General features: G+C 41.1%; 9 protein-coding genes across 16 annotated transcripts; 5 read left to right on the forward strand and 4 right to left on the reverse strand.

Moving 5' to 3' along the window:
- The first annotated feature begins 31,558 nt into the window (after positions 1-31,558).
- On the forward strand, positions 31,559-33,169 carry npvf (neuropeptide VF precursor). The gene is given in 4 exon segments (XM_061665627.1): positions 31,559-31,720; positions 32,321-32,396; positions 32,795-33,045; positions 33,047-33,169. Coding segments are annotated over 4 exon segments (612 nt in total).
- Positions 33,170-34,380: 1,211 nt separating this feature from the next.
- Positions 34,381-35,743, forward strand: LOC133395935 (cytochrome c-b-like). The gene is made up of 3 exons (XM_061665246.1): positions 34,381-34,637; positions 34,899-35,076; positions 35,486-35,743. Exons 2-3 carry the CDS (start codon positions 34,908-34,910, stop codon positions 35,635-35,637), a joined length of 321 nt encoding a protein of 106 aa, XP_061521230.1. The 5' UTR covers positions 34,381-34,637; positions 34,899-34,907; the 3' UTR covers positions 35,638-35,743.
- A 915-nt stretch (positions 35,744-36,658) lies between these two features.
- On the forward strand, positions 36,659-43,140 carry wu:fc38h03 (acetylcholinesterase collagenic tail peptide). 2 transcript variants are annotated; one of them, XM_061665244.1, is made up of 18 exons: positions 36,659-36,852; positions 38,126-38,247; positions 38,357-38,469; positions 38,537-38,647; positions 38,724-38,768; positions 38,884-38,910; positions 39,611-39,682; positions 39,870-39,932; positions 39,996-40,022; positions 40,160-40,204; positions 40,307-40,342; positions 40,413-40,493; positions 40,581-40,677; positions 40,751-40,890; positions 40,991-41,110; positions 41,178-41,307; positions 41,612-41,714; positions 42,375-43,140. In XM_061665244.1, the coding sequence occupies exons 2-18, from the start codon at positions 38,145-38,147 to the stop codon at positions 42,442-42,444; spliced, it is 1,383 nt and encodes a 460-aa protein (XP_061521228.1). In that variant the 5' UTR covers positions 36,659-36,852; positions 38,126-38,144; the 3' UTR covers positions 42,445-43,140. The 2 variants fall into 2 exon arrangements, with proteins under 2 accessions (XP_061521228.1, XP_061521227.1); XM_061665243.1 differs by having other exon boundaries at positions 39,870-40,022.
- A 956-nt stretch (positions 43,141-44,096) lies between these two features.
- Positions 44,097-46,889, forward strand: LOC133395812 (peptidyl-prolyl cis-trans isomerase FKBP14-like). The gene is made up of 4 exons (XM_061665017.1): positions 44,097-44,395; positions 45,048-45,208; positions 45,568-45,695; positions 46,199-46,889. Exons 1-4 carry the CDS (start codon positions 44,202-44,204, stop codon positions 46,355-46,357), a joined length of 642 nt encoding a protein of 213 aa, XP_061521001.1. The 5' UTR covers positions 44,097-44,201; the 3' UTR covers positions 46,358-46,889.
- Positions 46,890-47,094: 205 nt separating this feature from the next.
- Positions 47,095-55,263, reverse strand: LOC133395804 (WAS/WASL-interacting protein family member 3-like). Its single transcript, XM_061665005.1, is given in 9 exon segments — positions 47,095-47,795; positions 47,889-47,990; positions 48,832-48,969; positions 50,179-50,401; positions 50,403-50,857; positions 51,434-51,595; positions 52,544-52,676; positions 53,510-53,614; positions 55,025-55,263. Coding segments are annotated over 8 exon segments (1,338 nt in total). The 5' UTR covers positions 53,594-53,614; positions 55,025-55,263; the 3' UTR covers positions 47,095-47,754.
- Positions 55,264-57,230: 1,967 nt separating this feature from the next.
- Positions 57,231-59,251, reverse strand: LOC133395789 (uncharacterized). Its single transcript, XM_061664982.1, has 2 exons — positions 58,931-59,251; positions 57,231-58,236 (listed from the first exon to the last, which is right to left on the reverse strand). Exon 2 carries the CDS (start codon positions 58,228-58,230, stop codon positions 57,862-57,864), a length of 369 nt encoding a protein of 122 aa, XP_061520966.1. The 5' UTR covers positions 58,231-58,236; positions 58,931-59,251; the 3' UTR covers positions 57,231-57,861.
- Positions 59,252-63,028: 3,777 nt separating this feature from the next.
- On the forward strand, positions 63,029-71,785 carry oxnad1 (oxidoreductase NAD-binding domain containing 1). The gene is made up of 8 exons (XM_061665003.1): positions 63,029-63,131; positions 63,637-63,749; positions 64,835-64,904; positions 64,981-65,084; positions 66,617-66,758; positions 69,123-69,368; positions 69,476-69,584; positions 70,833-71,785. Exons 2-8 carry the CDS (start codon positions 63,643-63,645, stop codon positions 70,988-70,990), a joined length of 936 nt encoding a protein of 311 aa, XP_061520987.1. The 5' UTR covers positions 63,029-63,131; positions 63,637-63,642; the 3' UTR covers positions 70,991-71,785.
- rftn1a (raftlin, lipid raft linker 1a) lies at positions 71,683-108,768 on the reverse strand. Its single transcript, XM_061665002.1, has 10 exons — positions 108,598-108,768; positions 103,268-103,420; positions 86,774-86,957; positions 84,813-84,924; positions 81,786-82,434; positions 79,518-79,721; positions 78,561-78,670; positions 77,190-77,293; positions 75,743-75,818; positions 71,683-75,451 (listed from the first exon to the last, which is right to left on the reverse strand). The coding sequence occupies exons 2-10, from the start codon at positions 103,413-103,415 to the stop codon at positions 75,053-75,055; spliced, it is 1,986 nt and encodes a 661-aa protein (XP_061520986.1). The 5' UTR covers positions 103,416-103,420; positions 108,598-108,768; the 3' UTR covers positions 71,683-75,052.
- Positions 108,769-109,156: 388 nt separating this feature from the next.
- On the reverse strand, positions 109,157-121,564 carry dazl (deleted in azoospermia-like). 7 transcript variants are annotated; one of them, XM_061665496.1, is made up of 11 exons: positions 121,462-121,564; positions 118,851-118,927; positions 118,356-118,478; positions 118,097-118,188; positions 117,908-117,959; positions 117,770-117,836; positions 117,539-117,681; positions 112,865-112,942; positions 112,695-112,745; positions 110,268-110,339; positions 109,157-110,176 (listed from the first exon to the last, which is right to left on the reverse strand). In XM_061665496.1, the coding sequence occupies exons 1-10, from the start codon at positions 121,487-121,489 to the stop codon at positions 110,295-110,297; spliced, it is 756 nt and encodes a 251-aa protein (XP_061521480.1). In that variant the 5' UTR covers positions 121,490-121,564; the 3' UTR covers positions 109,157-110,176; positions 110,268-110,294. The 7 variants fall into 7 exon arrangements, with proteins under 7 accessions (XP_061521480.1, XP_061521479.1, XP_061521481.1 ...); XM_061665495.1 differs by having other exon boundaries at positions 112,865-112,945; XM_061665497.1 differs by lacking the exon at positions 112,865-112,942.
- Positions 121,565-121,896: the final 332 nt, after the last annotated feature.

The following is a 121,896-nucleotide window of genomic DNA, read 5'->3' on the forward strand; positions in this document are numbered from 1 at the left end:
CTGCAGATTCACCTATTCACAGATTTTTTCCTCAATATTTTCACTTTTTTTCCACAATTTTTGCATTATCTTTTCTATGTAATTTAATGCAAATATAATGGGCGTCTTCTATTAAATCTCATTGGCTTTTCAACATGCTCTGCCGAAAATATCCCTTCAAATATTCATCACACGTCGTGAAAATGTTTTTCCAACCATGTGTACAAGCAGAGAGAGGGTCTGTGTTCTGGCCTGCTTGTACACACAAATGTGTGTGAGTCGTTTTCTCCTCACACGTGTTCGTCCTCTCATGTATAGCGTTCATTTTTCTTCTTGAAGGGTTACCGTGATGTTTATCTCCGTGACAAGGACAAATAAATCCAGGCTGAGTCAATCTTAGCTGGGCAATCAGCGCTAAGCCTTCTACAATTCTGCTAGACTATTTATTTATTTTCCATGTTTCCTTTGAACACTCCCACCCCAGACACACATAGATACATAAGCAGCGATTAGGTTGTTAGTTCATCTTACAGTTTGAGTTTGCTAGCTGACTTGTTCAAGCAGGAGGAAGCTTTTATTCCAACATTTTCAAGTAATTACTTTAATCTTCACAATGGACAAAAACAGCCCGACTTTGCTCTGCAGTTTATCAAATTTTTAACTGAACTTGAAACAGACCCAATCTTTCTCTGTCAACCATTCGAGCCAAAAATCTGAGCTAGGATTTTAATCATAATGATAAGATCAAGTGGTCTTTGCAATGGAAAACAGAATTGGGAACAAGAGGCGGGACATGGCGTGGTCAAGGACAGAAACCCCACAGTTTGACGGACAAACGTGATGGAGCTGTGAGGCTCGAGAACGTCGACTTGAATTTAAACTGAAAACCTGCTTCGTTTTCCACATTTATCCAATTCTGTGCAACGTCAGAAAAGACGGAAATTTGTGAATACCTCGGATCAACCCAAGTCAAACATCAACTCTCTGGCAGTCAGAAACTCAAAGCCATACAATAACACAAGCCAGAGACATTCCATAGCACCCAGTGAGAGTGCCTGAACTATTGCAAAAACATAAAGCATTCAGGCAAAAAAAAATGGATATACATGAGCTCAGCATTTTAGATTTTAAAAACATTACTGTTGAATTTCATCCCCAATTGGGAAAACAACATGACCGCATGCACTCCTGTCAAAAAAAAGCTGAGTGATTTATAGTAAATGGCTGACAATCACAGCGGTCAAATATGTCAGAGGAAAAGCAACAAGACAAGTTGTCTTCGACTGGCAGCCGTAAGAGCACACAGCAGATTCGTGCTCATTCATTTCAGTTTTCCACTAGTTCAACCTTCATAATTTGCCCAAAAAAGTGAATAGAACAAAGGCACCGTATAATGTTTATTTTATCGTTGCCTTCTTGATGTCAGCAGGAAACCCTTTGAAAAGATCCAGCATGACGCCTCGGACAGAGATTTAGTAACCAACTGTCATGTTTTCTTTAACGTGACAGTCTGCCGCACCATCTCCCAGCAGCTATCGATCTCTGGGGCGTTCTAATTACCCATAATTGGTCCAAATTTGATTTAATTGGCTCTGATTGGCTGTAATTGGGGCGGTGGGCTAATCTGATTCAAGATCAGAGGAGCAGGAGTCCTGTGTGGTTTCAAAGTGGGTATTCCCTCGTCCCCGCTGCCAACCCGAGATGTACACATCAAACATGATCGGTGATTGCTGCCAGTCATTGCCATGTGATGGAAGATTTTGTGTGTTCATCTTGTGAAGAAATTTAAATCGGACTGTCTCTATCCAAATAAAGTTCTGTTGAAGTACATCAAAACACACATACTCTACTCAAACGCACAGGATGTGCTGAAGTGTGATGGCAAGAAGGCAGTAATGTAATACAAAATGAATCACATTTTTTCTTTGTCCAGACCTTCTGAATTCCTAATTGTGCATGAAGCTGTGCAGAAGTCATCCTAAATTATAATATCCCTGACAGAAAGGGAAAAGTGACTCTGCTCGCATTTCGATTCGCTCTGACGAGGGACTTGAAGAGAAGGAAGAGAATTATTTGCATTGGCGAGAAAAATCTCTCCCGCCTTTTTTTTTTTGGGACTCACACGTCTTTTGTTCTTGATTTTGGTCTACCAGGTTGCTTGCGAGGCAGATGGAAGCGATTATAGCGCAATAATAAACCATGGGGAGGAAACCATGGGAGTAGACGGCGGGATGACAAAGGAGGTGGAGGAGGAGGAGGAGAAGGCCAGATCTGCTGAGTGCTCACGGGCCTGCACACGTGTCCATCAGGCCCAGGGATCAGCGCCTGTGCTCATTTCCATCACCTTGAGGACTGAGACCTACATCACACCGGCCGGCAGAGAAACAGCGACTCTTCACCTGAGACAAATGATTAGTCCAACAACTCTGTGCATATACTGTAGATCGATAGATTCCGGTTTATGTGATTCAGAAAAAACTAATCATCTTTTTATCTTTTTGGAAAAATTCAGTACAGTGGAACCTCTGTTTTCGTGATTAATCAGTTCTAGAAAGCCTGACAAAATTTAATCATATGTAAACCAAAGCAATATCATAAGTAATCACACACTGTAAAACCAATTAATTGGTTCCAGACATCCAGAAAGATAAGGAAATACAGACTTTTCATGGAGATTAATTATAGTTTTACATACTGAAAACAGTGAGAAATAAATATAAATGACTAATGAAGTCAATAAATGAACATTTAACATCACTTTTACCTTTATTGACAACTCTTGATGGTGTATGGAAGACTGCGAGGAGGAGGGATTTTTGTACAATGCTATGAGTTCTTTCTTGAATGGTATCAGGTTTCTCTCCTTTCTTAGGCACATGGTTGGTACTCGGAATTTTCTATCGTATTGTGTACAAAGGATTCAACAGACGGCAAGGCGTATTCAACAGCAAGCTTTTATTAACAAATCAAGGCAAAAGGCAAAGCTATCAGTCTGCTTGGCAACACTCGGCGACACACATCCTGTCAAAGGACAGGCCTTCAAAATAAAAGCACACAGAAAAGCAGTGGCACTCAAAACTATTTTGTACTTGTTTATTGTGTGCGACAGTAAAATAAGCCACCACGGGGCCAAAGAAACTGCGGTGAAGTTGTTAGTATACTGTGTACTTTAATTTTGAAGGGCTGGCTTTTGACAGGATGTGTTACCTAATTCCTTCTCCTCCCATTTTCTTTCCAGGTGTGGCACACTTCTGTCTTGTTCTGCCAGCAGACTCTGACAGTTGCGCTGACTTGTGTTGCCTCTCCTCAGTCACAGTGTGTTTAACATCTGCCCTGTAGGCCTGTTCCCCTTACTCCCACTTCGCACCCAATGAAGTTTTCTGAATGTTGCACCACCCTGCTGCCCTACAGCTACAATGCAAAAAAAAAAAAAAAAAAAAGAAATATATATATATATATATATATATACATATATTGTCAGCTCAAACTACTGTAAATCCCACTGTGAAGGAGCTCGGTCTCATCAAGGGAGGAAATAAAACTGCTGTTGGGAAATAGAGGAAGGATGAGAGCACCACGCTGGTTAAATGTCAAACTATACCTGCAGGTTGGATGTGGAAAATACACAAAGCACCTGGATGGAAAAGGGGGAAATAATGCTGATATCAAACAGTGAAGAGTCTTTGTTGAAAACAGGGAGAAGTGACAGGAACCCGTGGGGGACAGCGATTGAGTGGGTTAATGTGGAGCGTGTGCTCAGGCAGGAATGTCAGCATACTGTATGTCTTCATCCAACAGAGACAGCTGGTCTGCGGATGAAGGAGAGCGGCGTCATCCCGTCACTCTCTGACCTCTCACCCTTCACCCTAACAGCAGCATAATACGACTGTTGAGGGTTCAGGGATGCTTTCTGCTCGCATCAGCATCCTCTCTGTCCTCCGCTTTGCCTTTGAATGCAGTGTGTGGCATGGCGGTGGTATACTAACATGGCTGTGATACCCATATGGAACACATGCCTTATAGAACCAGCAGTACAGAACCCCCCTTCAAGAGTAAATGAAAAGCACAGAAAGTGTGATTGGCAAACGAGGAATATATGCATGTTTGCTATAAATGACAAAGACAAAATGTGTAGGAGTTTAAATTGCTAAGATCTATATTTAAGGAAGATAAAATAATATGTTTGGGGAGATTAACCTAATACACTCGATCCAGATGTGGCAAGTATACTTGTTGCCATCTCATCCATCCATCCATCCCTTTTCTGAGCCGCTTCTCCTCACTAGGGTCGCGGGCGTGCTGGAGCCTATCCCAGCTATCATCGGGCAGGAGGCGGGGTACACCCTGAACTGGTTGCCAGCCAATCGCAGGGCACATACAACCAAACAACCATTCGCACTCACATTCACACCTACGGGCAATTTAGAGTTGTCAATGAACCTACCATGCATGTTTTTGGGATGTGGGAAGAAACCGGAGTGCCCGGAAAAAACCCACGCAGGCACGGGGAGAACATGCAAACTCAACACAGGCGGGGCCGGGATTTGAACCCAGGTCCTCAGAACTGTGAGGCAGACGCTCTAACAAGTCATCCACCGTGCCGCGACTATAATCATTAAACGCTAAAATATGCTTGAAACATTCTGGTAAATATGATGTGACGTTCAATCATGCAGGAGTATTTAAAGCTATTCCCTGCAGTCATGTTCAAAAATGGCACAAAATGCATGCTGTCAGTGAACAGAATAGACATTAATTGTCCATGAAGGGACAAATTTCCTCTTCAAGGCATTCTTGGGTCGCACTAGTTTTCCAGCTTGTCCTCTGGAGAATTTAGTGGAATTTCATTAGATACACTAGTGCATATTAGTCGCTTTTCTTCAATTATAACGTTTATATATTACACAGAGAAGCCTGGATATAATATCCAGCGGGTGTTTTTAATTTTATTTTATTCATGTGATTATTTTTTAAAATCTATTTATAGTGCCCTGGATGTTTTTTCTCCCCCAAACTACAAATTTGAGTATCGATAAAGAATCGCATCGTTAAGCAGTATCGAAAATGGAATTGGAATCATAAAACTTTGATCAATTCCCAACCCTAGTCTTGAATAAAAAAACTTAAATTCCCTGACAGCGACATCAAACCAATCCAGATATCGAACAATAACTACCTGACTTTTATCTACTCGTTCCATCGCTCCATCATGTGACGCCAACTTGTCACTGCTATTTCCCCTCAGATGTTTGCCAATTATGGGTCAAAATGAAGACAAGTTATTTAATAATACACCTGCCTTTTTACCATTCCCAAAATGGACTGACATCAATCTTGTGAGAATCCATGAAGTTTTTATAAGCTGTGCGTGAATGTCTGAAGGTTTCAAACACTGTTGGAAGCAACTTCCCCATACGGCATTTACTGGACAACGTTTGATGAACAAGAGCCAAAGAGTCCCCTGGGGTCTGTTTATGACTACACCACAGCATCAGACTGAAGTCGATGTTCCTCCCGTGCTTGATCTCCTTCCTCTCCCTGGAGTTATTGCAGTCATCGGGGTAACATAGCTATGTTTTTCCGGTCATTTTGCAACATGGTGTTTATTAAAAACATGTAATCGCTGTCTTTTTCCATCATTACTCATCGTGGAGAGTGGTTTCCTCAATGCTGACGTCACCAAACAGCAGATGTGTGAGAGCTGAATGTGTACGTCAAATGCAGTTTGTTTTCTTGTTTTGATTCACTGAGGGTAGACCATGTCTATTTCTGTCACATCCATCAGCAAGATCTCAATCACCAAGCTCAACACAAAGTTGAGCTTGGTGCTCAAGTCTACACCTCCCATTTAAGACAGGATTCTATAGTCACTGCATTCACCAAAGAGCAAGAATGGGAATGGTACTTTTCCCTTTCCTCAGATGAATGGATTAGCAATTGGCACTGAGGCCGCAGCGAGGCCAGCTGCACAATATCAGACAGGCACTTCCTCGGACAGAGTTTCCTTCCGCCCCAACGGGGGCCTCGGCTTTGATTAAAGAGCAAAGAGGAGAAGGGACACCTGAAAGAAACAGCAGCTAATTAGACAGCGGACATGCACAAACAACACACACAATCAAGCTTATACGAAGGGAACGTGAACGTGTCCTCACAGGCTGACAGCACTGGGAAAAAGAAAACATATCTTCCGCCAAAACATCCATCACACAAGCAAATAGCTTTTAATCAAGGTGGGTGCATCTCCTGCCAAGTATGTTTCAAGTAATAGTGAGTGTGCGCCCGTTCAGCTGATCCTGATTTCCCATTGCCTGCTGTTGTGGATACCACAAATACACATCTATGTCTCGATTGTCCACTTTCCAAAGAATTCTCAAACTCTCCCAACCGCATGATCAGCAGCTCGTCTGATCGTGCGTTGCTTGCTCCACTGTCAAGGTTGAATAAAAACACATGTTGTTGAAACAACACATGATGAGAATTCCGCAACCTTGGAACAACAGAACATGAGAAAATCCGGTAACCACACTTTAAGATTATTTCTTGTTACTTGAAGTGGACTAGCACAGCCTCAAAATCAGGGTCCACATTTTAATTTAATTTAGTTTACTTTATGGAGGTGCTTTGTACTGGTTAGCAACCATGTGTTTATCTTTTAAAGCTTGGACTTTTTATGTCTCTGAAAGATGCTACAAGATTAACATGGTTGTTCCAAAATTCCACTTCGGATCTGAACTCTTGTTATTTCTTCACATTTTTCCCATTGTGGAGACTTCTTTAATTTACCTCTTACTTATAGCTCTCTTAATGGCTTCATCCTGCCAACCATCTGGTGCACCTTCCCCACTAGTAACAAGCCACATCTGTGCTCATACACGCATTAATATATCTAAAAACAAACTTCCAGGAGTAAGTGATCCAAAAGCATGTTTGTCAAATGGTAAGCTTTGTAGTAAGCATGGCCTAAAGATCGGGTGGCACTGATTAATGTCGTCCCAGCATTATTTTGGGTTTTCCAGCAGCTGATCACTTGAAGATGTTTGTGCAGTGACAGAAGTTCACAGTGGGGTAAACCGGAGGAGACAGGGCCACTACAGTTCTGCGGGAAATACAGCAGACTTTGTCGAAGCCGGCTCAAACTCGAAAGGAAAACATAGAGCAGGTCTCTTTGGTTGTGAGCTGAGAACCGAACCCTGGTTCCTTCTCCTGTCAGGACCCAGGGCCTGGACACAATCAGCCACTCGAGGTACACACGCACAGCCACACATGCCCAATTTATTTTAGCTGAGTCCTTGTTGGAGGCATTTTACACCTCTTAGCACCGTTTCCCCAAATCCAAATCTAACATGTCATGAGGCCAGAGGATTAATTGTTAATCTTAACAGCCGTCATTATGTGGGATCATAGCTAAATTCTTTCCTTCTCGACTCGCTGGCACATGTGGCCGCTCTGTTTGACTGTTGAGGAGATCCAGAACACTTTCTTCCTCCCTAAAAACTCAACATTTCTTTCACTCTCATTTTTTCCCCCTTTCTTTGTGTCCGTCTTTTGGAGTCGGCCTCCCTCCTTCTCTTCCTGGAGCTAATTTTCAGAGTGATTTCATGGCCGCAGAATGTCCTAATTGCAGAGAGCTGTTCTCCTACGCTGCGGGGCTACTTTTTAGGCCTGGTATTTCAATGCATGTGTGTGTTTGTTCTGTGTGTGTAAAAAAAGAGGGGAACTAGTTTTTGGGGTGGGCCTCGGAGTTTTAAGGCCAGGGTATCTGTCATTTTGATGGACGTCTAAGGGACCTGACTGCCCTTGCGCCCCTGACCTCCTTCTCCAGGCTTCCACTGTGCCAACATCTCAGTTTGTCAGTGAAACCCAGGTGGGGGAACAAGATGTGTGTGTTTTTAATGTGTGTATGCCAAAGGGTGACATAGAACAGGCACTCCTCGGAGGATAAACCTGAAAAGGACCAAATAAACTCGAATAATGTCTTCTCTTTGTTTTGCACGATATATAATGGTGACTGTCTTTGTACATAAATCAAATAAAATGAATGAATCGCTTCCACTATCATATTCAGATTTTAATTATGTCATTTGCAGTCACGGGAATGCTTTCTATTCAATTTTGCCCGGTGCTCACTTTGAAGGTAATGAGTTTTGTCTGATAGCTTATGCAATAGTGTATGTTGTGTGTTCACAGTGTGTGCACGCGCTCTGTGTTAGAAGCCATCATTTACACACACGCTGTTTCTAATTTCACACTTCACACACTTTCTGTCTGGAAATACAAAAATGAAAAAAAGAAAAACAGGCTGCAGCGGTTGATGAAAGTGAAATTGAAAAATGAAAAGTGGGAAGGAGGGAGCCCCGTCGATGGTTCAGCCTTCAGACTGGTGATGGAAACCAATCACCGTGGAAACAGCACGAATCAGCAGACTGCAGTGTGACCGCCACAAATGTACAGTACTCATGCTGCACCTCAACTCAAGCAGCATGGCTTGAGATGTGTACTGTAAAATGAACATGATAGGTTTCCCTGGCTGCACTGAGGTTGCATCAGGAGCAAAGTCAATCTACGGCTACATTCTACATGTACACGTTTATTTCTAAAAACAATTATTTCAGTCTACACCAACGGTGTTTTTCCATTTAAAATCACATTTGCTGGCTAACAGGCACATTTTCAAACAACAGGTAGCACAACTGTCCCTAATTGTGAGGCCAGTTTAGGCAATCAGAAACCTGAAGACAGTCTTTCTGGAAAAAGTACAATAACAAAACAGATTGAGTAAGAGAGGAAATATAGGGTAAGTTTACGAAGTATGTTTAAAGAACATAATGGAATGTTTGTCATCGCACAAAATACAATGGGCTCCTGTAGGGAGATAATGGTGTGCATGAAAAAAACCTTTCCCCCAGAAACTGAGGTAGGTGGAGTTCATTACAGTGTGACTGTACAATTATGTAGTACAGTCAATACAATAGTACAATTGACACTTAACAATTCCATTGGGTTTATTCATGGAATCCAAGGTGACAATGCCAAAAAGTAAATCTCAGTTTCCATGGTGTCCATATCAAGGGTACAAAAGCAGAAACTTTGAGGGTACCAGCTTCATTTAAATGATTGGTGGTTATGAAGGCCGACAGACCTGAAATGGATTTTGTATGTAGACAAAAAATAAAACGAGATAAAATCATATGGTTCCATATGGACATGGCCAAAGCCCCGGCAACAAGCATTCTGTAGCTCCCTATGCACAGTTCCTTTGCTGCCTTTTCTATTTCCCAGCCTCAAGTATGCTTGAATTATTCTCTCTCTTCTGACTCCCCGCTTTCTCTCCCCATTGCTCCCCTCCCTCGTCTTTTTACCCAGCATATCTATGTCAGATGGTTGTGGCAGGCCTGAGTGGTGGCCTGTTGGTGGGGTTCCTGTGGTGCTGGGCGAGAGAGGAGGGGGGCCCGGTTTGGGCTGTCCACGTCTGTGCCTGACAGGAGCGGTCCTGCCTTTTACACTGTCCAAACGGGGCGAGCCGTCACTCCTGATTAGCCCTCGTGCTGCACAGAACCAGGGAGCAGGGTGTCTCTGGAAGCCATTACTCAGTCTGTGAGTGAGTGCCCTGTCCCCTCCTCTAACCCCTCCGCCCGCTCCCAGCCCCTCAGCTCAGCTTAATCACTCCCAGCTGAGGATAGGAGGAAGATGGAGGCGAGGCTGTGCATGGAGAGCGAAGGGGGGATGGAGTTGAGCCTCAATCAGCAACAAGTGTGATTGATTCCTTTTGTGTTGCCACCACTTTTCATTCCCACTGGTGAAAGCACGCACATATTCCCTCACATACACACTCACAAGAAGTTCATTTGGCATCTCAGCGGGGAGCTGTCATGTTGTGTGTGGGGAAAGTTGCCTTCACATGATCAGGAAAGTGAGAGGTAAGCTTATATACAGACTGGATTGTGTCATTATGAGTACACACATATGCACACACACTCTCAGCTTACAGCTCCACAGAGACCGTTAGGCCACCTTGTTTTTGTCAGATTCCTGATGTCATGCACAAGCTGATGGCTGGGACATTTTCATATGTGTGCGTTTTTGTACGCATGACCAGAAGAAGACACTGAGTGATGGTGACACATTGACCCCGGGGCCTCCATGTTTTCCCACCATCCCTCACTTCCGTTAGCCGCTACCCGCAATGCCTGCAGGGTGGGCGACAGTCACCGCGAGAAACCTAAACGTACGCTAATCAACCGCGAGGACTCCGGCTAATTCAGAAGTTAATATGGATCAACACACCCTCACTATTTGTCAGGCTAGCAGAAATTACAGCTGAAAATGTAATTAGCTTCTGTTTGAGCGTCATACATCTCTGGTGTGATTAAAAGTGAACAGGCTGAGGGCACTCAGGCGGGCGAGGCCTCCAGTCGCTTTCAATTCAGGGACAGCTTGTGCGGCACAGGAGGCGAAAAGAAACTCCCAAGCAATGACTGATCATATTTCCTGCTCTCCTTGCTCCTCTCATCCTCTGTCTTCTCCTGTCACATGCCCTTCATCTTTTCATCTTCGTCGAGAAAATATGTGTGTGTGCGTGTGCATGTGTGTGTGTGTGTGTGTGGAGAGAGAGAGACACCCGCAGAGAGACGGAGAGGTGAATGGAAACATTCCTCACCTGTCGGCAGAGGAGCATGCTCTTCAGCTGACAGCTTATAATGTGTGACCACGAATCAGTTTGTTGCTTTTAGGAGAAGGGGGGTAACGGCTCAGCAGTCAAAGAACTGCAACCCATAAACCTCATCCAGAAACAAGGGAGATTGAAAGAGAGCGAGAGGGAGCCGGAGGGTGCTTGCAGAGATAGAGGAGTAGACAAAAACAAGACTGTTCATCTTACAGTTCCAATTATAGGAACACATGATTGCATCACCAAGGTTTATGAGTTGCACTTTATTGTCTTTAGTACCATACTAATACTATCTATTTACCTTCAGAATCTCCCAAAACACAATTCACCTGTTATTGTGAACATGACAGGTAGGCAAGCATTAAAGGCATGTTGATTCGCCCTTGTGCACTGATAAGACATAATTAAAAGCCACAAACAATAATTTGCAGCTTTTAAACATCGGGCACACATAAACATTTAAGAGCATTCAATAGATGGATTCAAGTGAAATGCCCATGAGGTTGCTCAAAACTTCAACAAGAAGGTGACAAGAAAAGAACAACACGAGAAGAGAAAACAGTTAGCTGACTGAAGCATTAACAATGTATTTTTTTCACTAACGTTTTACCGGCGCACTATGCATCCAGCGTGTAAGGTACCAATGTGGGATGGGGGTTGAAGTTGACCCACAAATTTGCCAAGGTAGTATCAGAGGCGAGTAAGGAGTGTGTGACGTTTAACACCCGAAACTCACTGTCATTTGTGTTGAAAGCAATTGTTGTTGTCGCGCTAACATCGCCATGCATCCGATCATCTGAAAGCACGTTTTGAAATCTGTTAAATCAAAATGTTAAATCTGTTATCTGAAAGCGGTTTGAGTTAAGAACAGCTATATTTTATCGCTTTTGTTTTATTATTATCAGTGGTTAACTTTTTATTTATTTATTTATTTATTTATTTTTACACCCACATATGCTTGTCTACAATGTTAAAATGTTAATTTGCCTGTACGGTTGACACAACAATAAGGTGGTTGTAGATGAGAATAGCAGTTAACCTCACTAGCTTTGGCTATTCCGATCGCTGCCCGTCTTAAAATATTCATACCAGTGGGAGCACGGGACTTGTAGCGAGGAACAAAGGCAATCCCGTGAAGTTTCATGTTCGTCACCAATTTTGAATCATTTGTGTTTGTTTCTACACCTCTTTGTCAAAATATGTCTTAGCGTTAAACCGGTCCGTGGCGCAATAAAAGGTTGGAGACCACTGTACTCTGCTCAGAAAATATCAATGACATCAGCAATTAATCAACTTCAACTCGACTTTCATCACATTATAGTCGACAACAGAAAATCTGTAGTCATTCAACCCTTTGTGGGCTGTGGTTTGTAGTCGTGTTAAAATGCACTCAATCGTAGAGTGTGTCTAATATTTTGCCCCTCGCATGAAGCTAAATAAGGTCAACAAAATACTGGAAACACCTCTCAGTATGATACTATATATTACCTCAGGAAAGTTCATGTACTACCTTGCCTTCTTAATGTTGCGGCTGGAGAGCATATGTTTACGACACTGCTATGAGTCTGTAGCATTTGTTGCCTGATTTTGAAGAAGGCACCAAAAAAATAAAAACATTTTTTTTTTTAAATTCATAAATAAATCAGCGTTTCGAGTTATCCATCCATCCAGTTTTCGCTTATCCTCACTAGGGTCACGGGCGTGCTGGAGCCTATCCCAGACGGGGTACACCCTGAACTGGTCACCAGCCAATTGCAGGGCACATAGAAACAAACAACCATTCACACTCACATTCACACCTACGGGCAACTTAGAGTCTTCAATCAACCTATCATGCATGTTTTTGGGATGTGGGGGGAAACCAGAGTACCCGGAGAAAACCCAAGCAGGCACGGGGAGAACATGCAAACTCCACACAGGAAGGGGCCGGGATTTGAAACCCGGTCCTCAGAACTGTGAAGCAGATATGCTAACCAGTTGACCACCGTGCCGCCCATTTAGAGTTATATTAGTACAAATTAAATAGGAAAACTATTATCTCCGTCATCCCTCTCTCGGGGTTAGCAGGCAGACAGGGTCCCTGGCTGCCATGTGTCAAGCCAATTAGTGCTGAATTTGAGTGCTGTAACAAGCCTGTGGGGGGTGAACGGGAGGGAGTTTGATTACAACACCTAAACCTTCCTGTCGACCCCCCCCCCCCTCGCCCCCCATCAGCCAGCAGTACAAATGTTTCACTGACAGCCAAGTCACAGCTGGGGTTCACACCAGCTCACACAGGCCTCTCTGTTTAATACAACTTTTCAATGAACGTTCAGTAGTTAAATTTGGACTTTTCAAAAAATGTCAACGCATTGTTTACTTGACGTTAAATGTACCCATCAGAACAAGAGACTTATTGGCATGGCTGCAGACAGAAAGGGAGATAAATAAATACACAGAGGATAAGTGGGTGTTTTTCTTCCCCCAACATGCCTGTTCGTGTTCACGGCTTCAACCGGAATGCGTGGAGAGGAACCACAATAAACGATGGGATTGAATCGTTCAACAGTGCTGATTTTCTTGGCCAAACATAGGCTTGGAGTTTATTTGTCTCTGTTGTGGAGAATCAGGAGTGAAATTAGTGGACTAGCATCAGTCATCCAGGACTCCCACTTTTCAGAGACCTTTTAGAACTTGTAAACATTGTAAAATTAGAGCAGCTTTTAAAATTGTTTTTCTAAACCTGTACAGATGGGACCACTAAGGCATAGAAGAATAAATGTACTTTGCTTAAGTTAATTAATTACAAAAAGTTCACTCACTGATTTGTTTCCTGAATGTGACCCAAGATCTCTCGAAAGGTCACTGATTACCCGTTTAAAGATGACCACCTCATATGTCAAATCCCACTGTAATCCCAATGAAAAGCAACACGAAAGGATTCACTTGATGCCAATATTATCCTCCATGTCAGCTTGGATCTGCCGTCAGTCTTTTCAAAATGTACAATGACAGGGGTCCCACTGCGAGGACCTCACGCCGTCTTCTGATCAGGCAGCCAGATGGACGGCCGAACAGCAGGAGGTGACCTGATATCGGTGTCAGCAATCAGATCTCGCCCTCTGAGAGCTCGTTGATGTCAGTGTGTGTCCGTGAGTGTGTGGTAGGGTAGGAGTGGGCGCACAGTGCCAAGTGATTGTTGAGAGCATATGTGCTGACGGCGGCCAGAGTGTGTTGAAATGAAGATTAATGAACGAGAGACTTCTGCGTGTTGTGTGTGTGCGTGACTGAAGGGTCAGCAGACGGGGTGTATCAAAGAATGGACAAACCTGAGCTTATGTGTACCGTCACTATGTGTGGCTGTTGGTTCAAGAGTATCTACTGTATCTTTTTTAAGGTTTTCATCACTCCTTATCCCACAGCTGTGAGCTGCTGAGTGACATACGAGAAGATCACAAAGCTTCACTGTGAGCACTGGACTGCACAAGTTACTGCGCGTATGTGTGCTCCTGTTTTGTTTTGTGTTTCTTTGGACATTAAATTCCCTGTAAAGTGGAAATAAATGTCTTCTAAATTGGTCACACCACTGAGCGTTGTTAACAACCCTACTAAATGTCAATGAGTAAAGAAAAATCTCTAAATATATTATATGAGGCTTCACAATTGTGAAAAATCAAGCCATTGTCTACGCTCTAAAACGCTGTGGGCGTGTCCGCTGAATACGCTGAAACCATGTCTGGCGCTCTTTAAGCAGCCACACCAGCCTGAAAGCCCCAGTCCACACGCTGCCTATCAAAGTTTTACAGCAGACTTCAAAATAAATAAATACCCTCCTCACTTCTCAGTCTTTCACTGGATGACGTGAGCACACTCATGGCTGACAATGAGGTGCTCTAAAGCAGCCACAATAGCCCAAATCGCCGGTCCATACGCTGGCTGTCAAGTTGGACTTGAAAAAAGAAACAAAAAAAAGAATTCCACGCACCTTGCTCTTTCTCTGCGTGATGTGCTTGCACTAGCAGCTGACAAGGAGGCGCTTTAATGCAGCAATGTCTAAGGAGTATTTTCGGAGCGTATGCAGAGGTACCTAGCTAACTGCATGTTGCAAATGGGCTGGATAACCGCTGTTGTGAACGCAGGCGCTGAAGTTCTTCCGTAGTGGGGGAGGGGCTTCTCCTTAGCCTACCTATCCTTCAACCCTCCATAAAGTTTTGGGAAATTGGTAAGACATGCAATCCTGTACACAAAACAAATAAAACATCAAAACCATTTTCATAAAAACCTTAGCTGCTTTGACACTGGCTGTCAATTAAATGAGCGCAGTAGCGAGTAGCCAAAGTGGGACATTGTCGTGTCTAAAGTGCACGTTCACACAGCCAGATGTTTTAATGAGATAATTACATGTGTGGTAATGTGTGTGTAACAGCCGTATTTGATTTTGGTTAATATATTAATGACTTTCTATTACCTTTCTAAACTAACAAAGATGAGTGAGGCTAAATAACTGCTAGGAAGGAAACTAAGGGCGTTTTTGTTGGAAGCCTAGGATCATGAAGCACAAGCATGTTGTAAAACTTTACCTCTCCCACAAAAGATTTGTTGGTGCAAAAGCACCATTTGTATCGGTTAATAGGACACAAGAGAACGGTATATGTCGCTTAACCGTGTAAAGATCGGCGGGTTTACACACTTAAGTTATTACTGTTGGAGATTTGATTGACGACCAGTTTATTTTTTCAGCAGACGTCTCCTTTAGTGTTTTTTTTACTCACCTACGCCACATTAAAGTGAGACATTGTCTTCTTTTTTCTTCTTTTCACAAGTTACTTTCCACTAAAGGGGCTTTTCCACCACATGAACCTTTTCTCCTAGGGTGGATTTCTAGTGTCTATCAAATGTTCATCTGACAGTTTTTATGTCTCAAACAACTAATTAAATATATACTGCTTTTATACAGCAATAATATGCACACAGTTTGACACTTACTGTCCGCAACCAGATAAAAGTAATGTAGTGTGATAAAACAGAATTGCAATAATTTCTCCCTTGTTGAGTATTATGATGTTCAGTTTTTATTGCACATATTTGATAGAGATGATGATTTATGTGGAATTCCTCCTGAAATGAATTGCGCTGTATGAGTTCTACTGATCAGTTTTTGAAATATTTTGAAATATTAATAATATTTTAATATTAATAATATGTAATATTTTGTATTCATATGAAATGTTAACACAATTTGGGGCACCAATGAGTTGATGATTGACAGCTTTACAATTGGACTCTTGTTCATGCGTTCAGTTACTCACAGAAGGCAGCAATCAACTGTGGAAAGGCCTGATCATCGGGAGTAATTTGGAGTTCAGGGGGTGGGGGCTTTCACTTGGACCCACTATACCTCCAGAGCTACACCTCATAAATCAGGACAAACATGTTTTGATTTAAGCTCCAGTCCCCGTGATCATATTATAAGACGGTTCTCCCCTTCTCCTCAAGGTTCATCAATATTTAAAATGGCTCAAGCCTACTCTTGTGGTATTTGTACTTCTCTGTGGCTTTAGAAGGGGAAGTAAAATATCTTTTGTAAATAACAAAAATAACTAAAAATGTACAGAGCACACTCACGATACACTTCACAATTTAATGATATCCATTTTAAGAACTGTATAAAAAAATAACAAAAACAATCATGCTTGAGACGAGTATAAACTATTTATTATTGCAGGAGATGCTTTGGACCATGATCTGATCCTTTTCTTCTTCAAGGCATTAGTTTCAGAATTGGATTGATAACACCAGAGTCTTTGGTTTTTAGATGTTTTCTGAGGTGATGCTTTCTTGAAGACAGCAAGCAGCAAAGTTTTTCCAGTGAAGGCCTGATAAAGCATCTCCAGAGGCCAACCCAGAAATTGAAATTGATATCCATGGGCTACAGAATTCCGGCAGTAATCGACCTCAAATGATTCGTATCCAAGTATTAAAAATTATGGTTATATTTACAATTATGTCACTTTTTCATGTTGTTTTTATAAACATGTTAAGTTAAGTAGACACTTCAAACATATCATTGTTTTATTTCAAATCCATTGCAGTTGTGAATAAAGGCCAACCAATAAAAAGCTCCGCGATTGCCAAAACACGTCTGGCCATAACTGCAAATTATGATTCTTTATTGGCGTTGAAGAGTAATTTCTTTAGACAGAGGAGGCTGTGGCTTGATAATTTTGAGGGTCATGAAATGAGTTGCAGCTTGCTTCAATTGTCGAGTCCAAAGCTCAAAATATCGTCCACAAGTGATTGTTGTTGTAATAATTTACAAGACAGTTTGCCTCGGCTGACAAAAGACTGTGAATTAGGACGGCAGCAAAAACAAATGGGCAACAGCGGGGACGTAAATAGCGAGATGTCAACACTCACAGCAAGACCCAGACAAAAGCCTTATGAGGGCCGAAGCCATGCAACGCAATTATGAAGTACAGATGTATTAGTCAGCGCCTCCCTTGTGTCTACGTTTAGAGTATTGCTCTGTCGTCAGCCCTTTCAGTCGCACCATTGATAGATGTGACGGGGTGAGGCAAGGAGAGAGGGAATCTACTCTTTTCACCGTCGGACGGCTCTATTGAGAGTGCACAGGGGGAATTTCAGCCCTCCCTCGTCTAACCAGTCGCTCTTTTCTGCCCATGCAGTCAAGCGGAGAAAATCGGAAGTCCACTTTGCTGATGGAGAGTGAGGGTTTTGGGAAAGTTTAGATGTTTTTCTCATCACCTACGGGAGACTGTCAACACCTCAGATTTCAGGTTGACACACTTTATAGTCAGCAGTGTGCACAATTTGCTTTCATTTTTCTTTCCAATATCTTCCATTTTTTGTCACTTTGCGTCTCTATTCATCTGCCCTTAGGTCTATCTGTCAATTCAACTGTTTAATCTGGCAGCATCTGTCATTTGTCTTGTCACGTTAATCATCCGTCCGTTAGATCATCCATCTTTCAAGCGACGCACTCATATGCTTTTCAGTGCATCCCATTCATCTGTCTGTGCTGCTTTTGTGCACGAGATGGATGTTGTTGTGGCTGTCTCCGACATCTCAACGTCGTTCTGCAGACTCTCGATGACAGATCCAAAGAAGAAAATGGCTCAACTCACATGCATTCCCAAAGATAATCCCAAAACACACCTGGGCATCACACTGCTTAGGTAACACATGCACTGTATTGACAACTGTCTAGCTGAATTACCGGTAATCAATCGGGTTGTGCCAGAATCTTGATTCTTCATCTTACAAAGTCATGTTGGACAATTCTATGATTCCAGCTTCACAGGACCACGTAGAGGAAGGCCCTATTGTACTCCAGCACGGTCCAGAATAGCATGGATGAAGTTATTGTGGCAGAACTCCGACCTCAATCCCATCAAACACATCAGTGACTTCAGACACGACAAATGTTCTCCTGGATGAATGTCCAACATTTTCCACAGACTTACTCACAAAGTGGGAGCTGCAACTCCATATTTTGTTCCATTTTCGCTGTACGGGTTAGGGGTAGAAACACATTGATGCATGATAATGAAACTGTTTTACTTGATTTTCTCTTGCTCTTCATGTTGTCTATACTTTGAAATCTGCAAATATTTATAAATCCGAGGGTCCAGTGCTGCCACTTTCATGAAAACATGAGTCGAAAATATGGCTTTTTTTTGTCATGCCCCACAATTGATCAGCTTGCATCTGTCAAATCATCTGGCATCAGGATTTTGCATCTGCCAAATCATCTGGCAGCAGGATTTTACTTTATATGTCCTTGTATCATTGGCTACATATCGAAATTGCAACGACCTCAGTGATGGAGATGCACAACCTGAGTAGGTGTAACGGTCATCTGTCCCAAAACTTTTCTCTGTATAGTTACAGAAGCATGCTGAGTCCCATGACCTTCTATACCTGTTGTTTGCCCCTCACATGCCAGGTACACAGCTACTCTTAAATGAGGCTCACTAACACACAGAGGAAGGTTTCAGAGGGACGTAAACAAGTTGTGTAACGCCTGGGAAGTGAGTTAAATGAATAGAGTGGGTCCATTTTCGGTGTGTGTGAGTGTGTATGTATGTGTGCAGCTATAGACGGCTTTGACAGGGGGTTAGAAGCCAGGGGCCTCTCTCAGTCGTTTTTTTAGCAAGTGAGTGAAATACAGGCCTGGTTGTCAAGGTGACGAGGCCTTGACACCTCAGTCACTAAACTCTCACCAAGGAAATACACTAACGCACACAAACTATCCCTCCTTTTTCTTAGTCAATGCGTGCACTTTCTCCACATTTCTTTGTTGAGCATTGTTGTATTTGGTTATCCCCTCCTGAATGCAAGTTCATACTTGGCATACATTCACCTTTGTTCATGCTCAGACAAGTTTAGAAGACCTACTTGTACCTCACATTCAGGTGAGACGGTGCAGAGAGAGAACAAAGTTAAGCGAGGAATTAAAGCTTGTTCATACTCGCTTGGACGGCGACCGCGCTGACGTCACTGCGGCTGTCCCTCGTGTAGTTTTCCTCTATACTCGAGCGCAATCCACGCCCGCAGTTTTGAAAATGTACTGCAGTTCACCTCCAAGTCGGGGTGTCGCTACGGCTGGTATTGGCTAGGACAACACAAGGTGGAGTTTCCTCTGCATTTTTTTGGGGCCATTTCCGGTAGCCGTTTTTACTTTCCTTTCAGTAACAAGGAAGAAAGCAACAACAATGGCGACCGTGGAACAGTGTCTGCTGGAACAAATGGACCTAGATGACCAGAGGATACGTTTAATTGTGCTACAAAATCGATCGAGAAGGTGGCGGCGTAGATGGTATGTAGAACCAAGGGGCAAGCTGAGTACGTCATCACAGCATGTGACTAAAACGGACCAATCGCGAGAGATGATCTCCGCGGCGTTCGACGCGCAGCCACAATTGTTGCCGTGTGCGCGTCAACCTACGCAGAGGGGCCGTGCGGGGCAATTCGTAGGTCACATGACGCCATGCAGGCGTTGTCGGCCGCGGGAGTATAAAGAGGCCTTTACAAGGAAAAGGGAGGTTAAAGAAATGAGAGGAGGGGTGGTACAAGAGAGAGAAACATGACGAGTGATTGTATATCATTTTCCTAATTTATTATTTGAAAACTGCAATCACTCACTTTTGCCGACATGAAACCTTTTATTATTTTTGGTTTCCTTTGTGCGGTTTGTTTGACAGCGAGGAGGAGCAGCACTATGCCGTACCTGTCAAAGCTTGTCACTACTCTTTAGTACCCTGCAGGTCCACAAATACAGATACACTGGAAGTTAATTTACTTTATATGACAAATACAGTGCGCCTAAAGTACTTAAGTATTTACTGAGTAATATTTTTAACCACACCACATAAACTGCTGTTATTTTGTGGTATTGTCTAAAGGCAAACAAACCTATCAACTATTATCTTTTGCAGGCATGTCTAAAGTCCAGGAGGCAGGCCATTTCCGGCATATTCTAGAAACATCATTTAACACAGCCTTTATAAACTTAATATTTATCTGCAATGTACTTCTTACTTTCGATACTTGGTGGCGATGTGTCTACCTATTGATGTATCTAACCCGGCGCTAAATCGGGAAGTATTTAATTGGCCATATATCTCACTGTTTAAGGCTAAATGTTGATGAATACAATGATCTTATATAATCAATAACCATATAATTATAATTTTTGTTGTAAAGTCTTGGATCCCACCGTAATAGGCTATGAGTGTGTATAGGAATGCATCTTATTTTATCTCAGGTAAGACAGAATGTCAAGCACATTTCATTTGAGTCAGCTTAAACAATTCAAAAACAGTTTGCATACACACTCTGGCCACTTTAAGGCCACCAGCAGGGTGGAGTGGCTTTCTCATTAATGTCAAGCCTCTGACATGAGAGTGTCAGTGGCTGAGTGGGATTTCCAAATTTTCTCGTGCGGGGCTGTGTTTTAGAACCAAAACCAGGCATTAGGAGGCATAAATTTGGGCACACAATCTTTCAGCAAGAACCGCTTTGACAGTGCACCTCTGCAGATTGTAGCTTATGCATTAAATTAAAGGCAGATGTAAAAGTTGCACATACCGTCCATTATGTATTTTTTGCATTTAAGAGGTCACATTACTTGACTTGAATCAGACTCGAGTTGCCAATTTTAGGACTCGCATTTCTAAAGACTGATGAAAGACTCGACTTCGACTTGATATTCAAGAAACTCAAGTTTGACTTGACTTTTCAAGGCATTCTACTTATGCTTGTCAAACTACATTGTGGCATTATTTTTACAGAAAAGTATTTCTTTGTGTGTACTTCACACAAACCTGGCAACCCACTGCATGCTATAATGCGCAGTGCTTAGGCCACTGAAACATGTACAGATGTGCAGTACTGTATTGTGGAAGGTGGTCAAAAAAATCATTACATTTGTAGTCACGTACTATGTTTTCGATAAAATTGGGAAAAACAGAATTGCAACATGCAAGGTTTGCAACTCCAAGATAACAGACACAACAACTACGACATCTAACTTGATCCGTCACTAAGAAACCCAGAGACGCAGGTAAGCTATGTTAGCTATTAAGTGAAAAATACATGACTTGCTCGACATTATGGGGAGACTCGACATGACTTGCTTGATTTTTGCAACAGTAACTTAGGAAACTTGAAGGTTAAGACTTGACTTATTTGCAACTTTCACATGTGAGACTTACTACCACATTTGCATTGAAGCATCCCAAGTCAAATAAGCTGCTAACTGTTGAGTCTGCACAATTTTATCTAGCGGCAAGGCTTATGCAAAAGAACAGCTGAAATGTTAACATTTTGAATCTGCTTGAACTGGAATAAATCAAAAACATGCATAACACACCAACATACATAGTTCGCTTTTGTTAATCATCATTCACTCATTAGTTTCTTGGACATGAGGCAATATCCTTTATTCCAAGACAAGACGTTTCCTCGGAATAATCAAGCTCTGATGAAGATGCACTTGGAATCAATATTTTAATCTTGAAATCAAATGAATTGCTCATGTGTCAAGTATACTTTAGATCGAATCTTTGAAGACTGCCCCGATTTAAGATAGAGTAGGCTATGTTAAAATGAGTTATAGTTCATGCGGTTCTTGCTCATCCACTTTACAGTGGTAACGGCAAAAAGAGCATTCAGCCTTGATTTCAAAGGGAATTAGAAATTACCCGTGCACAAGCTAATTTTCCACATGGTCTATAACGATGCAGAGAGAGGAAAAAAACATGGAAAATCACCATGCTTAATGCAAAATACAAATAGATACGAATATATTAGTTGAATATACCAGACGTTTTGTGTTCAAGTGTGTTCAATCCATTTTCTCGCCTTTCACCATTGTTGCGCTACAAAAAGCTCACATATGTTCTCATTGTGAAAGTTCACACGCGAGATTCTGCATCTTGGCTTTGTTAATCATCTTCATTTCATATTTCAAAGACCTAATTAGTCATATCTATAATACTATGCTAATGTAAAACGAGCATGATTTCTGGTTCACTTTGGGACCTCTGGGGGTCCTGGAGGTAAGGAGGCCCCATCTCCCACTCACTCTCACCAAGAGCAGATGGCCCTAGCTGGGTTGGGCAGCATGAATGAGACGCTTTTGTCTCTGGATGTAGTGTAGCTGCTTAGCCCAGATGGCTTTTGTACCTTTTGTTTATGCTGACTTTCTGCACAGTGGCCCACTGGCTGCTGGCTGCTGGCTGCTGTCTGCTACAGTGGGTGGTAGTTTTGCACTCACTCTCATTAGTCTTTTTCTCTGACATTTTGTGACACTTATTGTGTACATTTGGTTCACATCAATGCTTTTTGGCATAACAATGAAGAAAAACATGATTGCTGTTGCAAAATATACCTATTACCTAATAGACTATTGGTTCCATGGCATCGAAATAATTTTCTGGTAAATCATTCAATTATGGATTCGTGGTTTGTAAATAAACATTCATGTTCAGATTTTAGGAATTCTGGACATCAATGTCGCTTGATGAGGCCTGTTATGTAGTTAATATAGTTTTCTTCAGTATACGTAAACATATATTTTTTATGTATGTGTTCATTTGTGCTTTTTCTTATTTCAGCAGGTTTTTCTAGTGTAAATGTATATTTTGAAATTCTCCCATTTTAAAAACTCAACTGATGTTTAATACAAATCGAACTGGTAATACCTGTTATTAATCACCATAAAACCGACATAAATAAAGAAAATGTGATTTGTGACTTTGATTTAATTGTTAATCGTACAATGCTTTAATCAATCAACAATGAAACACACGTAAAAGCAGTAGTCAATATTTGAGAACTTAGCAGTGCATGTGATGGAGCAATGCTCAGCGTGTGCAAGGGGTGTGGTGAAAAACATGTTGTAAAAGCAGTAGTCAATATTTTGGAACTTATCAGTGTACGTGACGGAGTAATCGCAAAGGGCATGAAGGGGTTTGTGGCCTCAAATAGTCTTGTAGGAAGTTGGGTGCTGTTTAATGGATGCGTGGGGCTGAGGGATGCATAGTGCAACAAAATTTGTATTCAATGTGGCTGTTCTAACCATAATAATTGTTTTATTTTTTTTTAGGCTGCACATAGTTAGTGCATCTGCCTACCAAATCCAGATTGGCGTGAATGGTTGTTTGTCTATATGTGTGACTGGCAACCAGTCCAGGGTGTACCGCATATTTCGCTCAATGTCAGCTGGGATAGGCTCCAACACTAATGTGGACAAGCAGTATAGAAGATAGATGGATGGATCTTTTTTCAACTTCAGCTTCTTCCGATAGACACACCTGAAATTCAACACATTTTCCTGTACATTTAAATCCCATTGAAAAGTTCCCACAAGAATCCTGAAATTCTGCAAGCCATACGTCTGACCCACACACAGGTATTTGTAACCCCTGCTGACAGGGAGAGGGGGCGCCAAGGGGATGCCACTCAAACTGTAAGACAAGCAAGAGTGTGTGTGTGTGTTGTCATCTTCAACTAACCGCAAAGAGTCATGGCATGGCACACTTTCCTTTGCTCCGCTAACAGCTAATTTACTCCTTCGATCAAGTCAGATGTCTAATGAATCCGCACATGAATGCTAACAAAGACCTCGGATGACCTCCCTTGCAAATGTGCCTGTACGCACCGGAATGTTATCATTGCTTGATCTCGTCATGCTAGGTTGGGGGGGATCGTGTGTTCTTCGGTGCCCTCGGGTGGGGGGCCTCGGCAGTGCGGTGGCAGGCTTCAGAGTGTGGTTAAATCCCCACCAGAGACAGTCTGCCTGGCAGCTTGGTACTTCAACAGCCTGTATTTACAACAACCGCTGGAAGAGAGGGATCCGGTTACCGCATGGGATATATACAACGCATCAATCAGCGTGGGTAGGGCAGAGGCTGTTATGGTTCAATGTTGTGGTGGTTTTATTACTGTCTGTAAACCTTCACACATACCTACTATAGGTGTGCACACAAGGACGCAAACACAAAACACACAAGGATTTTCTGTGGGTCCAGAGTGCAATCCGGTGTTTCAGCCTCAATCTTTCCCTCAGCTCAGATCAAATGCAACAGCCAGCAACTAAAGATGAGGTCACTATCCCACAGCTGTCCCTACCACTCAGTGCTGCACGCAGTGTGTACCAGGGTGTGTGTTTCTATGTGTGTAAATGGTGCTACTGAGGTCAAATTGGACTCTCCCTGACTTTCCCTCAAAACTCTGGGGATCCAACAGGCCGCGCTGAAAGCTCTGATCCAGATCAAGTTGCTTTGTATGAGGTACAAACAAGCACAGACACACACGCAAAAAGCCGCACATGCCAACGTGAGCTGCCGGGAACGGCAAACGGAGAGAGTGGGAAAAGGAGGGGAAGTGGAGGGAGAAAAGCGGGGATGATTTTACAGTACGGCTATGACACACACATGCACGCGCACACACACACGCACGCATACACAAAATAAAAAAAAAAATTTAAGCACACAAAAGTGACACAAATGTGTGTGCTTAAATACTGGAAAAAGAAATAAACTTAATATACACAAGGGTATTAGGGCCACAATGAAAAAAGAAAAAACTATGCAAATACAATATTATAAGAATACAGATGTAATTTTACAATTATAGTAAAGGCACCTGTATTAAAAGAATAACATAATTTGTAATATTATGAGAAAAAGGTGCAACTTTATAAGACAACACAAATGTTCTAATATTGAAAGAACAAAAATGTTAACATCAAGAGAAAATTTTACGAGAAATAGGTCGCAATATTTTGAGAATAAAGTGTAAAAATACATTTTAAGAGGGGGGGGGGGGCGGGAAAGGTCATACATATCATTTAGGCAAAATGTTAGGTTCACATCTTAAGGTTTAAAGGTTACGGGGAAAATGTATTCAGAACTAATTAGGTCCACAATTTTTATGCACAGCATTGAATACCCAAGGCAGATATTCCAAAATCACTCGTGTATATCAAATGCTTTAAATACTGATGAGGATCACCTGACTGAGTTTTATGCATTTTTAATTGAACAGTTTCAATCCCTAAAGCTCATATATTTTTTATGAACCAATATACAAGATTCAAATGATCTCTCTATTCATTCTTTATCGACCACGACCGCAGTCGCAGTAATTGCCGACATGGTCGTCACCTTGATAATAATTGTCAACGCTGCATTCTTCTTGCTCTTAAGATATTACGAATTTATAGAAAACTTCTTTTAGTTAATCAGATATAGTAATGCCACCTTCCTTCTTGAAGTATTGCTTTGTTTTACTTGCAAGACTGAAGCGCTGTTCTTTCTGTGTTGGACTATGGGCATATCAATACAACTTTATTACTGTATTATAGCCTGACAGACAACGTATGACACTAGTCTATCACTAATGATAAAGAAGCTGGTTAATCATTAGTAGCAGTTTTTCTCAACTTTGTCCTTTGTTAGATTGTTTTAACGAGTATTTACAATTCAACCGGATGTTACCCTTTTCAAACAGTATACACTTTTTATACATATAACAGTATAAAATTCAATATAAAATTATTCAAATGCTGTATCTAAGACAAATAACTAGCCACACAATCACTGGACTAATTTTAAAATAACTGCTTTTCAAGAATGCCCTAATAACTGAATCAGGAAATATTAAAAGGCAGTAAGCACAGAGATAAAGTGATTAATGCAGTAATAATTATGCGTAGCGGCACACTTAATGTAACATATAACTACAGTCTTGATTTATTGAGGTTAACGTATCAGAGGTTGATAGCTTCCTGGAAATGAACCATGAGAATGGATGTTGTAACTGTACGCAGCTGCAAGAGTGCTGTAAGCTCTTCAATACTATACCTCCTGTTTAAAGGCCGCAATATATAATTTAATTTAATAATTTATTTTGTTATAATTCACATGTGATCATAAACATACATAATGCACATCACTGAATCTAATTTGGCATTACAGTGATCTCAATGTAGTACAAGCCCGGCATGTTCTGCCTCAGTTCTGGACGATTGTTGCATGTACAATTACAGTTGGGCCAATAGAGTTAGAATGAGGCATTTTAATATTGTGTTTACTTCAAAAATTTTCACTTTGGATTCAAACTACTTTATGTCCCATTAGAATAACTAGTTCATGTAAATATGTAATAATTTGACAAGGAAACTAACTAATAACTTCATGGATAGCCAGAGATCAAACTAACTTTTTACTACAGTGCTAATGTATTTTTATTTAACTAAATTTCACACTCACTTTCCATATAGCGACTGAACATCCCAAAACAAGTGCACGTTGCCTCTCAGTTTGATATGACAAATCTGTCAAATGTTGGCGTTAGTATGACCTAAATTATGCAAGCGCCGATCATCATAGTGACTTCTGGTAATATACAGAGTAGTAAACAAGCTCAAGTTACAGGAAAAAGGTTATAAATATGATCAGAACAAGGAAATGGCCAATCAGGGGGGCTTCAAATTGACTTTACCCATGTTAACTTTATTGTTTAGAGTCGCATTAACAGAGACAATTATCTTGTAGGTATTACAGAAGGTAGTATTTGTTACCACACTCAAATTGTTCCAAAAAACAGCCACTACATCCCAAAGCATTTTTAACCCCCCATAACTGGGGAATTAAATTAATAGTGTCAGATTGCAACTATGAATGATATTGAAGAACCTGAGATGTCCTAAATATATAATACTGAGTGGAAATCAGTTTTGAGTGACTGAAGATTAACCTGAAATTGATTTAACAGTATTTACAGCACAAATTGTATTTATTTGCCAAGGTTACAAACGTAATATTGTAGACAAAACAATAAACACTACATTTGCAAGGAACCAATTAAGCAAGAAGGAAACTCAACACAACTAACATTGCCTCTTTTTTTTTTTTAACTGTGTATTAAATGTTTGGACAATTAGCAAATAAATGTCATTTACAATAGAGGTTGGATAATTTTTAGTGCAACTGTATACTACGATTTGGTGGATTAAGTGTGCTTTGGGTAAGTGATAATGTTTAATCTTATTTTTTTTAACAGAGGAAAATATGGTAAAAAGAAAAGGGTGATGCTGTTATTGTTTTCGCCTGCATGCTTTTACGCTCTGACTGCTTTGCTTTAGGCGCTGTGTAGAGTTCAGCTGCACAGCGGGGAGGGGTTGGAGGTCATAGCGTGGCACTCTGTGTGGGTGTTGAGGCGCTCTTTGACCCCCTCTGACCCACTGAACAGCAGCCAGAGAGAGGGCCCAAAGGTCAGGGGGAACACTGAGGGAAAGAGCATTTTCTCAACCTCTTCAGCGACTCACTGTGCCAATTTGTGCTTCTTTTCTCCTATGTTTTTTCTTCTAAATCTACCCTCCCATCATTGTTCTTGCACACATAATTCTTATAGCAATAAAACGGAATAAAAAGACGCTTTAATTCTAATTGACACAAGATGTCTTCAGAATATATACCGAACGCAGCTGTGAAAGGTTTCCACGGCCCAAAGACCATGAGACGTCAACAGATTACCATCTGAATATAGCCATTTTTAGTTCTTAATTCCTTTTTTTTTTTTTTTTCACATAACATCGCATAACTTCTCTTTGTTCCATTAAAGTTAATTGGGTAAAATAAATAAAATGGAGTAACTAAAAGTCTTGCATTTTGAGACATCTATGTTTAATACAGTAAATCTGAATATATATATATATATATATATATATATATATATATATATATATATATATAGTTTGCCGATACTATGGCTTTTTTTTTGTTTAACACACACGCACACGCACGCGCACACACACACACACACACACAGGCACCCTTTTTCTCCCTTCAATCATTCATCCCATCCTCCACCTCCTCTCTCTAATCAAGGGTTATTTGCTCAGCTTCCTGCCTGCCTCATCTGTTTTTTCCTCCCTGATTGGTGAATTATTTTCTCCATGCTGATTGGCTTATATTTTCAACACCTCCTCCTCTCAGCAGTCACCTAAACACCTCCTACTTTTTTAGGCCAAGCCCTCACTGAGGAGGGCCTCCTTTCAATCTCCGCCCCATTCTAAGGCGGGCCTTGAATGCTTTAACAGCAACAGTGCGCCATCTGCTGGATTACAGCTGCCACGTTTTGCATAATGTGTAAAACAAAAAAAATTAAATGACAAAAGGATTTACATAACATTCAAATGACGGGACCCTACAGATCAATTTGCCAACCTTCATCCAAACAGAGAGAAATAATTCTAAACCAATTAATCCGTGGATGGGCAGGGTGGGAGTTCAAGATTTTATCGTAAAAATTGAGCAAAAACTAGTCATTTCAGTTTGCATCTGATATTAATTGTCACAGATTTAACACAATCTGTCAGCACGACGATGCTTGAAGATTTGAGTCTTTATTTTGGTTAACAGATGTGTTAAGGACACGACTGTCGGAGATCTTCCATACCTAACTCATCCACCCATGCCTTTGTAGACCTTGTTTTGTGCACTGGGGTACAAAGTTGGAAGCATATTGTCCATAATGTCTTGGTCGGCAAGATGAAGACCTGCAAACCTGAGACACCTATGTGATAGTCATCAATCTTCTGATTGATTTCTTAATGGATTACTAGAGGTGTCCAGATATTGCTTGTCCAGAGAGTGCATTTGTTTGGCATTTTCACATAATGGTAGCATAGAATTGGACTCTTATTCACTGTCTTTGATTTGAATTATTTTAAGAGGTTTAATATTTAAAACTGAGGCTCCATCCAATACCATCATGGCAACACAGCACAAACAAATACTGTGAGCCTTTGACAGCATCGGGGCATCTTCCCATACTCTAAATCACATTGCAGGGTTCCTGCAGAAATGGATGTGATCATTGATAAAACTATAAACTGCCAAAAGGATGTGATTGAATGCATATCTGTGCTGCATGTGCGGGCATGTAAAGTGTTATGACGATGACTCGACTGATGTCTAAAGTGAAGGGGAGGATAAACCCTGACATAAATCATCTCAAAGCGGAGATAACCGCACCATCCCACAAATCACCCGACAAATCCAAGGATGTCCCTCTTCTGGAGAGGAATTCTGGGAACGCTTCCAGATCCACGACAAGTTAATAGACGAGGGTTACCAAACACGTAATGTAATACATTGAGGGTGATTGCATTTGTTGACCTAAACAGTCAATTTCTCTGTACCTTATTTGGAACTTCGCTCAAAATGCACCCAATGAATGTTTTGTTCATGGGTTACACAAAAATATTTATAGGACCCAAAAAAAAAAAAAAAAAAAAAAAAAAGAAAAGAGCTGCTTTGTAACAATTAAAGGTTGCATTTTAATCAAGGGTGTTTCCTAGCAAACTGACAGGTGGGAGTGACAGAGAGTAAGAGAGGGCGACAACAGCAAGTAAATGGCAAGATGAAAAGGCCACTTGGGAGGATGGCGAGACATGTACATTAAAAACGTTAGGAAGGAGGAGGAGGAGGAGGAGGAGACAACAATGGCAGTGCAGAAAGGTCTATGGGGGAGTGCTCAGAGGGCTCAGTGAGAGAACAAAGAGAAAACTGGAAGTACAGGAAAGCTCTCTCTGGACATGACTGTGAAAAACTGTAGTAGAGGGCGCCGTAAATCTGGAAGCCCTTCGTCCACAAGCCAGAGGAGATAGTGTCCAAAGAAGGGTCAAAAAGAGGCTGGAGCTAAATGATAATACAGAAAGATTGACACAAAACATGGCCATAAAATGGCAAGGTTGGTAGTGAAGCACTGAGTGGAGGGGGGGCTCGCCATGGCAACACAGCAAACGGAACGTCAACCGAATTACAAATTCCTAATCAACCTGTACCTCGCGCTAGGCGTTCCTCACATTCTTTCTGCTTTGGATGCATACAGCTCCGGTGCGTGTGTTCAAATAGGCAAACAGGAATGCTGGGTGACATCATTGCCACATCTGTCTTTGGTTAGATGTTATTCGGAGAACGGCTTAGCTGACCGCAGCCACTCATCTGCCTGGAACATGTCAAAGATGAAAGACTGTAAAATCTCTTTATCTTTATCTGACAGTCAGTCTACACATGCAAAAAGCTGATTGAAAACAGTTTTTGCCATTTAATTGTATTATATGTGTATATGTGTCATCATATTTAAGAAAATGTCAACTCAAGCACTAACATATTAACATATAAATATGATTAAATATTCATTCATTCATCTTCCGTTCCGCTTATTTATATAAATAAAAATGCAAATAACAGATATTATCTTACTGTTTTTTTTTATTGTCATTCATTCTGTGACACAAAAATAGCAAAATCAGAACAGGTAATTTATATACCCATCCATCCTTTTTCTATAGCACTTGTCCTCACTAGGGTCACGGGCGTGTTGGGCGTCTTCGTCCGAGAGGCGGGGTACACCCTGAACTGGGCGCCAGCCAATCGCAGGGCACATATAAACAAACAACCATTTGCACTCACATTCACACCCACAGGCAAATTTAGAGTCTGCAACCAACCTACCACACATGTTTTTAGGACGTGCGAGGAAACCGGAGTACCCGGAGAAAACTCACGCAGGCACGGGGAGAACATGCAAACTCCACACAGGCGGGGCCGGGATTCGAACCCCGGTCCTCAGAACTGTGAGGCAGATGCGCTAACGTGCCGCATTATTAAATATATTATAATATTTGGCCTCTTTCATAACTACACGAGGCACCCAAATACAAGTGTTAAACACATTTCAAACGCAGTTCTACACCTCCGCAAACTATACCTCTGCAAACTATACCTTCACCTATTGTTTAATTATTAAATCTCTGAAAGTGACAGTAAAAATGAGTGGAGAGGCAGAATTCTTGTATTAAATGTTATTTGCAAGTACACCTAATGTGTTCCAAATTGTCTGCATATAGGATTTAGGTTAAATAACCACTTGAGTATATGAAGTGCTGCCTCCATGAGTGAAAATGCTTTTCCTCTCCTTTCGGGCAGAAAAGATGATCAGAACTGACGCCACCTGCTTGTGCTCAAGTCGACAAAAGACTCATTACAGATCTAAAAATGCTAATAAAAATGTGAACTATTATTGTTATTGTCACCTCTCAAGCTGGTCTCTCAAGTATGAGCTCCCTCTATATTACTTTAACAAAAGGCCAATGAGCTCATTCATCAGCACAATTAGGACAGTCATACTGTATAGCCTACCCTCAACGGTTATTGTCCTTGCTGGATGAGTATTCATTCAGGAATGTGTTCAGTTTAAATGAGGCTTCCATGTGTCAGTTTGCATGGGTGTCTGTAGCACGCCACGCCACAGGTGACGTGTTTCGGCAATGGTCTTTATTAACACAGCTCAGTGGGGATTTAGGTACATTGGTGTCTACAAGTGTTAATTAACATGGTGACAAAAATCTTACTGTCAGTTCTCTTGATGCTGGGAGGTCACGACGCTGCGACCGTGTCCATCCCGAAGGTCAGTGCGAAATCGATCCGCTGTGGGAAAGACCTGCAGAGTTACGATCAAGGATGGCACATTGTAAGAATGCATACACACCACCAGGTTAGACTATAAGGTAAGAATTATACTTTTGTGTGCTTGTTATATGGCAATATTTATTTATGTCATTGTCAAGTCATCTTCATACAGGAAGACAACAAGTTATGATTTTCATTATGGATACCTTTTATAATCAATTGAATACACCCCTCTCTTAATGACATGTCCATTTGTACATGTACAGTAGATATATAAAATCTACACACCCCTGTTCAAATGCCAGGTTTTTGTGATATATAAAAAAAAATTATACCAAGATAAATCTTATTTTGTTTTAATTCCACAGTTAATGTGACATATAACCTGTGCAACGTAATTAATTTTTTTTAAAATCTTTTTGAAAAGGGAAGTAAAAATAAACAATTGAAATAATGTGGCTACCGCTTGTTAACTGTGATGAAAGTTAATCTGCTCTAGTAGGCTTTTCCTGACATTTTTCTTTCTTTCTTTTTAGCAGAAGCCTGAAGGTTTTGTGCTAACACTCACTGATATTTCAACCTGTTCATAATTCCATCGCCCTTGTCCAAATATACCTTTTGGAATTATGGCCAACAAGTTGAATCTTGGTTTCATTGGACTATAACATTTGTTTATTTTGCTTAGAATGTCACGGAGTGTCATCAACAGGTTACAGCAGAGATACAGAGAGACTGGAAGTGTCACAGAAAAGCCTTTAAGTGTATATCCTGGCAAATGTATTAGCCGATTCAGGTTGTCAATTTTGCTGTTCAGCCCCTTGTTAGAGAACCACACTGAGACATTGAATAGTTGGAAATGTGCATTAAAATGTTGAGAGCTCAAATTAAGTCTACCTCAAATGGATATAGGACATATAGGTTTCATACTGAAATTTTACTCTAACTTTTTGTGAGTATCCAAGTTTTACTTTTTGAACTATTAAAATTATATCTACGATATTATAATATGTTGAGATGCACCTGTCTATATAAATATACAACAGTTTAGGGCCTGGGAGGAACAAAAATTCTAATTTGAGTCTTTAGAAGAAACGTTTTAAGAAAACTTGAACAATAGCTAACCCAAATAATTTTTTTTAAAAATGTCCACTGAAAAAAGGTGAAATGCGGAGGAGTTTGAACCCGGAGCACTTCAAAATAGATCTGGCCCCGACCACAAGGAGAATGAGCCTCCCCACTACTGTTGAGCTCCACCCACCTGCTGTTAAACCCCCCCACCAGCTCACCACCATGCCCCTATACGCTTTGGGAGCGAAAGATCCTGGTGATTACAAGTCACCTCCCAACAAGCCCCAGAGGTTTGGAAGGTCCTGGGAGGGGATCGAAAAATGTGCTGAATATGTCAGAGAGTTTTCAGAACCCAGAAGCTCCCCAAAGACAGAGGATAAACATTCTGTGCTGGAGTCTTCTTCAAATGTTAGCCAGAGCCAAGTTGTGGAACAGGCTTGCATTGGTAGGTAAATGTAATGACTAGCCATCATTTGTTTTCTGTCAAAAAATAGCAAAACAGTTGTGCTCATAAATCTACAAAGCCTGGTAGAATTTATAAGATGCGTACCATTCCTCATCTGAGTGATTAGGCAAATCAGATTTAATTTATTTTTAATGGGATTCAATTTAAACTGCAGGATCATGAAAACAAAATAAAGAAATAAAGGACATAATGCGCTGGTACCTGTTCAGTCATCAGTCACATATATATATTTTTTTAAATGCCAATATTTCAGAAATTATTTCAGACTATGTTAACTTATGAGCACAACTATATTATTATATATCTGGATGATTTAGTATTATTTTAAGCGTAGACAAATCTGTAAGTAATTATTAACCGGTGATTTTGTTTTTTTCCTAAAGGTTTGAGGATTTTAACTTCAGCTTGGAAAAAATTGAGGCACAAATCAATAGTCTCCAATAAATCATGAAAATCTATTCAGGGTTTTAGCGTCAGTGGAATGATAAATTTAGATAGCAGGCCCTGTGTAAAGTCATATCATTGTGTGGCAAATAAGTCTGTAATGGTGTGAATTGCCTTTGAAAAGAATTGTTTTTGCTCCCCTCTACTGGTCAATAAAAATAATACTGAATAACAATAACACTACCTGTAAAGTTGATTAGTAACCATCCTCGAGACATAGTATATTAATGTAAACTTGTTTTTTTGCCAGTAAATAATGTTATTATTCGCAGCAAGATAATTATGCTCGTTAACGTTGTGTTTGTGTTTGTCATCAAATCACCTGAATACGTGCTTGATAGCCAACTTCTTCTTTGGTGGTCAACTCTTGACCATGTTTGCAGGTTCGTTTCACTTAAACATCAATTTCATTGCACCTTGAATCACTAAAAGTTGAAACAATATTGTACTGTGTACACTGTTGCCCAATGTTGCTTCAAGCTAACTAGCTTAGCTTGCCACTGACGAGTCTGATTTTTTTTCTTAAATCTTTATTTAACATTATAATATATACAACAATATTATAATGTACATGTAACAAAATGGGTAACTATTACACATACAAAAAATATAAAGAACAAATAAACAGAAACAAAATAGACACATGCCAGTGGTCACGATTAAATTTTGTCATTAACATTACATTTGGCAATATTCGCCACCAACGACGAACAGGCGTCAGGTGCGAAATCGTGACGTCACATATACGCGGAAGTGTTTCTGTTTGTGATAGCCCGGTTTACCTGTAAGGTCAATAATTATTTATTATTATTATTATGATTAATGTTAACATACAATGAACCCTCACTTGGATGAATCACAGATGACTCACCCAGACAAACACGCCCTCCTGAAATCCGAGATGTTAGTTTGGAGAGTTGGATAACGTAAGCCCCAGAAAAAAAGAAAGAAAAAAGAGAAAAAAAAGAAGGGTGGTGCCTCTTATGTCACGAAGTTTAGGCTCCATACCTGAACGAACGGAAAGGTAAGGATTTTTACACTTGTTTACTGAATCCAAAAGTTTTTTCCCCCTTCTCTCCATTTAATGTCACTTTTTGAGCATTCTGCCTAGATAACTGTAGTAGATGATCCAGATACACAAACATACTTAATGTCTTGTATAGTAGACATACCACTGGTCCCTATGTTTACGTGTACATGTAATGATCATTATTGAGAAGAATTCAGATCATTTATTTTGTGCACACAAATAAATTGTTCTTGGTGTAATTTCTTCTCTTCCCAGCTTGTGGCCATGGGGGACGTGGCTAAAGGGAAGAAGGTGTTTGTATTGAAATGTTCCCAGTGTCACACTGTGGAGGAAAGTGGAAAACACAAAGTAGGGCCAAACCTGTGGGGTTTGTTTGGGAGGAAGACAGGACAGGCACCGGGCTTTTCTTATACACGGGCAAATATTGACAAAGGTATGACCCACTGAATTGATGATACATGTTTTTGTTCATTGTTACTTCATGTCGTACAATTGTTGTATTATAGTATATTGTTTTGAATTTCTTGAGGTTTTCCTGTGATTGTGAAGTGCCATACAAATACAGAAGAAGTATAGTCGCAAAATAGTGTTATTTGAAGATATACTCGTTTTGGTTTTAGATCTGCGGTAGTAAATTGTTTTTAACAATGTCCCGATTGTTCAATGTACAGCCATTGTAGTAATACTAGGAAGTAGTCATTTGTTTTTTGTTTTTTTACGTGTGACTGTCTTCAGAGTTGCAGGTCTGATCAGGCAGAGCGGCTCTCTTTGCAGACTCTGATAATGCAGATCATTGTATACATTTTTATTACAAGCAAGTAAAGTAATGCTTGTTTTTCTAGGTATTATATGGAGTGAAGAGACTTTGATGGTCTACCTTGAAAACCCAAAGAAATATATTCCCGGTACCAAGATGATCTTCGCTGGTCTCAAAAAGAAAAGAGAGAGACAGGATATCATTGCATATTTAAAGGATTCCACCTCACCCAAATAGACGCACGACAACTGCACATGTATTCTGTAGCTGTGGACAATTTGATCAAGATTCTGTTGAACTACAATATTAAACTATTGATCACATAAAAATGTCTACTACTGGTCATCGCCATCACTTATTACACACATTTGAATTAAACTTTACAAGGCCGAAGAATTCCTCAGGTATATCTTAATGTTGTTTATTTATAGTAGTTTATTTATTTATTTTTATTTATCTATTTATAGTAGTATTTATACAGTAGCTTTAGCAGGGACGCCCAGACTTCCCTCTCCCCAGCCACTTCATCCAGGCATTCCCAGGCCAGCCGAAGGATGTAGTCTCTCCAGCGTGTCTTGGGTTGTCCCCGGGGTCTCCTCCCGGTGGGACGTGGCCGGAACACCTCACCGGGGAGGCGTCCGGGAGGCATCCGAATCTAACCACTTCATCTGGCTCCTCTCGATGTGGAGGAGCAGCAGCTCTACTCTGAGATCCTCCCGGATGACCGAGCTTCTCACCCTATCTCTAAGGGAGAGCCCGGACACCCTGCGGAGGAAACTCATTTCGGCCGCTTGTATCCAGGAATCTCGTTCTTTCGGTCACGACCCAAAGCTCGTGCCCATAGGTGAGGATAGGAACGTAGATTGACCGATAAAATCGAGAGCTTCGCTTTTCGGCTTAGCTCCATCTTTACCACAACGGATCGATACAAAGTCCACATCACTGCAGACGCTGCACCGATCCGCCTGTCGATCTCCATTCTTCCCTCATTCGTGAACAAGACCACAAGATACTTAAACTCCAAGATACTTGAACTGTAATAAAAAAACAATAAAACAAATTAAAACCTTTTCCACGATATTATACTATATTTATTTAATTAAATGAAAGAATAAATGATTGATTGAGATTCACCTGTTATGGACTTAAGTGTCCAGCAGATGGCACCATTTCCCATCGGAAGACACCAGCCGCATTGCAAATGATGGCCATCAGTGCCAGTCGCATCCTCCGCGTGTCACTTCGGTCGGCTTTTCAGAACCATTGGGATTGAGCTGCGCCTTGCGCCACTCAGTGTCCTCTTGGAAACATCATTCCTAGAAGAGAAGTTTGTTTTTTTTCCTGCAACGACGTTATGCAAGAAGATCGCCGTTCACTGGATCGAGAATATTTACTTTGATAGGCATCTCTTTTCGGTGGAAAAGCCAGCGTGGCTACAGTTTGCAGTGGACGGTAAGAGAGATCACGAAAAGCATGACATTGCGACGTTTTGAGATGATAGTTTAAGATAACACCTGACACGAGTGAAGCAATTGCTCAGGTGCAGTATCGTTTTCCCTTAACTTGGCTCAGTATGGGGCAGCCTCTTGGATTTGCAGTCTTTGCATACTTGCAACTGCTGCATTGTAGAGCATAAGGGGCTTTATTTGCATTGATGCATATGTCACATGCTTCATTGCACTTGCAACGTGCAGTCAAGTGCACATCAATTTAAGAAGGTAAAGGTTTAAAAAGAAGAAGGAAGCAAACATAAACTGCATGTTACATGAATTATACTGTAGGTGTTGGAAACTGCAAGGCAAATGTTATGTAACCAGTGCAAAAGATTTTCCCTGTTGAACACATCATTGAGTGTTGTGACTCCCATAATTACATACTGTTCATTTTCTATTCCCACATCGAATGTTCTGGGTCAAATTTGACCCAGGTTGAAGAATATCCCCATAATAATTGTCAACGTATATGAAATTATAAACTACAGATCTTTTCCAATTATATTATTGTTTGTATGTATGACATTTATAAATGGTTGTGTAGTCCTTAATGTTTCAGAGAGAAGGAAAAGTTCATTTTTAGAGGAAAAACATCTACTATTACTAATACTGTCTGTGTGCCATAACCTCAGTAACTGAAACGTCCGCTCAGGTAGCTTCACGAGGTCATGGTCCCTTTTGATTGAATAAATTGGCACTTTTGTGGATTTTTAGTTTGCTACATTGCAGGTACTTATTTTTGCAGGTGCAGAGCTCCTGCACCCTCTAAACTGTATGACTTCTGTTCCTCATGTTTAGTATGTATGATCATTCTTATGTTGTTTCACTGTTTTAAGATTCCCCCATTGTCCTTCAAAGACCTTGTGCAAATGTGGTGGTAACATACAGTTCTAGGACTGCTTCAAGCGCCCTCATGAACACTGTTACACACATTTATAGCAGGTGCACTTTCAGTTTTAAGATTCCCACCATATTTATTTTGGTAGACAAGGATCAAATGTCAGCTTCCGTATACACAAATATTGAATCTAGCAAAAAGAATGACATTTTTAAATATTATTTTTCTTTGTGTTTTGGGTCACTTTATGAAGTCATCAAATAAAAGGGTGATATTTTTATTGCTGTCAATTGATAAAACTCTTTGGTTCAAATTTGAACCAAAGAGTATGTAAAGATTAAGAGAGCCAGCAGTAGCAATCACCTCTAAATGTGTCATTTGTTCACTTTTAAAGGGTAGAATCCACACTAGAGATGGATTTGGTGACATTTGCAGTGTCTTTCCACATTCTTGTGAGTCCTGGGTGGGCTACGTCCCATCACTCCTTCATGGACAGATCCTTCACATCTCACTCAGGTAGGATGTTCGAATGTGTGTGTGTGTGTGTGTGTGTGTATGTGTGTGTGTGTCATGATGGCAACAGGAAGAGCAGTGTGTGTAACAATACTTGCATGTTTCTTCCCAGTCCTCAAGTTGCTGGATAAGCCAATGAAGTTTGAGCCCTGTTGTCTGATGTCCCCACCTCCTCCTCCACTCTTCTCACCACGCCCACCTCAGCTCTGGAAGCAGGGCAAACCTGTAACTGTCACACGCACAGCAACATATTTGCATGGAAGGGTTTCTTACGACGCTTTCTCCTTTGAAGGATGGTGACAGCGTGCTCGTGCCGGCAGTGTTTCGAGGAGAGGCGCAGCAAAATGAACTTCCGCTGATACCGAGGTGCCCAGCTGGGTCACCGGGACCCCGTGGCCCAGAGGTGGGGAGGCCCTTGTAAAGCTGAAATAAGTGGACAGGTGTGAATATATGTAAATGAATGTCCCGTCATCTTTCAGGGTGACAGTGGCTTGCCTGGCATACGGGGACCAAAAGGGGAAAAGGTGCATTTTATGGTTTATTGGGGCATTCTTTGATATGCGTGTGTGTGTGTGTGTGTGTGTGTGTGTGTCTATGTGTACTCATGTTCCTCTCTCTTCCCTCATTTTTCTTTCTCAGGGAGAAATTGGACGTCCAGGGTCAAAGGTGAGCCACTCCACCTCTCACGTACGCTGTCAGCTCATCTCTTCCCAGTCCATCTTGGAATAATGGGGGCTGGATTTTCTCCTTCGATGTTGTCCTCTCAAGCTGTGTGATAAGTCAGTTGACACAGTCCGAAGAGCATAGTCCGCAGCCATTTAAATGGGTCACGCAGGATTAGGCCGCATGAAAAGACGTCTGCTCTCTTTCTCCACCCTCCTCTCCTCAACGCTTTCAATTTTTCTTTCAACCTCTTTCACTCCTTTCTACACTCCTGTTTTCTTGGCCCGCACCCATTATACTACAGTCTTGGTACTGGACTCCAGTCCTGCTGAGCAATCCATTTCAGCTCCTTAATCTCCCTAAGTGCTTTTTACTCTCAGCCAATGATAAATCACCCCACACAGCAGCAGGAGCAGCAGGTCCACTGTGTCCCGACAGGCTGCTGTTCATTTAATGACAAGCAGGCAAATGAGAGCACACTGCTCGGCATGGCAGCAGCCACGGGACCCCCATACAAGCATCACATAGATGTTTTGTAATGTATTAGGCTCTCCTGACTGCAAAGCACAATCCACAAACCTCAGGGGTATATTTACAGCTAGCACAGTCATCTGTTGTATCTGATTAAGGAATCATAGAAGGTCAAACTGTTATTTCCAGGCATTTATATAACACAATGGTATCATCTGCCAATATTTTTTAGGGACGTACTGGAGCGCCGGGTCTTCCAGGGAAACAAGGACTTCCAGGATGGCCTGGTCCACAGGGACCCGTGGTAAGTGTTATGTTTTCATCAGTGTGAGTTTGTTGTTCGTTTGTGTGCAACTGCCTGTCTACCATTTGTTATATCAACTTGGATTTATTAACGCTATATCTCTACCCAATAAATACCCATTAAAAAAATAAATAAAAATACAACTAGTGTGGCATCGAAAAGACTGAGCTACTTTGTTTTTTTTTAGGGTGAAAAAGGAGACCCAGGACTCATGGGACTACCAGGACTGAGGGGACCCCCAGGACGGAAGGTAAGCACCCAATTTGCTTTTTTAAAATTGATGATTCATTATTATATTTCTCTTTTCTCAAAGGGTATGCCTGGTTACAGAGGAGAGAAGGTAGGTTTGGAATTGTTGTGCAAAATATCTGTTTGTTACTACTAAAGACTTTCTCTTTAAACCTGAAAGCCAAACATGTATTTTGTTCGTGTATGTGAATCTATAGTTGATATTTGATCCATTTTTGTTGTGAAAAGGGGGATAGTGGAAGCCCAGGAATAGCAGGATCAAAAGGTGATAAAGTAAGAAAACCATTTTTCCTTTATCACATTCATGCTAATTTATTGTATTTTGATGTCTTTATGTTTATTTTGACTGATTATTCTCATTCTGTCACTCTTTAGGGCACCACTGGTTTGCCTGGAATGCTCGGTCAGAAGGTATGGAACAAAATTCCAATAGATGTTTTGATTTCACTCAATATTAACCCATACCTGGCACTTTTTACAGGGTGAACAAGGACCAAAGGGAGAGACAGGGGTCCCAGGCAAAAGAGGACCCACTGGGCGACCTGGGAAGAGAGGCAAACAGGTGAAAATACCGACATGTAGGATGTCTGAGTCACTCATGGCAAATATACACAAATCAAACTTGGGGATTTTTTTCTGGTTTGGTAAGGGAGAAAAGGGAGAAACTGGAGCATCAGGACTTATGGGCAAACCTGGTCCCCTTGGTCCAAATGGCCCACCCGGTCCACCCGGTCCACCAGCCGCTGGTAACTGTCGCACATCCGGTGGCTATGCAGTCACCACGACGCTTGTGTTAATCCACCACTGTGCATCTGGCAGGTCTCTATCTAGCAGGGGAAAAGGGTGAGAAGGGTCTTCCTGGCCCACCTGGTCGCTGTGAGTGTGACACTTTTCTATTAGCGAACAATGCTCCTTCTGGAAGCTACACACAGGAGGAGATCCCCAACCAAGTCCCCGCCGTAAGGCGACATTCACATAAAACTGCTCATTTCATAATTTGAAGTTAATTTCGCTGTAACTCATCAACCCCGCATTATTCTTTTATTCAAATATTTGTAGATATTTGTGGTGAGAAACGAGGAGGAGCTGGGCCGTCTACATCTGGATCATGCGATAGCATTCAGGAAGGATCAGAAGGCACTCTACTTTCGAGATAAAGATGGATGGAAGCCCATACAGGTGAGGAGGAAATGCAAATCTGAATGTGCCACATAAACAAACACATGCTAATATATTTCTTCTACAGCCCTTCCAGCAATTCCAGTCTACTGAGAAAGTACCAGACAGAGTCGGTGTGTGCGGAGATGGGAAGGTGCAGCCACAGGATGGAGAGGAATGTGACGATGGAAACCAAATTGTCACCGACTCTTGTCTGAGTGAGTCACATTTCTACGCATGATCTGGCTATTTTTGGAGCTATTTAATTACAATATCTCTATGTTTGAGAACGCTGATCTGCTTTCCAATACATACCGTGTTGACAAATATACAGAGCCACAACACTATAAAAGTAACAAAGAGCGTCCTTGATGTTCTCTTCCGTAGCATGCATGCATCGCCACATTCTACCTTCCTCCTCAATTAAGTTCGCTGCAAAATGCTGCACTGGCACTCAAACTTTCCTCTCTTTCACTCCTTTGTGGCTCTTTGCCATTTTGCCGTCTTATGCCCTGAGTCCAGACTGCAAATGGGCCTATTGTGGAGATGGTTATCGACATGAAGGCATGGAGGAGTGTGATGGAAAAGACTTTGGCTATCAGACATGCAAATCCTATCTTCCTGGGTAAGATCACAGAATCCAAGATAGCTTCATACAAGTGCTTTCTGTGGGTGTGATTCATCTGCGAGATCAGAGCAGTGCATTATTGCAATGAATGTTATTAGAATACTTGGCTCTCCATCTATCACCATTACCAACGTACAGTAGAAATAGAGTAGTATAGTAGGCCCCAGTGTTCATCAAAAAGGGGTTTTAGTCCTAAAAAGTACTGTATGCAGTAGTTAACATTATTGTAAGCCACCGTAAAATTCGGCAGTTTGAACATTAACACTTAAATGTAGGAAAACGAAAAAACTGGCCTTAAAAAAAACTATTAAAATGTATAACACGTAAAAGTTAAATCAAATGTCTAGCTAAATTGTCTAATTAAATAAGAGTCTGAAAACAAAAAGAACGTCAAAGATTACATGCAAATGAATTGTACAAAAAACTTACAAGAGAACTTTTCTTACGCAGTGATTCTTCTGTGTACCACGAGAGTTACACGTACCACACTTTGAGAAATATGGCTGTGGAAATTGTTTCCCCACCTTTATGGTTTTGACAAAAAAAATATACGACCCGCACTTCTTCAAATATGATGACAACTAGAATTACACAGAATTTGAATACACTTACACATGAGTGGCATTTGCTTAATATCGTCCTCTGCGTCTTCTACAGATCCTTCGGACAGCTCAGATGCACCGAGTCCTGCGTCATCGATTCCACCGGCTGCAAATACTTCACCTGAGCTGGACACACGGTGCAAACTTTGTTTTCATCATTCAAGAGGAATTCTACTTCAGATTTCACTTGAAGTCTCACCTCATGTCCCTGAATATTACTTGATGGACTGAGAGAGCACCAACAGGAGTCTCCTCTGCTCTGTGCCATGACATGAAGAATGGGAGTCAGCTATTGGATCAGCTGTTGATTATTTTGTTGGCCTCGGGGATCTGCCACACACGCTATGGTGGGAAACACTTCAATGATTGTATGAAATTATTTGCTGACTGTTATTACAGACATAGGCTGAGCATCTTTGATAACGAGAGAGAGAAAATGCCTTTTCCAAAGGACTATAATATTGCTACTACAGTATGCAGAATGCTTTAATCATGTGCAATACATTAGACATCATATATTTATAAGGTGAAATATTGTGTTATTGCATGGAAATGTGTTCCATCCGAGCTGTAAATAGAGTAGCCAAAGTATTAACCTTTTGAAATGAATGTCTAAATATTTGATAACGCAAAAGAGCAAAACAGTAGCATGACAAAACACATTGTCACACACACACGCACACACACATTAACCCGTCCATACTGATCACTTTCCATGCACGTAGTATATTCCAGGTCAATTTTGACCCGGGGCAAGAATATCATTATAATAATTGTCTATATCAAATGATGACCTATGGATATTGTCAATGTGTATTAATAGCCCGTCCAACATGAATAAATGGATGATTACTCCTGAATCAATTTTTCAGATAAAAGGGAAATTGCATACTTCTTTGCTCGTGTCAAGGCAACCTCCGACCTTTGTATGACTTCTGTTCGATCGTTCTTATGCTGTTTTACCGTTCCGAGATTCCCCCGTGACCCTTCAAACTACGTAACTGTAACGATATGCAATTCAATTGACCTCAAAGCAGGCAGCGTATAAAGAATAATTCTAAATCTTCATTCCAACCTCCGATAAAGTTCAAACTGAAGGTGCTTCTGACAAGTAAGTATAGTATATGTTTGCACAAAATAAGGAAACGAGTAACAAAGCGTTGCTCACGATTAGGGAAAATAGTAAGATACAAACAACAAAATAATAGATATAAACCTAAAGCGCTATTAGAAAGTAGGGAGACTAGCAATCAACACAATTTAAGCGACTAAATGAGGAAGGAGTAGAGCAAGTAGGAATAAGAGGAAGCCAATCAGGTGTTTTCCTGGTGTGGCCACAGAGTTTAAGACTGCTACTGCTACTTCCAAAGCAAAGGAAAAAATGCAAGCAAAAGCCAACTAACAGGGAAAAAAAACACAACTCAGAGTGGATCTCTGAACACTGTTATAACGGTCCCATTTAAGGGACACACATTTAAGTCATGTACTAGTTTGACAATTTCAAGATTCCCACCATGTTTTTTAAAAATATTTTCTTTTTTGCGAATTTTGGATCACTTTAGGAAAAATCATCAATTTTCAGAGTGAAAGAAATATTTTTGAAAAATGTGCTATGAAATGTCAAAACGGGTCAAAATTTGTCCTGACCAGTATAGCAAGGGTTAATTAGGCGTGTCTCGATTCGCCTGAGGGGGATAGTCTGTGTGGGCGGGGCTCGAGTGGAGAAGGCAACCAATCAGACGCCCATTTCCTGCAACAGAGGTTACCGTGTCTGACGTCACTGCCACGTCGAAGTGTCCGCGCTTTGCAGCGTTGCAGTGTGCACGCCGAGTACCTTTTAAATCCACGTATTTCCACACCGGTGTCCCCCTGCGAAGAGGCCATGCTGCTGCCGGTGCTGAGCTGGTTCTGCTCCGCCCTGCTGTCCGCCGTCTGCGGCGGAGCTCTGCCGGAGGCGGAGGTCAAGATCGAAGTCCTGCACAAACCTTTCCTCTGTCATCGCAAATCCAAGTATGGAGACATCCTGCTGGTGCACCATCAAGGCTACTTCGAGAATGGAACCATGTTTCATGACAGGTATGCTTATAAAATGGGTTCACGTCATTCAAGATGTGAATAATCTACAGTACATAAACACTGCAACATTGCATAGTAACAAGCAGTGTAGTGTATTGAAGCTGTGCCATTGACTTTTAGAGCGACAACTGGAAAATAGTTGTACTGTACTGTATTATGCAGAAAAGTACTCCCACTGTACTTAAGTAGAAGTACAGAATACTTGTAGCATATAAGGCTGGTAAAAGTAGAAGTACTGGCTCAACTCCTGTGTATAAGACTACAGACTCTGAAATGTACTCAATATCAAAAGTAAAAATGGATTTTTACTGCCAAGTATGCTCGTTTTGATAACTCGGTAGTTGGCGCAACAACAAAATAGGTTCCCCCCTCTTTTAGCTCATGGTTGTACTGAAAAGGGGAAAAAAATGTTGGTTATTTTTTATGTTGTGAACAGAGTAACAAAAATGTGTAAAATGGACGGATCTATCGGTGTTGTGTGCAAACTTTACTATTTGACACAACCACACACACTTGTTTAGGCATGCAACTGTTTAAATGTTATTCTGTTGTAAAGAATATACACATGTGGTTAGGTCATCACCAGCAGGAATGATTGAGACAGTGGGTGCACCAAATGAAGGGCATTTTCTTTTTCTGTTCGCGTCTCCAGTCGCGCTGATCCCGCTGAGGGTGACAGACTGGCAATGTGGTTCACATTGGGCATCAGGGAGGTGATCAAAGGCTGGGATAAAGGCCTGCAGAACATGTGCGCTGGAGAGAAAAGGAAGTTGATTGTACCTCCAGCTTTGGCCTATGGGAAAGAAGGGACAGGTACTATCGAGCCCCCACATGGATGTTTTAGCATCTGTACTACCTTCCTACAAATGTTCGGCACGTTTATATCTTGCATGTAAACGTGTGTTGTTGTTTTGAACGGCTCTTTAGGACTCCCGTACTGATTGAAGGGTTCAGTCAGTATTGTTTTTTTTCTTACCGTGGAGCATGTGAGCAATACTAAAGCTTGCCCTGGTAAGCGCACTCAGCAATAACGCTTTATGATTAACAGCCACAAAATGCTTCAAAGGACACTTTGTAATGAACCCACTTTTCTTCAAACTAACCCTTAAGTGATATCAAGCTTGTTGTTTATAGATCTCAGCCTCTCACTGTTTGACCTTGTCTGTTGTTAGTTAAAATCCCTCCTGAAAGCACCTTGACATTCATCATTGAGGTGCTTGAGATCAGAAACGGGCCAAGGTCGCACGAGTCCTTCCAGGAGATGGACCTCAATGACGACTGGAAGCTTTCCAAGTCGGAGGTGAATATTTTCAACGCTTCAAAACAGATGTGCAGTTCCTCCCAATAAGTTGCATATTTTCAATGCACTATACACTTTACTCAGCACAATTGAGCTTTACGTACTATTGAATAAATAAATACCCTTCCTGACTGCAACATTTGCATCTGCACAATAATAATGACGGAGACATGTAAATAAAATACTGCTCAGTTTTGATGACCCTTTCACAAATATTTTGATTTTGTAGAACTACACTAGATCACAATATTTTGCTCTTCAAATGTAACTGATCAAGCAAAATATTGGAAAAAGCACTCAGTATGTGGTGCAGTACTATGCCAATGAAAACCACAATAATAAACATATTGTGAAAATGAATACCTCTCTGACAGTGTCAATGTAAACAGAGTATTGTATTCTTTGTAAAGTCAGAATTCTGGATGCAGCTCTTATATTGGTGTACCTAACGAAGTGTTGATTTGTGCGCACCCTTTTATTGAGGCATGGTTTTGTTCTGGCAGGTAAAACAATACTTCAGGAAGGAGTTTGAGCATCATGGCTACCCTCCCAATGACACCTTGCACGAGAACATGGTCCAAGACATATTCGCTAAGGAAGATGAAAATAAAGACGGCTTCATATCCGCCAGGGAGTTTACTTACAAACACGATGAACTTTAAAGGTGCAAGGTGTCCTGTCACTTTCATACTGTATTTGTTCACTCTCCTCCAGTTTTCCGTATCTGGCGCATTGACAGTTTTCAGGTTACCTTTGTGTCTGTTGGATGCGTGACATTGAACACATTGTTGGTGAAAATGACTGAAGCTACTGTTTTTGTGAAGTGATCTTTCACAAACTTCTAACTTTGTTCTGGCTGGTCACCAAATGTGGTTTTCCTCCAGGGACCTTGTATTCTTGTCAAGCTTTGTAATAAATTCAAAAACTATATTTAAAATGTGGGAAGAATAGCTCGCATAGGTTTTCACTGGGTACTTCCTCCCTTATTCCAGAAATATCCATTTTAGGTTAATTAAAGTCTCAAAGTTATCCATAGAGCATGAATGTGAGTGTGATTGTTTGTCTGTATGTGGCCTATCATTGACTAGTGATCAGTCCAGGCTGTCACGCCTGAGGTCAGCTGGGATAGGGTCAAGATCACCTGTGACCCCAATGAGGAGAAGCGCTATAGAAGAAGGATGGATGGATATATAAATGACCTGTTCTGATTTTGCTGTTTTAGTGTCACAGAATGAATGACAATCACAAAAAAAAAAAAACAGTTAAGATAATATCTGTTATTTGCATTTTTATTTTCTATAAAGAAAATAAGTTGTTGTAAGGTCACTTGCACATTGTCTATTTCAATCGGTGCGATCAATAAAGTGACCTAAAAAAAAAAAAAAAAACTTCATCACGTGATTTACAGTACCACCTGATGGCCAAGAGGTGTTACTGTTGTCACAGGTCTGGTTAGTACATTTGAAAGAGGAATCCTTATATCAAGTAAATAAAGTCACAGTAGAAGTCCACTTATAGTCCACATTCTACAATTAAAGGTACTTCTATTTCACAAATATGTTAGAAAAGCCTGTCATACAACAGTATTGACCACAGCAAGAATCCAAAATCACGCAGACTTGGTTGTGTTAAAATTGAAGAATGACATTATTAAAATAGTTTCTAGTAAACAATCACATAGTGTATGTCTTTATCAGCTATAATCAGTTTAAAATGTCTGCAGATTTTGCCACTGTGCAGATCAGTCTCATTCTCACTCATTTCCTGTGCACATGATGATATGCTCAAACCGTTTCAGAGAAACAATGTCCAGAATAGCCCCTGAAAGGCAGTCACCAGAGACTGTGCGTATGTGCTCATGACGATGATTAGGGAGAGCCCTCCTCTCACTCACATTGAAAACATTCCAGTCCAGAAAAGGTCAGAGGCCACACACTGTAGTACGAGGTACATTTTACACACAAACACAATGCCTGCCTCCAAACTGAAAGTCCTTGGCTCTTGTGTAATTGTCAAGGGTTTCCTAACCTTTGTATCCAGGAATTGTGCGGGATGAAGCTCATCTGAGGTGTGACCTTATCCCTTGGGGGGCAGGGTTTACTGTTAAGAAAGGATGGAGAGTGAAAAGTAAACATTACGGAATGAAAACAGGAGAGTCATTTTTGCACTGCAGATTTTTCTGTGCTGCTATACCTCTGTTTTCTTTGCTTGGGTAGATGCGAGGGAAAGGCTTGAATTCATCTGGAGGAGGTAAATCTTCAATAGGGTGGAACTGGAATTTGGATTCAAAGTCATCTGGATGGGGTGACGATGCAATTTTGGTGTCATTTTCAGATGCAAACTATTTTATCTTTTTCCACTTGCAACACCAATGCGTCATTTGTATGGTTATGTTTTGGATAATGAAAGATCTGTATAGTTCAAGATTTGTTGCGTTACCATGCAGGCATGGAAATATCTGTTATATACAGTGGATATAAAAAGCCTACACACCAAAAATCAAATTCCAGGTTTTTATGGTACAAAAAAATAGACCAAGATAAAAAATTTGACCTGTTTTCACATTCGATAACCCTTGGTGCAGAAGTGAGTTGAGGAGCTTTATTTAGACAAAAGTGGTCCTTTGCTGCCATCTTGTGGCATTGAAAGGTAATCACAGTACAGCATAAACATTTTTAAAGCGGGGATCAATTACTTGCAGATTTTCGAAATTCACACTTGGTCCCCATCCCCCGCAAATAGCCGCGGTTTACTCTAGTTGTAATAAGAATTATTATTATTATTTTTTTTTTATAGCTGTTATATATTGGATTTCATTAGCCTGTGCTTCACCAGTCCAGAGTGCTGTCTCACTCTGGACTTGAACTCTGAACTGGATAAGCAGTAGAATATTGATCCATAGATAGATGGAAAGATTTTGCAGGTTTACCTAAATGTGCCTACATTTCCTGAAATATTTGTCTGCCCCTTTGTTATGAACTGCCGTGATCTTTTACTGAAGAAAGTATGTCCTTCATAGGGACATTCTTTTGCTTGCATCCTCGCACAAGTCAGCAAGAAGCACATTTAAGATCTAAGGCCACTGTAGTTAACACTATGCCTTTTTTGACGCAAATGTTATTTGTCATAAACTCACCCAGACTGTGCAGGTGTCCATTCCTGACACCGGAAGGGGGCAGGGGAGGTGGCGGCGGAGGGGGAGGAATTCGGCTGGACAGCTCAGTGGAGGGTGAACGTGCCGGAGGAGCTGGAGGAGGAGCCAGACGACTGGCACCTGCACGCACGTGGGGAGAACAGAGGAGTCTCAGAAACGTGATCTTTAACATGAAAAATGCATTTAAATTGGATATACTGCTGCTTAGTCATGTTACAACACCACATGAGCTCCTGTGCATATCTATCTGTCGATCCATCCATTTTCTACTCATTATCCTTTTCACGGTCGCAGGTAGGCTGGAGCCAATCCCCACTGCTGTGAAGCGAAAGTCGGGGTACACCCTGGACTGATCGCCAGTCATATAGACAAACAACCAATCACACTCATTCCCACCTAGGGAGAATTACTGTATAGGTTTTTCGCACGTTGAAGAAATATATTGAACCCGCAGAATACCTACATAAGCACAGGGTAGAACATGCAAACGCCACACACAAAGGCCTGAGCCAAGATTACAATCCAGAACCTCTGACTGTGCACAACCATGTCATCCCCTGTGTATATATCAACCAGTGACGAGTCTGTTCCAGATGATGTACTGTACATGGCACAGTTGCGTGCTGTTCTATTGTTGTTGTTGTTTTGGGAAGAGATAAAACTACTTCCAAACCAGCACCAGAACACTGCCTGTTTGGTATCTTAGCAACCAGTGCCAAATGTGGGCAAGCTGTCGTCCTTGTGCCGTCCTGGGCACTGCTCCGCGGTGAACGCCACGAAAACCAAGTGCGGTGTGAAAAGCGATTAAAGCCACCCTCAAGGCCCAGGTACTAAACAACCCGCCACTAATGTCAAATATAATCGATATTGACAGTACCGTAAAAACTAATCGTTAGCCTTATAGCATATTTGATGAAGTCATTTTTATTTTATTGTCACAATATAGAGTACATAAAATATACAAATGTGCTTGATTTTTTTGTCTGTTTAGATTCGTAGTCATCCATGTTATGGTAATCTACAAAGGTTGAATAGAGGCAACCGGACTCTTTTTATTTGCTGATTTTCTTGTGTTACTTTTTTTTTTTTCCTGTTTTCCGAAAACATTCACATATGACTTGGGCATTTATTCTATTAGGCTAAGAAAATGCACAGTGAATGCTATACGAAACATATACTGTCCCTGTGTATTCAATATTTTACCGGTAATGTTTTGGTGAGCATCGCATTGCCACAGAGTATAAGATGAAGTTATTTTCTGTGTTCTTCCACCTGGTCACAACCATTCATGCGACACAATTATTATTTCTTGTTAAGATAAGGACTAACCTGCACTTCTAGGCACGGCAGGTGGCCGTCTGGTTGGAGCGTTGCAGGGGTATGAAGGCGGGAGAAAACGTATGGTCGGCGAAGGCACTGCAGGAATTCTGGGCGGGGGCGGCGGGAGACTGGATGGGCAGCTCGGGGTGTATGAACTTGGGAGAGGGGGAGGTGTGGGTGGGGGTCCTAGAGGGCTATAGTCACGCAGAATGGGAAACCTTGCAGGTTCAGAAGTGGAAAACAGAGGGCGGTAGAGGGTAGAAGGCCCAAGAGGAGCGGTCCCCAGGGAGAGAGGGAGGGTTGTAAGGTGGAGGAGGGGGTGGCGTCGAGAGTTGGCCGTTGGTGGCGTTCTGGTGGTGTTGGATGGGGAGCCAGGTGGGCTTTGTGACCTGAGATGGGGGCAGAGGGGGTGGGCAGGAGGGCGGAGGCTTGCTGGAAGGGCGGTCGTGGAAGGCTTGGGGTAGGGGTGGTGGAGGAGGAGGTGCAGAGGGAGGTGCGGGTGTTGTCGGCAGAGGGGGCGCGTCCAAGGGGAGAGGACCAAGATGCTTGCTGCCGTGAGTCGGGGAGGGTGGCGCCGAGGAGGAGGCGAGCGGACGGTGGCCGACCTCTCCGAGGGGGCCGATCAAGTCGGCCAAAGCGGGCGTGTTCCACAGCGGCTTGAGGGAAGCTGAGGAGCTCGAGCGGGACACTTCAACACAGTCACACAAGAGTTGTCGTTTATACGGCCCGAATCAAAACAAAAAATATATTACGGTATATATTTGTTGACAGTTGTGCCTTGACTTATGAGTGCCCCAATTTACACATTTCTAAAAGGGTTTCTAGTTGCCGATGGATGCCCAAAGATGGTGTCAAACGACTACGTGTGTCTAAATGAAGCTTCTCAACTCACTTCGACATATAGTTCCTTTGCAACAAGATGCCACAAAATGGACGCAAAGCACTACTTCTGTATAAATTAAGCTCCTCAACTCACTTCAACATAGTTCCTTTGCACCAAAAAGTCACTTGGTAGTACCAAATCAATTCTGTCCTGCGAAGAAAACAGTGAATAGGGGAGTTTTTCAGCAAACAACAGAGGGTGGGATTTTTTTTTTTAAAGGCGAATTTGCGAATGGCAAACCACGACCATGCGGGCGTTCACTGTGATGGCATTTCAATGGGGAAAATGTACTTCTCATAATGTACAACGAAATTGAGCTACGAGCTCAGTGACAAAACAAATTAAACTCATAATTCAAGGTACCACTGTATTTCTACCAACCTGGCGTCTTGCCTGCCGAGTCTCGTTGCCCTATCGGCCTTAGGCTTGGAAACCCCCCCGCAAAAAGCCCACCTAAGGATGGCCCAACGGGTGCTGTGCCTCCAAATGAACCCTGAGCGGCACCAACATTGTTGGACACGTCTCCGCTTGTAGCTTTGGGCTCTAGGAACGACATACATGCAACACGCATTCTAAGACGATAAAAACAATTAAACTAGGCATCGTTAGTCCAAGTCTTAATCGACAGCATTTTTCTTTCAATACAGCTCTTGTATTGGATGCCTTTTGATTGTGCAACTACACCTACATTTATAGTGAGTGTATTCAATCACTAGTACTAAAGTTTGATCATATTATCCCTATACTGGCCAACTTGCACTGGCTCCCGGTCCACCTGCGATGTGATTTTAAGGTTTTGTTACTTACACATAAAATATTACATGGCATAGAATCATATCATGTGACAAATGTCGCCCACTCGACATCCATTGCAGCCTGGTCATCCTGGAAGGGGGATCCCTCCATCTGTGATCTTTTCTCAAGATTTCTTGGAGTTCTGTGGGCCTGTGAAGCCCTTTGAATCTCTTAAGCGATTGAATAAACCTGGCTTGACTAGTGCTCTGAAGCGCTATAGACTATACGCATGTCTGGCACTGCGGAACCAGTTTTTAGCAAGTAGTGGTACCAATTTACAAAATATGCATGACTGAATATGCAATTCAGTGCAGAAACGTGTGCAGTTTTTTTGATGTGGTCAAGAGGAAAAAACATTTACCATGATGTGTGTCAAAAAGCATATTAGATAACTAATATATTACATATGAATACAACTTAATGCAACATGAGTCCTGCTTTGTCTTAGCAGCTTTAGATAGTAATTTCCTATTCCGTCTGCATCCTTATCTACACTCTTATGACATTCCTTCTTGAAGTGTACACTTGGGTGTGCATGTGCGTGTCTATACTGCAAGTATGGCCACAGAACTACACGGGCAGCTTATGAACTACACAACTAAAGCCTTAACGATGAACATGAAGTCATTTCCATCAGTCAAAAAGCATACGAAACAAGTCAGCATGTTTGCGCTGGTACAAGGTTGTTTCTCTTACTGTCCACAACTGGGGCACTCCGGTCATTGACCTGCGTAACTTTCTTGAGCCTGGCTCCCTTCTGGATGTCGGCTAACAGAGCAATCCTGCCACCTCCTCCACTAGATTGGACTCTAGGAGACTCTACTGGAAACTGTGACACAGACAAATATGATTATCATTTGTCAGCACAGTGTGACATTTTCACACATCAGTCTCAATGGGACCTCTTGCTGTCCTTCCTGCACTCTTTGTCCTACATTCAATAATATGATGAATATACAGCTGCAAGATGAATATGACATCTAATAACAATTCTAGGGTAATTTATATATCTATATATATCTATATCCCATAACTTGTATTTAGCGGCCTTCCTCATCGAACCAAAATTTGCATCCCTCTAATCAAACATGAATAAGTTAGGTTGCTTTGACGGATCATCCAAAATTAAATATGCACTTATTTTTAAAGAATCTTTTTCCCACTCATTGTCATCATGAGGCCAATTTCAAGTCTCTTTTTTTTCTAGGTGACTTATCAATAATATCGTCATCCCTTCAGGAAGATAGACACATAAGCTACCGGTTTCAGCTAATACAATCAAATACCCAGTAACTCAAAAATTTGATAGTATTTCAATGTTATGAAATATTGAGACTTTTAAACATTGGTGATAATTCTCTTCATGTTCTTAGCATTATGTCACTGTTATCAGTACTTTCCTTTACTGATTGATTGAGGATAATCATAATTTTCCTGCCACATGATGAGGCCTGAGGGGATTTGAACGCAGACTTAAGCTACAAAATATAGTTTCTCAGAAGGGAAAGACGTCACCATGTGGAGACTGTGCACCTTCTTGGGAAACATGACCCTGAGCTCGTGTATATATCTCCATCAATAATGCAAACAACCTCCAGGTGTGAAGCCAAGAGAGAAGGACAAACAGTTTCAATCAAAAAGTCTTGAGGGATATTTTCTTACTAGCGGAGGGGCAGTGCTGGGGGGTGGCGGGGGAGGTGGTGGTGGAGGGGGCGCCGGTGGTGGAGGTGGCGGGGGTAACGGCATGTTTGGAGGCTTCCGCTACACCTGTACAAGACAACCATGAAACAAATGTCATCAGAAGCTGCTACTGTGCACACGAAACACTTTAGTTGACCTCTCGCCCGATTCTCTGAACAGGAAGCTCTTTCGGCAGCATACAGCGCAAAACAGGAAACAGAAAGCTCTCCATCCTCTCTGGAGAAGTCCGACACACTACCCCCCCCCCACCCCCCCCCACCCCCCTTCTCGCCCTGTCTTCCCACAGTGCCCCATGGCTGGACTCGGAAGAGGAACAATGGTGTGTGTTGTGTGAGAGGTAATAGACTCCCGTCCTTCAACGCCTGAAAGGCATTCACTGCAGTTTTGTGCTGTACTGGATGAGAAACCCATTGAGGATTCACCACAGGAAAATTGCACGACATAAATGTATGTTTTCCATGCTAGTGAGCAGGAAGCACTTCTTTTTTTTAATGTATACTTTTTCACAATTCTTAAGCGACTGTTTTCCCTGATTGGCAAACAATGAACGCCTTGACTTATCTGTGAGGAATTTGAGCGTGCTTGTCTCTGGTAATTTAATAAGCAACAATAAACCTGCATGTCTCTTTTTTTGCTTGTTTAAAGACTGCAAAAGTAATGAGACATGCCTTAGTTCCAGTTTCAGCTTAAGGTTTTAGCTTACCAAGCCATTCTGACAATAATATTAACCCGTAAGTACTGATCTCAACCCCATCAAAAACCTCTGGGATGACCGAGAACAGAGAATGTGAGCCAGGCTCTCACTATGCAACTGGCAGGTTCCTCCGTTACTATTTCTATCGTCAAAAGTGTGTCAGCCATCTCTGTGACACTGCCAGCGAGGACTTTTAAACAGGCTAAGCTGACCACAAGCTTGCCATGTTGTGGAGGAACAGATGGAAGACAGCTCAACTTGTAGACCACTGACTTCCTCCTATAGCAAAATGACCTGACAGTTGGGGGAATAGCAGCCAACAAAACGCATGATTCAAGTCACTTTTTCTATTTTTTTTCAACTAATGTACACATAAGGATAGCATAAGGTTGGCACCATGGACAGAATTACCTCATCAAAAGTAAAGGTTGTGTCCGTCTGACCATATTACACACACGAATATGCACTGACCAGCCCCTTCTTTAGGTACATTGCTGCCATTGCAAATGGAGCATTATCTTTTCAAGGCAAACATTTTGATACAACTCTTGTGTTGGCTCTCATTGGACTCTGCAAGTGTAGGGAGAGTAAAGGGAGAATTAAACTTGCCAACGCATCTAAGAGTTGTTGTTTTTGTTGTAAGGAGCTGTAAAATAACATTTGAAACTTTAAGATGCACATTGAAAACTTGCTTTTAGTATTGAAAAACGTTTTATGGGCATAAACACAGCTACTTTAAACGTTGAAACACAGTGTGTTAGAAACAATGAACTTGGGCCTACCTTCACAAAGAGTGAGCTGTCCACCTGCTTGCTTACAGCAAGTCCTCAGCTTGAAGGCGCGCAACAAACTGACCTCATAGTTTTATTTTTAACCCGACGGGTCGGCTCGGCTGTCTGTCATTAACTGAAAAACTACCTGCAAAAACCTGCAAAAAGTTGTGAAAGGGGTTTAGTTCCTTCTCTTTTATGGTTACGATGCAGCCCTGAGCACATGAACAGTGGACTATTGATTGCTGCAGTCGTTCTTCCACTATGTGCACTCTGCAGAAGTCTAGCAGTGTAACAACACACATTGCAGAAGGGGGCAGGACGCGACACAACTGGGAAGAAACACTGGGAGGGGAAATATTACTATAGCAATGTTTCCCAACTTTTATGAAGCCAAGGCACATATTTTACATTGGTGGAAAAAAAATAAAAATCTCACATTACACCACCAAACAAAAATGTCACCAAAAGTATATACTGAAATAATAACATTAAATGGAAAAAAAAAGTGAAATTGGATAATTTCTCATGGCACACCTAATGATCTGGTATGGTTGGGAACCACTGTACTAACTAGCAGAAAATATGATATTACAATAATAATGATCTGAATCTGAATCATCTTTATTGGCCAGATATGTTTTTAACGCGTGGACTTTGTCACCAGTAGTTGGTAACAATTGGAAACAATAGGAAAATACCCTATATATAAAACATCTATATTTAGGACATATATACAAACCAGTCATAAGGTGCTTTATAACAAGACTAAAAAATGTACAAAGCGCAGGCGACCATTAAGAAATGTGTACAGTGGACTACTGTAGTCATGCTGATCAACAACAGAAATATTAAATTGTGCAAATTGCTTCAGCAACAATGGGGTAATAATGACACTACAAAGTGAGGCCAAAACAATGGCTGTCTTCTTAAAGATAGGTTTTTGCTTTGTTGGCTTCATTTATGGTGCAGTACTACAGTACAGTATTTATAACGCGGTGCTTAATAGGCCTATAATCACTTTGCTATGCCACAATGGACAATGTTTTCTACAAACCTGATATTTATTTGGCATGGTATTCACAATGTGGTTTCTTGTTGGCACTTTCAACTACCTGGCAGTCCATTACCGTGACATATGATTTTGTAACATCACCCATCTGCGTTTATTTTGGCCCAGTGCCATTCTATTGTCTGGCAGGTCAATAAAACTGACATTTGCGTGCAGCACCCCCTGGGGTTGAAATCATGACACGACAGCCCCGAGTAAACGTGATGCAAGGATTCTATCATGTTCCAATGCCTACAGAAAACAGATGCCACAAGACAGCCACGTGATAGTTCATTTAAACTAGTCATTTCTTGACTTGACTGAAACAAATAGGTGGCGGGATCGTTACGTTGCCGCATAAGAATTAATGTTGCAGTATGTGACAGGAATGCAGTGACACAAGCGTGCTGCTGCTCCCTCTAACTGGGAAACAGCAAGACTAAAGGCCTCAGTTTGACGTACACTGCACTGTCATTGCCATTCAAAGTCTTGTGTAATCATTTTCAAAGCTGCCATTCAATCATTTTTATACTTTTTGTATGCATAACGTAGGATGAAATGGTTCACGTTTGACATCTACAGTATGTGGTTTGTTGATTGAATGCAAAAGTCAATAAAGCCTTGCAAAAGTGGTGGATTTGAAATTGATGACATTGTGACGTAGTTTTGTCAATTAACGTTCAAGTAACCGCGCGTTTCGTGGTGGGTGCCTACCTACTCAATTCATCTGAATGGCAACACGGATTTTAAGCGAGCAAGTCTCAGCCGCTGCCAAGCCATAAAAATACATTCTATAAACTGTGCATATGTTGCATTTTGTAACGACCCTTAACTATTTTCAGTTGCTTTCATCAGCGATGATCACGGCAACAGCGATCCAAGCTTGAGCTTATTTACATATCGCATAATAATGAGAAATCCAACCGTCTCAAATGCCAGGCGGAAAGGAACTCCTAGTATAGTTTGAAAAAGGAAAGTTGAGGCATTTCCAACCACAATTATCATGCAAACTCGATAAAAGGACATGAAAGGTTATATTTAATCAATCAAATCTGGTAGAAAAGGACCTTTAATTTCAGCTCCCCGCAACTCCCAACAGGATAATCGGTATATAAAACAGATGGAGGAATGAAATGTCAAGGATTGAAGACGCACGTACACACTCAGTGCAGCAACAATTTGATTTATTGCTCATGTTACCTTCATTTCAATATTTACAAGTGATCTAAACACAGCGTACCATGAAAACAAAACCCAACCTCGGAGGCGGGATCACATCTTGGCAAATCTTGTTCTTCTGGAAATAAAACATCAGTGCTTAACTTCATAATACACACCTGTGTTAAAACCCATTCTTGTAAAACCTTGCTGGATTTTCATCCTTCATTGGGGGGGGGGGGAACATAAGGCACTTAGGTTCTCATCCTTAATTTTTTTTTTTTACACTCCTAACAAGTCATTTACAACTTCATAAACATCCCTCAAGGCCTTCCAACTGCACATCCTTCATTTAGACATATATTCAATGTCATTAACACACATGCATGTAAAGGGAAATATTTTACATAAAGAAGAGGACACTGCGCAATTTCACTTCATGGGCTCGGTATCACAACGATTGACTATATACCCATCTTTGCTGTGACCCTCCGGTCCTCTCCGCTCCTTGTCAACCTTCCTCATCACCATCGCAACCAACCTACAGAACCTTCTGTACACCTCAAGGGAAGGAAGCCTTTTACTTCTCATCTTTGTAAAGTCATTTTTGTACCATCAATGGCCTCTTCTCAGCGATCAATCACCGAATGTCGTCTTTCGCCGGCGCCACGTTCTCAGTGCCTTTATCCTCGACGGGAAGGCTGATGCGTGCCCTTCTCTTCTCTTTAAACCGGCCAGAGCGGGACACTTTCATATTTCTGCGGCAAGTCTGATCGTTGAAGAGGGACTCCATGTGGGAGTCGTCGTAGGTCTCGTTGCTGAAGAGGCAGGAGCCGTTGGTGGACTCTTGCTGGGACAGAGACTGCTCCGTGGGGGTCTTGGAGTCTTTGGAATTGTCTTGTGCAAAAGGGTCGAAGTCTGCAGACGAGTAGGGGGCACTTGAGTCCTTGGGGCACCCTGGCTTCTTCTTTGGCATGAAGGCCTTCCACCATTTTGCCCTCTCTGTCATCTCTGACTGCAGAGGGGAGACAGCGGAGACAATTGGGCATCAAGTAGTACTTTACATGTAATGTGATATTATTATTGTAGCAGGTGCAATTTACAATGTAAATCCGGTCTACCACTATCTTCAATCTGCATGCTTAAAATTAAATCATTTAGCTCGGTGACGCCACGGCACATTGGTGTGCCTGGAAAACTAGCCAATTGCATTTAATTGGCCAAAGAAATGATTATTTACTGCCAATGCATCTTTGCTGATCTATGTTTTGAAAGTGACGTATAATGACAGGCAGAACAACTGAATTGCTCTTCCACTAGATGCCAATTAACCTGTGTATCCACTTTGTGTCATTTTTGGTGGGTGTGCGGTGAGATTTTTTTTCCAGTGCAAAATATGTCGCTTGGTTTATTCAAGGTTGCCAGTGGTCGAGCTAAACTCAACACAATCGGGCTTGTCCATAGTCACACAAATCCAATTTTCATGGAGAAAGGTACAAATGTGACTATATCTGATTTGTAAACAACCGACCTGTGATTTCATTCGCTTGTTGGCTCACAATTTGTGTCTGCCACGGGTGACTTCCCACCTACTAATCTTGTGAAGCCTTCTTTGTAAAACTGGTTTAATGAGTTCGATGTTGGTAAAGAAGAACAAACCCAAGCCGGGATTCACATGTGGATTATGTGCCCCCCAAAAAAGCGCTTACTTGATGTAAAGCAGGAGCTGACGACACCTGCGATGACCCAAATCACGACGTGAGACTCTTGATAGTGATCAAATTTAAAGCCACCACCTTGCACAAACAGCACAGAGAGCACTTCTTCAAATGGTGCTGTATAGATTTCACGCCTTGTCTCCTCTTGTATCTCGCCGGTAAAGATGTTGTATCCTCGCTCAGTTAGTTAGTCCAGTCAAATGTCTCACCCTTTCCTTTAATTCGCATGAAAATGACATATGTGGTGTCACTTTCCACCGACTGAACGAGCAGGTTTCCGTCTCTGAAACTCTCACGTCGGTCCAACTGTGCTCACTCCCGATTGGCTGGCAGCACCGAGATTGTCACGTGAGCCCAACCCAGGTAAAACTTCTGTTTCGTATGGGCGGGGTTTGTCGTTGCCTGGCAACCCACCCGATGGCAGTGTGAAACTCTGCAGTGATGGATTTTAAAAAAAGAATCCTTTGTATTGTACTTGTTTGACCCAACCCATCATTGACAGCTGTGGTTTTTTTTTTTTTTTTCATTTTTTTTTTTTTGGGCCACGGTGTCCTTGAAATGTGGCTTACAATAATTGAATGCCAAGGTGACATTTCCTTCTACTAAGGGTTATTAAGGACAAACTGGCAGGATTAATTGCGTATTTACAGATACTGTTAAAATTAGACGTACCGATTCAACTCCGGTACTTAAATAAAAATAAACAAATACGGACTCAGAAATGTAATTAAGTAAAAAGTTAAAATGTTTTACTGTCAATGATAAACATAATATACAATCTAGATGAGATTAGTGGTTCCACTGGTTACCTTACACCATTAATAAAGAAAAACATATTTTAGCTGCAATACTTTTTTAGTCACATTGCACATTATCGCTGTCTAGTGAAAATCATATCTCCGATTAAGAATAATCACAGTATTTTGGAAAAGATGCATTAATGCAGACTGTCATAACATTAAAGACTTAACGATAACACATAATAATGATGCATAAAGCAGCAATGTATAGACGGTACTGTAAATACAAATATCTATCTTTGATGTAAATTCAAGTATCATGACAGACTCACAATAGAACAGCAAGATGACTGACAATAGTCTTTGAATTTTGTGGGTGTCAATGAGAAAGTGTGCGTCTGTCTGTGTGTGTCTGATGGTGGCGTCAATATAGCAGGCTGTGCACAAGTCGCACCAGGAGTGAGGGGAAAAGTAATCTTTTTTTTTTTTTTTTTTTTTAGTTTTTTACCCACCATAAAGTATGTTTCTTGCTCGCAGGGGTCTACAGTAACTGCCGGACTGTTCCTTCACCTCTGCAGCCATCATAGTCAAAATGCTGCAGTCATTTCCTCTGTCCACTGCACTGAACGCATGCACTACACATTGGAGAAATCAACCGCAATTAAAGAACGCCACAGATTTGTATACCACTCCCCTCTCCGAGCGGCGTGACGCTGTTGCTGTGGAGGATTCTGCATCGACTAACCGGGACAGGCCTAAACCTGTGGCGCTTCGTTTCATTAAATGGACTCTCGTACTGTTTTAATCAACGTTGTACATGCTGTACATTAATGTTGCCCACTCGGCATCCATTCCAGCCTGGTCATCCTAGAAGGGGGATCCCTCCATCTATGATCCCTTCTCAAGGTTTCTCCCCCACCCCCCAACCTTAATGGGTTTTCTTGAGTTTTTCCTTGCCTGCGTGGGGTCTAGACTAAGTGCTGTCATTGATTATTGTAAACTGTGAGTCTGTGAAGTTCTTTTGTGATTAAGGGCTACATGAATATAAACGAACCTGACTTGACCTCAATTATTTTTTTATTGTCTGTTGTCCGTCCAGCTATTTTCTATATTGCTTGTCATCATGTAACTTTTTAAAACAAATTCTTATTGTAGACACATATAGCGCATTTTGACAGATCATTATGCATGTGCTGTATTGAGTTCACAGATAAACAGACTTATGCATTCAGTGTGATGATACTGATGAGTCGTCTTCATCCCTGCACCACGTGTGCGTATGAGTCAAGTTAGTCACTGTTAAAACGATACACTTGAAAGTGTCTTTTTGCCGTTGTGGCAGAATTGAACAACAGGTTGTACCGAGGTGTGCGAGCGAGCCATGGGAACGCGAGCAGAAGGCAGCCAGTTGGACTGGTAGAGTCAGCTTGCAAAACACCTCAAAGGAAGTGAATTCCTATTGTGACGAAGAGCTGGTGTGATTTCCATTGATGACGTTGGCCCATGAAAGCAAGATTTCCTCACTCAGGATTCAAGAAAAACTATAGACCAACACATTATTTAACAGCAACACTTTTTTTTTCATATATTCTCTGTATATTTGGGGTCAGCAGACCGTCCTCGGAGTTTCGATTTATGGCATTGTGTGCTCTTGTTTATTTAGACGATTGCATCATTTAGCCAGTTTGCATAGTACATTTCTGGAGTTTATAAGATGTGATCATAGACCTGCGATCTTTTGTTTATAACTCTAAAGATAAGAGTTTTATTCCAAACCTCCAATTTGGCATGAACAGTGACTTTACCCGAGTACACCTTTAAAATGTTCAGACAAACAATATCCACACCCAGGTACTTTATCACGGTGCTTAAATTTGCATCATCAAGTTTAGTTGCAACAGAGGATCAGTCACTTCGTGAGTGTCCGCACCCTACACATAAAGCCACCACAAGATGTGGGCACAACTTTGATGAAGTTCTATACAAAGGCTGCTCCTTTTTTCGCAGCACAATCATTTTCACATGCAACTGTTTTTAGACTGCTATTGAATGACAGGTTTCCAAATTCAATGTATTTACTTGAACAACGATGGTAGCTTTAACACCAACAAACATCTTAATACTGTCCATATTGTTGAGAACACCCAATTGGTTGAAACTACATTTGAATTGATTATACTTATGATAATCCCTCAAGGGGTCATTCAAGTTCAAATTACATTCTGCTATATATTGCTTTGTATATTTTGCATTGCACAGCGCAGCCCATATCACACACATGCAGGCAAGGGGTGAGCAAATAGTACTCCACATCTTGAACTGGGCGATGGTGGGTGCCTTGCTCAAGTCACCCGCAAACTAGCATCTCTCCAACAACCAGTTGCCATTTTTACATTTTATCTTGAACCCTGACCATGCAGGTTATTTATAAAAGTCTGTGGAATGCACTTCCATTTGAACAAACAGCTGTTTCTTCTGTAGACTGTTTTCTTCTGTTTAGGTATTGTCATTCTGTATTCTAACCATGAAAAGCACTTTGTGAAATACATAAAATGTACAGTGCCTTGCAAAGTATTCATACCCCTTGAACGTATTCACGTTGCCACCTTACAACCACAAATGTGAAACTTTTTGAAATTACGTTTAATTGGATTAACCAACACAAAGTGGTAAATAATTGTAACATTAAAAAGTTTCCCAAATTTTATGTAAACAAAAATCTGAAAAAAATATGGTGAGCATTTGTATTCAGCCCCCCCGCGTCACCTTTTGCTGCAATTATAGCTGCAAGTCTTTTGGGGCATGTTTCTACCAACTTTGCAAAAAATAGACACTGAAGGTTTTGACCATTCTACTTTGCAAAATAGCTCAAGCTCACCCAGATTGGATGGAAAGAGTGTGATTGAACAGCAATTTTCAGGACTCCATTTACTAATTAGGTGACTTCTGGAGGCAATTGGATTGCACTGGATTGTATTTAGGGGTATCGGAGAACAGCGGGCTGAATACAAATTCACACCAGACTTTTCAGTGTCATACTTGCTTAAAATTTTGAAAACAATGTCATTTTTGTTCCACTTCGCAATTATGTGCTACTTGGTGTCGGTCTATTAAATAAGATCTCAATAGAATACATTCAAATTTGTGATAGTACGGGAACAAAATGTGAAAAACTTCAAGGGGTATGAATAATTTTTCAATATTTTAAAATTGTTCAAATTGCTAGTATTTACAGTAGATGGACGTTTAACATGGCAATCGTGCTCCAAGTTCGAAATGTACAGTAGGGGGCGATAAACGTCACAGTGATACAATTGAGTCGAAAAAGCTACGATTTGGTAAGCAGAAGAAGAAACTACCAACGTCATGTAACGTCAATGTGACCAAGGTTGTTAACATAATATAGGTAGCAGACATGAACATTTTGTGACAAAAAAAGCTGTATCAGCTTGGTAAGTTGAACTTTCTGACGCTTCCATATCATCGCGAGGGTTTTGTGTTTGTGAGACCTAACCGGGATGCTCTTGCTAGCATCGCAGGTAATCAGCTAACGAGTACTAACCGCATGAATGAGAAGTTCACTCCGTAGAATGATTTAAAAAAAAAAAAAAAAAAGGTAAGGAAGATCACATGACGTCGTGTTTGGGTGGACATTCGTGTTGTTCAGTTTATGCACGTCCATGTAAAAAAAAAAAAAAAGTAAGTGTTTTGGTTTTGTAAGTGGTATTTAAGCACGTTTGCCATCACTGGATATACTTGCATCACTCGGCTAAGTTAACGCCAACGCTATAAAGCGCAGTTCTATAATATTAGAATAGTAATGTACTAATAATAGTAGTACCAAATGTCATATATCGTGGTTAAGATGTTTTGTTGAACTAGCACACGTCTGTTACGTCGTTTGTTTGACAACTCACGCGAGATGTTGCTCCTGGCTGCGCATTGATATCTTGACAGGTAGAGATGAGCGTCCACTGCGTCCTGACATCCGCTGGCCGGAGCTTCTCATCATCGTGTCCCGCCGCTGGCCGACTCCACCGCCTTCTACTTCTTCCCTGGTCCATCACACAGTGAGTCCAGTTAATGCCTTTTATTCTGAGTTGTATTACCGTTTTCCCGGAAGTTCACTTTCAAACTTCGAAAGATAGACATAACGGTACTATTTCCCGTCCTACTGAATACTAACGTCGGATCTACTTTCCAAATTGATATAGTACAGTACAGTCGAACAATGTTTCCCAACCTGGATTGAGCCAAGGCACATATTTTGAATTGGAAAAATCTCAGGACACATCGCCAAACAAATCACAAGATGTGTGTGTGTGTGTATATATATATATATATATATATATATATAAAATGATGATCTTGACTCAGTTTATTCACAAAGGTACTTAGTGTGAAATCAGGACCAGTTTAGTTGAAAACAAAGCTGATATACTTGCAGGAATTGAAGAAAAAGACAAATGGAGATCTTAAATAACTATTTCCTGCAGCACACCAGAGGATCTCTCACATTACAACAATGTGCCGTAGCACACAGTTTCAGAATGACTGAAGTCTCAATATCTCACAATAATGGTTTGTGAATAAGTTAGGATGTTGACTCTATGGTGTTTTGCACCAGAAACAGTACTGATTTTACAAGACAACTCCACAAGTCATATTTATTATGTTATGATGAAATTACTTTGTAGCATATGTGGAAAAACCTAAGAGCTTAACATATTTTGCAAAATAATCAACTATCACACAACTTTTGACTAATGAAGACGAATTCACACGCAGCAATGAGATCTTGCTCCCAATCTAATGATCCAATACAAGAGCTGTATCAAAAGATAAAGCTAAATTTTTATGCATTACCATCACAAAATGTTTATTATTGGTTTGCAGGGATGCACTGCATCATACTGACAGGTGCCTAATATTTATCTAGCCAGCGTAAAAGTTGAATTCTTCACTGCAAACTAGAACTCCATAAACATGGGGTTCAATTAATAACCCTGTGACAGCGTGAATAGAAACAAAGCAATGTTTGTTTTGGAGAAATACTATTTTGTTATACTTTCCATTCTCAAACTTGTCACCTATAACTGTTGCTGTCTTGAAGACTAACCACAGACTGTGAATACCTTTTTTATTTCTTTGTTAGAAGAGGAAATATGTCCTCCAAAAAACAGATGGACCATCTAGAGAGGACGGCAAGCAACCAAAGACAAAGTGTAAGATGATAAATGTTATCCATAGGCCCATTATAACTTGCAGATCAAATGCTTAATCTCTGACTCCCACGCGCAGGCTGTTTATCCTGCTCAAGTATGTGGCATCATGAATGAGTCGGAGTCTGTAAAACGTCTCAGGATAACTGCTCATCCAGACTTTAACTTCAAGGCAGGACAATGGTGAGTAGGGACACACTCCCCATTAAAACATACTGCACTCATTTTTGTGATGTACATATTTAGTGGGGAGCAGCATGGTAGGCGACCGGTAAGCACATCTTCCTCACAGTTCAAAGGACCCAGGTTTAAATCTGGCCTCACGTGTGGAGTTTGCATGTTCTGGCCGTACCTGCGTGGGTTTCCTCCCACATCCCGAAAATATGCATGGTAGGTTAATTGCAGACTCTAAATTGCCCGTAGGTGTGAATGTGGGTGCAAATGGTTGTTTGTTTATATGTGCCCTGCGATTGGCTGGCGACCAGTTCGGGTTGTGCCCCGCCTCTCACCCGGAGTCAGCTGGGATGGGCTCCAATGCGCCCGCGACCCTAGTGAGGATAAGCAGTACGGAAAATGGATGGATGGATGTATTTTGTGTTGTGAAGAAAAATTACTTGCAGGTCAGGATTAGCTGTAATTTTACGAGGCCTGCAGTGCTTTTAAACACCAGGTGTGGGCAGTGTTTCGTTGGCCTTGGCACACTTAAGCAGGTTTTACAAATTCAGAAAGGTGAACTGAAGTAAGCATTTATCTGTGGAAATAATTATTACTATAATTATTTAATCAATATTTATAGTGGATTTTTGTCCATGTACAAACCATCACGCCATAAGGAAATTGGTCTGCTCAAATATTTTTGTAGTTTAAGATAAATACTTTATTAATCTCGTGAGAAGAATTAATTGTAGTATTTTATTGGTAACAAACTAAATGTGTGCATTCAGTGCTGCAGACTTATTTAAAGATGCCTTCACATGACTCTTGTAAGGACAATGGCAAATTAACAATTTCGGAAAAAACTAGTTCTGGCTTCACGGGGGTGCTCGTCTGTCAGTCAGCTCTGCCAATGTTAATGAGCAGAACGCATACATGAGCGCATACTGTAGGTGGGCGGCGGTGAGATAAAAAAAAAAAAACAGCAGCCAGTTTCCCTGAAGCGCTTGATAATGAATGTAAATACATGGAAAGCCTTGAGTTTGTGTGAGAGAGGGGCTGTTAAGTTGTTCGTCTCCACGTGGTAGAAGATGAGGAGGCTGAGGAGAAGAAGTGTAGGCGGTGGTGGGTGGAACATACGTGTTCTTTTCGCAGTAGATCCATGTTCATGAAGCTAGAGGTTGAGATAAACAGATGGTCATTGTTTGGGAGAAACAACAGTTTGGAGTTATTGTGCCCCTCTCCGGGTCACGTGTTGAAGTACGCCGTGTCACCACTGTTTTAAGACCGGCACGCTGCATTTTCCTCTGGTTTTGTTTGGCTGCCGCTACCTTCTAGAACTGCCGTCCTTGCTGAGGTCAAAGGTCACAATCTCTGCACACAATCCCACTTTGACCTTCAGCTCAGCATGTTTCTACCCTCCAGTCAAGCATTATGTAGCCAGTTGAACAGTCAGGCTTTCTCTTGTTTTCCTATTGTTGTGTGGCCACGAGGGAAGGACGAGCGGGAAGCTTACCGAGCTGTAACGGAAATCAAAGTGATAATCAGTCTCTGTTTTACAGGGTGGATTTCTTCATCCCAGGAGTGGAGAAGGTGGGAGGTTTTTCCATGTGCTCCAGCCCAGGTCTGCTGCAGAGGGAGGGCGTCGTGGAATTGGCCGTCAAATTTGCCAATCACCCGCCAGCGCACTGGGTTCACACTGCGGTGAGTGGGCTGACGAGTTGTTGCCGTTTATTCCAAATCAGTAAAATTCTTGCTTTGATTTAGGACAATTATCTAAAACACTTCCAAACTGTCACCCACTGCTCTGATATTGGGCAGTACATTTCCAATGTTTAAAGATAAATAGGAATGTATCAATTCAGCAGCAGAAGATCGTTTGCCTTCAGCTTTCTAACATATTTGGGTCAGATATAACCTCTCTTATGGGATGTTGGTTTCAGATTTTGCAACACTTTTCACAGACAAATTAACAGGAGTCAACTCAGTCAAATTAAATTATGAATATAAGCACTAAATAAAATGGCTGGATGGGGCCCTTTGACGCACTTGGCATCCGGCATAAATCGCCCCTCTCCCCCTATATAAGAACTTGAGCGCCTTCATAATCCGTCGCAATAGCGACATGCGGTTAGCTCGCTAGATATGCCTACACACCGAAAACATTCAGATAGAGCCATGACTTGGCTGCTTTACAGTGAACATGATGGGCAGGCACTCTGGAGACCAGAACTTCAGTATCAGAATACCTTTATTGTCATTGCATTAAATACAATGAAATTGGAGCGCCGCTCCAGTGAGTTGTTGCTTCCATACATCAATCTAAAAACACAGTAACGTCAATAAACACACTCCTCACATACAAGCACAAAGTAACATTTTTATCATTGTTTAAAAGAGTCACAGCTTTTGGAAATAAACTGTCTGTCTATCTGCTAGTACTTGCTTTGCACCTGTGTCGCCTCCCTGAGGGGAGTAATTGAAACAGTCCCTTGGTGGGGTAGGGGTGATATTTTGATTGCTTTAGAAAGTAGTCTACAGTTTGCCATTTCCTGTACAGAAGAGAGGACAGGCAATGGTTTTCTGTGCTGTATTGATGACTCTGTTGATGATGCCCATAAAAAGTGCATTTTCCATATTATGTCCTCTTTAAACTCAGTGTACCTTAGGTTAGGTGTTACACATGATGGGTATGTGTGGCTCCAGCGCAGCAGTAACAAAGTTCTGACATCCTCTTAACTTAATCTGTTTCCTCGAGAGAATGTTTTTTTTTTAATGCTAATCTTCTCCAAGTTACTGTATGAATGTGAAAAATGTGTCCTCCGAGCTCTCTTTTTGCTTGTTTGTCTACAGCTCGTGTGTGTGACGGTGAGAATGAATTAGGGGAAGTAGTGTGAGATGTGTGTTTGCAGACACTGTGGGATCCTTTGATCCTTTTTTTTTGGGGGGGGGGGGGGTTGTTTGATAGTTTTCTTCCCTGTGAGCCGTAACAGTGTGTCAACTGTGCTATCAGTTTACGATTAGTGTTTTTTTTTTTTTTGTGTTCGAAAGTATATTTACTGCTTATTTAACATCAAAGACTTACCTCAGTGTAACCTGCCAAGCTGTCATCACTGATTGTGGAGCTGCAGGTTTAGTGTGCGTGCACACTACCGCGTATAGATAGTGGCTTGCTCTGATCTTAGACTCAGTGTGTGTTTCTATTGCAAGTCATATCTCAGTCAAAAAGGTCAGCGCAGAAGTTAAAAGCTTGTCTGTCTCCGTTTTGTCTATATAACAGGAGTGTCAAACTTGTTTTCATCACAGGCCACATCATAGGTATGGTTGGCCTAAGGGGGCCGGTTATAACTGTAAAATAATATAACGGAGCTGCTGATGTGTTCATGTGAGTGCAATAGTATCGGGGCTAATACCAACTCAAAGTGGTGATTGGCAACTCAAGCAAGATGGCATTTATTTTTTTCCTGGAAAGTTGTCATTTCGGAGGTGCAAGGATGCTCGACAGTGTCGATATATAAAATATGAGTAAATACTGGCAACTTTCTAGTATAGTACATTCCTTTAACCATACCAACTACGCAGCGGATTTAGTCTCCACTTCTGCCTCTTACGTCACACCAAGATGGCGGTGGGGTGGGGGGTCGCTTATGGCAATGTAAAAGGGGTGTTCCAAAGGCTATTAATGACTTACCAAATGCTCCAAAACTGATTGATACTCTTGGAAGTGACTGCCAGTTTCGTTTTCTTGAGGAAAAATACACAGCTTGTTAGTGAAATATAAGCCATGTGGACGTTATAGGTACTTTAAAGGAGCAAGTCTACAGTACCAATCCAAAGACTGAAAGAAATGAATGGGCAAAGACGCAAGTCCTGGACGTCAAATAAAACCTCATGCTAAATGCTTTTCTCATGTGCATTTGTTTTTTTTAAAAAAAAAAAATAATAATAATAAAGAAATCATACATCAAAGAACAAATACGAAATTGAGAAAAATCAGGGGAAATAATTGAGTATTTTCAAGGAGAGTTACTTCACTGTGTCATAGCTCTCTCCTGCTTCCTCTCACAGTGCGCTCTGGGCGCTCAGGTAGCGGTGCGCGTTGGCGGCGACTTCTACTTTGACCCCTCACCTTCGGACCCCGGTGTGGATCTGCTGCTGGTCGCCGGCGGCGTGGGCATCAACCCGCTCTACTCCATTTTGTCGCACACGGCCGATTTGTTGCAGCTCAGCCGAGCCTCTGGTGGGCGGCGCTACAACATTGGCTCTGTCCACCTCTGCTACAGCGCCAAGACCACCGAGGAGCTGCTCTTCAAGGTTGTGTTCCCCTTGGATCCTGGAGGGATTATAATTGTTATGCAACCTTATTTTATTGCTGATGGGTGGGTACTAGCAAGTGATTTTCCTACCTTCTGCTTCCCAAGAATCCGATCCTGCGGACGTGCAGGGAGTTTCCTGACAAGTTGACTTGTGAATTCCATGTCACCCAGCAGAGCACAGATATTGAGCCACATCTCCAGGCTTTTGTCAACCGTAAGTAAAATACAATAATCAAAAGCGACCCCTAATGGTACTTGTGAAAAAACGCAATTGACACCTCGACAAATCTTTGCCAATACAGTATTAATAATTTACACCTTAAATATAATCCAAACTGTGGTCCCAAAACAGTTTATCATTTCAAACTCATCTTACAACATTACCATTAAAATGTTTTATTTTTATTATTTTTTTATTATAAAAACACCCCAAGCGCATATGTACATGCACATGTAGTGAAGACACTTAACAACCCAGGCTAAACTTAGCTCCTCCCCAACATATGGTTGAGATGAATCACTTCAACATTCTTGGACCAACTGTATTGCTTTCCTATTTAGGCAGGGCTTTGGCACCATCTTAGAACCTGCAAATGATTTTTCAACAATACTGAGAGGAATGCCCCCCCCCCAAAAAAAGAAAGAAATGCAAATAGGTGAATTCCCAAATACTGAACCACGAATGTGCGAGGAATTATTATATATGCACACAAGGATCGATCCACTTTTTTCCTTAAGATAGGGGCAAGTAAGTTCATCATCATAGTTGGTTGATTCCTGTGTCCACCCTTCAGCGTATTAGGAAGTGTTCACAAAAAATAACTAACTATTTCTTGCCACCATTTGCTTGGGTTTAGGGATGGACATAAATAAAATCGTGAATATTTTCATGAAAATAAAATTGTAGTTGGCAGAAGATATTTGTTTTTTTTTAATACAACAATTCAATGTCCGACAGGTGACGTCACGTTGACTCCATTTGAAAGTGAACTCGTTGAGATTGAATCAACAGCTCCTTTGTCGGTTGCAGCCTGAACCAAGCCTCAAGTTTTTTTTCCAAATCCATTTGCCCTGATGACGCCATTCAGCAACAATCGATTCTACACAATCATAAGATTACTTTACAATTCATTAATTGACTAATCAATTATTGTCCTCAAAGTGGTTGTAGCAGAACACACTGTACTAGGAAACGGGACACTTCCATGTGATGGAGATGAAACAGAAGAATACACAATGTCCTTTTTCTTCTTGTAGTAAACAGCCACATGCCAAGAAAAAATAAAAATCAATTGCAGCACATCCTTCTGTCCCATTGGGCTGTGTCCTTCTAGGACAATTTGCCTCTCACTTACACACCCGCAGTGGGGCAAAAACAAGTTGGCTCAAGATCTATCCTGTTAAATTGGACACCATCACAAAGAATGACCGTCTTTTCTAATTTATGAACTTGTGTCCCTAGGTGGGAGAATCGCACAGGAAGAGTTGCGGACACACGTGGACCGCCAGAGGACTTTGTGTTACCTATGTGGACCTCCGCCCATGATTGAGGCGATTTCCAAAACCCTCTTGGACCTTGGCCTACCACAAGACAGAATTCTCTTTGAGAAGTGGTGGTAGCTGCTCCCAGGGTGCCACTGTGTTCTTTTTTTTTTTTGGAATCCGGCTCCCCGTTTTGAGCTTCTTAATGCAATTGTGTGGTGGGAGTTGGAACACAGCAGAATTAATCAAGCGATGTGGAACTTTATGTGGAGCAGTGGAAGTACTCAGGCATGCAGCCGGAACCTGAACATTGACCCACAGGAGCTGACAGTACTTTCATTTCATTTTCATTGTGAAGATGTAATGTGTTTTTAGTCACCCTGCAGCTGTGCAGAGTTGTGCGGGTCCAATATTTATTGACTCAAAGTGCAATCTCGATTCCAGTCCTGGGTTAATGCATTAATACACAAATGGAAACATTTTTAAAGCTGTTGTTATCCATTGTTTGAATTATTTGCAGTTACACTTTACATCTAGTATGACATGTACAATTTTCTGTTTTGACTCGGGTTGTACACACTATTTCTCAGTCACACACACAAGCAGTATGACATGGCTCAGTGAGAAACCCACGGCGTAACTGTCATGGAGCCTCCAGGTGGCCCCTGATTGGTCCGTATCCTTAAAACCTCCCGTGGAGACTGTCACGAACGAGCGTCTCGTGAGCGTCACTCGGCGGGGGTGCCATTCTCGTTTCATTTGAGTTGTTCCACAAGGGAAATGTTCTATGCTCTAATGTGATGATTGAATGAAATAAATTACGGAGAAGCTGCGTGAAATGCTTAATTTACTTTGGGTTTTATGTAAATGCTTACATGTTACACACAACACGTGGTGAAGAAAAAAAAGAAATAAATAGCACTGTACACAATTCCTATTTTACAGAGTCAATTTAACCAAATACACTCATCTGCCACAATAACAGGTCCACTTTCACAATTGAATGAGAGCTATTGTACGCACATTTTGATGCAGTTCATTGCATTCCATAAGCCTACTGAAGCAGCTTGTCTAGTAAATGTCTTCTTACTTCATGGTAACTAATTATATAAATGGGCACATATATGACTTATTGAAAGCCTCCCTGCTGCTGCAATGAAATGTTTGTTTTTTTGTGGGCTGACGGGATGGAACTAAATTTCTAGAAATCACTGAACAGTTGAACTTTCTTTGGCGCCTAGTAGCATGCCAAACAATATGTACCCGAAAATCACACACTCGAGGAAAAATATGCATGCTAGCTGTCAAATTCTTAAAACCTCATCATTAAATGCTGTGATAAACATAAATCCCCTACACTGGGATGTAAAACAATGTGCACAAGTAGACCACAATACACTACTTCTTTTAATTTGGGTAACATGATCCTAATGGGCGGCACGGAGGACGACTGGTTAGAGCGTCAGCCTCACAGTTCTGAGGTGTGGGGTTCAATCCCCGTCCCCGCCTGTGTAGAGTTTGCATGTTCTCCCCGTGCCTGCGTGGGTTTTCTCCGGGCACTCCGGTTTCCTCCCACATCCCAAAAACATGCATGAATTGGAGACTCTAAATTGCCCGTAGGCGTGACTGTGAGTGCGAATGGTTGTTTGTTTCTATGTGCCCTGCGATTGGCTGGCAACCAGTTCAGGGTGTACCCCGCCTCCTGCCCGATGACAGCTGGGATAGGCTCCAGCACGCCCGCGACCCTAGTGAGGAGAAGCGGCTCAGAAAATGGATGGATGGATGATCCTAATGTTTTACAATCAATGGTGTACGGTTTGTAAAGCAGCTAATGCTGAAAATAACAGCAATATTTTGTCACATTTAGCTTCAATGTTTTAAAAAAAATGTGAATTTTCAAGTCACGTTCTTCTTTTTATACACATTTATAACAATATTTGTCAGTTATATTCAATGGTTAACATTGAAATATTAAATTCTAAACCTAAATGTTAAATGTGTTTATATGTTAACTAAATGCAAGCATTAAATCTAAATGTTAACTTTAAAAATGAATGTTGAATCGAAATGTTTTGGATCAAATTAATAACAACAACCTACTACCTAGAATGAATACGTTTGGAGAAACTTTTTGATGGGTGCTTTGAGTTTTTAGTGTCACTTTTATGAAAGCTGTGGGTCTTGGGCTGGGTTCACTTTGAAATAAATGTTCTCCAAATAAGTTTGTTGTTTTAGTTAGTTACTATCACCATAATCTATGTCCAAGAGACCCTTTCCATCATTTAGAATGTGCATATAGCTCTTAGGTTGACAAATATTGTTGTAAATGTGCAAAAAAAGTGTCTCAGGAATTCCAAATTTTAAAAATTTTTTGAAGCAAAATGTGACAAAATGTTATTTTCATTTTTAGCATCAGCCGCTTTACAAACGGGACACCCTAATATAGTATATAGTATACATATATAGTATAGTATCGTATACAGACTAATTAATTTACATACAACAATCCTAGTGGCATCATTTCCATATGAAACAGTCTTAACAGCAGTAAAGTAGCAAACAAGGCAACAGAATACTTTAAGAGGACGAAAAAGCTCGGACTGTTAGCCTTTGTTTGTCTCATTTCATACAAGCACATCAATTAGCAACAGTGACCCCAAAAAGCAGCAAAGTGCACAACACTGATTCCTATTTCAAGGAGCTCAAACCTCAGCTTCATCTACATTCCCGAAGTGGAGGAGATGGATGCTTTTTTTTTTGCAAATATACCCGTCACAATATTAGGGACACCTGTATATTCATGTTGACATCCAATACAATAGTGGAATCAAATATTCTGACTCCAAAGATAATGCTCCTTTTTGATTGATACTGTCAAAGAAGAGTTGAATAGATATTCAACGCTATTAACTGTTTATTATTGTGGTAGAGGTTTACAGTGATTTAGAACCGCACCGCGTCACCTTACGGTACATGACAGTTAAAACAGAGTCGTGCAGTTCAACACCACAACAAACATAAGAAATTGTTACATTCTTCTTACTGGCATACATTGGTTTTAAAATGTGCCTGCTGTCGTTTAACTCTTTGTGTGTTTATAACATTGAAGTTCTTTAACTATATTTCCTTCATCAAGTTTCAACAATATATCGTGTGTTTTGGAGGAGTGACGAAGCTGTAATACCACAACCTTTCCACTAAGACGTGCATACGAGAATGGATTCGAAAATATTAAATATAAAGCACAGCGGGACACACTGCGGTCATCCACGACCTCATATTAATACTGATTAATTTAGTCAATACCTCGCTGATAGTGTCAATCAAATTTGAGCATTATCCTAGTTGTAAAATAGATACTGTTGATAGATTAACGTATGTAAAGTCAAGTAAAGGTAGATTGGATGCCAATGGATTGTCCAGCTGTACCTAATGAAGTGGTCGCTGTTTGATCTACAGATAGCAGTGGTGAGCAGTCAGGGCCATTATCGCATGATCACACATTTTCACTGCCCTACATTTACAACCTAAGGTCTGTTTGTTTGTTCCTTGTAATTGTATGAATTGATTCCCAACTGTCTATTCTCTTAATTATGTAACGTTTCTCTTGGCTGCGCTGCTTCCAGTACATGATGATGTGTAATTTTTGTTGTTGTCCAATCAGATTTAAGCTTCTATGCGCTGCCATGACGATCTAATCTGCCGGTCGATGTAATTTATAGACCCTGTAAAGTGAAGTCATAGATTTGTTTCCAAATAAATGACACATATTTGAAGATAACTGCCGAAAAGTAGTTGAAAGACTAACTATGTAGTACAGAATGGTAGCATAGCGTGAAACTGTTTTTCATCGTTTCAATTTCCCGGCTTTTTTGACAGATTTGTACATCTGGCATAAATTGCCCCTCCCGCGCTCTATGGTGATTATGACACATTTTATTTTTCAACATTTCATTTGATAAATTGAGTATGAACTGCTCCAGATGATGTTCATACTACAGGTGCGTGCTGTTCTGTTTATATTTTTGTACAGTATGGATGGTTTCTATAATTGCGTCGTGATAGCGGTGGATTAAGTTGGGTAAATCCCCACGAAAGGCCCAGATACCAAATACACGGCCCTATGCAAAACCACAAGGCATTCCGAATTTTTGAGGGTCAATCCAAATCCTTTTTCGGTTCCCCTTTGTGCCCAAAACGTCAACAGACACCGGAAAAGAGTTGACGTTTGATGTGCTCGTCTGTCTTTACCTTCTCTTTGACTCCTCTGTGACACACATCTGTCCATCTCACCGCCTTTTCCCGCTCGGATGTTAGCATACCGTCAACATCCGTCTCCTCTTCCTGGTCTTCAACAGACACCAGGCTTCCCGAGAGGAACGAGAGGTCCTTTTGATGTGCGTCCTCTTCGGCCTCCTCCTCGCTCCATCCTTCCGTCCTTCCTCTGGCCCAGCTCCTCCTCCCCTCAACGTCCTCCTCTTTTATGTGTCTCAACTTGCCCATCTCTGTCTCCATGACAAGGGACCTGTCCTCGCCCTCCTCAAGCATCTCTCCGCATGAGTGTTTTTTTGTCTTGTGGCGACCTCGGAGGTTCAGCATCTGAAATAAAATGGAGCCGTTTGACAGATTTCAGCTCTGTGCCTCATCTTTTTTTTTTTTTTTTTCTCCTCCCTTTCCCTGTAGACACCTGACAAAATGCAACAAAGCCTCTCGCTGATGATTCTTTCTGTACGGCACGAGGCATTTGCCTATTATTAGACCACATTTAGATTAATTGTACATTCCATATTTAGTAACGTGACTTCATAGCGGCACCTAGTGTAACATCAAGTCAAAGCCACGTTTAGAAGGAGTGACAGATTTGTTGTAATGATGGAGCCTGCTACCAACCTTGAAGTCTTTTCTCTTGCGCTGTAAAAGAGGTCTCTGAAGGAAGAGGATTTGCTTAGTCGACAAACTCCCGTCACTGCAGACAGAAAAAAAAAAAAAAAAAAAAGCAATGTTTTATTCCTTTAAGCCGGAATGTGATGATGCATTCAAAATTATTTCTTTTGTTCGCCGCGTTTTTGAAACACGACAGGTTACAAGGCGAAGAGATCAGCCGTCGTGCTTTTGGCTGACAGATTGAAAAAGTGGTTTCATGTTAAGGCATCCAGCATAAGATCTGGATTTGTCAGATCTCGTAGCAACTGTATTGTGTTTGTTAGGTAAGCCTGTCAGCGCTAATTCTTAGAAGACTGAGGCAGAACGCTGCACAATGAAACATAATAGTCCTCATTAGGAAAGTAAGAGCCTTTCAGTTTGCTGCTGTAATAAAAAAATTGGGCATTGTTCTAGTGCTTACTAAAAGTGGAAAGTGAATGATGTTCCCTTGCCTTTCAATGCAGTTATTCCAGAATTGTTTGGATGAGGAATTTTTATTTTTTGAAACACCAAAACAACAATTAACCATACCTGCATAGTCTCTAACAATCATCCAAAGTCTCCACCATGTCTGGCACGTAATGAGGTATGCTTTGGATCAAGGCCTTTCCCCTCCTTTGTATTTGTTGGAGATTTTTTTGACGACTGCATATTGAAGTGAATTGAGGAGCTTCGTTTCGACAAAAGTAGTGCTTTTCCGCAATTCTGGAGCATCTTGGTGTCGACGATGTTGACGTGAGTTTAGTATTTTGACTGAGACAAAAATAGTGCTTTGCCACCATCTTGTGTTATCTATAGGCCAGTGGTATCACCTAAAAGAATAACTACTTAGCTCTCCAAGTATCACCATCATGACCAACATTAAAACACAGGTTTTAGGTTTTACATTTAAAAAGTGTAAATGTTCTGCACAGTTTGATATTTAATTCAGTGATTCTATCGCCAATCACTAGAGGGAGCCCGGTGTACCGCTGGTGCTACTAATACCACACTGAAACTCACTGCTATAGGCAATGACATAATAATTCCACAACACTGGGGGCTATTTTTATTTGTTATTTAAAAAAAAATGGAATTTGGCTTCCCTGTTCTGAACGTTACCAGTGGTTTGCATTTTACATTCATGAATGCACGTCTTGATTGTAAACTGATAATACGACCACCTTCTCCAAAGTTTGTTACTGTTCACCAAGGAACAGATTTTTCAGGCCTTTTGAGCTTTTTAGAGCTCACAAGTGTTTCATTTATTTTCAAGAACAGAACTATTGACTTTCCCGTGACTTTGTACACAGTATTGTTTTGGTTTTTTTTTTAACCTAAAGATGACCTCTTTCATACATCTAGATCTCTGTGGACTGCATGATTGAATGTACATAAACTGTAGGATGGCAGACTGGTGAAGTAGTATCTGTACCTGTTGGTCTTGACAATGGGTGTGGGTAACACACACATGAGCTTCCAACCATAAGGAGCCAGAGACTGCAGTAACGGGATGTAGTCCGCCTTCACCACCACACCCTGACCAGGAGAAACAGTCCACAAAAACTCAATATACCAGCGCTGTCTCGAGCAGTTCAGAATCAATCATTATCTATTGACATGATTCAAATAATTCAAATCAAATACATCATACTCACCAGAGACCCTGTTTATTAAATGTATTCATGTGTGAAGATCACATGTGTTTTGCTACTGGAACTTGGCTTGTTCTGACCATCCTGTCAGATGATGGAAAAATGCTGACGTTATTCTGGGCCAGCGAGTCGGCCCGCTGAGGAAAATTTCCAATCTGATTGGTTCAAGAAACAGTCCCACTGCTAATTACATCAAGCGGCACTACTGATTCTGAAGGCAATGGCTCGATTAGATTGTCATGGCTGAAATCCGATGGGACAAAAATAAATAAAGAAATAAATAAAATGTTTAAAAAAAAAAAATCAAACATTGACATAGGTACTGGAAGTAATGCAGTCAAAACAATGGAAGTAAGAGAATACCTGTAAATTGTTAAGAATAAGTTACGACAATTTAATGAAACAAATATTAGAATTTAGGTTGTAAATATACAGTGGCGATAAAAAGTCTACACACCACTGTGCAAATGCTAGGCTTTATATATATATATATATATATATATATATATATAGATATATGTATATCTATATTTTGGTCTATCTATATCTAAATAGACCTAAATATCCAATTTCAAAACGTTTTTGACCATTAATGTAACCTCTAATCTGGACAACTCATTTGAATGAAAAAAAAAATCTTTTCGAGAGGGGAAGGAAAACAAATAACAGATCATGGGGTTGCACAAGTGTGCGCAGCCTCATAACTGGGGATGTGGCTGTGATCAGAATTAAACAATCACATTCAAACACATGCTAAATGGGAGTCAGCCACCATTTAAAGTGCCTCAGATTGACCCCAAATTAAGCTCAGATGTTCCACTTTGCTTGTCCGAACCTTTTCTTTTTTGCTTTCTAGCAGTGTGGCAGCCAGCACTCACTTTGTAATGCACAATTCACCCACCGACAGGATTGGAGCGGAACAGTATTACCTTGGACTTGATGATTTATTTATTTATTTATTTATTTTAATCAAACAATCCAGAAGGACATGGAGGATTGTTCGGCCTTGGCAGAAGTCTGTGCCAAGCTAATAATCTTTGTAATTGCATTTTTTTTGCAATAGCTCGTTATATTGTGCAAGTATAGCTAATGTTGGACTAGAAAGCAGCAACAAAAATGCGTCACAGCGGAGGAAACATGAAGGAACTCACATTAATGACAGTCCACTGCTCGACCACGATGGCGTCGTAGGAAGTGCTTGTGGTCTCCTCTGTCGAGTTGTGGAAAATGAACACACTGTCTCCAGATGAAACCCCATTATCTGGAAAGAGGAATAAAACCGAGATCTGAAAAGTGGAGAATGCTCGTGATTTGGACGTCTTTTAACAGCTCAACTCCTCTGTCCCCAGTCTTGTTCTCAACCCACTCTTCTTTTAGTCCTAAACCTGCTTTATTCCACATGTGGATGAACACTCATTTCCAGTGTGAGCTGCTGAGCTGTGGCACAACAATAATCACATCTCATGTTGTTGCACGGCAGCCAATTACAGGAGTGGCAAGCCACTAAACAAACTGGGATGTATGGCAAAACACTGACAAAAGGCCCTAAAGTACAAAAACTCAGAATTCCAACAACCATCGAACGCGTCATCGCACCAAACGGCGGCATAAATGATCATGAAAGGGTTCACTCTTCTTTCCTACAGAGAAGAGCATGAAAGAGTAGAAGACATATCACAGGATATTACATAAGGGAAGCACACTTACATTCAAAGCAGCAACACGCCACATCGCCATTCACGTCGCTAGATAAACTTTACTACTTGTATCAAAGTTAATGTTAAGGAGGGTTTTATTAATTTTAAGCTTTAATATAACCAGAGTTTAACCTCTGTGACATTAAGATTGTGTAACTTATTTTATTTGGATGGTAGTTAAGAATGTTCTCTCTCAGGCTTCCTCCCACGATCTTAAAAAAAACTGCATGTTTGGTTCATTGAACTGTAAATTGACACTATTAACTAAAATTTCCCATAAGTAGTGAGTATGAATGGCGGTTTTTCTGTATACTCTGTAATTGACTGGCATCACGTCCAGGGTGTACGGCAAAAGTTAGCGTAAAGCTCGTTAACGGTTTGGAAGTTCCACAGTTCAGCGCTGTCCTTTACCGTTATCATCTCTGAGGTGGAAAAAGCCATCAACGAGTTGTGCTCCGTTGGTAAAATGCTGAGTCATGTGGTCGAGCCAATCACCATCGACTTCTGTAACAAGCCCCGCCTCCTTTTGAATTCGCAAGGGCACTCTGAGCGAATAGAACCTCAAAGACGTGTCGAGTTCTCCCGTTGAGTTGTATAAGGCAAACAGCTGCAGCCCTACATGTGAACACACAGATAGAGGAAGAAAAAAAATTTGGTCTCGGCCTAAGTCAGGGGTGTCAAAACGTTTTCCTCCCACGGCTGCATACAGAAAAATAGAACGGCCGGAATAAAATTCTTCTACTTTAATTTATTAAACACGTTAAAACTGACCCCCCCCCCCCCCAAGAATTTGTAGACAGTGCATTCCCGCTATTCGGAGAATACGGGCCGTGCCAGACCAGATGCTCATTATAATATCTTGGAAAATCAATAAATTAATTAATTCATCCCGATTAAGCGGGGATAAACCACAAATTAGCGTTTATTAAAAAAATAACCCAAACCTGTATAGGTGAATCCATGGATGCCGAACCATGAGTAAGCGGGGGTGCACTGTATTGTTTGTATATTGTAGTGATTTTGGGGTGCAGCTTGTCATCTAAGGGCCCAAGGCAAACACAGTCAGCGGGCCCTCCAAATCCATGTACTGCACTAACAAACGTTTTACTTTCACCCCAAAAATAGGCATTTTGAAATCTGTTACAATTATCTTGCAGTCTAGGTTAGTAGTTTTTACATGTTCCACTTCTCCCTGTCCAGCGAATAATCGTTATCACCACAGATTTTGAATAAATAACATTTTTCATGGTGATAAAAAGTGTGAATTTGAGAAACATTCTCCCATTTCCTAAGCGAGATAAAGTCCACAAAATCCTTCTTGAGAATTCTTTTGGAACAAGTGAATCATCTCAATGCTTTTACTGTAAATGATAAAAATATAAATCTACATTTAATACAGGTTACCATTTTGAATGATTTAATACTCAGATTTTTGTGATGAAAAGTGTCACTCTAACATAGCGTTGCGGGCTGCGTCAAATGTCATTTTTACCACTGTACTTTCACGACCATTTCCTGCCGACACGCTGCTTATATAGAGGGAAAGCGGACGTGGCTGAGGACAGCATGCGGACGTTAAAGGGGGAACGGTGTGCGTGAAAGGAGGACGCTAAAGGCACGCCCCCAGTAGGTATATAGCGCCGGTATGTGCATTGTGCAAAACAACATCAGATTGGCTACTGACCCCCGAAAATGGCACCTACGAAGAGACACGCTTACGAAGCACAGTTTAAACTGCAAGCTATCCGTTGCGCGAGGAACACGTGAATCGAGCAGGCGCGAGAGAAATTAAGATCAACGAATCTGTGGTTCGCGAGTGGAGGAAGCAGGAAAACGAGCTTCGCCAAGTGAAGACGAACGAAGCTGGGTTTCCGCGGAAACAAGGCGAAGTGGCCCGAGTTGGAAGACCAACTCGAGCAATGGATTAACGAGCAAAGAACAGCCGGGAGAAGCGTCTCTACAGTCACCCTTCGACTGAGTGCAATAACTCGGCGAAGGAACTCCAACCGCTGGACGTTCAAAGTCAAGTTGCGAGCGGCGTGGAAGCGATGGATGACAGATGCCGAACACAGTTTTACTAAGACTAGGAGGCAGCGCCGGGCGAGTTAGGCCACAATTTGTGAACGGATTGTGGATGCTCGGGCTAACGTGTCTGCTCGCACTGTTGTTCGAGCTTTCGCGAAAGCCGGCATCATTGCTGAACAGCCCCCCGGCCGCGAGACCGACTCCGACAATGACGAGAGGGAACCCGGCGTGTTTGATGGAGAACTTGCCGAGCTGTTCATATCGGATACAGAAGATGAGGACTTTGATGGATTTGTGGATGAGGATTGATCAAAAAATAACGTGAGTAGATTGTTAAATACTTCAACCGAACTCAGTTTTGCTCCCGCTGCCTTTTTAAAAACATTGTTTTAGCGTGCATGCATGCTACCGTATGTTTTAAGCTAGCGTATGTTTTACCATGCCTGCGCCCAATAATACGGTGCGCCTTATGTATGCGTTAAATACAGAAATAGACCCCAAAACTGAGACTGCGCCTTTTAATACGGTATTTGCTATGGGCCGCAAAAAAAATTATGTTGGGGGCCGCCTATGGCCCCGCGTAGTTTGGACACCCCTTGTCTAGGTCAACTCTGTCTGTTATGAAACAGAAAGTGATATCATCAAGTTACTTACGAGCCTGTGCTGGTGCTGAAGGATCCTCCTTTCCTGTCTCCTTTTTCATGCAGATGTGGTTGTTGTTCCAAGTAAGGTCCGGGGCTGATCCTTTTCGGTCTCGCCGACTTGGAAGTTTGGAATGCCTCTCCGGGGATTCTCTGAGTTCTGGTGGGCTAAGCTCCTCTTGTCTGTTTGTCCCCGTACTTTGTGGAGCTCCGGGACTCAGCTGCCTCTCTGGAGCCTCGGCCGGGTTCTGACTTTCACGTCGTTGATATAACGGTTGGCTTGTTGCTTCAAGTGACTCCGCGAGGGGGGTCTGTGAGATCTGAATCCGCTCATTTGATCCCTCCGGGTTGAGTTCTGAAGGCCGGGCAGGGAAGTTTGCTTCTGAACTCAGCGAAGCCCCGTGAGCCCGTCTTGTGTGTTCGACACTGTCACGATTTAACTCTCCGGGTTCAAAGGGGAGGCCGCCAGAGTCATTGTGGCGTGGATCCGAAGGATCTGTTGGGCTGGATTTAACACTGAGGGGGTGTCGGCGTATGGGGGAGGGGCTGGAGTGCAAGGACGACAACTCATCGGACTCCCAGTTAGATATGAAGCAGGGCGCCCCTCCTGGCTGTTGGAGAAAGCCCACGAACATCACCCCTTGCTCCGCTACATCCTGGATCTGTAGGAGAATAACGGTGTGACATCATCATCAATACACACGCAAAAATACTTTTATTAAAATCAAAGCATCAGACAAATAAACCGCACAGACAAAAGTACTGGGACAAGCTATAGCAGCTTCCAGTGAGATTTTTTATCCATTCAACCAGAATAACATTTAGGACATCAGATATATGATTAAGTATAAATATGTGATTGGCCCTTTTATTCATGTCTTCTGATTTCAAATCCGATTTGTTTTTAGATATAGACACTCTATAATACGTGAATGCCGAGAGACAAGCATTCCCACGGGTTTTCCATTTTATTTCACTGGTTCTAACTGCATATAACATCAACAAAACAATAATGCTGGATTTCTACCACAAATACACACACACACAATCTTATAGGTAGAAAGCAACTGTCACAATGATGCGATGTCACGCCACGTCAAATCATACATTGAAAATCACTATAAAGCAGCTCATTAGATTGCCGAATGTCAGCTGCTCAAGGCCACTAGCGGGCACGTTCAATTCAAGCATTGATTGATATTCACGCGCACGTTTTTCATTCAAACATTTGTCCGTATAATGTCAATATAAAACATATCAGTCATGGCAACGCGAATATTTCTATTCACCATTTATATGCTGCTACGATCGATTCTATTTAAGTGACGTGAGAGCCTCATTTACACACGCACAAAGGCAAGTTGGTATTCAGCTGAATTAGAACCATGCTAATCATGTGCAAAGATCAAATATTGAAATGACAAAAGGACCTCATCCGTGTCCATCCACGTGCGTGTGTGCGTGTCTGTGTGTGCTTGTGTGTGTGTGTGAGAGAGAGAGAGAGAGAGAGAGCGAGAGATGGTGTGTTTGTGTGGTTTGTCAGTCCGTAGTCGGGCCGACAGGCTCGACGGCAGCGAAATGAGGCCGCAAACTAGTGCGGAGCAATAATGAGACATTTTCCCTCGTTACACACCTTTCTCACACGTCATTCATTCATACTAGTGCAATGTACACACAGTATGTGTGTGTTACAACACAACAAAACCCTGCAGATGAGCTAATAAAACGGCACAATTGTGAGGGGAGACAGATTGAGAGTGGGAGGGCTGGCGAGTGCTCAGAGAAGGAAAGATGACAAAATTGAACACGCACACAGCACATAATCAGTCTGGATGCTTATCTTGAACCCTTCTGCTTCTCTCATCTGATTGGCTATTCATATCACGCTGCTGGAGCCGATCACACGAGACTCCGTGATGTGCATTTTCCATCCAATCAGGTTTCCTTTTGTGCGCGCTCTTTGGGCGTTCAGATGCAAATCTATTCAATAGAGCACATTTTCATTTCCCATTGTTGGGCTGTATAAGCAGGGGAGGGAGTAAAAAGTGATGTTAGCCTGATATCTAAAGGGTTAAGTCTCACCTGTTCACTATTCATGAGGCAGTGACAGATGCAACAAGTAGGAATGGTGTGCTTAGTTTCCACTTGTATTCACTTGTTTTGAACTAGAAAGTGAATTTGTTAACTTGCAATTAGGCTTGCCAAACTCATGTGAATGAACTTAAAATAGTCAATCACAGGGAACTTTACAGTCTCACAGTGTAATTATGGTTAGAACAACCCCATTTAATATCAATTGTGTTGCGCTGTGCATGGCTCCGTCACATGCACTAATAATTCCTAAAAGCACGGAGGCCACTCTGGCGCATTTACAATAGTGTACTTATTCTTGTTTTCCCAAATGAATTAGTCATAAATCAGTTTTTTTATTTTGATTTGTATCAGTTTGCATGCATGTCTCCTTTCCGGAAATGTTATGCCCCACTGTAAAAAAAATATTTTTTTTTTTATATAAAAATATTTGAGCTATTAAAATATTATAAATATAAAAATATAAATTCACTATAAAAATATATATATATAAAAATATAATATAAAATATAAAATATAAAAATATTTGAGCTATTTCCCACACTACATCGCCATTCACCTACGGCGGCTACATGACATCACCGATTTGGAGACCGGTTTCTCAGTCTGACCATCTCATCTATCTTTGTAAATATCGCTTTTTGGGATTGTCCCTCATTAGATTGTGCAGGTGTGCCTAATATTGTGGCCCTATAGTCACTGGCCAGTCAAACTTGATGAATGTACAGCCCTCCACCCACACAACAGCAGGGTGATAACATCAACAAATTGCTGCCAATGTTGCCAGAGAGGGCCTGTGGTAGCATGATTGTACAACACTGATCTCTTTGATTGCAGATCACAAAGGCGAACATTATTCCTGGGCTTCTGGCATCTCAACGGGAAAACATTTGTTGGGAAAAAGTGAATAATATGGCAGCAGTCTGCCCGTTGCCCCTGTTGAACTCACCCTCTTCACGTAACTCTGAATCACGTCCGGATCAGCTGCCTGATGACCGGCCGCACACACGTCTGTCTCCAGACGATGTCTCCACAATCTCTTTTCCTGGCTTTTCTCCCAACTGTAAATTGAGAAATGAAAGCTTCCATAACAAACATCACTCATAAAACACGAGGAAGTTCACTTCAATTCTGTTCTCATGAAGCAGAAAATGTGGTCATGCTGTTTTAACATGAGGCCGAACGGCCTCCTTTGGGTTGGCTTACTTTTCATTATCGCCCGGCGGCGCCATTACCCACTTCCAATACACTTTGAACGTGTGCCCGCTTTATCGGCTGTGGCGGACATTTTGCTCATGTTCGTGGGCGCTCACTCAACCCGAATGATCACAGCAGAACCATCGTGTCCGCTTTGGTAGGAAGTGGTTGATTTTTCCATTCCCCGCAATCACAGTACATTTATTAGATGGAATAAAAAGTTGGAAATTCAGCTCCCACTGCAAGATGGGATCATAATAGAAAATAATAATAATAAAAAAGCAGTATTGAAATATGAGTCTTCATATTTGGAATGAGGTCAGGGAGAAGGCCGTGGCAATATCATACGCTCCGAGGCGCGAGCGACATTCCCGGCTACATTTGAAACAGTTGATCTGTCACTTTTTTTCCTCCCTCCTTTCATTTTTATTTTTATTTTTTTATTATTATTATTATTATTATTATTGTTAAAGGGACCGGCGGTGATGTGAAGATAAAAGGCCCAGGTAAAAAAATAAAAAAATAAAAAAGAGGATGAAGGGGGACAAAAGAAAAAGCTGGAGGGTTTTCATCAATGAAGAAGGGGATGAAAGAGTGGAGCGCAGCGATGGTTTCACGCTTTCAGTGGCGTTCTGGTGACGGCTGATGATGCAATCAGCCATCTCCTGACGGCATTCACATCAGCCATTGAAGTGTAAAAACTTGCATTGTCCAAGAGAGGCTTAATATTTTAGGAACACCTAAATATTTGCTTCTATTTTTGTTGAATAATGCCACTCAAACATGGTTACATGGTACTGTGTTAGCAATAATAGTGAAAAGGGAAAGAATTAGGGCAGCGAGCTGCAATCAAACATTTCTCCTGCTTGACTCATCTGCTTTAATTTGACATGAAAAGATGAAGGTAAGATGCAGACTCTTGTGCTGCTGATAAAGCTTCTCCTTGTCACATCAATGAAGTCACAAAAGCAGCAAAGAAGTCTGGAAATTGGTTTCCAACGTCAATTATACGCGCATGCAACATTGCCTCATAATAGCCCAAATTATGGCTCCATTACATTAAACATGATGGCTTATGATACATTTTTTTTAATAATGCTTGCACTCATTTGTGTGAGCGAGACACTATCACTGTTGACTTTGGATGAGGGCGGACCCTGCACTGGCACATACAGACAAACAGCAATTCACTTTCACATTGACCGAACGTGCATGTTTTTGGAATGCGGGAGGGAGGAAGCCGGAGTCCCAGGAGAAAACCCACGCAAGCACGGGGAGAATAGGCAAACTCCACTAAGGAATGCCAGAGCTGAAATTTGATCCCAAAATGTTTAGTGCTGTGAGGCAGATGTACTAACCACCAGGTTACCATACTGCCTATGGTTTATTATACGACACATAACACTACTCTATGCTTTCTCCATTTGTGGACAATGGCTCTCACTGTGGTTTGCTTGAGTCCTAAAGCTTTAGAAATGGCTTTGTAACTCTTTGGCTGCCTTTATTTTGTCAGACAGCTTCTATTTAAGTGATTTCTTGATTGAACAGGCCTGGAGGTAATTAGTCTTGTGTATGGTCAGTGAGAATGAACTCAGGTTTACAAAAACTGCAATTAGCAACAGTTAATTCATCATTTAACAATGAGGGTAAATTGGGCAATTAACTTTCCACACAGGTTCAGGTAGCTTTGAATACTTTCCCCCCTTATTATACCTTGGTGTTTCTCGCACCAGCACGGCCCGGTGGAGCTGGCGCTCGATGTGGGCACGATGAGGACCGCAGGGGTGCACAAACGGGTGGACGGAGACCAGGACGAAACCCTGCGAGTAGAGCTCTCTGACCTGGACGGGAAGTTCTCGGACCGAAGAGAGGCAGAGCACAGACGACACTGGCACCTCTGGAGGAGACAGACAGACGAACAGAGATGCTACACGAAAGGAGTTGAGTCGCCGCACAGAAAAAATGCATTTGATTATAATCATTCCCTCTGAGAAACAACACATGGCATCGTCACGCTAAATCGAAAACTAATTACACGAGGACGCCTCATTCACTGTGGCCTCACAGATGTTCAAGTGTGCAAATACTTTAACGAGTTTTTATCGCCACATCGCAGTTATGGTGTCCCTTCATGGGACATAATGTGAAACCGCATTTAATGGCTTTTCACTCCGGGGCTGTGGTGGGGGGGCTTGGGGGGCGTTTCCATATGTACCTTGATTTTAGGACCATGGTTTGGTTCATGTTGGGTACCTTAAGGGAACAAAATCCAAAACAAACTACTTAGGTTTGTGTAAAAGAACTGATTTGATGACGATTGAAATAAAGGAATGTTAGAAAAGTAGTCAATAGTGTCTTGTTTTTTGGGGGAAGTGAAAGATGCAGACAAGCGAATTATGATTTATTAACAACACTAATACCGCCATTTGTTTCTACTAATTTATTGTAATTTTACTATACAGTGAAGCCCTAACTATTCACGCAGGATAAGTACCAAGCTCTGCCATCAGTAGTGCAAATCTGTAATTGATGGCCCTCTAAAAGGTTTTTAATTGCCTATAGATGCTACAAGAGAGCAGCAAAGCAGTTTTTGTTTCAACGAAACTCCTCAACTCACATCAACATAGTTCCTTGGCACAAAATGGAGGCTAAGCACTGCTGTTGTGTACAAAAAGCTCCTCAATTCCCTTTAACACAGTTCATTGGCACTAGTGCCGCAAGATGGTGCCAAAGCAATGGTTTTATTGTTTTGGCCTTAGCACAAAAACAGTGAATGGATGACTTTTTCAGCCAAATAAAAAAAAAAAAAAAAAAAAAAGGTAGGTTCCCCCCAAAGATTGCAAATATGCAGCAGTTCTGTGGCTACAAATAATGTGTAGGACCGGTCGCCTGTTGTCGCAGATCTTGAGTTTGACACTTGCGCTTTAATGCATGCATGCACTCTCTGAATGTGCTCTTTATTCTTCACACAACAGACACAAACATTTAAAGGGCTATCATGTTGCAGGTTTTTAGCGCATGGCACGAGATGAGCAGGGCTCGTTTACAAGGAAGCCAAAAAAAAAAAACAACAAAAAAAACTTATTACTACACACAATGAAAATAACCACCACACCCCTTCTCACTTCAGTGGAAATGGTTAGCGGAGCTTATCGTATTTGAGCAAAACTGTCACTGCAAATGCACGAGGGGCATGTTTATGAGAAGCGCCCTCTCGGGGGTAGCTGCATTGTCATCAGGCTCACTTGTGTGAAATGCGCTTTTGGGTGGGAACACCACTGGCGGGATGCCGAGTGAAGCCAGGTGTGCATGAGAGACGAGGACTGGAGATGTGAAGAAGGGGAGGGGGCATGTTTGTGCCTGAACGCTTGTCATGCTTCCCATTCAGTCTCATTTGCATTGGTCTGGAGAAGAGAAAATAAGCTGAATAAATTAAAAGTCGCGCGCACACACACACACACAGAAGGGGAAAAAAAATTACGAGCCATCTCATTTTCAATTTGTTCTCCATCATCTGGTGCGCTCACACATAGCCAAATGCACACAAGTATGCACGCATATGAGACCCGCCAGCATGCACCGACACACGCACAGTGGGTGAGAGGAGCTCATCCTCACATTTTTCTTGTGTGGACCAGCCAACATGTCCACACAATAAAGGTGGGATGGCAAGGGTTATGCTACACAAACAAACATGAACTCACTCAGATTCACACACACACAAATTGCTCCTTCAACAGGAAGAGGAAAAAAGCACATGGGAGAAGCTTTCATCCACCAAACACACAAATTGGTGCCTGTACGCAAGTCTCCGAGCAGCATGGTAATGATTATATTAGCAGCTGGAGAGCATGTTGGTTGGCGGTGGTGGTAACAAAGATCCTGTCATTAGTCGCCATTAGCGCTGCGCGGCAAGGCCTCGCTCACCCTTCGGCGTGATGAAACTTCTCATACGGGCACACAAAGGTCATCGGGGTGCAGAACGCCATTTATACCATCTGCCACTGAGGGAATTTAACACAAAAAAGAGGCTGCAGTTTCCCCTCCAGAATGGGAACACGGATGGGACCCACTGATTTTATAGACCCTGCCTGTGAGGGCAAGGAGGTGCAGGCTGTGTGCCAAAAAGAACCATGTCAGCATTTATGGTACGTATGCTTATGTGTGGTCATGTGACACCTAGTGTCAGTGATAAAGAGGAGCACAGTATGTGAGCGCATAGTTGTTAACACAGGAATGTTTGTCATCTGTGTGTGTAAATACTTAAGACAGATTTTCAGTGTACAAACTGGATATCAGCTCACAAGACACTTCATCAGGCACACCTGCACAAACAACCGACTATAACAAACAAAGTCATGGACAAAAATATAATTTTCTTTCTTAAAGCATGTAACAAAAAATGTGATGTTTTTTTGGGGGGGGGGGGGGGGGGGATGGAATGGATTAATGGCATCTCAATTAATTTCAATGGGGAAAATTGATTAGTAAAATTGAGTTCTGAGCTTGGCCATTCACTGCCATTGATGGCTTTAGAAGTCAAATATCCAAGTTAACTGAGAAGGCTGGCAGTGAATAAAAACATAATGAAGGTAATCCTAGTTATTTAATTAATGAGTAAATGTTTTTTAAAAATCTGAGCTGAACCATTTTTGGCAAGAAGCCTTTGTTTTTATTCATTTGTAGCCAGAATTCTTTATTCAGCTCTTGTATTTGCTCTCATTACATCACGCAGGTGAACCAATCGTTGTGGCCATTGGGTGTGTAGGATGTGACCCTTTACACTTGATTTCACTACCTTATGTAGTCTGTATACTGGAACTAGAGAGAGAAAAAAAAAATATATGAATATTTTGCATGACTATAAAGTATGTATTGCGGCATAGCACCCAGCCAGTGTGTATTGCAGAGAGGAAACATTAAGCCTGCCAGGTGACGGATGAGGATTAGTGCTCACAGGCGCCCTCAAGGCTTATCCTCTCTTTGCTGGTAGGTTCACTTTTTATTCAGATTGCCCTCTAATGACTTGCAGAGATTTCAGGCAGGGATCCGCGCCAAAACGGTGGCTATAAAACAATCAACTTCCTGGAGCCAGGAGCTCCCTATTGCTCTGGGAATGCAGCCGCAGGCTACGAAGGTTGTTGGTCAGCATCTGTGGAGAGGGCTCCACTTAAGAGGAAACGTGTCCGAAGGGAGAAAAGGAAAAAAACAAAAAAGCTTGAAGCACAAGGCTCACCGTATACCGTGTGACACGGCCGAACGCGACTGAACTGCGGGGTTTCTGCAACTAGTTTGCATGAGTCGCCTCTCATTGGCCACGGGTTCTGCTGCCATTTGAGATCTGAATCGCAAGGTAAATGGCGTCGCAACATCAACGCATTTCGTATCACAGGAGCTTCCACAACAAAAATTACTTTTCGGAGCACAAAGCTACCTTCAGCCGGTCACCACCAAGCCGTACCAATAGAGTACACACATTGTTTTACTATATTTATAATGTTGTATGTGCCTGTGGCTGGAAAAGCTTAGCGAAGTGTGGAGAGTCCCCGTTTCCGAAAAGCACAAATGCAATGACTACCTACAGTGAATGAATGAAGCCAACAGCCTCTCAAATATCCACACACTCAAATATTTCTCACCTGCTTTTAAATCTCTTTTGTATCATTATAATATAGCTCCATTGGCCAGGACAATCCGCATCTTCCTTGACAATGGCACCATGTTGTTTGTGTGCTTGTGATTCTGTGAATGTCAATCCAGGTTGCTTTTTTGATACATAGCAGCTTACTGTCATCTTGGCTGGAGATCTCTCGCGTGACGTGAAAGATGTCCCTTGAAAAGGAACTCTAAAGGAACTCTGTCATGCAGCCACTTTTAAATCATCTTGCGTCACAAACGTTCACGTGTTCCCTTGAATAAGTGCATCGAGGCAGGGCACATCTCGCTAAGTGATGGATTTGTCTTTCATGGGGTGTCTCGACCAAATCAATCACTCACACACTCACACACACACACACACACACACACACACACACACACACACACGCACACACGCTCTGATAGCACAGATGTATGATGTAGAAATATGTGACATTTCATCAGCAGAATACATATATCATAACATGCATACACACTTACTGGCCACTTCAAAATGTATTGAAATCGAACACAAGAGTTCAATGACATTCAGTATAAAATGCACAGACCTTTGCCAATTAAAGCCAAAATGCAGTGTTTAGCAGCAAGTTACTTCCAAAATGTAATAAGTATGTTATTGATTACTGTCATGTAGAAAAAATTATTACAATAGTCATGTCTCGGAACTGTAATGTATTAAACCATTTCTGTGCGGCACTGCATCAAAAAACGACCTAAATGTGTAAAGGATATCACCACATGGGCTCAGGAACACTTCAGAAAACCAATGTCAGTAAATACAGTTCGGTGCTACATCCGTAAGCGCAACTTGAAACTCTACTATGCAAAGCAAAAGCCATTTATTTATCAACAACACCCAGAAACGCCGCCGGCTTCTCTGGGACCGAGCTCATCTAAGATGGACTGATGCAAAGTGGAAAAGTGGAAAAGAACCATACGGACTTTTGGATGCAAAGTTCAAAAGCCAGCATCTGTGATGGTATGGGGCTGTGTTAGTGCCAATGGCATGGGTAACTTACACATCTGTGAAGGCACCATTAATGCTGAAAGGTACATAGAGGTTTTGGAGAAACATATGCTGCCATCCAAGCAACGTCTTTTTGATGGACGCCCCTGCTTATTTCAGCAAGACAATGCGAAACCACATTCTGCACGTATTACAACAGCGTGGCTTCGTAGTAAAAGAGTGCGGGTACTATACTGGCTTGCCTGAAGTCCAGACCTGTCTCCCACTGAAAATGTGTGGCGCATTATGAAGTGTAAAATATGACAACAGAGACCCCGGACTGTTCAACAGCTGAAGCTGTACATCAACCAAGAATGGGAAAGAATTCCACCTGCAAAGCAACAATTAGTGTCCTCAGTTCCCAAACGTTTATTGAATGTTGTTAAAAGAAAAGGTGATGTAACACAGTGGTAAACATGACCCTGTCCCAGCTTTTCTGGAACGTGTTCCAGCCATAAAATTCGAAGTTAATGATTATTTGTTAAAAATAATAACCTTATTGTTAAAAACAATAAGGTTTATCAGTTTGAACATTAAATAACTTGTCTTTGTCGTGTATTCAATTAAATATAGGTTGACCATAACTTGTAAATCATTGTATTAACACAACGTCCCAACTTCATTGGAATTGGGGTTGTATATAAGTATGTATGCCATTTAACTTCAATACAATACATTGATAGCCTTTGACATTGATAGCCTTTGACAATAACAAAACAATCCAATGCGACCGACATTCCTACTTTTCCATTCGGCTCTTTTCACAAAGTCAAATATTTGTTTTTTTGTAGCTATTTAAAACAAATATTTGTATTTGGCCAAAATGTCATTCACCCCATTTAGCGTCTGATCACACAAAAACAAACACAAAAAATATATACTATACAATACAATTTGCCATGTGTTATGTTCTCAATGCCCACAGTGCCACCAAAGATCAGTGGTGCAGAGCTGCTATAATGATTAGACGCATCAACAGTCACTGAAAAGCAAGCCAGTGATGCTACAGTCAGTGTATGAAGGTGGGACTTAAACAGAAACCTAAGACATTGCTGGGGGAGGAATAATACATACTGACTGAGTCGGAATGATAATAAACAAAATAAGACTAGCAGGATGCTTTTTATATGTCCAGAACAACATCTGGTCACACAGTAAAATGCAATTTGTGTTACTGCAAGTGTGACAAGTATAATATTCACTTTTTTTTGTTTTTTTTAAATTATTAATGCCTTACTTCTTTTCAGAAAAAAAATCTGACTGTAATTGCATTACTTTGTACTTCAATTTGAACAATTTTTTCACAGTTTTTTTGGGGTTGCAGAGTCTGGGTCACTTAATTTTGATTATCTGCCATTATTGCTTCTGATGCTGCATCATCAGTCCGTGAATGAGGAGACAGAGTCAAGTGTTAAAGCGCTTTGAGAAGCTTGAAGGTAGAAAAGCACTATACAATTGAAAGTCATTTTACCATTTACATTTGAAAATCAATTATCTAGTCTAGTCAAAAGTTTCACTTTTTCAAACTCTGCAAATAAAACTATGTAATAGACGTAAATAGAGAGATTGTTTCATGTTGTCGGCGCCAAGAATGATCCGTGGTGAATACGATATCTTGTGCCAGTTTAATCATCAGGTTTTGAGGCTCAAAACGTCTGTGTAATCTGGAAAAAAAACTCATACAGGTTCAGTTATTTATTTTTTAAGTCACTTCACAATGTTAGCAAAGCTATGGGAGTGTGTGCTTTTGATTCCATAAAGGTCGTGTCGACGCGAGCTAACTAAACAACATGCAACATGACCCCATGAACTTGGCTGAGAATTAGCCACGTTGTAGTTTTAATGAGCAGAGTGGCCTCCATCTCCGCAGGGTGGCACAAAGTCATCAGCAGCTTCAGTCCTGTGGCATGGTGCCATACCGACTCCCTCACACATCCTCCACTCTCACACCTCTTAAAAGTCCTCCAGTCCTCCATGTTAACGTAGATATTTGAATGCCGTCAATGGCAGTCAATGAGTTAAACCAGATTCCCCCCCTTTTTCACCCGACCCAACTAACACTTGTGTCTCTTCTCTACTAATGGGCTCCTTGGTCTCACACCCTCGTTACTGCATCATCACGCTTTTTTTGTCTCTGCTCCTTGAGTCACTGTCTCTACTTTGGATGTTCATACAGTCAAGATGACATTTCAAGGAGAGATGATGTCATAGGGTACAGCTGTTGGATGATAAAAGTGTAATAAGGCATTAGATTCGCGCTTTATGGTGAGGCGGAGAGCAACACGAGAAATGTGCAACCCGGAGGCCATGTGAATACCTACCGACCACATTCAGTCACCGTGGCCTAGTAAGACTCAGTCTGACTTAGTCACAGTGAACAATTGGAGCCTCTAAATTCGGATGCCCCTAAGGTTCTAAAAATTAGAATTTCATGCCCATTTTCAGGGAAGGAAAACTCTAAAGTGGACAAAACCTTGTTTTTGTGCTTTTTCTCTGGCTTTTTTTTTTGGAGGGGGTTGAATCAAAAAGATGGATCGAAGTCTTGCGTGATAGCGCGTGACACCTCAGCGGACTTTAGAGCATCAAAGGATTAACTCTCCTCTACTTTTTCTTATTTTTTACACGCATTCCAAAAGGAGGACCAGATTCAACAAGGGGTCTTAAAAAGAAGACAGCGAAAATACTCTACATCATAAATTACATTGAGTAAGTGGACTCTCCAGTGTCACCATACATGTGGTCACTTGTCAGTTGCTCATGTTCTGTATTACAATAGTGTTGTCCTGATCCAATCCCGTGATTGGAAATCAGGACCAATCGCATAAATCTACGATGAAAAAGATCATATTTGATCATTTGCCTAATTTCTAAAGGTCACAATTTGACAAAATAATCCTGGCGTACAAAGATCTTGCCAAATGGAAAATAAATATCTTAGTTTTTTAGTACACTATTTAACCTTTCGAATTTACCATTCAAGGGTTTTTAGGAACGGTATTTGAAGAGCATCAGGAAAGGTCTGTCTATCTGGCTTGTGTTCAAAAAATGGCCACAAGCTTTTGCACTTGTCCGCAGCTTATTCAGTAAAAAGTGCCACGGCCTGTGATGTGGAAACATTTTGCTTACACGGTTGACAGTTCGGACAAGCCAAAAGATACAAAAAGATACTCTGTAAAGCCTGATATGAACGACATCGTCAAAGAGTTGAACGAGCGACGGTTTAAACGATTTATAATTTTAAAGAGAATTCTAACGAGTGTGAATTATTTTGTGACAAGCAAACCTGTGCCCCTGATTGCATTTAATGAGGTAAATAATCAATAGTGTTGTCTTTAGATGAGTGGAGTGGCACACTAACTCACCTATCCACGCAAAAGGATTGACTCAATATACATTTAAGACACACCCTTTTAAATTAGATGTATGGTAGATGCATTGTTTATAATGAAAAATAAAATGTGCTCAAATATAGCAATCTTGCATACCTTCTACAGTAATAAAACACAGATACATATACACACACACACCTATATATACACATGCATATATACGTATATACACACACACACACACACATATATATATATATGACTCAACACACACATAAATACAAATGCACACACACACACACACACACACACACACACACATATCCTTAAATTACCAAGATATCAGATCTGACTGTATCGGGAGATACTCAAAATCAAGTGACTCAACTCAGACTGGGGTGCAAAAAAAAAAAGTGATCAGGGCTTTCATAGATTACATTGTTTAACTTATTTTTACCCTGAAAGGGGAAAATGTTCATTAAAAAAAGATGACTGAGGTTCGTGCAAATGTGCCTCGTTCCACCTTCATTAGTGGTGTATTAATATTAACGGATTAACCCGTGTCTCAATACCTTTGTCCATTTTGTGTTGTTCCCAACTTAAGCAAAAAACAAAAGCAGACGGTCTGAAGCGCTCTGATCCAAAGTCTGAGTAGAAGATACTTGATAGCTCCTCTCTGAGAACACTAGTTTAATAAACAGTCACATAACTCAGAGGGGGATGCAGCTGTGATATTCGTTTTTCATTACTGAGTAAGAGTCATCAAGTCACGCTGGTAGGCAAATATTATTAATGGCAGCCAAATTGAATTAGAGCGTGGACTTGACCGCAGGTTTTTGTTTTTTTCCCCCCCCCCCAATGCCGTGGACAGACATGAGGATGCCTATATTGACCCGCACCACACGCACTCACACACATATATACAAATAAATCCCTTTCCTGGGAATGAGGTCTCTCAATCTCCACAAACAATCAAATAATCCTCTAGGAATCCTTCACTCCTCTTGCTCTCTCTATCACAAATGGAGAGAGAGGGTGGAAAGCACACCGACATACGCACACACAAGCGCGCACTCTCCCTCGCACACCCAAAACACACAATTCATAATATCCATGTGAGTAGAGTCATCTTAAGGCTGCTCAGATGGCATCAGCGAGTTTACCATATAAATGACCTACCTGTCTGCTTGAAGATAACAGTAACTCTGCTCCCAAAGAGACAAAAAGTGTTTGAAGTGCGCAGGAATGAAACGGTTTACGGTTTCACCGATAGCATTTTAGGCCTGGGTCGACGTCAAATCTTTTGACTCATCTCCATGATCATAATCATAATGAAGGCAAGTTTGCTATTAGCTAAATAGCTCGCCATCTTTTAGTCAATCGAACAAGTAAAGATTGTGAGGTCTTAAATGCATGAAAATTCACTTGCCGCGGTATGAAAAAAGTGCGTAGGGTTTCTGATTTTATATATATTTTTTGTATTAAAAATATAGCGTGTTGTGATACTTTCGGTTTATGGATCTGGGCAATTTCTTTGGTCATATATTCGGGGCCAGCAACGCCTTCTCTACTGTCTTAACTATGAGAAGCACCGGCCTACATTTACAACCTAAATTATAATATTTGTTCCATGAAATTGCATTGATTTATTCCCAAAAGTATGTTCATTTTGTAGCATTTCTCTAGGCTGCACTGCTTTCAGTAAATGTTATATATTTATTTAATTGTTTTTTGTTTTGGGGTCGAATCAGATTTTAGACTCTTTGTGTTGCCATGTCAGTTTAATCTGCCCCGGGGGCTTTCAGAATCAGTAATAGTGGCTGAAGTAACTTCAATTATATTAGCAATGAGACTGTTTCTTTATCCAATCAGCTTTCAAATTCACCTCACAAACAATGTTAACATTTTTCTGCCCTCTGATTGAATGAACGCTTGAGTGAACAAAGTGTGAGTTCTCTCTCAATGCATACTGCATGTACACATACAGAATGCTTACAATATGTACTGCCTGTGTGGCTATTTAATATGGACATATCCCCCACAGGAAAAAAAAAATATTTTGGAGTGCTGCTGTGGGATTTTCTTTTTTGTGGGGATCAGGATCGTTCCCATTGAGGTTCAGAGACCTGGGCCTGGCCAAGTTTTACATAAATAAGACCTGCTACTCATCTGGGAAGACGTTTTGCATGTATTAGGTTAGAGTGTGTCTGTAGGCTTTTTGTCAATCGATCCAGAAGTGTGAGGTCAGAAGTCATTGATTGCCTGGCTAATAATTTCTGTCTACTTTATCCCAAAGGTGTTTGCTTGACAAGTTTAGTTTATCCCTATAATGACCTTGCTTTGTGTACTGAAAAGGGCCTTCCCTAAATTGTTACCACAAAGCATAGGATTGTCCGAAAACAAAGATTTAGGGTGGGAAAAGCCCAACCCTTGATTAAAAGAGGTGTCCCAGTACTTTTGCCAATATAGTCTACAACCTTCATGCCCTTTTGTGGGTTTTAAAACAATTTCAGGCTGCCAGATCTGGTTGGATTCCAGGAAACGTGCCAAACACAACAGGGCTGGCTGTAAAAGAGACTAGTTTGTCTCCAACTGGAAGCGACATTGTGTCTGCTGTCATGTCTGTTACAGTTTTGCATTAGAGAGTCACCTGCAGCGGATTTCTTTGAGCTTCTTGCACCTGTTTCGGCTTGTCGCTTCATATTGTACATGGCGCTCGCTTGTAGAAAGCCGCGGGGAGAGCAGCCGTTTTGTTATATCTGCTTTTAACGGTTCCCCTCACTTTGCTCGCCTTTCTATCGCACCAACAGTCCACACAAGCAACACAATGGAAGGATTGTATTTTTAGAAAGCACATGCCTCTGGTGGATTCTCTTCAAATTTTTGTCAAGATGCTGGGAATGCACGCCCACACATTAGCGGAGTATTTTTCAATATACATTGAATGGTGCATGGAAATGTGGAAAAACACATCAGCATCATTGTGTGACGCAGAGGTCACATCACACAACAACATGCGCAGCTCAGTGAACTTTCAACACACTGACTCACTGCACATGCACAAAGTTTAGAAGCCATTTTTTTTGTCTTCAGGACACTGACATTATGTAGACAACCGTTCAGCAGAGTTGCTGACCGAAACATTTAATTTCTCTGGTTAAAGTTGGAAAAGCAACTTTGGAAGTCGAAACATGGCAAGAATCACAATGGTGGAAAAACGGCAAGATTTGTAGTTCTTGGGTGTGGGCGGCATATCATAAAAACAATTTCCTTTAAAAGGCTTTGGCTCTAGCGACCAAATGGCAATTATATAGAATGAGTTTCCCCTCGTTAGAGTGGAACTGTGACGAATGAGGATACCTCATCTAATTGTGACATATCTTCAATGTTGCCATACCCTTTGAACAAGTCATTGTTTACACCAGGGGTCACCACCTTCTTGAAACTGAGAACTGCTAATTTGGTACTCATTATTGCAAAGGGCTACCAGTAGATACATGCTTCTGAAATGGCAAATTTGCTCAATTTACTTTAGATGTTAGTATTAATAATGAAATATATTCATTCATCTATGGAAAGACTTTGATCAGGTATATATTTCTCACAATTATCAACAATGACTTACCAAGAAGGAAACATAAAATATCAAAATGCAATTTATTTTCCCTATACTATTTCAAATGATAATTACAACAACCCGAGGAAATCACAATCTCCCATCACTTGTGAGTGACTATTTTTTAGAACAGGGCCATAGGTTACAAGTGCTCCTTCTGTTTTTTCCCCCTGAATATTTACATATTGATCTTCAGATTGCATCCCTTGTATTAAATGCACAGGCTCAACTCAGCAGACACTTCATTCAGTACACCTGCACAAGACCCAAATTTTAAACACATCATGTAGTGCCATTACATCAACATACTGTATGCTGTACATAAAATAATGTTAAAGAACACAACAGATGTTTGCGTTTGTGATGATCAGTAAAACCGGGTAAAGAAATGTTACTTGACAATCGGTCCAATTCAAAATCGACCCATGTTGGATCGCAATCCTAAATTAAAAAACCCAGCTGAGAGGCGAGAGAGGTGAAATATTTAGGAACTGGCCACAGGTGAGGGGTTCGAGTCACATGACTTGACTCAAGTCAGGCTTGGGACTTGTTTGGCTCAAACTTTCGTAATACTCGACTAGACTTTAATTTGCTATTCCCAAGACTCAATTTGACTTGGACTTGAACCGTGACACGACAAGTCTTGCCTGTTTACATTTGAAAATATGCATTTTCAAGCTAGAGTGCCATTTGTTTTGATTTTGAAAGAAAGGTTGTTTTATTTGTATAATGCGAACAGATCTGGCAATCTACCAGTGTGCTGTGATGCGGAGTACAGAGGCCACCTTATGAAGCAAGTATCTTGAAAGGAGCTCTAAATTTGGATTCAAGGATTATGCTTTTGATAAATTCAGGGAAAAGAGAAGGGCAACATGCAGGATTTCCAACTCAAAGATACTGTAAGCGACATGACATCTAACTTCATCCGTCACGATCAAACCCACAAAGACAAATAAACCATTAACGTCACAGTTTAGCTTACTGATAGCTGGTCAAACGTTAACGATTCATGTTCATTTAATTGGGAAGACAATAAAATAATCAATGATATGGACACTGGTTTGGGACCATTAAAAAAAAAAAAAAAAAAAAAAAAAAGAATTGTGAATGTTTTAGTGCATAGCGGCTAAAGTGCAAATATATGTTATGACTAGACTTTACACCGATTTTAAATCGGCCTTATCGGTATCAGCCGATAATTAGCATTTTATGCTGATTGGCTTTAATGTCATAATTCGCCGAAAAGATATTTACTCCGCGTCGCCATTGTGCACAGTATATTTGAATCCAAAAGTTAGTTTATTTTTAGCCTTGTCGCATGTCTTTTGATGTAGTACTGTAAATATCTGACGGCCAATAAAGTTATTTTAAAAAAATATATATATTTTTTTAAATAATAAATGTCGGCGGTCTGGAACAGACAACACGTCCGAGATAGACAACACGTAATGCCTACAAGACAAATTTGCTCTTTCACGATTCTCAGACTACAGCAATAAAATCTTTTATTCCGATACCACCGCATCCCGTTTTTTACGATCAGTGGGCTTTATCTTGTCAACTCAAATACAAACGGATACACTAGTTACCGTGGCAACGACAACAAGAGTGGAGCGAGCCGACTGTAATATAAGGACAAAATTGGGAAAAACGTGTGTTGGTGGTCACCGGTGCTCAGGACAGGAGAAGGCGTTCGTTTAAGGTTTGCTTGATGTATGTTCACATACTTTTAATACGATACGGCTCGCAAGCAGGCAACAAAACATTATGTAGCCTAGCAAGCTAATGCTAGCACGAACGGTTGGACGTAAAGATGCTGCCATTCTGTCGAATCATGCTCTACAGGTTCGGTGTGGGTGAAGTAATTTAATTAAAAGTAAAGTAATTTAATTACAGTAAGTTAGCACCCATTAGTTCTGTCATGTTGTAATGTTGGTTTGACCTGGCTGATTAGAATACATGATCTGACTAGAGCAGTGATTTCCAACCTTTATGGAGCCAAGGAACATATTTTACAATTGAAAAATCTCACAGCCCGCCAACATACAAAAATGTCACAAAAAGTGGATACATTAATGACTGTATTTACTTCCTGCCATCTAATAGAAGACCATTAATTTGTTATGTCTGTCACTATGCCTCACTGGTATAAATAGAGGAACAAAGATACATTATTTATTGTAAATAATAATAATATTTTTTTGAGCAATGAGGTACACACGTATATACAGTAAATGAACAGGTCATTTAAATAGACCCATTCCTCTATCACGTGATCGGATCGGTGATCGTTTTTTTTTAAATTGCTGATAGGTGTTCGGCCCCAAAAAAAAAATCCTGATTGTGTAAAGCCTCGTTGTGACTGAGCAAGATTGTATGACTTGATTTATGATGACTTGCTATTGACTTGGCAGACTTGACCTGCTTGATTTTTGCCATAGTAACTTGGGACTTGCTTGAAACTTGAAGGTTAAGACCTAGTAGATTTAATGATGATGTGCACATACAGTATGTCACTTGAATATTGGGGTTATACTGTAGTTTGCAGTGCTATATACCAGTGATTTCCAACCTTTATGGAGCCAAGGCACATATTTTACAATTGAAAAATCTCACGGCACACCAACACACAAAAATGACACAAAAAGTGGATACATTAATTACTGTATGGACCTCCTGCCATCTAATAGAAGAGCATTTATTTGTTCTGTCTATCACTATGCCTCACTGGCATAAATAGATAAACAAAGATACATTTCTTGTAAATAAATAATTTTTTGAGCAATTAAGTAAAATTTGATAATTTCCCACGGCACACCTGGAAAGCGCTCACGACACACTAATGTGCCACAGCACACTGGTTGGGAATCACTGCGATGTACAGTGGGTATGCAAAGTTTTCAGACCCCCTTAAATTTTTCACTCTGTTATATTACAGCCTTTTGTTAAAATAATTTTAAGTAATTTCCCCCCCTCATTAATGTACACACAGCACCCCATATTGACAGAAAAACAAATTTTATTGTTGAAATTTTTGCTGATTTATTAAAAAAGAAAAACTGATATGTATTCAGACCCTTTGCTGTGACACTCATATTTAACTCGGGTGCTGTCCATTTTTTCTGATCATCCTTAAAATGGTTCTACACCTTCATTGGAGTCCAGCTGTGTTTGATTATACTGATTGGACTTGATTAGGAAAGCCACACACCTGTCTATATAAGACCTTAGAGTTCACAGTGCATGTCAGCGCAAATGAGAATCATGAGGTCAAAGGAACTGCCTGAAGAGCTCGGAGACACAATTGTGGCAAGGCACAGATCTGGCCAAGGTTGCAAAAACATATCTGCTGCACTTAAGGTTCCTAAAAGCACAGTGGCCTTCATAATCCTGAAATGGAAGACATTTGTGACAGTCAGAACCCTTGCTAGAGCTGGCCGTCCGAGCAAACTGAGCAATTGGGGGAGTCGGGGCTTTATGGCAGTGGTCCAACGGAAGTCTCTCCTCAGTGCAAGACACATAAAAGCCCGAATGGAGTTTGCTAAAAAAACACCTGAAGGACTCCAAGATGGTGAGAAATAAGATTCTCTGGTCTGATGAGACCAAGATAGAATTAGGGCCAACAATTTCTAAGTGGCATGTGTGGAGAAAACCACTGCTCATCACCTGTCCCAACAGTGAAGCATGGTGGTGGGAGCATCATGCTGTGGGTGTGTTTTTCAGCTGCAGGGACCGGGGGAAAAGTTGCAATCGAAGGAAAGATGAATGCGGCCAAGTACAGGGATATCCTGGACGAAAACCTTCTCCAGAGTGCTCAGAACCTCAGACTGGGCCGAAGGTTCACCTTCAAAAAAGACAATGACCCTAAGCACACAGCTAAACTACAGAAGGAGTGGCTTCAGAACAACTCCGTGACTGTTTTTGAATGGCTCAGCCAGAGCCCTGGCTTAAACCCAATAGAGCATCTCTGGAAAGACCTGAAAATGGCTGCCCACCAACGTCCACCATCCAACCTGACAAAACTGGAGAGGATCTGCAAGGAGGAATGTCAGAGGATGCCCAAATCCAGGTGTGAAAAACCTGTTGCATCATTCCCAAAAAGACTCATGCCTCTATTAGCTCAAAAGGGTGCTTCTACTAAATACTGAGCAAAGGGTCTGAATACTTATGGCTGAGTGATATTGCAGTTTTTCCTTTTTAATAAATCTGCAAAAATTCCAACAATTCAGTTTTTTTGGGTCAATATGGGGTGCTGTGTGTACATTAAAGTGGGGAAAAAAATGAACTTAAATGATTTTAGCAAATGGCTGCAATATAAAAAAAGAATGAAAAATTTAGGGCGGTCTGAATTCTTTACGTGCCTACAGTAGTACACCGCATCGTACCAAAACTTAATTACAAAACGCTGGGCAGATGCTGGTAATGTGTTAGCCACAGCCATGCCTGCTTAGCCAAGAGGGTAGAAGAAATAAACAAGCAACACATGACTTTTTTTTTAGCATCCAAGGAAGAGTTGTTCAGTCACATGCCTCACTGAGATTCACACCAGATTGAGACACACTAAAGGAAAAATAACCATTTATCAGGAATATCCATACCTTCTTTACCCAATAGAAAATCCAGGAAATGGTACGTGTAGGAGACTCCTACTTTGGTCTCCACCTGAGGCCTTCGCAGGGTAGAGTAGATGTTGCCTGGGCTTTGCGTCTCTTCGGCTTTGCGCAATTTAGGGAGCCTACACCCCATAATCTCTGGAGAAAGGAGACAAGGAGATGAGGAGAGCAGATACTGCTGCTAAAACCAGCATTGATAAGAGTTTCTAAATATAAAAATACATTCACACTTTCTGGGAAGTGAGTCTACATGTTAACGCTCATGCGCAAGCTCCTGCTGTGGGAAATAATGTGTTTCGTTCTCTCATGCACCCCTCTCCCACACACACACACACACACACACACACACACACACACACACACAGTGTAATGCAATAATGTTGAAATATGAAACTGTCACCCATTACCTGCTTGCCAGGCTGTGATACGGCCATCTCCTAATCAAATGTGGCTGATTGGGAGCGACATGTTTGATCAGAACGAATTAAAGCCGAAATGAGAGTGATTTCCTGCCCTGTCAAGCGCGGCGACACGACACCAGACAGAGAGGATAGAGGAGAGCTAAGATGGTGAGCGTGTTGTACCGCCATCCAATTTATATGTTGATCCACAAGGTCAGCATTCCATCACAAAAGAGATTTTCTCAAGACTGCGCGAGCCCAACAGGCAATTAAATTGACAATTTATAGCGGTCAAAATTCCCTATTATTCTTTGACGGTTCAGAGAAAGCAATATGGATCCAAAGCTCTCGGTTATTGCACCGAAAACAGGATAGAGGTGCTTTTCTCGACAAATAACATTAGATGGTAGGCAGGGGGGGTCAAATAGAGAGACTATGACATGTATGACAAGTTGACCAAAATCATCAAGCAAATCAACTGTGACAGACTCACCAACCCCCAACCATCAATTACACTTAATATTCCCACCTGCCACCCTTTACAACAGTCACATTGGGAGGTGTGCGCTCATGCTCCCTGAAGGCCGGTCTGTATCTCTACTTGGCGGGCACGGAGAAAGGCAAAGTGCACGGACATTAACTGGGCTAATGATCCTAAGAGATGACATGAAGCTAGGTGTATGTGTAGGTATGTTGGAGCTCTGGCTGCATAGCAAGTGCATCTCCAAAGGCTAGAAAGTGAAAGATAAGATGCCTTTTCATAAATCTTTTGTCTTGAAACATTCACTCTTAGCTTGCAGCTGCATTCTTCCCATTCCTTTGACAAAGCATTATTCCACTATTCCCTCATAATTGTATCTTTAGGCAGTGGAGTAGAGAGACCAAATGAAGTGGTCAGTCTACTACAACATCTATTTGGTCTGCAGACATTAGGCTAGAAGAATTAGGCCTTCCAGTACATGTATGTTAGATTTCTTCCTCCAATTAGATTTTAGCCTCAGTGTGTTGCCATATCAATATGATCTTCAGAATCAGTAATAACTGTGGGACTCCCTTTCAAACAAAATGTTGCATCCCACCTTAAATAAAGAAGTTTCTTCCCCCCATGGCCCATCTTTATATTAGAAATGGGACTGTTTCTTGCCACATGATAGTAGTGCTATTAAGAGGTGGATTAAGTCGGATAAGTCCCTAACGGCCTCTGTGGTATATTTGTGCTGATAAATTGCAAGGATGGGCGTAATAGTTGATTGATTGTTCTTCTACTGTAGTGTATGTCACAACTCCAATATTGGGAGTTTTTCCCCATATCTTTAAAAAAAAAAGAGCAATTAATCAACTAATGGATTGTTAATTTTCTCCATAATTGATCAGTCTAATTTAGTCAAATGCACAGTCCTAATCAATATGGTAACAGATTGCTGTGACATCCCCAAAGCCAGCTGGGAAAGTCACCCACGACGTTAATAAGCGGTAACGATGGATGGAATGCACTTTCAAACCACTGACAAAGGTTTGCTATTAAGACAGATCACTAAATTTACAGAAAATAATGCTTTGTGACTCATTGTCTTCATACTGTAATTCAGACGTCTTGGTAGGCTGACAAACTCATGTCATTTGTGCACCTAACGCTGCAATGAAAGTAGTAGTTGAAGTAGTTGTGGAAATGCATTGCTTGATACGCTGCTTGCTGGTAATCACAAAAAACAAAAAAGAATTAATAACAATTTTATTTTTTAAAAGGGCAGTTGGTACACAACGGTAGCGCTAACGCAAATGGAACAGGTGTTCAAACAGGTCCAACAATATGAAGGACCGTTAAAGTTGACGTTGCCATGGCAATGATAAAGCTACATTACAAGATGGTGCACCGTCAAAACACCTTTGAAGCTTCTAGTTTAAGGTCAAAGTACAGAAAGGTTTGACCAAACAACCATTACTTTATATGTATTTCCAGCTTTTCTCACTGTCATGCCAATTATGTATCCAATTCCTTCTGGTCTTCCTTGCTAATTTGTCACATCCTACACATGCCCTCAGGTTCCCTCGCCATCCATTCACCCTTCTGTCCACTTCGTCCATCTGTCTGGTGTCTCATAAGAGTTCCCGCCGCAGACGTGATCCCCCGCTGAGCCCATTTAGAGGCGTAATCTACAAGAATGTTTCCAGCCAGCCGCCGTGATGCCTGAGTTATGACTAGTTTAGAACGCAGCCAAGCATTTTGACGCCAAGCCTTAGCACACCGTCTAGGCATGGAGACAGGTCGACTTCATGGTTGAAGGGCGAGACAATGTAAACTGAACTCAACAGCAATGCTGTTCTTGTGGAGAAACTCAAGGAAGTTCAAAACTTCGAGGCCTTTTCTCCCCTGCACAGGTGGTCTTTCTTTCTCCACATGTTGACTTCAAACAGAATCTCACCACTTGCTCTCACACAAGCAGCAAAAAGGCCCATGATGGGAGAAACAGCTATTAAAGATGAAGCCACAGGAGGCAGATAAAAAGCCAAGCAAAAAAAGAGAAGGCAAAAGAGAAGGACGGCAGACGGGCGTACTGCGGATTCTCATTTGAGAATCTCTTGTAACAGTCTCTTGGAAATGACAGACGATTTGCAGGAGAGTGTAATCCGTCTCCTCTGCTATTCCACTTGAATACACACACTCAGGGAGGGGGGGGGGGGGGGGGGATGTTGTTTGGAGTGGCGCAACAGACATTAACCGGGGAGGGAGACTCTGACCGAGCTTGAGAACATTCACAGTAAACAGCCCGAGCCACTGGGGAGGCTCCAGTCATCCTGATCGCTCACCTTCAAACACAAATTTATGGGTATATTTAATTCCAATTGCCAAGCATCCAACTATGGCAACATCATTATTTTGCAGTTACAGGATGGCACTTGGCAGAATTTTAGACTCAGATCAGAATAAGTCTTGAAAATTCTACTTGAAGGAATGGTTAGAGGCAAAGAGGTGTAGCACTTAATTTAGTGTTTCAGATGTAGCTGAAAAAGAAACTAATCAAATAAATGCTTTTTAGATAGATAGCGACGATAAGTAACTGATTCCCTCACCAGTTGCATTTTTAGAAATCCCACTTATCGTGCATATGCTATACTAATATGATAGCTGCTCAGTTTTGAGTGACAGTCCGAAAAGCATTGAAATACAAATATTTAAATACAGTGGTAACTTGATTTATGACTTACTGTAGTTCCGTGACCAAGCTGGTAACTCAATTCAATTGTCCCCATTGAAATTATTTGAAGTGACATTAATTCTCCCCAGGCTAAAAAACAAAACCAACAAAAAACAACAACTTGTTCTAATGCATCTTTGATAAACAAAAAATGCACTGTATTGTATAAAAACAGTGGGCAAAAATGCCAATTTGCTTTTGTTTTGCTGTGTGGACACTAGGTGGTCGTTCATGCACTTAGTGTTCTTTCCTGTTTTATATCTAATAGCAAGTATCAGCAAAGGAGGGCCCTACTGACTCACAGTGTCCATTAGAGAAGAAATTGTGAATAAAGGGAGAAGACAGACAGCAGGCCAAATTGCCCCTCTAGCAACATTAAAGTGTTTTCATGAGACTGGAAAAACAAATGGCACACACAGTAATCTGTACTCTGGTCAAATGCAAAACAACAACAATAATTTTTCTGAAATCAATTGAATCTGGTGAAAGACCTCATTTTTACAATGGTGACCTCTCCAAGTGGTCTGCTAGCAGCATGCTGCAAGGTGTCAGAAAGGTTCCACGAAGGGGATAAAAAAAAAAAAAGCAAAAAAAAAAAAAACCATGCGTATACAATACAAACTACGGGTTTTGCCCTTTCATGTGTGTCAGAGGTTCAACTAGCATGTCCTCAAAGAGATGCTGCCACATTTGCTTCATTCAGTGTGAGAAGTAATGACAGTTGTGGCAGGACATTATGCCGCGTCACAATGCCTGGAGCATCTGACAGTTCCTGACAGAGAACAACATCGCAGTACTGGAGCAACCTCCCTACTCGGCCATCCTGGCTCAGTGGAATTTTTTTCCTCTTTCTCAAGCTCAAAGCGGTCATCAAGGGGACCCGTTTTGAAGACGTGGACGACATCAAGATGGTCGTGACGACAGAGCTGCGGAGGATCCCGGAAGAATTTTTTCCAGGATTGCATGAAGGCGTGGCAGACAAGGCTGGGAAAGTGCGTTAGACTCAAAAGGGATTATTACTTCGAAGAAACTTTTTATTTAGATTTGAAATATCTTTGGGGACGCCAGTTCTGCCATACCGATGCAAAGACACTGAAGTGTCTTTTTCTGTTTTATGATTGTCACATAAGCACAGCAAGCAACATTGGCTCCATAAATCCTTATTTTTCATGTTTAGTCTCACATTTGTCTCCATTTTCCTGACCTGTATCTGCAGTAACAAGGGCACAGTCCAATGGATTTCTGTTTCCTATCCTTTAAAGAAAAACGTTCGAGATGTACCAAGATGTGTTGTTTTAGCTCTACTAGTGTTCCATGTGAATAGAGCAGCTTAAAAATGTCAATTTACCTAATACACTCCCTACGACTCCTCATATGCGTCCAGTGTACAAGCCATAAAGTACCGGTAGCAAAAACATTTTTTTTATTTTATAAATGACACCATTTTGTTTGCAAGAGGCGCACACACCTTCAACCTGCGACAGTGACGAGTGGATTTAACATTTAACGTGATACACGCACACAATTCATATACCCGTGATTCCAAACACTTTTCCCCACGACAGCGAGACAAAAACTTTAAACACACGTCTCGTGAAACGTCACGCAACTATCATTCGATTAGTTTTTCGGGGCGTAAAAGTGACAATTGACAAATCCTCCCCACGGGGGTAAATAAACAGTTTTAAGTGCGAGTAAAAAGGGAGCATAAACTCACCGAGCTTGGTGGTCGTCAGTGAGCCGTCCTGAGAGTACAATGTACCGCCGTTGACGTGAGCCTCCTCGGCACGGCTGGTGGGAGTGAGACGCGTGGATTCGGTGTAACTCGCAGGCTCCCGGTATGTGGCGTGGAGCTCTGACAAGGCAGGGCGGTCTGCTCCCTGCTCACCCACTTGGACGACTTTTTAGACTAGAGCGCCCCGTGATGTTTTCTTTACGACCACGCCCCCATTAGGTAGCATACAGCTCTCCATCCGACCAATCATGCCCGCGTCGAAGTGCCATTAGCCGTGTGTGGCTCAAAGTGTTACCCCCCAGCATTTTTTGATAAATTCATATTTCATAAGCGGCAATCCAGAGCCATTCATAATTTAGAGGCGTCTGACTAGAGGCAGTTGGGTGGGGAGCAGGGGGTGGTCATGGCACCCTGGGGAGCCCAAGTCACACCAGTTGACAGCAACCCACTAAAAGAAGACAAGATGACATAGGCCGTTGCTAATGAAGAAAAGCCTGAATGGAGGCTGCAAAACAACTTACAAACTCCCAAGACACCACAGTTAAACTTTTATTATAGTTTTTATTTATCCAAACACATGGAACACTACAAAAATGAACAGTGCAATGCCCAGACTCCCTGAATACACACTTCAGCAGTGTTTTTTTTTAGGGGCACACGAGACCTGAAAATCCTGAAACATATACAACCTGCGCCAAGATGCACCAATCCAGACAAAGGCAATAAAAACAATCACCATATGTGCAGTGCAAATGAGGCAGTGCTGGTTTTTCTACCTTACAAAGTGTAAAATAAACAAAAACTTGCGTCAGGATGAATCCTCAAATACAAACGACTAGGACCCTAGTGAGTCATGCATGTGTTAACTTTCTTCTCCCAAAAAGAGCACTTGAAATGTCCTTCAATGTCAAAGGCATTTCAAGGCATTTTTAAACTTCAAACAAGTTGGCTGGTAACTCTGCCATGTGATAGTGATGTGTGATCAAGTTTATGTGCGAAATGTGACTCTGTTGCCTTACCAGTGCTCGCCTCCACCCGATGTCATGTGAAATTAAAGAACAAAGTAAACGTGGGTGTAAAAACTCAATAAAATGGCCAAAATGTTGAAGCATAGAAACTAGTGTTGTCAGGCCGTTATCATATACACATATTTTTGTATATTGTTTTACAGTCAAAAATAAAGACCAACTCAACATTTAAAAAAATTAAATAAATCAAAAATGTAAAAAAAATATAAATAGGCACAAAAGGTGATCTTAAAATACTTTTTTTTTTTTCTCACTTTTTCGGGTAATTAATTAGCAAACAAGCTGGTACGGTGAGAGTGCTCTGCTCTTCCTCGTGACCCTTTTCTGAGTGATCTTTACACATTAAAAGCACTTTGAGGTTTGTGGTCCCGACCAGTTGTGGGTCAAAGGTGACTGTGATGGGACTAGAAAATAAATTAAAATTGACCTCAGAAGCCAAGCGAATGAAAGAAACAAAATGTCAGGGGGGAGGTTTGTGGCAGTCGGGTGAAGTAGAGGTTTCGTCTTATCTGTATTCTGATGTCCTGTATACCCTTTGAGAGAGGAGGGCAGAAAAGACATCACTTGCTGGTCTTCACTGGCATACGGTCGACGTGAAACCCCAAGTCTGAAGTGGTGCACTACCTGGTGTGGGGTCAGAAGCTGTGCGAGCTACAGCACGGTCAGCATGGTCTGAACGCCACACTCAACAGCATTCTACAAAAGAACAATTTAATGGGAGTCATTTCCTAGTTTGGAGAGTGACTCAAATGATTTAACATAGCACAAAGCAAGGACGACAAGAATCGACTGCCATCTAGTGGCACTAAAACATTTTGCAGGAGTTCCACAAATTGAATAGGGGGAATCTATTTCAGGGCTCAAGTTTACTTTAAAGGGCAAGTACCCTTAAATTTTGGCTCACCCGAGGCAAACTTGAGCTTGCCCTGTTCGGTAAAGTGCACTCAAATGTTTGCCATCTGTCACAGCTCGGTTTCATCACGGTATTTATTACTCTCCCGGTACGCTAATTATTGTGGGAAAGCTCACGGTATTGCAGGAAGGTTGCCGGTACAGGTGGGGCAAAGAGGTGATAGCAGGAATACTGAAAATACTTTTTCTTGTTTGCAGAGTCCTTCTTAATTGGCTTTAGTAGTTTTTGTGCGTTTCCCCACAGGTTTTTGTGAAAAAGATATCTTCATATCATATATTACCATGCACTTCTATCCCAATCCATCCAATGTTTACATTCGTATACAGTACCTCCAAAGCGCTATATTATTATAAGCGCTCTTAATTTTGCAATGTGACTATTGTGCCATCCCTACATATGACAATAATGTTTTTCATACGCTTGCCCGATTGGGAATGTTATACGTTTTGCTAGCTTGCTCGTGAGTATTTTTGACTTGCCACAGACAATCAGGAATTGGTAAACTTCAAGCCCTGAATTTGTCCAAAATAAAACATGACTTGAGCATCTACTTTTAATCCCTTGAGGCAACATTGATTGTCCAATAACTATAACTGCCTGCTCGACCAATCAGTAGAGCACATAAAGAATAGATCATATAATAATTTTTAAGGTCCAAAGATGCCTTTACCACAAATGTCAGAGCAGCCGTTTGGTAGACCATGTTTTTAAAAGACAGATTTAGCATTTAACACTTTGTTGTACAACTCAAGTGGGCAGTTGCACCCGACACAGATGAAGATAGAATTACTGCATGACGCGGGCATCAGTGAATGAAGTGTAGAGTTCGCTGCCGTGTTGGTTAACTTGGCACACGTTGTGGTCCTGGGCAGCTTGTGTATAAATGTGCTTATTACATGCTTATTTTCTTACCATTTGGACAATAACATGATTGATGGTGCATCTGTGTCTATCCTTGATTATCTGTAATTTCCATGTATAATGCGAAGGCCCCACCCCTCCCCAAAATTGTCAAGTCAATAGTCCGCATGATACATAGGTATAGGGGAAAATGTATTTAAAAAAAAAAACACCTCACATTTTATAAATGTATGCTGCCATCTAGAGGTTATTAAAAAGCTGTACACTTTCATTCCAATATGCCGCCGCCACCTAGAGGTTATGAGAAAGATGTACACTTTCATTCTAAAATGCCACCACCACCTAGAGGTTATGAAAAAGGTGTAGCCTACACTTTCATTCCAATTTGACAGGGGTACGTATGACTGCATATATGTACAGTTGTGCTCATAAATTTACATACTCTGGCACAATTTGTGAAATATTGCTTTTTTAAATATGACTTATGACTAAACAACAACCATCATTAATTTTTGTATGGTTGTTTTGTTTAATAATAATGCTTTTCTGAAATGCTTGACAGTTTAATATGAATCCCATTAAAATCAAATTAAATGAGTTTCGCCTGGTCCTTCATGTTTTCTTTAAAGAATTGTACCCATCTTACACACAACTTTGTGTTTTCTCATTTACTAAATAAAAGTAGGGCTGTGAATTTCTAAATAAGAGCAAGTAAATCGAGAAAATATTACGTGTGCAAAGTGCTTAACTTCAGAATAACTTGAAAAACCAAAACACAGATTATACTTAATGTTTTGATCATATTGGTAGAAGCAAAATCATGCATTGTGTAGGAGGGTTTTCCAGAATTCTGAGGTCAACTTTGGAGGTGCGTATTATACATGGGTGTGCATTCTACACGAGAAATTACGGTGTTTACTGTGTGGTATTACAATACATTCTAACTAGCGATGGTAGGCTAAACCAAAGTAGCTAATATCGATACGTTACCCTGTGTTGCTGATCGAAGACATGTTTTTGTGGTAGGCTACACATTGCTATTTCTTCCTTGTAAAGTGTGAAATGATCCCAAACTTTAGACACCTTTTCTTTTACAGACACTTCCTCCTGACTCGCAGCCATTGTGCCAACTTATTGCTAAACTGAGTCGTGTGGAAATATGATCCCTGCGATGCGTCAAGGCAGCGATTTTGCTTTGCCCTTTTTTTGTGATCGAGTAATTTGATTAATCGTTGCAGCCCAACTTCCAATAAACCATTCTCACCATATGGACTCACCTGATTGCCCAGCCGTGCTCTCTGGTCAGCTGTCCAGTAAGGCGGAGCGTACTGTGTGTGTGCAAGGGAAAGGGCCAGATGTCAGACAGTACAAAACAGGAAAATAGGACCAGATCAGATGCTCGGTAAGCAGAAATGGACAGAAAGTAGAGCAAACAAATCAATTGTACCTGGTAGGCGTACGCATTATGAGGATTCACTGGCATCTGTGGAATCATAACGCTTCCAAATTGGGAGTAGGGGTACGGCTGCTAATATGACAGTGGATGTTAAAATACATATCCTTTAACCCAAATTCAGATGTACAATGTAAAGCATTTCACTACATCTCCCTGCACTACTGATTTGATTTCCCCAACTTGATATTAATAGATGACCTTTATCATGCAAGTATCTTTGACAATCACAGTAATCTGGCCTCCATCTTGGACCTCCATTTTTTTAAGTTGTGCTAATGAGCCCAAGTCTCTTGAGGAAAAGCAGGGGTAAAACCATTCCAGCTGGTGACGCAATACAAACGTGTTTGTGTCAGGAGTCTCTCTTACTCACACACTAGACGACTGAACAATGTGTCCAAATGTAGTGCTTTGATGGCATATTGCAGCTATTAGTCAGTACTCAAGGAAGACCCAAGGTCACATCTGAAACTGGTCTGTTATTGTGAGTGGTTCACTTGGCCCAAACAAAAAAAGGAGTCCAGGTTTGATTTAAGTGTTTGGAATAGGATAATTTGATCAAGACGTCCTTTAAAGTGCACTTGGCTATTTGTTGGTGCGCTAGAGTCATCATAAATAGTGCTGGGCGATATGGAAAAAAATCCTTTCGCGATATGGGCCATTCTATATCCCGATAATGATATATAGGTGAACCGCTGTATCGCGGTTCACCTATTGCGATTTAGTGCATTGCGGATGTTTTCCTACTCATATCGTGCATAATTAGCCATATTGCGGGATATTCAGTGTATGTTGTAAATTTTTTTAATGGTAAAATAAATTCTTCCTAGCCCAAAACATAAAAAAAAAAAGGAATAAAACAGTGTATAGTACTACTGTGCATTACTGCATGTTTTAAGAGTTTAAAAGGTGTTTGAGTATAGAAAGTGTTTATAAGAGTATGGTAGAGGTTAATAGAAGTATAGGGAGGATTAATAAAATTCTGGGGAGGTTGATACATCTTTAAAATAGGGATGCATGATAACTATAGGGACAGATAATTATCAGTCTATTGGGAAAAAAAATGGCATCACACTGATCGGTCCAATATCGAAAAAAACTGGAATGATAAGAGCCGCCTCCTGCAGCGGGGCACAAGCTGGCAGCAGCTGTTGCTGCTGCATTAGCTAGTTACAGTCATGAATATTTTGACCAAAATTCTTTGCTTATGACACCAAAAATAGTCAATTTCCACAGTAAATTAGCAAATGATCACCAGCATTTGCTGAAATTACAATCATCCAGTGACTAAGTTCTTAACTACTACACTCGCTACCGTTTATGTCCTTTGGAGCGCAGCTATATCATGGTTCTTCTTGTTCCCGCTATATTGCAGATTTTTATTACAGTTGTTATTTTTTTATACTTTTTGTACAATATTTTTGTGTTATCCATTGCTATTGCTCTTTCAATATTATTATGTGTTTAGGCCTGTCACGATAGCAAATTTGTTTGGATAATATATTTTCCCCAAAGCTACCATGACAAACAATAGTATCGAGGATTTTTATGCCGCCAATATAATGTTAGAGCATTTAAATGCCACTACATTATTTTTAAGAACAAGTTACTTTTAATTCTAATTCTAAGAATAGTGAACATTTACATTGTAATGTAGAGCAATAAATAAAATATTCTAATTTGTAATCTAATTTAAATAAAACAGACTCAGGCTCTGTTCACAAACATTGCACTTAAATATTAAACATTTGGGACAGAGGTATAAACAGTCAATGCCTTAACGGGCAATATACTGCCAATCAACTTTCCAGCTGGTTAAGAAAAAGTACCAAGTAGCAACATTAATAACAACCCATAGATCGAAGCAACCTGTTTTGATTCAAGATTTGTACTACTTTTCTGTCTGCTGTCTTTCTTTAAATGCTGCTTTGTCATCAATTTTAATGGCTACATCTCTTACAACAGTAATGCTATACTGTATGTAATGTGAGCACAATACATGCTGTCAAGTATGTGTTTGCATTGTTTGGGCAAAGGGCTCCGTAATTGCAAGCTGATGGGAAACGGGAAATGTCCCACTGTGTTTTTTGTTCCGAGCTGAGGAAATTGGGTAGGATGGATTTTGTCACTTTGAGGTTTTAAGTTGTGTTCTCTCTGTTGCGACTTAATACAAATTCGGCATACCAGCTCGTTGGTGTTAGCGGGATGGCCGCTTTCATCTGGGTTGACTTTAAAATGTTCCCACCACATTAACGCGGTGGCGTTAGGCTTTGGAAGTAATTCCATTTATGCCGCTCAACTTTCTGTAATCGTGCAGCTACTGGCTCGCTGTCAGAAAACTTGGCTTCATGTACGCGAGCGCCCATTTCACACACACACATCCAATCAGAAGGCGGGTCCCCACCATTCACTATCTCTGATTGGTTTAGAGACCCCGATGGGTTGCTTGTGTCTGATTCAAGTCGCAGAAATGTTTTTTTCTTCCTCCACTGACACGCACTTGGAGCCACGAGACTTTACGCCGATCTGATCAGTGTGATCGGTATCGGACGATAATTAGGATCTTATGATGATCGGCTTACATGTCATAATTCGCCGATCCGATCAATGCTCCGCACAAGACATTTAATTAACTCCGCTTTGCCATTGCGTATGAATAAAAAAGCTAGTTTACTTTTAGCCTTGTCACGTGTCTTGTGGCGCAGTACTATAACTATCTGACGGCCAATTAAGTTTGTTTCAATCTTGTCGGTTAAAAAACACGTCATTGGTGTGGGACTATTTTGCGGTGTCTCAGACAAACAACACGCAAGTTATTTGCAGTCTGTGCACAACTGAACTACATTGTGGGGAATGTCATCTAAATGCTTCAACACAACAAATTTGATTGAGCACCTGAAGAATATACACGACGAGCAGGCCCCGTTCAAGCTACGCAGCGTGGAGGGGAGGAAAAAAAAAAAAAAAAGGAAAAGCCAAACGGACGCAAACTCTGGACAGCACCCGTCGATGTAGCCGGGGTAGTGTTAGCGTAAGCATGTCATAAACAGTATTAAAGTAATTTAATTACAGTAAGTGAGCACCCATTATTTCTGTCATGTTGTAATGTTGTTAACTTATGTCAGTGGCCAATCCTTGAATGCCCCCTAGAGGTCATTGATGTTTTAACTTTTGTCTAAAATGAGAGAATAATTTTGAGCTCCAGCACGCCCGCGAATATAGTGAGGATAAGCGGTACAGAAAATGGATAGATGGATGGATACAGTACTCAGTATACAGTACACAAGTATATATAATAAATGAATGAAGTCATGTAAATGGTCACATAGCTCCATCTTGTGATCGGTAATCGTTTTTTTTTTTTTTTTTTTTAAACTTGGTGATCGGCCCCAAAAATCCTGATCATGCAAAGCCTAGTAGCCAGCCTCTGTTTTCTTTTTGTTTAACTGCAACATTCAGATATATGCATATGCGACCAAATTAGTCGCACTCTAGAGTCCTGTCTCTACAAAATAAATAAATACGCCGGAATTCCAGCACCATGCTGAAGTACTGAGCCATCGCTCTGCGCCCTAAGATGCACATTGATCATACTTGATGTGTCCCTGTTAATTTTTGTGTCTCTCAGACGCGGGACACCCATCAAACGAGATCCCTGCAGTTTGCTATAAAACACAATTATCTCCAATATACATAAGTAAGGGGTGCCTGCTCCAGTTTTGCATCAGTTTGGGGGTCCTTGGCCTGGAAATCGTGGATGACTGGTTAGCACATCTGCCTCACAGTTCTGAGGACCGGGGTTCAAGTCCCAGACCCGCCTGTGTGGAGTTTGCATGTTCTCCCCGTGTCTCCGTTGGTTTTCTACAGGTACTCCGGTTTCCTCCCAAATCCCAAAAACATGCATGGTAGGTTGACTGAAGACTCGTAATTTCCCGTAGGTGTGAATGTGAGTGCGAATGGTTGTTTGTTCAAATGTGCCCTACACTTGACTGGCAACCAGTTCAGGGTGTACCCCACCTCTCGCCCAATGATAGCTGGGATAGGCTCCAGCACGCCTGCGACCCTAGTGAGAAGAAGCGGTACAAAAAAATTGATGGATGTCTGTTATCTGTATTGATTAAGAGAAGCAGCATGTCATCGGTGGCAAAAAAGTTATCGTGCATCCCTACCTTTGTACATATTCTGTGTTCTGAATAAACAGGGGATTCCAAAATGACCCCAAACATCAGATTTAAAGTAGAAGTCGCTCACTTCACAATGCTGCGGCTGCTTGCTTAGTCACCATTTTTTCAGCCTTATCGCCCAGCCTTATTATGCACTTTACCTTTTCAGAGTTTTTACACAACTGTCAATTTTTTTTTTTACTTTTGTACTACATATGCACAAGTGATATGAATTTTTTTCAGATGTTTTATTGCTTAAGAAATGTGACGTGCCATGTTTACATGGCATCAAAAATAAATGTTTCTATAAATATTTATTTGCATTTGTACTTCTTAACTCAATCGGTATCGGAGCATTTAAATCAATACGGAATTGAACTGCAACCCAAAGAATCAATGTTGAATCGAATTGCAACCTCAAGAATCGAAATCTAATCAGGAGGATCTTAACAATGCCCAACCCTAGTATGCCTGTAACATGTGTAGGTGCGCGTTCTTTTCTTACGTGATAGTAGGGGCTTCCACCATTAACGAAGGGTGAGGGTTGGGTCATAGAAGTTGCATTGGGTGGGCAGCATGTGCAGTACACATACTGGGAGGGGCTCATCCAAGGCTCAAGTGGCATCATACGCGGTGGTGGTCTAGTTCCTGAGGGCAGGGGACAGGGAGAGTATGACATATAAGTAATGCAGAAACATCTATAATGGTATGAAGATGGTGCGCTCAGAATACATACGACAAGTCCTGTGCTTGATGATTGCGGGGCCCAGCTTGAGTGTCTTCCCCTTCCAAATGATATGTTGCTATAGAAACAAACAATCTATTGTAAACAACAACACAACAATGTTTTTCCTTTTTTAAACTTTGTACTTACATCAACAATTGACTTAACGTCCACATCTTCAGTAAAGTACACAAACCCATACCTGGAAAAAGAATTGTTACACCCACAACTCAAAACTAATGTACAATATTGAAAAGTAACATCTTGAACTACTTTTAGTACCACTGTGTTTAACTAAGACACAGATGCCATATGTAAGTGCATATATAGAGAATGTACCCTTTGCTGAGTCCTCCACGGTATGTGATGATTTTCACATCCTTGACTGTACCATATGTCGCAAAGAAGTCCCTCATTTCGGCTGCATTAGCCTAAAGGTTTGGAGGTAAGTCAAAGTAAAAAAATATTTTCGTAGACCATCCATAAAACATGTTCTACTGTACAAACGTGGGTTTCATGTAAACAAACCATGTAAATCAACCACGTCTTATGCATTCAACAGCTACAGCTATTTGCAGTCAAGCTCACACATCCTTACTCTAGTGTCAATCCCACCGACAAAGATGGCATTGGGAGTGACTCTGCCCTCTGGCAGAATGTAGCCGTTGGACAACTGGGAGGAAAGTGAATCTTGGTTGCTGCCCCTTGGTGTCTGAGTGTCCTACAAAGAAAACATCACTGTTAACAAAATGATAAACAAAGTATGTAGAATAAACAGCTTTTTATTATGGAACATACATTAAACTATCCCCTAATTGTGTAACGTTATTTATTACGGAGCAGTGATTCTTAAGGCCTCTTTATACGGCCGCATTGCATCACTTGGCCGACGAATTGCCCCGCGCGGCCCCTCTGCGTAGCTTGACACGCACACAGCAAAAATTGTTGCTGCGCGTCGAACGCCGCGGAGATCATCTCGTGATTGGTCCGTTTTAGTCACATGCTGTACTGACGTACTCAGCGGGCCCCTTGGTTCTACATACCATCTATGCCGCCGCCTTCTCGATCGATTTTGCAGCATTTTTAAACGTACCATCTGGTCATCTAGGTCCATTTGTTCTAGCAGACACTGTTCCACAGTCGCCATCGTTGTTGCTTTGTTCCTTGTTACTGAAAGGAAAGTAAAAACGGCTACCGGAAATGGCCAACAAAATGCAGAAGAAACTCCATCCTGTGGTGTCCTAGCCAATACCAGCCGTAGCGACACCCCTGACTCGGAGGTGAACTGCAGTACATTTTCAAAACTGCGCGCGTGGGTTGCGCTCGAGTATAAAGGCAAACTATGCGTTTGACAGCCGCAGTGACGTCAGCGCGTTCGCCGTCCAAGCGAGTATAAAGAAGCCTTCAGTGGTGTACAAGTACCACAAGTGGGTACGTGGGCTCCCTCTACTGGTATGTGACGAAATTATTGGTAATGAATGCTTGAAACCATCTGTAACTCAATTTTACAACCAAGTTTGAAACCATCTATAACTCAATTTTACAACCAAACACATGGGACTTATGGGATTGTTTCTCCCCAAAAACCTTCAGTTGTATTTAACAAGTATATATATATGTATATAAGTACAACGTGTTTGCATTTAATCTTTCAGATAATTATGTTTATTACACATTTAGGCAGATTTTTTTAAAACACTAATTGAGTTTTCTTTTAACAATGTCAGGGCACATCATACAAACATAGTTAAACCCTTATCTTCAAATCAATGTCCTATTGTCCAGCATTGATGGTTCTTGTGTTCTATAACTTCAAATCTTCCATTTGTCGTCAAATTGTCTCTTAGTCTTATTTTATGTGTAACTTTCTCCATTACAAATAATTCTCCCACTGTGCACACCCTACTGCTCATTGGTCAATGTTTCAACTTTTATCACAAAATCCTAATTATTTTTTACTCTATATCAGCACATTAACAAGGTTCCCCAAGTCCCTGACATGTTTTTCATATCTCATATCCTATTTTTTTTATTTTTTTAAACCCCACCATATTTTGTCCCAATACTCTTATCCTTTGGCAAGTCTAGACTATATGTATGTATGGTCGGAATCCATGCGTCCACATGCTCTCCAGCATGGTTGCTGGATCGATATAATTTCTTCCCTAATATTTGAGAAGGTATTAAAAAAAATTAACATGTTTTTCCAATTAAACACGCTCGACAGTAGCAACTGGACTGAGTTTTCAGAGATTCAGCTATTCATCAGTTTTAAGACTTTTTAATTACAATTTTATGTGCAATGCATTTTAATTGAATCATTCAGTACAGCTGTTTTTTTCCTTCATTTTGTTATATGTAAGTGCAGTGTTAATTTACATACTACAGTGGCCTAAACTTATTTATTTAAACTTTAATCCAATATTTCAGTTTTAATGTACAGTACTTTTTTTTTTTTTTTACTTTTCAAGTAGTAGATTGTTTAAATAAATTTCAACTGAATTGAACTTTTACTGAAACATTTTGGCATTCCATTTTTTGTTCCTTTTTGTATTTAACTTTGAAGAACAATACATTTCAATTGAATCGTCAATTTTCCTATATTTAGGTGCAGTGTTAATATTCAAACTGTGCCTAATGTTACAGTGACTTAGAATAATGTACTTTTTAGGAAGAAAACCTCTGCCTTTTTTAAAATGAATATTTAGGTCTACTATACAACTGCATTTTAATATTGGCCTTTATGGTGGTACTTTTGAGACCTAAGGATTTTTTTTAGGTGGTACTTGGCTGTAAAATGTTTGGATTACTACAGTTTTAGAGGTACTTGGTGTAAAATGTTTTGGTTACTACTATTTTTGAGGACATGTTCATGATTCAAAGCCTGAGTACAGTAGTATTCTCCCTTTTAAAACTAACAGTATCTCTTCACCTACATAGCAGTGACAAATGGGGGGAAAGGACGGCTAGGTCTAATTGCTGGGTTCATAACTCTCGGACAATCGCTGGCTCTTAGTCCCTGATTGTTAAACCTGTACCAGCCAGTCTTTGATAGTGGCCATCAGCAATAAGCTTTATCTTTGATCATGATGAATATGATGATAAAGGCAATATGTTTGTGCTAAGAAGTAAACACCAGTTTGCCAAGTTGTGTAATACAAATGTAAGCAAGCACGTAGCCTCTCAAGTTACTATTTAGAGCAACAACTGTCCTCGAGGAATTCACTAATTGACGTTACCTACCTAACCACCTCACACATTTTACGAGGTGGTTAGGTAGGTAACACTACCTAACCACCTCGTAAAATGTGTGACGATTTTATTTTTCAACTTGACACCCACAGAACACAAGGAGAAAATGGCGGACAGTTGGAGACATGCGAACTCTTCAAGTTGTGTATAAACCAAGGTGCGCTCTTTTTATTTATTTAATTTTTTTCCCAAAAAGCAGGTGTTCGCTGAAAACATTTTAAACGCGAGTTAATATTACACCTCGAATGCACATGTACTTTGAGCAATCATTTTATTAATGGTGCCTTTTTTTTTTTTTCAAAGCTAGCTTGCCTGCTTTAGCAAGGTCATTTGACGCTAATTAGCAAAAATCGCTGGGAAACAGTTGAAGTGATGGACTTTCAGTTTCGCAATTGTCGTGCTACACGTTAGCCATACAACAGACATGTATATCGTGTTTCTTAAAAACTTACCATATTTAAAACGATAAAAACCCTGCATTTAAGGCCTGATGGTCAAACGCAAGAAACGCGCTTTTTTTTCTGCCCCAACTATGGTCCAGTTAGGCCACCTCGCTTCACCATGAAACCGCCTAGTTCCACATCACATGACCAAACCAACGACCAATCGGACGTTCGATATTCCAATCTGAAAATGGATGGTTATTTTACCACGACGTAGAAATTCAAGACTGAGCCCATGTCCAGTCTCAATAATGTTGTTGTTTTTTACTCACATATAACTGAGGCAGAGTGACAAACAAGCGTTATTCATTTTTGGGGGGGTTAAACTCGACAATGAAGAATCAGTTCCTTTCAATTTTAAACACTAGATGGCAGCAAGCTATTTTGTCCGCTGATATCTTGCTTGGGGTAGACATTCACTTCATAAACAAGATTTGTTTTCTG

The sequence above is a fragment of the Phycodurus eques genome, chromosome 20 (genome assembly GCF_024500275.1).
Source record: "Phycodurus eques isolate BA_2022a chromosome 20, UOR_Pequ_1.1, whole genome shotgun sequence".
NCBI lineage: Eukaryota > Metazoa > Chordata > Actinopteri > Syngnathiformes > Syngnathidae > Phycodurus > Phycodurus eques.

What these genes read in the sequence shown, in the direction of transcription:
- oxnad1 (XM_061665003.1), top strand. Translation starts at nt 63,643, where the DNA reads ATGAGCGTCCACTGCGTCCTGACATCCGCTGGCCGGAGCTTCTCATCA. An exon ending in CTTCCCTGGTCCATCACACA is followed by an intron (nt 63,750 to 64,834) that starts GTGAGTCCAGTT and finishes TTTCTTTGTTAG; the next exon opens with AAGAGGAAATATGTCCTCCA. An exon ending in CGCACTGGGTTCACACTGCG is followed by an intron (nt 66,759 to 69,122) that starts GTGAGTGGGCTG and finishes TTCCTCTCACAG; the next exon opens with TGCGCTCTGGGCGCTCAGGT.
- wu:fc38h03 (XM_061665243.1), top strand. Translation starts at nt 38,145, where the DNA reads ATGGATTTGGTGACATTTGCAGTGTCTTTCCACATTCTTGTGAGTCCT. An exon ending in ATCCTTCACATCTCACTCAG is followed by an intron (nt 38,248 to 38,356) that starts GTAGGATGTTCG and finishes GTTTCTTCCCAG; the next exon opens with TCCTCAAGTTGCTGGATAAG. An exon ending in TCTGGAAGCAGGGCAAACCT is followed by an intron (nt 38,470 to 38,536) that starts GTAACTGTCACA and finishes TCTCCTTTGAAG; the next exon opens with GATGGTGACAGCGTGCTCGT.
- LOC133395789 (XM_061664982.1), bottom strand. Translation starts at nt 58,230, where the DNA reads ATGACAGAGAGGGCAAAATGGTGGAAGGCCTTCATGCCAAAGAAGAAG.
- LOC133395812 (XM_061665017.1), top strand. Translation starts at nt 44,202, where the DNA reads ATGCTGCTGCCGGTGCTGAGCTGGTTCTGCTCCGCCCTGCTGTCCGCC. An exon ending in CTATGGGAAAGAAGGGACAG is followed by an intron (nt 45,209 to 45,567) that starts GTACTATCGAGC and finishes GTCTGTTGTTAG; the next exon opens with TTAAAATCCCTCCTGAAAGC. An exon ending in GGAAGCTTTCCAAGTCGGAG is followed by an intron (nt 45,696 to 46,198) that starts GTGAATATTTTC and finishes TTGTTCTGGCAG; the next exon opens with GTAAAACAATACTTCAGGAA.
- LOC133395935 (XM_061665246.1), top strand. Translation starts at nt 34,908, where the DNA reads ATGGGGGACGTGGCTAAAGGGAAGAAGGTGTTTGTATTGAAATGTTCC. An exon ending in ACGGGCAAATATTGACAAAG is followed by an intron (nt 35,077 to 35,485) that starts GTATGACCCACT and finishes TTGTTTTTCTAG; the next exon opens with GTATTATATGGAGTGAAGAG.
- rftn1a (XM_061665002.1), bottom strand. Translation starts at nt 103,415, where the DNA reads ATGGGGTGTAGGCTCCCTAAATTGCGCAAAGCCGAAGAGACGCAAAGC. An exon ending in TTCAGCACCAGCACAGGCTC is followed by an intron (nt 79,722 to 81,785) that starts GTAAGTAACTTG and finishes GTTCACATGTAG; the next exon opens with GGCTGCAGCTGTTTGCCTTA. An exon ending in CCCATTGTCAAGACCAACAG is followed by an intron (nt 75,819 to 77,189) that starts GTACAGATACTA and finishes TTCTGTCTGCAG; the next exon opens with TGACGGGAGTTTGTCGACTA.
- dazl (XM_061665492.1), bottom strand. Translation starts at nt 121,489, where the DNA reads ATGCAGGGTTTTTATCGTTTTAAATATG. An exon ending in TGGACCTAGATGACCAGATG is followed by an intron (nt 118,479 to 118,850) that starts GTACGTTTAAAA and finishes TTTTCTTTGTAG; the next exon opens with GACACTCAGACACCAAGGGG. An exon ending in TCGGTGGGATTGACACTAGA is followed by an intron (nt 118,189 to 118,355) that starts GTAAGGATGTGT and finishes CCAAACCTTTAG; the next exon opens with GCTAATGCAGCCGAAATGAG.